The sequence below is a fragment of the Lethenteron reissneri genome, chromosome 6 (assembly GCF_015708825.2).
Source record: "Lethenteron reissneri isolate LAM-NWPU_2019-01 chromosome 6, ASM1570882v1, whole genome shotgun sequence".
Taxonomy (NCBI): domain Eukaryota; kingdom Metazoa; phylum Chordata; class Hyperoartia; order Petromyzontiformes; family Petromyzontidae; genus Lethenteron; species Lethenteron reissneri.
In genome coordinates this window covers 8,084,020-8,227,908 of record NC_083784.1, presented here as the reverse complement: position 1 = coordinate 8,227,908, position 143,889 = coordinate 8,084,020, and the positions used below count along the sequence as shown (strand labels likewise).

Sequence of the window (143,889 nt, the reverse complement as noted above, 5' to 3'; positions counted from 1 at the left end):
GATTCCAAAGTGTGAGGGAAGAAGCGGAAAGATAATTGTTGTGACCTCCAGTGCGGCGGTGGAGCACAGTGTGGATGAGACGAAACGGTTCGGGAGACTGAGTCCCTCAATATGGGTGGGTGGAAGAAACGGCGAGTGAAGTGTAGGAACGGTGACCATGGTTGTAGCAAAAGAGCTATAAGGAGGCAACTGATTTATGTTCGTTAAGTTTGAGCCAGTAATTACACAAGCATCACCACTTTTCACCCAGCCAAACTGGAGAGAACAAACTAGATTTGAGGCTTTCGTGACTGCAGGAATTACTCTTTGGTTCTTTCGGTAAAGTCACGTAGAAATTAAATAATAGAATACGACGTTTCGATTGCAACACAAGCAACCATCATTAGGGACAAATGAATGAGAAAACAAACCTAGTAAACTTGGAAATACAATGCAATACAACACAGAGTCAGCCAACAACAGTCAACACTCCACCTGGTTGATTAACGTTCTTCCAAAGATTGCTAAATTTGAGAGAGACAAAACATAGACACGGAGACACAGACAGACACACAAGCAGAGAGAGACTCACACAGAGACAAACAGAGAGAGACACACACATAGACACACAGACACACATAGAGAGACACACAACATAGACACAGAGAGAGACACACACACAAGCAGAGAGAGACTCACACATAGACAAACAGAGAGAGACACACATATAGACACAGACACACAGAGAGACACACAACATAGACACACAAAGAGAGACACACACAGACAGTCACACAAGCAGAGAGAGACAGAGACACACAGAGAGAGACACACAACATAGACACACAGACAAGACACACAAGCAGAGAGAGACTCACACAGAGACAGAGAGAGACACACATAGGCACACAGAAAGACAACGTCTCTATATCGAGGCCTACAATAGAGAGAGGGGGGGGGGGGCAGAGGGGGAGTTGTGTGGAATTCCTGCCCATGGCGGACGGACGAGCTGGACACTGGACTTCTAAACAAACAAGCACGGAGCGTTGTGTGGAATTGTGTGGGGAGAACAGTTTTAGATATTTCTTCACTTATCACTCGAACAATTATACATATTTAAGAATGCAGAGTTATATATATACACACACAATAAAAAATCATTTTTAAAAAGATCAACTTTAAATCTTATCAATGATTTTCATACTGTCTGGGATACTTCCCATATCGAACAAGCCCAATGAAAAATTGCGTGATTTATTTTTTGTTTATCACATTAGAATCAGCATATGTATTTATGCTGGAGGAATCTGATGAGCCGTAAAGCCCTTTTCACAGATGTCCAGCAGGCATAGAAATGTTACCTGCAGCCCACCTTGTTTCCTGGCATAAAATCTCACTGCTTTCCGTTGACTTCCGCCCATTTCCTCAAACCTTGCTTCCGCTACCTTCGCAGTAGGAGCAAGGTCAGATCATCGATTGCCTTTGCAGTAGGATCAAGGTCAGAGCGTCTACTACCTTCTGCAGTTGATGCGGCGAGCACCAGGGGCCGCGCGGGCGACCAGGCAGCGGCCAGGACGTAGGAGGTTGCGGCGCGCACCACGAGAACGGGGTCGTGAAGCAGCGCTGAGAACACGCGCACCTGCCCGTCTATGCCGCCGCTCAGAAACGCGTTCCTAAAAACACGGACGCAAACGCGGCCGCAGCGTGTGTGAAAGGATCTACGCGTGAATCTCATCGCCTTTGTGTTTTTGGTTAATTCACCTATTTGGGGTTTCAACCTTTGCAAGGTCACCTTTGTAAGGTCGCCGTTGAGCCAGGGAGGCTCAACGACATTGAACTCCATGGCTTCGTCGGTCGACAGACTAAACGCACGTTTACTTTGACAATGAAAAACATGGCTTAGCTTGTTCTTCAATAACCGCAATCTACCGAGACAACTTATTTTTTTAGTTTTATTACCTTTGCGACAGTAGCTGTTTTCGCTGAGAGCATAGTTAGCATTGCTGGGTCATTCTGTAACAGTACCAGCTTGCACACACAGACACACCACGTGTGTGAATTGGACATCTGTAAAACTCCTGGACTTCTGTAAAAAAAAAAAAGAGCTTCATAGCTCATCGGATTCCTCCAGTATAAATAAATGATCTAATTAGGAAATTATACATGAATAAGGTTAAGGATGTGTTTATAGAGCATGAGACTGACCTGCTGCAGTCTAACCAAGCGGCACCCCCAGTGGCAGCTATAACTGCATAACAAAGTGTACGGAAACCCAGCACGAAAATGAGCATTAGTCTGCCAATATGCAGTTTTTTTTTCTCCCAATTAAGTAATTTGCTAATCGTTTATCAAATTTGGACCCACGACACCGGCACACGTGGCCAGCTATTTTTCAAATAATGTCAAGGTGATCTCTTAACATCCACTGTAAAAGAAGAAGACGACGATACAAGGTAAATACAGCCTGCAGTATTTAAACAGGGTGGCCGATGGGCTCTGAACCGCATACCTCTGACAACAAGCGACAACAGTGCTACCGCTCGGCTACGGAGCAGTGACAGTGAAGCTGAGGGATGCCGTACCTGTTGAAAGGAGAGAAGTTAACAGCGTACACCGGTCCTTGGTGCTTCACGAAGGGGAACAAGGCTGGGCTCTTCGTGTTTAAAGGCGGCTGGTCTTTTCGAGTTGGTTGCTCGAGAGGATCCAGGGGACACCTGACCACCTGCCCGCCCTCCAGCCCAGCCACGCACATGGATGAATCCTCCGAGAGTGAGAATGCCGTGATGCCCAGAGGCAGCTCACTCTGTACCTGCACGGTCAATGTGGACAAACACGCAAGCAAGCCCAGGATTTTTTGCGAGAAATTTTGAAGGCATAGCCACGAAGTGAGAACGTGCAGACGGGGTCACATTTACAGTCCGTGGCGAACCATCATCATAAACAGCCATGGTCAGTCCACTGCTGGGTGAAGGCTTCCTCCACCCACAAGCGACTGCTATCTCTCGTGGCTCCAAAATGCAACTATCCAGCCTAGCACCTGATTTCATCGCTCCGTCTCTTCGGTCTAGATCCTATCCTCTGAGGACGCACTCCATTCCTTGGCTCTTAATTCATCACTATGCTTGAAAATCGGCCATCATTCCGTCTAGCAACGTGTCCACAGTTTGCGAGATTTTATTTAACCTGCGGATTTTCTCCAATGAGCGTGCTCCTCTTTCTAGCAACCGTGCAAAACAAATGCATGTTAATCGACTGATCGTGCAGCTTCATTCAGATGTCCTATCCATCAGCATGTGATACTCTTCTTCAGATTTGGCGTTTACAATAAATATTAATTGAGTGCTCGTGTGTTTTAATGCCAGAAGGATGTGCTTTGAGAGTTAAGTTGCCTATTTTACAGCATATTATTTGTTATATTACCTAGATTTGACTATTTCACTGTGAAGCATTTGAATTGAATGCTAATTAAACAACTTGAATTTCTGTCTTCAGGGATTTGCACAGTCCCCACGTCACTTGCGTTCCTTGTTTTCCAAGTTTGGTAGCTTGCCAGATTTCTCGACTTTTGTTTCTATGTAGAAAAGTTGAGTTCCTCCACTCGATGTACGACTTACTTTGCTGAGGTTGGAGGTGCCGGGAAGATGCTTTGCTAGGAGCACAACCCTGTTGTTTGGGGTGATTTTCCTTGTGCTCAGCTCCACTCTCCACGTCATCACGCACCCATCCAACCCAGCCGACATGAGCAACAGCACCCGGCTCTGACCTGGAGAATGGACCCACTGCACCTGGGGAAGACAACATATGACCTCGGTCAAAACAAACTTAATCATAGATCGTAATTCAGTTTGTAATGTTTGGCCAAAAGTGACCTTGTGTTTAGAGTCTGTAAATTCCACATTCCTGTGTCACTCCATATGATAACTTCCCACAATTGCACGCGGTTTTTTTGTCTATTAAAAATGTCCCCCCCAAAAAAATTCATCCAAATTGTACTGTCGGTCGGAGTCATGTCATGAGATGCAATATCAAGCTGGGATATCTCTCCTTTGTATGATAGTGCAAACAATCGTGTTTTGCGAATGACCCAAGGGAGTGGATGTGAGAGAGCTACCTCTGAGATCACTTCACGTGAACTGGTTAACACATATGAGAGCAATGTTCATCACACCGCAGTGAAATCCAGATTTTAATGCTCAGAGCTGAAATTTTGCCAAACTAAGCAGATACCAACATTTCACGTGATAGCACTGTTGTAGCATTGATGACCGGGCATGTGATGACTAGACTCGGGCCATCAACTGACTACGTGGATGTCATGGACCCCAAAGGGAGGGTTAGCACGGTTGGCTACGTACGCTACGAAAGTTCAACATGCATATACAGGTAGTCCCCGACTTACGATGGAGATGCGTTACGACAACCCCATCGTAAGTCGAAAATATCGTAAGTCGAAGATGGCCTAGCCTACCCAGGAGTCTTAAAGAATAGTGATAATTTAGCAAAACAGAGCAATTTACAGTACCGTACTGTATAAACTATATGCGTACAGTACATCCCGGCAGCGTCCCAACATACAGTATCGTACCTTGTGCGCTGCTGCGTTTGCCTGCCGCGCGAAATGTAAAATATTTTACAAATTTGTCATATCGCTATCGCCATCGTAAAATCGAAATATCGTAAGTCAGACCATCGTAAGTTGGGGACTACCTGTATATGTATGCATGTGTAGGGGTTATTACGGGAGAAACAGCGGACAACAAACACAGGGCTGTCGGCACTCACATACACGGGTGGTCACACCGACGTCCGCATCAGTTATTGCCCACGCCCCCAGCCCTTGGAGGCGATCCCTATAAAAGGTGGAACCCAAAGAGCTCGAGTTCAGTTCGACACGAAGCTGACCAGTGAAGATCCAAGACTCGGAGATTAGGCCCTGGGACTCCCCGGTCTCGCCGTCCTTATAAGGGCCGAGCCGGGTAAGCCAGTGGCGCGGCCCAGGAGCTTCCAGACCGCTGCCCTTGTCAGGGCAAGGCTGGTTAGCTGGTGCCGAGATCTGTGCTTGCCAGGGCCAGATCAGTCAGCCTCCCGTAGCCCAGTAGAGGAGGACTGGGGGACAGGACAGAGGGCTTAGTACTAGGGTGGGTTTCCCATAGTACGGGTGAAGGGGCCGATACCCCTTCAACTATTGTATCTGTCCCGGAGTTAATAAACAGTGTGTCTCAACTTCGACATCGTCTCCTCCGCTACTTACTACATCTGGTGTTAGAAGTGGTCCAAGCATGGATACGAGACGGAAGACTCGTGCCCAAGACCCAGGAGAGGATGACGACGAGGGAGGGGCAGTGCAAGACATCGCCGCCGACGTACCTGCACAACTGCTGCCGGCTCCGACATCGGCGGGGTCGTCGGAGAGGGCCGGGACATCGACTGACGAGTTGGCGTTGGCTCACTCGCGGCTGGCGGAGCTCTTGTATGCAGCGGCCGCTATGCTCGAACAAATAACTCGCCTGGGGCCGGGAGGAGCGACGCGGCGGGAAGATGGACAACGCCCGCCAGAAACTCCCGCCTTTACAACAGCGGGGCGACTCGAAATTCCCGCCTCACAGACAGTAGGGGCGGAGGGAGGAGTCCCAGCTCGTCACGCGGGGGACGGTGCCCAGCCAGCAGCCGCCACGTCATCGGCGGAGGCGGGTCGCGGTGGCGGCCTGTCAGGGGTTGCGACGTCACCACCAGCGGACGCCAGCACCGACCAAGCCCCGACCAACACGTCACTGACGGCGCGACACCCATTAGAGTCCGCCATTACTCATACTGTACGGGGACGCGCTACGGATGCTGCAAGAGGATCGGAGACGGAGCCGACATTCCAGCAACGTCTGCCGGCCCTGCAGGTATTGTGGCGATCTGCCGAGCGTCCAGCTCGGGACGTCCCAAGCCACCGAGACCAGCCCAAGTCCTCTGGAACGCTCGTCGTCTGCTATAATTGTGGCCTCCGGGGTCACGTGGCGTCCGGATGCCGGGCTCCTCGACAGCGCGGTGCGAGACCTGGAGCTGCGGACGGCCCTCCTCACAAGCCTTCGCAACATCCTCGGGCAAGTCATGGCACCCCACATGTTCGGCCTGCACACACACCCACTTTCCTATCACATGGTCCGACACACAATTCTCGGGGGTTGGGTGCTGGTGCGTCGGGTTGCGGCATGTCGGGGAGGGCGCTCCAACCGGGCCAATGGTCCGAGTTGGCTCACCGAGTTGTGGCTGCATCGGCGGGGTCGTCCGTTGTCGCGGGACATATTGACGGGGTGGAGGTACGGTTATTGGTCGATACGGGAGCTTCGGCAACTATCATTTCGGATTTGATTTATAATATTCTGCCCGTTCAGAGTCGCCCGTTGCTCCCTGTCGATATACCGTTTTACGCTGCAAATGGGGGCTCGTTGGGTATTATCGGTCAAATTCGAGCGCAAATTTCCATAGGGGACATTAAACTATCTGGGCCGGTGTTCGTCTCTTCCTCGCTGGCTATTCCGTGCCTGTTGGGGACAGACTTTTTGGCCAAATTGCCCATCAAAATTCTGATTGACCAGCAATGCATCGAGCTTCCATCAGGCCGACGTATGACGTTCCTACCTGCCACCCCTGCCGTGCGTGTTGCCTGTGCTACGGTACAGGCGCTTGTTGCTCGGACGGTGCGTGTACCCCCGGGGGCACAGATGTTGGTACCCCTGCGCTTGCGTCGTCCGTTCGATAAAGGGGTCTCTGACCGAGGCGTTATTTTGGGACCATCTAGAGCCGGGGTGAGTGGGCCAGATCTGGTAACGGCCCAGACTATTGTTAAAGGGGATGGGGACCCGTTTATCGCGGTCCTCAATGTCGGGACACGGACGGCAGTGGTTTCGCAAGGTACCGTGTTCGCACATGCGGTTCCGGTACCTGCGGAAACGCCAATCGTTGGCCAGGTGGCCACCGATTCTCATACGCGATTAGCCTCAGACGCTGACGAGGGTTGGCTGGATGCGTTGTGTGCTGAGTCACCTGACCTGTCCGACGCACAACGTGCTAAATTACGCGCCTTATTGCGAGAATTTTCCGACGTTTTCAGTAAACATAAATACGATATCGGATGTACCGAATTGCTACGCCACCATATTGACACCGGTGACAACGCTCCTATCCGCCAGAATCCTTTTCGGTTAAGTCCCGCCGAAAAGGATCATGTCAAATCGGCTGTAGATGACATGTTGAAATCGGACATAATTTCTCCCTCAACCAGCCCTTGGGGTGCACCCATAGTGTTGGTTAAAAAGCACGACGGGTCCCTAAGGTTCTGCGTTGATTTCCGGCGATTAAATAAGATCTCGGTGGCCGATGCTTATCCGCTTCCTCGAATGGACGAATCGCTGGATGCCCTCGCGGGATCGCGATTCTTTTCCACTTTGGATTTGCTCTCAGGATTTTGGCAACTTCCCTTGGACGACGAATCTAGACCCAAAACTGCTTTCCGAACGCCGCACGGCCTCTTCCAATTCAATCGCTTACCCATGGGATTACACTCTGCTCCCGCGACGTTCCAGCGCCTGATGGAATTGGTCCTCGCTGGCTTGCAATGGGAGGTGTGTTTGATTTACCTGGATGACGTTATCGTATTCAGTAAGACGTTCGAGGAACACCTTGATAGGCTTCGGGCCGTCTTTCTCAAGATGCGCGCTGCAAATTTGAAATTCAAGCCACAAAAGTGCCATTTGCTGCGCGAACCTGTAAATATTTGGGTCACATCGTCGGCCGGTCAGGTATCTCAACCGATCCCGCCAAAACGCGTTGTGTCAGCTCCTGGCCTACCCCAACCTCGGTGGGGGAGGTTAGAAGCTTCATCGGCTTTGCTTCATATTACCGTCGGTTTGTTGCGGACTTTGCTTCCATCGCTAAGCCACTACATGCCTTGACGTCAAAAGGGGTCAAATTTCATTGGGGGCCGGTGGAGAACGCCGCTTTTGTCTCTCTTCGGGATGCCCTGGTGGGGGCCCCGCCGTTAAGCTACCCCGATTTTTCCATGCCGTTCGTGCTCGACACGGACGCGAGCAATACCGGGATTGGAGGCGTGCTGTCACAAATTGTGGGTGGCGTGGAGCGCGTTGTGGCTTATGGTAGTAGAGTACTGTCCCCGGCCGAGCAGCGGTACTGCGTCACCCGCCGCGAACTGTTGGCTATCGTGTTCTTTATCCAACAGTACCGGCCATATCTGTACGGCCGGCATTTCACCGTCCGTACAGATCATGCGGCATTGCAGTATGCCCTACGAATTAACCAGCCATCGGGGCAGTTGTCCCGATGGCTCGAGATCATGCAGGATTTCGATTTTGAAACAACTTACCGGAAGGGGATTCGCCACACCAATGCCGATGCCCTATCACGCCTGCCGATCGCCCCGGATTGCACTTGTTTCTTGGGTTCGGGCCGTTGCAAATCGGCAAGTGACGGTCAGGATCGGGTTCTTGCGGCCGCAGTTGATACTCCTTCGGACGCTGGTCCTATTTCGGAGGGTGGGAGTGATTCCCTACTTGGCTTGTCGAGTGCTGAGTGGGGCCGCCTCCAAATGGAGGATGCGACCCTCCTGGCACTACGACGTTGCGCGGAAGGATCGGATCCAGGGAAGTCGGGCGTTGACTCATGGGGGTGGTGCCAGGGCGTACTCATGCATTGGGACGGGACGATCCGCCGTCACAGGCTGGTGGTGCCTTCCACGTTGAGGGGTAGGGCTGTATGGGCTGCTCATGAACGGCTCCTGCACCTGGGTACCCTCAAAACACTTGCCACGCTCCAGCTTAATTACTTTTGGCCGGGCATGGCAAGAGACGTGGACGATCTGCTGCGGTCCTGTACCCAGTGTGCACAACGGAAGCCGCCGGCGAAGGGAGCCAGTCCACCGCTCCAGTCCATTTCGGTCACCCGGGTTAACGAGCTGGTCGCCCTTGATATTTTGGGACCGTTTCCTTCCACGCCGAGGGGTAATAAGTACCTGCTGGTTGGCGTGGAATATTTCACGCGATGGCCTATGGCTTGGCCCCTCGCCAACCAGTCCGCAGCGGCCGTTGCGGAGGCTTTTGTTCAGGGCTACGTCCTCGACAAGGGCGCTCCGGAACGGTTGTTGACCGATCAGGGAAAGAATTTCACTAGTACCCTCTTACACGAGGTATGTGGCCTTCTGGGTACCAAGAAAGTTTGTACCTCGCCTTACCATCCACAGACGGATGGGATGGTGGAACGCTTGCATAGGACTCTTACGTCCATGCTATCCCACCAGGTATCTGAGTCCCAAAACGATTGGGATCTACGGATCGGGGGAGTCCTGGCGGCATACAGGATGGCTCCTCACGCGGCGACCGGTTTCTCGCCATTTTTTTTTATGTATGGTCGCGAGGTTGACCCGCCTGTCGCGACTCAGCTGGCGATTGCCGCGCCTCATGCCAAGTCGAAAATCGCCGACCATGTTAAATTCAACATCCTTCGCTTGGCGGAGGCACGGCAGGCGGCCATGCAAAACTCTGACTCCCGCCAGAAACAAAACAAGAGGTTGCGGTCGCGCCGGACTCACACGCACGAATGGCACCCGGGCGACCGAGCATGGTTGCACTGCCCCCAGGTGCCATTGGCCACCTCGGCTAAGTTGTTGCGACCATGGAGGGGCCCCGTTGAAATTGTGCAGGTTGTACGGCCTCAATGTGTGCGTATTAAGTGGGGGAAGCGTCGGTGGTTTGTACACCCTTCACGGTTAAAGCCATTTTTTGCTCCGCATGCTTCCTCCCACGAAAATGGCCGAACATGTGGGGAGTCCTCTGACTCCGGGGGGGCGGGATCGATGCCAGCCTCTGATCCACTAATGACTGTCCCGTCTTCAGGAGCCCCAGGACTGAAGCCCTCTGGGCTGCCAGCCTCCCCCGTGGGGGGCGGCGCTGGCACGTCCGGGAAACCGGACGACCAGGCACCTGCTGATGCGACACCTGCCACCGACTCTACCAAGCCGGCCCCTTGTGACGGGCCCGCTGCACGGACTCGCGCCAAAACGCGCCGGTTGTTATGATTCGCTTTCCGCGCGTGTTCCGTTGCTGCGGAACCCGCTCATTGTATATATGTTTTTTTGGTTGTATGTGTGTGTAATAACGATGACCACGCTATCTGCTTGTTGCTTGCTGTCCATGTAAGTGTGTGCGTGTGTTGGGAATGGACGGAGAGTCTGCTGTGGTTGCTGAGTTTCAAAGGGAGTGTGTGCGCTGCTGCGTGGAGTTGTTATCTTGATGGTATAGTTAATTATTAACGTGGGAGCGTCGGGTACCCTGTGCTGTACCATCTCGTGGGTTACCGTGCGCGATGGGCTTAATTGAAAAAAAAAAAGAGAAAAAAAAATGTTTTTTTTTGGGCTGTATTGTGCTGCGAGGTGCGGTGTGCGATGCGGTCGTTGCATGACAGAGAATAATTGTGTTGTGGTTGCAAAGTTGCGACGGGATTGATGGTGTGTTGGTCGCCTGCAGATTTGCTTGCTATTGTGCTTCAATGTACGCGTGTGATCGCGATATGCTGATTGCATGTGCTGTTATACCGTTCTGTATATGTATTGCGGTTCTGCGTGGGGGTTTTTTTTGTTATATAGGGAACCATCGGTTGATGTTACGCTTGTTCTTGTTATTGTTACTGTTACGAGGCACACGTGTATTGACGGTGTTAATCTTTATTCTTGGGGGTTGAGGGATTGTTGCAGCCGGGACGGCTGCGAGCTGTACAGGGGGGGGTGATGTAGGGGTTATTACGGGAGAAACAGCGGACAACAAACACAGGGCTGTCGGCACTCACATACACGGGTGGTCACACCGACGTCCGCATCAGTTATTGCCCACGCCCCCAGCCCTTGGAGGCGATCCCTATAAAAGGTGGAACCCAAAGAGCTCGAGTTCAGTTCGACACGAAGCTGACCAGTGAAGATCCAAGACTCGGAGATTAGGCCCTGGGACTCCCCGGTCTCGCCGTCCTTATAAGGGCCGAGCCGGGTAAGCCAGTGGCGCGGCCCAGGAGCTTCCAGACCGCTGCCCTTGTCAGGGCAAGGCTGGTTAGCTGGTGCCGAGATCTGTGCTTGCCAGGGCCAGATCAGTCAGCCTCCCGTAGCCCAGTAGAGGAGGACTGGGGGACAGGACAGAGGGCTTAGTACTAGGGTGGGTTTCCCATAGTACGGGTGAAGGGGCCGATACCCCTTCAACTATTGTATCTGTCCCGGAGTTAATAAACAGTGTGTCTCAACTTCGACATCGTCTCCTCCGCTACTTACTACACATGCATAGATGATGCTCCGAGTTGACTCCCAATGGGGATTTGAATTCACAAGCTAATTGTGAATAATATGCTCTAAACATCTGTGCCATCGTAAGACGCCTATAAAATAAAGCCTAACAGCTCATTGTGCCCTTCCTGCTGAAATAAATCAAATACAAATATAAAAATGAAAACACAGCACATCCAGGCAGGATTTGTTATACATAATTAAAATTCACTCCACTGTAGAATAATCCTCATTAGCGGTGTCAGGCTATGATTGGGGTGGAGAAGTGTAATAAAAGACTCGACCACGAAGTCTGGCTTTGTGTCCTTTATTCGGTTCTTTCTCGTAACCCACACGGCTGTCCTTCTTTGAGGCTTTCCGCACTGCTCTGATACTGTTGTTACCCCCGTCACGCCAAGCAGCTCCGCTCTTGGTCTCCCGTTGTTCTCGTAACCTTCCAGCAGCCTCGCCCCTGTTACCCTTCCGCAGCCCCACTGGCTGCACTCGCTACAGTTACTCTTCTCGTCGCTCTCGTAGCCTCTCACACACAGCCTCGCCGGCTGTGCTCACCGCAGCTCCTCAACCGACTCGCTGCAGTTACTCTTCTCGTCGCTCTCGTAGCCTCTCTCTAGCAGCCCCACTGCTGTCTTCTCCCGCAGCTCCGCTGGCTGCTCCCTTAGCTGGTCACCGCTGGCCGACGGTGCCACTCTTCCTGGCTTCGCCCAATGTGGCCTTACTCTCGTCCAGTCTCTCACTCTCTCCCTTCTCCTTCCGGTTTCATCCCTTAAGAACCCTAACCTTGCTCCCACGTCACCTAACTCCACCTCTCCGTGACGTCACATCCGGGAGGTCGCCCGCGCCCGCATTACACCACCCTCCCCGTGGAGAAAAACCCAGCCGACCTCGGCTGAACAATACCAACAGTAATGCGGGCGAAACCGACCTTGACACACCAAAGGACACCAAGCATGCAATATAACAGTAAGAACAATCAACACAACATAACAATCAACGAACGTACAAGAAGCAGGCAATAAATACATCTTAAGAGCAATAATGCAACGTAACAATCAACGAAACACAAGGGATTTAGAACGTGTGCGGGTCGCCGGCCCGTCCGGACGGTCGGCGGCCCATCCGCGGAACGGGAACGTGATGGAGTTTGAGGAGTGACAGGGTGTAATCCTCCTGTCGCTGTTGGAAGTCCACCAACGTCCCGTGTCCCTGAAGGATTAGTCTCGGGCGAGTCCCGCGGATGTGTCTGCAGCGGGGTCGGAAGGACTGCAGGGCTCGAAGTTCCCGCAGACCTGGCAGGCACCCTCCGAGCAGGGCCCCTCGTCCTCCGTGGTGTCACGGGCGGTCTGCCTGGAACAGGTACGACAGGCGCTCTAGCAAGATCAATGGACGCAGGCGGGGGAGAGTCGGCAGCAACAGACCCCGGCAAGGCAACATTGGGAGATGACGCATCATGTAGGGGAGCAACATATGGTTTCAAGCGCGACGTGTGAACAAACCAGCGGCGAGAACCAATCTGAACACGCGCCGACTGAGGGTTAGGAACCTCAATGAGGCGGACGGGCCCTTGCCAAGGTTTGTGAAATTTGGGAGAGGTACCCGGCCGCACCTGCGGGCAATGGAGCCAGGCCAGGTCACCAACCTTCCAGGGGCATTCCCCCTTGGAACGCCGCGCATACCTCTCGTTCCGGGCTTGGGCTTTGGCCGTAGCCACGCGGGCACTCTCCCGCGCCTCCGAGACCCGGCGAACAGTGTCCCGAATGTAGTCAGGGAGTGGTTTACAAGGTCCCCTCACACCGGTTCCCAGCTGCACATCCATCGGCGGCACGTTTTCCCGACCATACATAAGGTAAAACGGCGAATAACCCGTAGCCGCATGAGGAGTCATCCTGTACACCGAAAGCACCCCCGGGATGTGCAGGTCCCAATCCGATTGTTGTTCACTCACCGTATGGCACAGCATGGCAGACAATGTCCGGTTTAGCCGCTCAACCATACCATCCGTTTGCGGATGGTATGGGGATGTCCGGACTTTCTTAGTCCCTAGGCCCGCGCACACTTCCGCCAATAATTTAGAAGAGAAATTTCGGCCCTGGTCCGTGAGGAGTCTCTCCGGCGCACCCTTGTCCATAACGTATCCGAACAAAAAGGCGTCGGTAATGGCCACGGCCGATTGGTCGGGCAACGGCCAGGCCATCGGCCAACGGGAGAGGTACTCAACCCCGACCAGCAAATATTTATTACCCCTCGCCGATGGTGGGAAAGGTCCCAAAATGTCCAGTGCCACCAATTCATTAACCCGAGACACCTGAATTGACTGTAAAGGCGGCACATAGGGATGTTTAGGTGGCTTACGTCGGGCACAATCAGGGCACGCGCGGACGTGCCCCACGACATCCGTTGCCATGCCGTGCCAAAAATAATGACGTTGCAACGTCAACAAGGTCTTCTGCACGCCCAGATGTAATAGCGTGTCACAATGGAGAGTTCTAATCAACTCGTATCGCAGGGACGCAGGCACTACCAGACGCCAGCGCTCCTGGAGACCTTCCCTCCACATGAGCAGACCATCTCGGATCGCGGTTTCCGGCACACCCTCCGTAACCGGACCCCCAATCTCCACTTTAGATCGCTTCCGCAAGGACACTAACGACTCATCCATCATCTGCTCCCGTATCCAAACAGACCGTGGCAGATTTAAAACCCCATCAGTCGGCCCCGGTTCCACAGGAGCATCCGACTCCTCAACAGCCAACACCAGCGGCTGAGGGGGGGATAGGCTGGGCGTACATCTATGCGTCCCCGACGCACATTTGCAAGGGGAGTGCTGCGGCAATCTGGAAAGTGCGTCTGCGTTCGCATGGCACACCCCTTTGCGATGGTGAATTTGAAATGAAAATTCCTGTAGCGTGTCCAACCAACGCGCCAACTGGCCGGAAGGTTGATCCATTTTAAGGGCATATTGCAAGGCCGCATGATCCGTACGCACGATAAAGGAACGGCCGTACAGGTACGGTCGAAACTGACGTAGGAAAAAAACAACGGCTAGGAGTTCCCTGCGAGTGACACAGTAGCGGGTTTCCGCGGGAGACAAGACCCGGCTACCATACGCCACGACGCGCTCCACGCCCCCTCTAGACTGGGACAATACCGCGCCAATACCTGTGTCACTCGCGTCCGTGTCAAGAATGAATGGGCGATCGAAATCGGGATAATCCAATGTTGGGGCCGTAGCCAACAGATCGCGCAGACTTTGAAAGGCCGCCTCCTCCGGCGGTCCCCACGCAAACTTACGTCCCTTACCCGTAAGGAGATGCAAAGGCCTCGCGATCGTCGCAAAATTCGGCACAAACCTTCGTTAATATGAGGCAAATCCCAAAAATCGACGTACATCTCCCACGGTGGCCGGAGTAGGCCAATCCCGGACGCACGCCGTTTTTTCCGGGTCCGTGGACACCCCCTCAGCACTCACGATGTGCCCCAAATAACGGACGGACCGTTGCAGTAGGTGACATTTCTTTGGTTTGAATTTCAGATTCGCGGAGCGCATCCTCGTGAACACCGTCTCCAGCCGCCTTAAATGTTCGTCAAATGTGCGGCTGAAGACAATAATATCGTCCAAATATATGAGACATGTCTCCCACTGCAACCCCGTCAACACGAGCTCCATCAGCCTTTGAAATGTGGCAGGGGCCGCATTCAGCCCCATCGGAAGGCAGTTGAATTGAAACAACCCCTGTGGCGTACGGAATGCGGTTTTCTCCCGCGAGGGCTCGTCAAGGGGAAGCTGCCAAAATCCCGAAGAGAGGTCCAGTGTGGAAAAGAACTTCGCCCCCGACAATGCATCGAGGGAGTCGTCCATACGCGGCAGGGGATACGCATCTGCCACTGATATCTTATTCAATTTGCGAAAATCAACACAAAATCGCAATGTGCCATCCTTTTTCTTGACCAAAACCACAGGTGCGCCCCAAGGGCTGTTAGATGGCGATATAATGTCCGCAGCCAACATGTCCTCCACCGCTCCCCGAACGTGGTCTCGCTCGGCGGGACTCATTCGGTGCGAATTCAACCGAATAGGGGCAGCGTCGCCTGTATCAATATGATGGTGAAGCAACGAGGTGCGCCCCAGATCCAAATCATCGGAGCTAAATACATCCGAAAACGTCAATAACAATTTGTGAAGCGCACCACGTTGATCCACGGACAGGGAAGAGTTCTCGTCACACAATTTAGCAATCTAGCGATCATCTGAAGGCACCGGCTCAGAAACCCCAGCAACCACCCCCTGGCTATACGAACAATCCTGAGCCGTAAATGCCGTCGTGGCATGTGCCACGACCGTACCAGCCGGGACGCGGACGGTTTCCGCACTCGCATTGAGCACCTGTAAGAAAGGTAATTGATCCGGCCGGACGATGGTCTGTGCCCCAACCAGCGCCAATCCGATCGTTATCGAGGCTGACGGAGACAACAAAACCCCAATCGCCCCCAGCCGTTCCGATACCGCAAGGGAATAAGCATCTGTGAGCCAGGTGGGATGTCAACAGATGCCACGGACAGCGCCTGCACTTGTACGGCTGAAGCAGGTCGCCCCCAGGGCGAGGGCAGAAAGGAGATTTTACGGGCACCTGGCAGTTCAATACAATTCTCATTAATTTTGATCAAAATAGGCATTTTAGCCAGGAAATCAGTGCCCAATAAACATGGAACTGCCAAGGACCTTGAAATCAACACCATGCCCGAAGCCGACACCTCCCCAATAGTTATTTTAATGTCCACCTGGCCCACGATGCCCATGCTACCCCCGTTCGCAGCGACGCATGACCCGTAAACCGGACGCACGGCCCCGGGTGGGATGCCCAACAGATGGAAAATGACATTCGAAATGATAGTGGCGGACGCGCCGGAATCGACTAGAATGCGTACGTCCACCCCTTGTATAGACCCCGGTACGGTGGACGAACCCGTAGCGGCCGCGACAACCCTCCGTGCCAACTTGCGCCACTGCGTCACCGAGCGACAAGGCCCCGTCGCTGGCCTCTCATCGACAACAACATTCGGATCGCACAACGAAGGTGATGGGTGAGGTGCAAAGCCTTGCCGGGTGTCTGGTGCGTGCCGACTTGCCTGGTTCGGTGGTTCCTTAGTCGGCTTGGCCGGTGATGAGGCCTCCTGTTGCGGCGGACCCGGGATGCGGGCCCAGCAGTCCTTCGCGTAGTGGCCCCTCCGTCCGCAGCGGAAACAATCGGCGTCGTTGCGCCGAAGTGCAGGCCTTGTATCCCGCCGGCCCCGTACCGGTGGTGCAGCGCGAGAGGCCGGCCCACCGCGGCCTGACCATGGCCCAGAGGCGGCCGTCAGCTCCTGAGGGCCCCCCGCCGTCCGGCACGTATACCGACTTCGTAGGGTCCCAACCCAGAGCGCCATCCTCTGCGACGGCCCCCCCCGTCCACGCCGCGACTTGTTTCCACCGTCGGAGGTTGAATTGTGCATCCAGACATTTTGCCGCCGCCCGGGAAGTGAGCTTCTCATGCCCACACACCGGCATGGGAATCCCAAGATCCCGCGACAGCTCGAGCATCTTGCCCAAGATGAGAGCCTCGAGCAGGTCAGGTGTTGTTTCTGGATACGCGGCCATAGCCAAATCAAGCACCGCACCCCTGTATGCCACGGGCGATTCCTCGGGCGCTCGTTGTCGTTGAGCAAATCGCCGATGCGCGTCGTCAGGTGGCTCGTAGGCGTCGGCCATTTATTGAAAAACTCCATACAATGTTTTCTTCTTTTCGGCCTTAATGGAACGAAAAAATCGAACAGATTCGTCATCCAGAAGAGTCGGCAACACTTCTAAGGCCTCAGCATCGGTCCATCTCGCAGAACGGACCGCCGCCAAGAATCTGCAGGCGAAAGCGCTCCAATCGCCCCCAATGGCGAATTCTTTGACCGTGGTGAGATGGCGACTCCGACTTCTCTTTACTCCGCCCTCCGCCGATGGCTCCTCCGGTGGCAAATTCAAAATGGCGTCGAACCGCGGCGTGGTCAAGATGGCGGTTTCCCGCCGCGGAACGCGCAAGATGGCGGCCTCCTGCCGCGTGGCCGATGGCGCCGGGAGCGAAGATACTGTGGCGGCCTGTGGAGCACTCTCCGCTCTCACCGCCGCCGTCCTTGGGGTGACGAGATGACACAATTGGCCCAGGACGTCCTTGAGAGTCTCCAGTTGCTCCGCCATCTGCAGCCATCGCGGATCAGCGTCTGATGTTGTTGGCGGCCCCGACACTGCGGCTACATCTTCAACTCCAGTCCCCGCGCTCATTTCAGCAGGGCTCTCCTCCACCATCCCAGCAGGATCCATGGTAGGAGGGAAGTCGTCGTCGTCTTCGGACGAAGAAGCCGATGCTGGCGCCGGAACATTTTTCCTTCTCCCGCAGCTCCGCTGGCTGCTCCCTTAGCTGGTCACCGCTGGCCGACGGTGCCACTCTTCCTGGCTTCGCCCAACGTGGCCTTACTCTCGTCCAGTCTCTCACTCTCTCCCTTCTCCTTCCGGTTTCATCCCTTAAGAACCCTAACCTTGCTCCCACGTCACCTAACTCCACCTCTCCGTGACGTCACATCCGGGAGGTCGCCCGCGCCCGCATTACAGAAGTGATGCATTGATTAGTGCACTGCGCTATTAACCCCTTCCACTCAAGTTTGATTCTTGGCCACTACTAACATCAGTGGCAAGTGATAAATGAACCAGGCCTGCTCACCACTAAACCAACTCGCCCAGACTAACCTGGAGAAGTATGGTCAAACAACTCCCACAGTATGCGGAGGCCTTCATCCAGCAGTGGAATGACAAAGGAGTATACATTATTACATACGGGAACTTATTTTAGGTTATTATATTGGGAGATATGGATTAACCCTGCCTGACATTAAACCATTCCCACCTCGAGCCGGAAAAGAAACAAAAATAAAATTTAAAATAACTTTATCGATACCGAGGCTCCCACAAGGCTATGCGGGAGGGCGAGGCACAGTTTGGCGCCAGCTATCGGAGAGTGTGGTCATGTCGCTGTGGTTCTCTGCGGTGAGTACGCGATGCCTTTAAAAACAACGGCGCTATACCTGTCGAAATAAAATTAACGTTGAACCGCGAGCGCGTTCCGAGATTCAGCGGTGAACGGTACCCACCCTGAAATTTTAAGTCGTCTCGGAACGGGAAAGGGCAAAGGATAATTGGTATTTTACCCTTTTATCTGGCAACAAAACTGACATCTTTTTTACAAGGAGTCATGTTTGCATAGACCACAATACCTGCAGTCATAATGCAAACAAAAAACATAACTCTGATAATGTATGCACTTATACTCCCCCACCCAGCAGTATAACAAAAGCAGTAATTGACCACTTCACAACTCCTCCTCCCCCGCTGCCCTTCCTGGCTCCTCCCCCCTCAACCACTATATAAGGTACAGATATTTTGCTGTGACGGTTTCACCTGAAGACGGAAGCTTGTGTTGCCTCCGAAACGTCATGATTTTTATTGTTTTATTTTTATTAATTTTTATTTCATTTTTTACCTACGTGACTTTACCAAAAGAACTAAGAGAATGAATCCTTGCAGTCACGAAAACTTCAAATCTAGAATGTATGCACTGTCCTTGAAGTTGATTGGTCCACACCCGAGACAGCTTTCCTTAGAGCCTAGTCTCACATGGTGTTGGACCAGATGATGCCAAAAAGCGCACAACTTTGCACAACTTTGCACAACTTTGGGCAAATGAGGTTCCAATGAGGGCAAAGGATGTTTGCCCCATGTTGTACCTGGGTCACAGGCTGCTGGTGTGTAGTGGCATTTACGCCACTATGGGCCAGGAGTGGATCTTCCTCCTGCGATGTGTCCCACACAAACACCTCTCCGCTGCTTGCACCACCTGCATTCACGTATCAAGGGACAACATGCATACAGCACATGCATGAACCATACATATGACGATGTGAGAGCCCATGTAAAACAAGTCTCTTCTGCGAGATAGGACTAAGGTTCCAACAAAGAATGCGTCGTACAAATACGTGTCCACGTAGAAACGTATACGTGATCGAGACAAATGTAATCGTGAAAATGTTTCTTGTTATCATAGCAATACGTGTACATGCAAGACAAACACTAATAAAACCGAACACCTCCGATTAGCACGGTTGGCTAAGCACAGTGCGACAGCTTCATTTAATTTTTTTTTCATTTCATTTATTTGGTATAGCCCTGTGAGCCATTCGGCTCTTGAATTGGGTGCAACCGCAACAAACAAAAAACTAAAACATGAACAGGAAAACATCTTAAAGTGACTATGTTCAAACAGAAAAATCCAGGAAAAAACAGCTAAATCTTCCAGAAAAAGGGCTGTACACCAATGCTGTGTGCAAAAAACCCAGTGGGATGCAAGTCAAACAACAACAACCACAAGACAACTTAGATTAAAGCCATCAGTCTAACTCCATACTACAACAAACAAACATGGCCAAACCAAAAAACTTTTCGAAATCACCAAAATAAATCCATAAAAGCAATGTAACAGTGATCATAGGAACTGTGACCGAAATTTCACAATAAACGACATAAACAACATGTACCACCAAACCCTGTAGCCATAGCTGGTTGCATGAGTCACTTCCACAACAGCAGGAGCATCAGTAGGAGTACCAAAACATGTCAATGCACCTTTAAAGATGAGCACACTAAATCAAAACACAAGATCATAAGAAGTTCAACATGCGTACATACAGCATTCTGTTAACCGTAATCAGCTATACCTCCATCCGGGAGTTGCTATTCACTTATCAAAAACATTTACCATGGAAAAATATGGCAAAAATTATTGATATTGACGAGGTGGCTCGGCAGATCAGAGGTCAAAGCAATTAGCTGGATTTCAGCCACCCAGAGGATTAAACACCAAAGTTGTCAAGTGAAGCATGTTATTGGTCTCAGGCCAGTCACCGAGGAATGCCAAAAAAATTAAATTTTATGTTTCACATCATTTCGATAATTTCCAAAAATACTGTTTCACCTCCATGCAACGAACAGCAATTTTACAGAAAAGTGGGAATTTTGCGCCCCCTATTGTGTAAAGATAAATAGGCCACGGCAAGGGATTTTGAGAAGAATCTCTGTGAAGAATCTCTCGAGCAGCTTGTTCTTAGACACATAGGGCTGCACTTCTCTGTGAGATTTCTTAATGGATTCTTTTTCTCATGACGTGATGCCGATATTCCACCAGGAAGAACATTTGGTGAAAGAACAAACAATATAAAAACAGGTTCACAAAAAGAAAATATGATCCAGTAATGGAATGAAAAACTACAAAGTTTTTCATTGATTGTTTCAATGTCACCAGTTTGTGACAAATAAAAATCGCACCTCCGATGAGCACGGTTAGTTACGTACGGTGCAAAAGAAGATCAACATACATAAATACATACAAATGAATCTACATGAAACAATCGTCCCATTCGGAAGGCTTGCATTCAGTCATACCGAGAGCACTATTGAGCAAATATTGATCCTAAACATTATCATTCCCAAGGTCTCATCATATCCCTTAAGGTAAAGGTGCAGTCTTGCAATAGCTTGCTCGTGACATTGCTGGTGGAAGGGCCTCCACTAGTGGGAGATCTGGAGAGTCCCTCCAGATGCTATTTGCCCTACTCTTCCACACTGGTAAGGTGTATGTTGAACTTTTTTCGCACCGTACGTAGACAAACGTGCCAATCTTGGAAGAGGTGAGAGTTCCCACACTTTACACCACTCCGTGCAACTTACTGTTCCACTGTGGCCTACCCATTTTTACTGCTGGGTGGACAGAGGCGGTGGTCATCATAAACGTACCCAATGTTTCAATTTCCACGCAATGAGATTGGCGACCTGTTGGTTGCAAGTCTTTTGAAATGCGTGGTCAACCAGGTTAGTGTCTGACTGTGTTGTTGGCCGACTGGTGTTGCATCACATTATGTTTCTAAGCTTTGTTGAGTTCTCGTCTCCCATCTTCTTGTTGTTGTTTGCCTCCGTGTAGTTTACCGTTCTCTGTGTGCTGTGTGCTTGGTATCCCCCTGTGTGTTTCCTTGCTGTGTGTTTTGCCACATTTTCACCTGATGATGATCGCTTGTGTTGCATTCGAAACGTCGGGATTTATTTTAATTTAATTTAGTTAAATTTGATTTTATTTCTACATACGTGACTTTACCGAAAAAACCAATGAGTGCAAGCCACTTGTGCCAACCATTCTACCGCGGCAGCATCTCTCACGTTCCAAATAATAAGGGAGAATTAACAACAGCGTTAGTTTTACCCGCAATGACCGCTGGCCATGTGGGGTGGAAGGTGAGGCACAGCAGGCAGCCTGGAACATCCAATGTGCGATCAGGCACGTCTGGGATCAGCCCTCTCCGGCACACATTCCACAAGCAGATCATCGAGTTCTCCACAGTCCAATCTCCGTCATTCAGTCTGCAATGGAAGAGTTGTTGGGGACAAATTTAGTAAATTACTCTCCTGTCGAATGGTACAGTATTCCTTCGTTATTTGCAAGGGATACGTTCCAGAGATGCCAATGAATAGCAAAAATTGTGGATAACGATATTGGCTCTACGAATGTCGTACGAGTAATGTCTGCAGATGCTTCTAAAGTTTCTAGAAGTTATCCCTCTCTATTTCTCTCGTCACTTAATCTCATCTCTTTATCTCGTCACATTCTTTCTCATCCCTTTATCCCACCACTTTCTCTTTCGATCCAGTCGTGCAGAGTTCCAGATGCGATTCGCGGATAGGCAAAATCGCGGATAGCAAGTGCTTGAATAACGTGGGAATACTCTACTCTTCTATGTTCAAGTTCAAGATGTTTTTGTTTAACCAGGTGATCATTCAAAGAGACCAGGATAGTTTAATTTGCAAGAGCGACTTAACAGGGTCACCAAAATGACAAAGGCAAAAACTAAATAAAAGTACAACGATGCAAATAAAAATTATCGTAAAAAACTGCGTCACGTGAAAATCTAATTATTGCTCAAACATAAATCAATGTTAAATAATAAGTCGGCTTGGACACATTATTTTTAGTACGATTGCAATTACTGGTAAGTTTCAGAAACATTAAACAGATATATGGTGACTCTTGTACTATTTGTTTCTATATTAACTCAGCCACTTCTTACCTAACCCCACCCCCCACCATTGTCATATCATAATTTAATTTCATGTACGTATAAAAAAAGTTTGGTTAGGACCGTCCTACCCACTCCCCACTAAAAAAATCTATACTGCTCATTGACGTCTCTGGACACAGAACTAAACTCAGGTGATGAAATGTGCTCATCAATTAAACGGCACACACCCTGTTATTGATACATCGTAGCTGAATAAATACGTGGAAATGTTAAGAGATTGGCGCATCCGTACCGTCCAAAGGCCACACCAATCATGGCTCCTGTGCAGCTCCAACTGACGGCAGTCGCAGCCAGCCCTCGGGTCTTTGCCTCTCCGTAGCTCAGCTCATGCAAGCAGGACATCTGGGAAGAGTACAACATCAGGAACATCGAAAGCAGTGGTTTTTCCCTTTGCGGTATGTACGTATGTTATATGTTGAACTTCTTTCGCACCGTACGTAGCCAACCACGCTAATCGGAGGTGTGGGGGGGGAAGTAAAACAAAGTAAACACAAAAAGCACTTTAAAAACAATGAGTTTTCAATCGAGATGACTTAAAAGTGCATAGCTCCAGTGGCTTCCTAAAGTCGGAAGGAAGAGCGTTGCAGACTGGCCGCAGAAGTGCATCTGAGCGCGCCGCGATGCCGTCTATAGCGGCCCAACAATCACGACCCCTGGTGTCCGACCCCTCCAAGGTTACCAAGGCCACAATATTAACCTGCTAGGTCACGAATGCCACAACACACAGCTAGAGAAGCAGATGTCCACGCCTCTAGTCAATGTGGTGTAAGGCATTTGTATCATAAAGTGGCTTTTTTAATTGTTAAATATTTGTATTATTTTATTATTTCCCTTCTACGTGACTTTACCGAAAGAACCAAGAATATGAATCCCTGCAGTTACGAAAGCTTTAAATAACATTTTCATTTGTATCATGTTGTGTAGTAGTAGTGCAATGTAGTGTATTTTGTGTTCGTAAGCATTTGCTTCATCTTGTGTATGAGTGTGTTTTATGTTACAGGCATTTATTTCGTGTTGTGTACTCCCGTAGTGTTGTGTCTCCACCCACCACCTTCTCCTGCCCAAAGCAACTAAACTCCAGTTTCCTTTGCAGTCTCATCATCATCATCATCACCACCTCGTCACCAGCACGAGCCTCATCATCTCCTCACCGCTAACCTCCGGGTGCCACTCCAAAGCATGTCTCCAGAACCTCTCTCCATGATCTAATCTGTCGCCAGTCCCGCATGTGCCCCACCCGTCACAACCTCCTCTTTCTGATTACATCCACGAGTCTAATACCCATCACGTCTTATTTATTTTAAGCTTCCGATTTGCCTAATCCCATACTGCTCGCCTTGGTGTATGAGACGTGACAGGTTGATCCATTTCTAGGTACCGCACGGATTTGTGACCCTATTTCTCAACAGGTTTGAGCTCGAGTTTATTTGATTTGTTACGCGGATGATCCCATTTATCCAGCTGCGTGGCTATTTTACAAGCAAAGATTCCGTGGCACGTGAGAAAGGCAACTATGAACAAAAAACATCAATATTGCCGAGAACGATTACGGGCTCCGAAGGATATATTGCCCAACAAACGAGGTGTTTTAACAGTCGCAAACAAGACGGGAGGCGAATCTAAAAATAGTGCAAACGTAGCGTGAGAGCAAAGAGTCGCAAGAATAAAGGTAGGCACAGGCGCTGTTTTGTCGGATTGTGCCATGAGGGGTTTAGTGACGGGAGTGGAACAGGGGTGTACAGGTAGGCGGTAGGGGTGTTCCATAAACGTGGGGCAGGCAGCAACGTGGAAAGAGTTTGGGGCTGTCCATAAATGACGTCACGCGATTTTGGACGATTTTTGACCCCCCCCCCTCCCTTCGTCACACGGCGTCACAAAAAGTCAGCCCCCCCCTCAAATATGACGTCACAAAGCTCTGCCCCCCCCCCCCCCCCCCCAAAATATATAAAACATGCTTCACATCGCTTTAAACTATTGTCATGGTAGTGCGTATTTAATTTGGCGCTGCACTCTGATGTTGTAGGAGAAAACATTTATTAAAACGTCAATTTAATTAAGTAGAACGTGTTGTCTATATTTACTTAAAGTTGCGCATTTTGATGTGACGTCACATTTCTCAAACCCCGCCCCTCGTCACACATCGTCACAAATGTCTGACCCCCCCCCCCTAGGTGCGTGACGTCATTTATGGACGGCCCCTTTACCAAAGCCAGTTTAAGTGGAATTTTAGTCGAAAATAAAAAGGCACTTCTGAGGCGACGGGGAAGGGAGTTAGAGCAACTTCAGTGGCCCTTTAGGTAATTAGCGGATTTCTTTAAGAGGACCTTCAGGATGGGGACGGCCAAGTGATGGTCTCTCCGGATATCCAGGGGAGGACATGTCTGAGATTAGTGGTGAAAGTGGTGGATCAATACCTTACAGATGGTGGTTGGGGATTGTTAAAATATCGAATACAGTACAGTACACATAATAAGATACAATTTCGATTTAAAGCTTTCGTGACTGCAGGGATTCATCTTCTTCGTTATTTCGGTAAAGTCACGAAGAAGAGAAATAATAAAATAATAAAACATACTTAAATAAAAAATAAAATATCATACAAATAAAATACTTTTTAATAAACTTTAGGGAAATAATAAAAAATAATAAAACAATAAAATCTATATATATAAAATCGTGAATCTGTCTGTCTGTGTGTCTGTGTGTCTCCGGACCATACGCACTTTCATTGGACGCCGGTTGCCCCTGCCAACGGCTAGCGACACCTTCGCCGCTTTCATTGGACCTGGCAACGGCTAGCGACGCCTTCGCCAAGGGCTGCACTTTCATTGGACGGCGGTTGCCCCTGCCAACGGCTAGCCACGCCTTCGCCACTTTCATAGGCTCCGTAAATAATTAAATAATAGCCATTACACAGTATTGTTGGAGCGCTGAGGGGGGGGGGGAAGGCACGCCACCCGTACCCTGCCTCTGCCGGGTGCCCAATTTTGGCGAGGCCGCAGGCTCTGCACGCTACTAGGCCTCGACACCCACCACGCCACTTTGAGGTAAATTCATCAAAGTTTTTCGTACTCTTCACTCCACCCCCACCACAATGTGTCCAATTAATATTACTTTTAAACCCAACGCGCCAACAATCGATTACTTAAATGTTCACTGTACAAATAGTCACTAAGCTGGGTCAGCGTACTGCCAGTCTATCATGTACACTCTAGCCTGCTTATGAAGCTGAGTGCGTGTGTAGGGGTTATTACGGGAGAAACGGCGGACAACAAACACAGGGCTGTCGGCACTCACATACACGGGGGGTCACACCGACGTCCGCATCAGTTATTGCCCACGCCCCCAGCCCTCGGAGGCGATCCCTATAAAAGGTGGAACCCAAAGAGCTCGAGGCAGTTCGACACGAAGCTGACCAGTGAAGATCCAAGACTCGGAGATTAGGCCCTGGGACTCCCCGGTCTCGCCGTCCTTATAAGGGCCGAGCCGGGTAAGCCAGTGGCGCGGCCCAAGAGCTTCCAGACCGCTGCCCTTATCAGGGCAAGGCTGGTTAGCTGGTGCCGAGATCTGTGCTTGCCAGGGCCAGATCAGTCAGCCTCCCGTAGCCCAGTAGAGGAGGACTGGGGGACAGGACAGAGGGCTTAGTACTAGGGTGGGTTTCCCATAGTACGGGTGAAGGGGCCGATACCCCTTCAACTATTGTATCTGTCCCGGAGTTAATAAACAGTGTGTCTCAACTTCCTCATCGTCTCCTCATCAACTTACTACATCTGGTGTTGGAAGTGGGCCAAGCATGGATACGAGACGGAAGACTCGTGCCCAAGACCCAGGAGAGGATGACGACGAGGGAGGGGCAGTGCAAGACATCGCCGCCGACGTACCTGCACAACTGCTGCCGGCTCCGACATCGGCGGGGCCGTCGGAGAGGGCCGGGACGTCGACTGACGAGTTGGCGTTGGCTCACTCGCGGCTGGCGGAGCTCTTGTATGCAGCGGCCGCTATGCTGGAACAAATAACTCGCCTGGGGCCGGGAGGAGCGACGCGGCGGGAAGATGGACAACGCCCGCCAGAAACTCCCGCCTTTACAACAGCGGGGCGACTCGAAAATCCCACCACGAAGACAGTAGGGGCGGAGGGAGGAGTCCCAGCTCGTCACGCGGGAGACGGTGCCCAGCCAGCAGCCGCCACGTCATCGGCGGAGGCGGGTCGCGGTGGCAGCCTATCAGGGGTTGAAACGTCACCACCAGCTGACGCCAGCACCGACCATACAGTACGGGGACGCGCTACGGATGCTGCAAGAGACGCTCCAAGAGGATCGGAGACGGAGCCGACATTCCAGCAACGCCTGCCGGCCCTGCAGGTATTTGTTGCAAGCGACGGCGATTGGGGGGGGTTCCAGCGCCGGTTCTTGGCCCACCAAGAGATGGCAGGCTGGTCGGACAACGAGGCGCTGTGTGCTCTCCCGGCGTTATTGGACGGCGACGCCCTGGGCACCCTCACTGCTGCACCCAAGTCGGCACGCTCCACCATTCAGTCGGCGCTGCAGCTGCTGGCCACCGTTTATGGGCCGCCCTCCGATTGTCGCCAGCTCTTCTATGAACGGCAGAAGGGTGATAAGGAATCGCCACTCGCTTATCGCACGGCCCTGCTGTCATTGGCGAAAGACGCTTTCCCGCGTATGGATGAAGAGGGGATCGATGCGATGGTGGCCGAGAAAATTTTGCTGCTGGCTGACGATCTGGACTTCACCATCTTAGCGCAGGACGATGCGGATATGTCATCACTGCGGGCTGCAAGGCACATTCACGCCAATCTCATCTCCCAGCGGAGGAAGGCGAACAAAGCTGCTGCACGACACACCGTGGCGGCAACCTCTTCTGGAATGGAGGGAGCCTTCGCTGCGGATCGTTCTGCAGGATGGCGATCTGCCGAGCGACCGGCTCGGGACGTTCCAAGCCACCGAGACCAGCCCAAGTCCTCTGGAACGCTCGTCGTCTGCTATAATTGTGGCCTCCGGGGCCACGTGGCGTCCGGATGCCGGGCTCCTCGACAGCGCGGTGCGAGACCTGGAGCTGCGGACGGCCCTCCTCACAAGCCTTCGCAACATCCTCGGGCAAGTCATGGCACCCCACATGTTCGGCCTGCACACACACCCACTTTCCTATCACATGGTCCGATACACAATTCTCGGGGGTTGGGTGCTGGTGCGTCGGGTCGCGGCATGTCGGGGAGGGCGCTCCAACCGGGCCAATGGTCCGAGTTGGCTCACCGAGTTGTGGCTGCATCAGCGGGGTCGTCCGTTGTCGCGGGGCATATTGACGGGGTGGAGGTACGGCTATTGGTCGATACGGGAGCTTCGGCAACTATCATTTCAGATTTGATTTATAATATCCTGCCCGTTCAGAGTCGCCCGTTGCTCCCTGTCGATATACCGTTTTACGCTGCGAATGGGGGCTCGTTGGGTATTATCGGTCAAATTCGAGCGCAAATTTCGATAGGGGACATTAAACTATCTGGCCCGGTGTTCGTCTCCTCCTCGCTGGCTATTCCGTGCCTGTTGGGGACAGACTTTTTGGCCAAATTGCCCATCAAAATTCTGATTGACCAGCAATGCATCGAGCTTCCATCGGGCCGACGTATGACGTTCCTACCTGCCACCCCTGCCGTGCGTGTTGCCTGTGCTACGGTACAGGCGCTTGTTGCTCGGACGGTGCGTGTACCCCCGGGGGCACAGATGTTGGTACCCCTGCGCTTGCGTCGACCGTTCGATAAAGGAGTCTCTGACCGGGGCGTTATTTTGGGACCATCTAGAGCCGGGGTGAGTGGGCCAGATCTGGTGACGGCCCAGACTATTGTTAAAGGGGATGGGGACCCGTTTATCGCGGTCCTCAATGTCGGGACACGGACGGCAGTGGTTTCGCAAGGTACCGTGTTCGCACATGCGGTTCCGGTACCTGCGGAAACGCCGATCATTGGCCAGGTGGCCACCGATTCTCAAACGCGATTAGCCTCAGACGCTGACGAGGTTTGGCTGGATGCGTTGTGTGCTGAGTCACCTGACCTGTCTGACGCACAACGTGCTAGATTACGCGCCTTATTGCGAGAATTTTCCGACGTCTTCAGTAAACACAAATACGATATCGGATGTACCAAATTGCTACGCCACCATATTGACACCGGTGACAACGCTCCTATCCGCCAAAATCCTTTTCGGTTAAGTCCCGCCGAAAAGGATCATGTCAAATCGGCTGTAGATGACATGTTGAAATCGGACATCATTTCTCCCTCGACCAGCCCTTGGGGTGCACCCATAGTGTTGGTCAAAAAGCACGACGGGTCCCTAAGGTTCTGCGTTGATTTCCGGCGATTAAATAAGATCTCGGTGGCCGATGCTTATCCGCTTCCTCGAATGGACGAATCGCTGGATGCCCTCGCGGGATCGCGATTCTTTTCCACTTTGGATTTGCTCTCAGGATTTTGGCAACTTCCCTTGGACGACGAATCCAGGCCCAAAACAGCTTTCCGAACGCCGCACGGCCTCTTCCAATTCAATCGCTTACCCATGGGATTACACTCTGCTCCCGCGACGTTCCAGCGCCTGATGGAATTGGTCCTCGCTGGCTTGCAATGGGAGGTGTGTTTGATTTACCTGGATGACGTTATCGTATTCAGTAAGACGTTCGAGGAACACCTTGATAGGCTTCGGGCCGTCTTTCTCAAAATGCGCGCTGCTAATTTGAAATTCAAGCCACAAAAGTGCCATTTGCTGCGCGAATCTGTTAAATATTTGGGTCACATCGTCGGCCGGTCAGGTATCTCAACCGATCCCGCCAAAACGCGTTGTGTCAGCTCCTGGCCTATTCCCACCTCGGTGGGGGAGGTTAGAAGCTTCATCGGCTTTGCTTCATATTACCGCCGGTTTGTTGCGGACTTTGCTTCCATCGCTAAGCCACTACATGCCTTGACGTCAAAAGGGGTCAAATTTCATTGGGGGCCGGTGGAGAACGCCGCTTTTGTCTCTCTTCGGGATGCCCTGGTGGGGGCCCCGCCGTTAAGCTACCCCGATTTTTCCATGCCGTTCGTGCTCGACACGGACGCAAGCAATACCGGGATTGGAGGCGTGCTGTCACAAATTGTGGGTGGCGTGGAGCGCGTTGTGGCTTATGGTAGTAGAGTACTGTCCCCGGCCGAGCAGCGGTACTGCGTCACCCGCCGCGAACTGTTGGCTATCGTGTTCTTTATCCAACAGTACCGGCCATATCTGTACGGCCGGCATTTCACCGTCCGTACAGATCATGCAGCGTTGCAGTATGCCCTACGAATTAACCAGCCATCGGGGCAGTTGTCCCGATGGCTCGAGATCATGCAGGATTTCGATTTTGAGACAACTTACCGGAAGGGGATTCGCCACACCAACGCCGATGCCCTATCACGCCTGCCGATCGCCCCGGATTGCACTTGTTTCTTGGGTTCGGGCCGTTGCAAATCGGCAAGTGACGGCCGGGATCGGGTTCTTGCGGCCGCAGTTGATACTCCTTCGGACGCTGGTCCTATTTCGGAGGGTGGGAGTGATTCCCTACTTGGCTTGTCAAGTACTGAGTGGGGTCGCCTCCAAATGGAGGATGCGACCCTCCTGGCGCTACGACGTCGCGCGGAAGGATCAGGTCAAGGGAAGTCGGGCGTTGACTCATGGGGGTGGTGCCAGGGCTTACTCATGCATTGGGACGGGACGATCCGCCGTCACAGGCTGGTGGTGCCTTCCACGTTGAGGGGTAGGGCTGTATGGGCTGCTCATGAACGGCTCCTGCACCTGGGTACCCTCAAAACACTTGCCATGCTCCAGCTTAATTACTTTTGGCCGGGCATGGCAAGAGACGTGGACGATCTGCTGCGGTCCTGTACCCAGTGTGCACAACGGAAGCCGCCGGCGAAGGGAGCCAGTCCACCGCTCCAGTCCATTTCGGTCACCCGGGTTAACGAGCTGGTCGCCCTTGATATTTTGGGACCGTTTCCTTCCACGCCGAGGGGTAATAAGTACCTGCTGGTTGGCGTGGAATATTTCACGCGATGGCCTATGGCTTGGCCCCTCGCCAACCAGTCCGCAGCGGCCGTTGCGGAGGCTTTTGTTCAGGGCTACGTCCTCGACAAAGGCGCTCCGGAACGGTTGTTGACCGATCAGGGAAAGAATTTCACTAGTACCCTTTTACACGAGGTATGTGGCCTTCTGGGTACAAAGAAAGTTCGTACCTCGCCTTACCATCCACAAACGGATGGGATGGTGGAACGCTTGCATAGGACTCTTACGTCCATGCTATCCCACCAGGTATCTGAGTCCCAAAACGATTGGGATCTACGGATCGGGGGAGTCCTGGCGGCATACAGGATGGCTCCTCACGCGGCGACCGGGTTCTCGCCATTTTTTTTGATGTATGGTCGCGAGGTTGACCCGCCTGTCGCGACTCAGCTGACGATTGCCGCGCCTCATGCTAAGTCGAAAATCGCCGACCATGTTAAATTTAACATCCTTCGCTTGGCGGAGGCACGGCAGGCGGCCATGCAAAACTCTGACTCTCGCCAGAAACAAAACGAGAGATTGCGGTCGCGCCGGACTCACACGCACGAATGGCACCCGGGCGACCGAGCATGGTTGCACTGCCCTCAGGTGCCATTGGCCACCTCGGCTAAGTTGTTGCGACCATGGAGGGGCCCCGTTGAAATTGTGCAGGTTGTGCGGCCTCAATGTGTGCGCATTAAGTGGGGGAAGCGTCGGTGGTTTGTGCACCCTTCACGGTTAAAGCCATTTTTTGCTCCGCACGCTTCCTCCCACGTAAATGGCCGAATATGTGGGGAGTCCTCTGACTCCGGGGGGGTGGGATCGATGCCAGCCTCTGATCCACTAATGACTGTCCCGTCTTCAGGAGCCCCAGGACTGAAGCCCTCTGGGCTGCCAGCCTCCCCCGTGGGGGGCGGCGCTGGCACGTCCGGGAAACCGGACGACCAGGCACCTGCTGATGCGACACCTGCCACTGACTCTACCAAGCCGGCCCCTTGTGACGGGCCCGCTGCACGGACTCGCGCCAAAACGCGCCGGTTGTTATGATTAGCTTTCCGCGCGTGTTCCGTTGCTGCGGAACCCGCTCATTGTATATATGTTTTTTTAATGGTTGTATGTGTGTGTAATAACGATGACCACGCTATCTGCTTGTTGCTTGCTGTCCATGTAAGTGTGTGCGTGTGTTGGGAATGGACGGAGAGTCTGCTGTGGTTGCTGAGTTTCAAAGGGAGTGTGTGCGCTGCTGCGTGGAGTTGTTATCTTGATGGTAAAGTTAATTATTAACGTGGGAGCGTCGGGTATCCTGTGCTGTACCATCTCGTGGGTCACCGTGCGCGATGGGCTTAATTGAAAAAAAAAATGTTTTTTTTGGGCTGTATTATGCTGCGAGGTGCTGTGTGCGATGCGGTCGTTGCATGAGAGGGAATAACTGTGTTGTGGTTGAAAAGTTACGACGGGATTGATGGTGTGTTGGTCGCCTGCAGATTTGCTTGCTATTGTGCTTCAATGTACGCGTGTGATCGCGATATGCTGATTGCATGTGCTGTTATACCGTTCTGTATATGTGTTGCGGTTCCGGGTGGGGGGTTTTTTTTTTTTTTAGGGAACCATCGGTTGATGTTACGCTTGTTCTTGTTATTGTTACTGTTACGAGGCACACGTGTATTGACGGTGTTAATCTTTATTCTTGGGGGTTGAGGGATTGTTGCAGCCGGGACGGCTGCGAGCTGTACAGGGGGGGGTGATGTAGGGGTTATTACGGGAGAAACGGCGGACAACAAACACAGGGCTGTCGGCACTCACATACACGGGGGGTCACACCGACGTCCGCATCAGTTATTGCCCACGCCCCCAGCCCTCGGAGGCGATCCCTATAAAAGGTGGAACCCAAAGAGCTCGAGGCAGTTCGACACGAAGCTGACCAGTGAAGATCCAAGACTCGGAGATTAGGCCCTGGGACTCCCCGGTCTCGCCGTCCTTATAAGGGCCGAGCCGGGTAAGCCAGTGGCGCGGCCCAAGAGCTTCCAGACCGCTGCCCTTATCAGGGCAAGGCTGGTTAGCTGGTGCCGAGATCTGTGCTTGCCAGGGCCAGATCAGTCAGCCTCCCGTAGCCCAGTAGAGGAGGACTGGGGGACAGGACAGAGGGCTTAGTACTAGGGTGGGTTTCCCATAGTACGGGTGAAGGGGCCGATACCCCTTCAACTATTGTATCTGTCCCGGAGTTAATAAACAGTGTGTCTCAACTTCCTCATCGTCTCCTCATCAACTTACTACACGTGTACTGGCAGTCTATAATGTGGACTGTTGCCTGCTTATTATAATCGATTCTTTATATGTTCTTTGTACAAATAGTCATTAAGCTGGTTGAGCGCTCCCAGTTCGATTCCAACTCACGCCCACCACCGCTGACGATTATTTGAAACGGACCTGGGCCTCCCCTAGGTCGACTCAGCCTCAAACGCGTAACTGCTGTCGTGTGTGAACATCGTCACTGGGGAGACAAAGGCGGCCGGGCATCGTCGATCCAAGTCCCGGGCGAAGCCGGGTCATGTCTATGTGTGTATGTGTTTATGTGTATGTCTGTGTGTCTGTATGTATGTGTGTATGTATGCGTGTGCATGTGTTTGTGTGTATGTATGTGTGTGTCTATGTATGTGTGTATGTGTTTCTGTGTATGTATGTGTGTGTATGTATGTGTGTTATGTGTCTGTCTGTGTGTCTGCATGTATGTGTGTGTGTATTGTGTATGTGTTTGTATGTGTTTGTGTGTTTACGCTCGCATTACACAAATGTGTTGCAGGTCTAAGGCGTTCCTTGCGCAGCATTGCCGCTTTATTATTTCAGTCGTTTACTGCCGTACGCACCCTGAAAGTCGTGTGTGTCTGCAGCAAGCGCGTGTATGTGTACCTATGGACGCGCGCGCGTGTGTTGTGTAGGGGGAACGGTAGTGTAGTGCTTAGCGTGCTGCCTGTGTCTGTGTGTGTGTGTCTGTGTGTGTGTGTCTGTGTGTGTGTGTCTGTGTGTGTGTGTCTGTCTGCGTGTGTCTGCGTGTGTGTCTGTGTGTGTGTCTGTGTGTGTGTCTGTGCGTGTGTGGTGTGTGAGGATCGGTGGGTGTAGTGCTTAACGCTACGCTGCGCTACCAACCCGGCGAACCCAGTTCGATTCCCGCTCACGGCCACCACCGGTGACCATTATTTGAACCTCCCCTAGGTCGACTCTGCCTCAAACGAGTAACTGCTGTGGCGTATTAACATCGCCACTGGGGAGACAAAGGCGGCCGGCCGTGGTGGATACAAGTCCCGGGCGAAGCCGGGTAGTACAGCTAGTAAAAAATATAATAAAAATACTTTTTTTATAAACTTCTTTTATTATTTCCCTTCTACGTGACTTTACCGAAAGAACCAAGAAGGTGTACTGAGATTAGTGGATGATGCATACCTGTCAACCCCTTATCAGTGCCCCCTACCTTATTACAGACAAATTCAGGCCTTATTGGTCACCCCGTGCCCTTATAAATCTCAACGTTCATCCTACAAAGTCCCATCACAAGGGAGAAACACAAACAAATAGACAACAAAACATGTTTTTTTGCCCGTAAACCCAATTCCCCTGCACAAGAACACGGAGGAAACCGTGTGGGTTGACAGATATGGTGATGTCATCACCATCATGGGCCATGGTCAATCCACTGCTGGATAAGGGCCTGTGAATGGCACTCCATTGGAGGAGTACGACACTTTGCAATGTGTATTGAGATTGTTAAGGGGACATGCGCTACATGTTGTTTTTTAATGCAGTTTTCTGTACAATGTATCTATATTAGCGGAGTGTCTATACAGTGGCCCCTGGTACGGACACATGTCGTTGTTTTTTGCAAGAGTCGCGAGATGATCGCGTCAGAATACTGGAGGAATCCGACAAGCTACAAAGCTCTTTGTGTTCACAGTCACCCAGCATATTCTTGGTTCATACTCTTAGGTTTTTTCGGTAAAGTCACGTAGGTAAAAAATAAATAATAAAAATGATAGAAATAACAATAGAAATAAAATAATAAATCACGACGTTTCGGAGGCAACACAAGTCTCCGTCAATCAGGTGAGACCATCACAGCTAAATTTACTGTATTACTTGATACAGTAAATCTAGCCTCCGAAACGTCGTGATTTATTATTTAATTTCTATTATTATTTATATTATTTTATTATAATTTTTACCTACGTACCGAAAAAAACCTAAGAGTATGAATCCTTGCAGTCACGAAAGCTTCAAATCTAGAATATCCTTGGTTCTTTCGGTAAAGTCACGTAGAAGGGAAATAATAAAATAATAAAAACATAAAACAATAAAAAAAATCCTCACGACGTTTCGACTGCAACACAAGCAATCATCATCAGCTGTGAACTCCACGGAAATAATAAAAACATTAAACAATAAAAAAAATCCTCCCGACGTTTCGACTGCAACACAAGCAATCACCATCAGCTGTGAACTCCACAGCAAGAACATTTTTTAAAAAGTCACACAACAGTTTCACAGACTTCCCAGCGTCGCGATCACGCAAAGCCACGATGCCCCCCCCCCCACATCCAACATCTCTCCACCCCCCCAAACCAACACAACCACCCCCCCAAACCAACACAACCAACCCCCCAAACACAACACAACCAACCCCCCAAACACAACACAACCAACCCCCCAAACCAACACAACCAACCCCCCAAACCCAACACAACCAACCCCCCAAACACAACACAACCAACCCCCCAAACCCAACACAACCACCCCCAAACACAACACAACCAACCCCCAAACACAACACAACCAACCCCCCAAACACAACACAACCAACCCCCCAAACACAACACAACCAACCCCCCAAACACAACACAACCAACCCCCCAAACACAACACAACCAACCCCCCAAACACAACACAACCAACCCCCCAAACACAACACAACCAACCCCCCAAACACAACACAACCAACCCCCCAAACACAACACAACCAACCCCCCAAACACAACACAACCAACCCCCCAAACACAACACAACCAACCCCCCAAACACAACACAACCAACCCCCCAAACACAACACAACCAACCCCCCAAACACAACACAACCAACCCCCCCAAACACAACACAACCAACCCCCCAAACACAACACAACCAACCCCCAAACACAACACAACCAACCCCCCAAACACAACACAACCAACCCCCCAAACACAACACAACCAACCCCCCAAACACAACACAACCAACCCCCCAAACCCAACACAACCAACCCCCCAAACCCAACACAACCAACCCCCCAAACACAACACAACCAACCCCCCAAACACAACACAACCAACCCCCCAAACACAACACAACCAACCCCCAAACACAACACAACCAACCCCCAAACCCAACACAACCAACACCCCCCAAACACAACACAACCAACCCCACAAACCCAACACAACCAACCCCACAAACACAACACAACCAACCCCACAAACCCAACACAACCAACCCCCCAAACCCAACACAACCAACCCCCCAAACACAACACAACCAACCCCCCAAACCCAACACAACCAACCCCCCAAACCCAACACAACCAACCCCACAAACCCAACACAACCAACCCCCCAAACCCAACACAACCAACCCCCCAAACCCAACACAACCAACCCCCCAAACCCAACACAACCAACCCCCCAAACACAACACAACCAACCCCCCAAACCCAACACAACCAACCCCCCAAACCCAACACAACCAACCCCCCAAACCAACACAACCAACCCCACAAACCCAACACAACCAACCCCCAAACCCAACACAACCAACCCCACAAACCAACACAACCAACCCCCCAAACCCAACACAACCAACCCCCCAAACCCAACACAACCAACCCCACAAACCCAACACAACCAACCCCCCAAACCCAACACAACCAACCCCACAAACCCAACACAACCAACCGCACCAAGCCTCACCTCCACTCCGCGCTCCGTCCAGTCCACGTCGTGGCCGTCAAACGCTTGGCTCGCGGCGTTCATGCGGAGCAGGCCGCTCAGGAGGGGTTCGACTGCGAGCAGGAACGCCAGGAGGCCCTCCTCCTCGTCCTCGTCGCCGCGCCCGGGACCCCGCGAGGCCGCCTCGGGGGGGCTCGCGTCCGTCTGCGAGCCGCGAGTAACGCAGCGCCTCGCCCGGCTCGCGGCGTCGCGCCTCTGCGGCGGCTCGCTCTGGACGGCCGCGTCGGCCCGGGCCTGAGGGCCCTGCCCCTGCCGCTGCTGCTGCCAGGACGAGGAGGTGCAGCTAGCGGCAGCCTCGTTCGACGCGTCCGAGAACATCTTCTTCTTCTACTTCTTCTGCCGCTGTCGTGCGGCCGCTGTGGATGCGGAGCAAGCGGCTGCAGGTTCACATTCTAGACGAGGTCGAGCCGAGAAACTGCACCGCGGTTACCGTGGAGACCGCGTGCTGGCTGCGAGTGACGTCACGCGTATGTAAATGAGCTGCTGAGGCGGTAACATGACGTTGTCGCGCTCTTAAATGGCAATGCGAGTGACGTCATGCATATGTAAATGCAATGCTGTGGCGGTAACGTGAGGTTCCCGCACCTCTCAAGGGCAATGCGAGTGACGTCAAGCGCATTTAAATGAGCTGCTGTGACGGTACCATGACGTTGCCGCACCTCTCAGTGGCAATGCGAGTGACGTCAGGCGCATTTAAATGAGCTGCTGTGGCGGTAACGTGACGTTCCCGCGCTCTTAAGGAGCAATGCGAGTGACGTCACGTGCATGGAAATGAGCAAACGGTGGCGATGACGTCACTAGAATTATCACTTCTAGTACGCGGTGACGTCACGTTACATTGCCAAGACGTGCCCGTGACGAAAGTCGATTGCCTAAAACGTTGCCTATATTAATTTTAATGATTTGTTTACCATTCTTATACTTTGCACTCCTATCGTGTTTTGTATTGTTTGTTGTTGTAAAAAAAGAGCTTTATAGCTCATCGGATTCCTCCAGCATTCCACATTCCCATGACTGGCACCAGACTTTTCATATCAAAACCACTGGTTGACTTGGCGCAAAGCAGAACTCGATTTATCGACCTCCATTAGATGATTGGCTGCATCAGCGCCAGGATTTGAGAGTGAATCGTGCTGGTCTGCGCCTCACATTCTAATTGAGGTGGAATGTTCAAGTAGCCTCACACTGCTCCAAATACATTACAGGGCAGTATCTCAGATTCAACAACTCTCTCAAGGCAATTGAATCACCAAATCACAACTTCATATCTCAAATCTTTAAACCGTTGTCTTTCATTAGCCCATACGAAAGCGGTGGCGCATTCACATTGAAAAAAATATCTATTTGGATGAGGTTAGATATATAGAAAACCCTATTATTACATGTTAGAAGTTAATTGTCAAAATGCATACTGCATAAAAAAATCTAACATGTAATAATAGGGTTTTTTTATCTAACATGTAATAATAGGGTTTTCTATATATCTAACAAAAAATATCTATTTGGATGAGGTTCATTGTCAAAATGCATACTGCATAAAAAAATCTAACATGTAATAATAGGGTTTAAAAAAAATCTAACATGTAATAATAGGGTTTTCTATATATCTAACATGTAATAATAGGGTTTAAAACATCTAACATGTAATAATAGGGTTTAAAAAAATCTAACATGTAATAATAAGGTTTAAAAAAAATCTAACATATAATAATAGGGTTTTCTATATATCTAACATGTAATAATAGGGTTTAAAACATGTAACATGTAATAATAGGGTTTAAAAAAATCTAACATGTAATAATAGGGTTAAAAAAAATCTAACATGTAATAATAGGGATTTTTTTTTATCTACCATGTAATAGGGGTTTTCCCCTTTTTTGTGTTGTTTTTTGTTTGCATTCTGACTGCAAGTATTGTGGTTAATGTAAACATGATTCCTTGCAAAAGGTTTCAGTTTTGTCGCGAGAAAAATAAAAAAGGGGTAAAACCCCTATTATTATATTTTGGTATTGGCAAATGAGGCTTCATGATAAAAATCTAACATGTGTCGGTGTACACGTGTCATTACGAGGGATCTCACACTTATTCAAATAAAACTGAGCTCTTCCACCGCTAATTGGCGCCTTAAGTCTACCACCAAATATTCGAGTTACACACACACAAAGGACCCCCGTGTAGCCTTGACAGACTTGGGACAAGTGCTGATAGCGAGTAGCACCCATGAAGGCCGGCACGGCACACGAGCGGGTGGGTGGCCAGCACCACGCCCGGCCGCCTTTTTGTCTCCCCAGTGGCGATGTTTACTACACACCGCTACACCAGGTACTCATTTGAGGCTGGGTCGACCTAGGGGAGGCCCAGTACCGGTTCAGATAATCGTCACCGGTGTTGGAAACCGTGAGCGGGAATCGAACTCGGGTCCCCTGGGGTTCGAAGCCAATGCCAACACAACCGCGATTCGCCACTAAGTGACTGTGACGTCACCACGGCGCCTGTGCCAGGCTAGGTGCACTCTGTGGCTGCCACGTGAAGTGTCGAATGCTCGCTGCTGACAGGAGGTCTCGGGACAGACCCAGCAGGTGTCATGGCTGACTGAGATGACCGGTAGATGCACCACCAGCTGTACCCCTACTGTGCCAGGCTAGGTGCAGGATGTCTCGGGACAGACCCAGCAGGTGCCATGGCTGACTGAGATGACCGGTAGATGCACCACCAGCTGTACCCCCCCTATTGTGCCAGGCTAGGTGCAGGTCTCGGGACAGACCTAGCAGGTGCTATGGCTGACTGAGATGACCGGTAGATGCACCACCAGCTGTACCCCCCTATTGTGCCAGGCTAGGTGCAGGTCTCGGGACAGACCTAGCAGGTGCTATGGCTGACTGAGATGACCGGTAGATGCACCACCAGCTGTAACCCCTACTGTGCCAGGCTAGGTGCAGGAGGTCTCGGGACAGACCCAGCAGGTGCCATGGCTGACTGAGATGACCGGTAGATGCACCACCAGCTGTACCCCCTACTGTGCCAGGCTAGGTGCAGGTCTCGGGACAGACCTAGCAGGAGCTATGGCTGAGATGACCGGTAGATGCACTACCAGCAGCTGTACCCCCCTACTGTGCCAGGCTAGGTGCAGGAGGTCTCGGGACAGACCCAGCAGGTGCCATGGCTGACTGAGATGACCGGTAGATGCACCACCAGCTGTACCCCTACTGTGCCAGGCTAGGTGCAGGAGGTCTCGAGACAGACCCAGCAGGTGCCATGGATGACCGGTAGATGCACCACCAGCTGTTACCCCTACTGTGCCAGGCTAGGTGCAGGATGTCTCGGGACAGACCCAGCAGGTGCCATGGCTGACTGAGATGACCGGTAGATGCACCACCACCAGCTGTACCCCCCTATTGTGCCAACACACACACGCGCACGTGTTCTGACTTTCGCTCCTCCCAGTGAGAACGAAGCGACAAGATGCAGCGGAAGATGAAGCAACGCAATTGCAGGACGAGCCCCCGTCCCGGCGTGTGAAGTACACGTCCAGGTTGAAGACTGAGGGCCACGGTGATGATTGCCTTGCGAAGAACGCGACTCAACACTGTTCAATCAATCTGATGCGGTCCACTGTGTGGTTCGCGTGGCCGCACTCAATGCACTACGTACGGTGCGAAACAAGTCCAATGTCCTGTGCATACAATTAAACTCACTCCCGTTGCTCAGAGCGCACAGTTCGGATGCTGCACCCAAATCATTTGCGGTTTTCGCTTTTCCGTGATGGGTTGCGTTTCTATTCGCTCGATTCTGTTCACTTCACATTGCGATCACCGTTCCCCATTCATCGCCACGTCCTTGTTTTTAGTGCAATGTGTCCGTTTTATTGTTAACACAACACAAAACGTAGGATTTCGCGACCAATACTATCCATGCGGTGTTTGTGTTAGATCGCCGTGTCGGGTGGTGGCGGGTTTAACGACACATTTATTCTTTACGCGATATAACCTCTTATACACCGCACACGATTGTTATTTGTTCTTTAGGCATATTTTTTTCTTATACCTAATGGTGCCTCCGTACGGATCACTTTGATCTTATTCTGTTGCACAACAAATCTCCCTGGCTAAATATAACTTTCTGTACAACAAACATTGAAATCAGAAATTTCACCGAATGAATGACAATCTTGAGTTGAAGCTTTCGTTACTGCAGGAATCCATACTCTTTGCTTCGTTCGGTAAAGTCACGTAGGTAGAAATAAAATCAAACAAATCACGATGTTTCGATCGCAACACAAGCGTTCGTCGTCAGGCAAAAAAAAATCACTAAGTGACTTTACCGAAAGAACCAAAGAGTATGAATGACACTTCAGCATCAGGTTCAAAACCGGCTAAATCGGTGAAAGGGTTGCCCCCACGCCTTTTCCTGGCCAGCTGCGCTGTCTCATCGCGGACTAGAGACTTACTTTTTAAAGTCGCTTGGCACAGATTCGCTACATCTTTGTAATCACAATTACATTCTTCTGAGGACAAACGTGTGTAGGAAAGCGTCACAGAATCCATGCGTATGCACACAAAGCAACAGAAATGCATCGTATGGTTTCCCTGTTACACAACTGCTTTCCTAACAAATGTACAATAGAGCGATTTAGCTTTTAGAACTTACGTCCTTTCAAGTACGTGCTCAAGAATACAATTTTCAACTGGATTGTTGTCCGATACCCTTCTCGTACTCATTCCATATGCGCAGATCATCAGCGGTGTGCATTACCGAATGCCTCTTTAAAGATGAACTTTGTGAAAACCCCTTCCCGCAGTCCTTACAAACGTGTGGCTTCTCGCCTGTGTGCGTTCTATAATGCCTCTTTAGTGAGAACTGCTGTGAAAACCTCCTTTCACAAACCTTGCACACGTGCGGCTTTTCGCCAGTGTGCGTTCTCAAATGCGACTTCAAATAGACACGGTGTGTGAACACCCTCCCGCACACTCGACACTCGTGGGGATTCCCGCCGGTGTGTATTACCGAGTGGATTTTCAAATTGTACAATTCTCTGAACTCCTTTCCGCAGTCCTTACACTTGTACGGCTTCTCGCCAGTGTGTATTCTCGAGTGTCTCCTTAATGAACAATGCTGGGAAAATCCCTTCCCACATACCTTGCAAATCAGTGGCTTTTCACCAGTGTGCGTTCTGTAATGCACCTTTAAATAGGAAAGGTGTGAAAAGCCTTTTCCACAAATGTTACACAAATGTGGGTAGCCTCCAGCATCCCATCTCTCCTGCTTGGCATTGAAACACGATGTGGTGTCTTCGAGATTCTTGCCGCAGCGTGTGCAGGCTTGTAAGATGTGGCTGGAGAAGGTTGCCTTATCGTCCGCCGTTATGCCGAAATCTCTCCCGCAATCCTTCTCGCACTCCTCACACATGAGTCCCACTGCTTTCGCGTCATCTGCCACACATTTTCAAAACACAGCGTCAGTTGAAGGCACAATAAAACAATGAGTTGTCATTATTATTTTTTTTTCAGAAGTGACCTGACCACAAATTATATCTCAACGAAGTGGCTTGTCACGTGGAAATTTATAGCAGCCAAATACTCGAAACTGCATGTTTCTAAATGTGGAGAGGAAAACCAGAGGACCCGGAGAAAATTCCATGTTACCACAGACAGAGAGAGACATACAAACTACGAATATACAGGCGTCAGGGTCGGGATAAAACCCACCAGGCGAGGCAGTAAACATCTCGCCACGGTGGCGATGCAGTTCATTGCCTTTGCAAGAGAACATGAGGAACCCGTGAATAAGAAGATATGCAGATTCGATGCATAATTTAAATTTGTCCGGAACTACACAGGGAATTGATGAAAGTACAACACGTTGTAAACACAAGTCGTAGGATTTCTAACATCCGGAGAAAAAGGCACTAGGGGCAGGGAGAGAGAGATAAATATGGAGCGTCACCGACGGTCGGGGCGCTTTGGCGGGGACTCATCGACGACGAGAGGTGGAAGACATCGGGGCCCACTGTTCCAGATCAACTAAATGGAAACCTATATTCTTGGTTCTTTCGGTAAAGTCACGTAGAAGGGAAATAATACAATGATGAAATAATAAAAAATAAAAACATAAAAAAATAAACAAAATTTTGTTTTATTATTTTTCTTTTCCATTATTTCCCTTCTACGTGACTTTACCGAAATAAGCAAGAATATGAATCCCTGCAGTCACGTAAGCTTTAAATCAAAATTTAAGTGGAAACCATTGGGGCTGACTGTCTGAGATCAACTAAGTGGAAACAATCGGGGCTAAAGATAGCCGTAGTAATCACGAGTGTGGCAGTTGTTACACTCGGAACTGTAAATACGTTCAGTTATAAAGCTTTACTTCTACAAAAATGGATGTCTCCAAAGAGCTTCTTTACAAATTGCTAAAACAAGTCAACTTGGGCAGAACACATTTCTAGAAGGGGCGATAGCTGATGGTCAAGAGTAATGATGGAGTGGCAGCCAAACGATTTAATAAATCCACTCAGGAGATGGAGCGATGACATCGGCTCATATACAGGTACTCGGTGGATTATCCCAGCGCAGGATCGTGAGAGATAGTCTCGGTTCAGGGATTTACTGTGACTGATGATGATTAATGCGTTTCACGACTCCCACACATTGCTGCAGTTAATTTAGTCATTAACTGCAGCAATGTACAAATGCCCTGATAGTGCATTGTCTTTGTGCTGTTCCCCTTATGGCGTTCTCTGGTCTGACAATGGTGAGATTAGACCATAAAGAAGGCTGTCTCTGGTGTAGACCAATCAGTTTCAAAGACGATGCCTTTATTATCAGAGCATGCAGACAGGACACCTTGAAAAAGGTTTGTTTGGTGTTTTAACATCTTAACACCTGTTGTATTCATAATAAACGTTTTTTGGGTTAGATCGCGTTATTTATAAATGTGTCGTAACCCTCCACCACCCGACACGGCCAATCAGCAAAAAAGTGTCACGTTGACAAAAGACAAATAGTTCACTACTTTAGCCCACCGGTGTGTTGAAGCATGAAACCACAACATTTCAAATTTTTGAGTACGACGTTTCGCTGGTAATTGCATCCAGCATCATCGGGCAATTGCCAGAAAGGGTAAAACGTATTGTTATATTTTGATCCTGGCAAGAAAGGTCCCATATTGTAACAACGTAGACTGAGCCAATGACCTGCCATCGGACTAAAACATTAACCAATGATGCCTGAGGGATTTTAGGGAAGTGATATTGTTGAGCTTAAGTCAGGAGGGAGAGAACCATTACTTCTTCAAGATCAAGATGTCATCATGGGTGCATGTTGAGCTTCTTTCGCACCCAATACGTAGCCGACCTTGCTAATCGGAGGTGCGGGGGAAGGACAACAAACTAAACACAAAAAGCAGTGAATGGCAAAGTTGTTGATGCTACGACAGATCGCCAAAGCTTTCTACACTCTGCCAGATCCCACGGCTTCTGCAGTCAACACGCAACCTCTAATATCTTCTCTGACACTATCCCACCATCTGAGCATAGGTCCTTCCCCTTGGTCGCCAGTCTCGTGGAGACCACTCCAATGCCTGTCTCTGCAATCAGCCCTCACCCATCCTGCACACACGTGTCCCACTTGGCACAGCTGTTCTTGCCGGATGTTATCCACAAGTAGGCCTCGGCAAGGTAAGGTAATTTACCTCTTTTTACCGGGTAAAAGGGTAAAGGTGTCGACATGCCAAGGGGTAAGGTAAAGGGTACAGGGTAAAGGTAGCTCGGAAGAATTACCCGGTAGGGTAAAGGATAGCGCGAAGTATTACCCGGTAAATACGGTGCCTTGTTTACCGCTAAAAGCTCCGTGGTGCAGTCCGTGGCCTCCATTTAATAAGTCATATTTAAAAAAACTTTTAAAAACACGCTTTTATTAAATGTACTAGTAATGGCAGAACTCCACGAATCCAGGTAGTGGCCCCCGAAGCTTGCCACAACGTAAGGGGCCGTGGTCAATTACAGCCAACGTAAGTTGAGCGTGGACAATTAGACCCAAGCCGAAACATAACATATAAAAAAGATGGTTTAAATTTTTTAATGATAGAATATAGTATTGTCATCAGTATGACATAAGTATACAAAGTTTGCAGTCGATACCACATTGGGAAGTGGATTAAAATTGAGTTACAAGATTTGAGGATACAACAACGAAGACGACAACAACAATGACAACAACGACAACAATGACAACGACAAACGTGTAAAATTGGAATCATCGAGAGTATTCTATATGAATGAAGCGCTCTACCTCGCATTTACCGTTATAAACCTTGTTCATGTGTAGTAGTTCCCTAGTAATTACCCTGTAATCGGGTAATTTGTATTGGGTAAGGGTACAAGGTAGGGTAAGAGGTAGGCTCATTGCTTTTTACCTTTTACCTTACCTGCTAAAGGGTAAAAGGGGTAGAGTGATTGTATGTGGTAAGGTAAAAGGTAGGTAAAAATAGGCTTGTTGTTTACCTTACCTTGCTGAGGCCTAGTTACTCCTTCAATTTCGTTTCGATATAACTGTACCGCTAGTCTCAACACAGCCGTCAGGGACTCAGAACATCATTCCACCTCTTCAAACATCCTTACTATACGTTGTACCGCATTTGAGTTATTATTGGTGACGAAACCAAAACTTAATTTTTCTGTCAAGATAAAAGGACTCACCGTGACCAATGTCATCCTCCGACAACTCCACCTCAATGAAGTTCTGGTCTGTCGTGGCCAATGCATCATGGGAATCCCTCGTTCCCTCTGGTCTCCGTTTGGATCCTTCAAATAAAAAATATATTCAGATTTGGAGTTAAAAGTACTCTTTGATGTGATGTCAAATGCTGAGACAAATACATGACATGGCGAGTCACACAGGCCAGACAGATATTACTGGTAGGAACCACCTGGTTCCACCAGCCCACAGGAGATTTTTGTGTCCGTCTGTCGTGCATCCAAAAATGGGAGGGGTGGGGCTGGGTGGAGAGGGGCTGGGTGAGGAGGGGAGGGTGGGGAAGGGCTGGGTGGGGAGGGTGGGGAGGGGCTGGTCACCCCGTGGTGCCCTTATAAAACTCAACGTTTAACCTACTCACACCGGATTGTGCCCGCCCTCACAGTCGGGCATATTTGCGGAATACACCACCCTGCCATTGACCCTGGCCATTCCCCGAACAACCCAACGTTCCTACCAGCTCCCTCCGCAGGAATGTGTTGTGCCAACAATGTTTAAATTCCCCAACATGTTTCCTCGGTTTGGTTCATTTAGTCTTCTGCTTCAAATTCCAAGTATCGGCCGAAATTGATTTACAGCAGTAAAATTTTAACTGATGTGCTGCTTTTTATCGATGGGTTTTTTTCGTCATGAAAATTATCGAGAGGCTATTCGATTATTTACTCCGCCACTTAACGGTTTACTTGACTCATGGGGTAACACAAAAATTAGTTGAAAACAAAAATGTTTGACTTTCTCATCCCCATCCATGCGTGCCACTGGATAGGGCTTGGTGATGCCATCTGTATCATCACGCTGGGCCTGGCTTCTCGGTGGGGCTTCCCGCCAACATTTCGCCGGTAATTACAACCAGCGTCATCAGGCGACAGCCAGAGTTGTGGATTGTGTGTGTTGTGGCTTTACTCTCCCAACACACCAGAGTGCTGAACAAGTAACTTATCGGCATGTTTTATGTGATAAACCTTACTAATTGGCTGTGCCGTGTGGGTTTAATGACACGTTTCTATTTACGTGATCCCACCAAAAAAAAACCTCTAGTATGGATAATATTGGTCGTGAAAGAAACGTGTTCAACTGACTCACCTCCACGAAATATTACCTATCCTGTACTGGTTTGATCTCATTTTAAATGCCAGTCTGTTGCTCGCTTTCATCTCCATATATATAAAAAAGGCAAAATTGTGAACATGTGTGTCTGTTCAAAATGTTTACTGACATGCAACAAACTGTAAATTTGCCATGTGGGTACTTTCCAGACTGTACACCATGCAAAAATTATAAAAATACACTTTATTTGGGGGGGGGAGCTCAATAATGCATTGATTTTTTGCACGGCAAATGAGCTGTGACGTCAAATCTGTCACGTGACCCGCGCGTGTGGAAGCGTAACGCGTTGTAGTGTAGTGGTTAGCGCGCTTCGCTACGAACCCGGCGACCCGAGTTTGATTCCCGCTCACGGCCACCACCGGTGACGATTACTTAAACCGCTCTTGGACCTCCCCTAGGTCGACTCAGCCTCAAACGAGTAACTGCTGTGGTGTGTGAACATCGCCACTGGGGAGACGAAGGCGGCCGGGCGTGCTGCTGTCGCCCACCCCCTCGTTAATCACACTGGTCAACACACTTTTTCTGGCATAAGGTATTCCAACGGTGTTAAGGTGATTTTGGGGTGCTGATTCCAAATCCGGCATCAGTTTTTATCTATCACATCAGGTTTTTGAGATATCAAATATTGCATTTTCAATAAAAACTGCAGAAGAAAAATATTAAATAAATGTGGACATCTACATAAAATTATATTATAAACACATTATCCTAAAAATACAGCACCATATTTTAACACTAAAGCAGTCACTGACTCGCAACAACTTGCAATCATAAGTGACAGAGTTAATTTCGGGTAAAATCAATGAAAACGGGGTATGCCGATAGCATAGAAATGAGATGTGATAGAGCAAATCTGAGATCAGATTTGGAATCAGCACCCTGAAATTAGTCTAAAACAGCTGCAAAAGTCCAGGCCAGAATTTGTTTTTATTGTTGTTGACCGGTGTAATAGAAGACTCACCTTGACCAATGTCCTGCGTTGCCAACTTCACCTTGAATAGGTTCCCGTCTGCAGTGGCCTTGCATCCTTGGAACTCCCCCGGCTCTTCTGGCCTCTCAGTGCCTTCTTCAACTTTGACAATAATCAAACCTGAAATTTAGAAAACATACCACGTGTGTTTTTTCTTTTCCGATGGAGGTTAAAAATTCCATAAGATAATAAGGCACCTTTGAAGCTTGGTCTTTTGATTCCAATGGTTGGAAGCTATACGTTTACAGCAGCAGATGTAAACCGCTGAGCTACTTTGGATCAATGTTGTGTTGGTAACCAAACAAAAATAGCACCAATTTGCTTTGGGATTTCAGGTTGTTTCATTCTTTTTTGTCAAGTGCTTATAGGTATGGATGTATAAATGCCCTTTTCCTAAAGTTAAAAGCGCAATTAGATATTCTGGGAAGCACAATTTGACGTTATTAGCAATGTATGTACATTGAACTTATTTCGCACCGTACGTAGGCCAACCGTGATAATCGGCTGTTGTATTTACAGAGCCCCGAATGAGGTAATGCTATTGGCAAAACTCCATCGAGGGAAAAAAAAAACAGTGGTGGCATCTTGTTTTGCCATTCGACTAAGAAAACATCATTTTTGGAGCTCTTTCTCAGCTGAGCCTCACTCACGGTCGCTCACACAAATGTTTTGGAACTCCCTTTCCCATAAGTGTCGAGGTACTACACCCTTGGCTTGCCAGAAAGTAGGTAACAGCAAAGTGCAAACTAATATCAATCTGTCCCTTCTGTACCCCTGGCACGCACAGGTTTTGTTTTGGGTGCTGCAGTTTTCCTCCCACATGTATACACGCTCATTAAGTGGCTGAAACATCTTAACATGCTGTTGTCCCTTTGTTAACAGTGACATTGGTCAACAGTTTTTCATATTTTTGGTTCTTTCGGTAAAGTCACGTAGAAGGGAAATAATAAAATAATAATAAAACATTTTATAAAATTCTCACGACGTTTCGGCCACAACGCAAGCAGCCGTCCTCAGGTGAAGAAACAAGGCTGTCGGAAAGACAGCGTCCTAATGAACACTGCTAAGCTTGGCAGCGTATTTTAACGTTTCGCCTCCCATAGGACCTCATGGTTTCGACTAACGTTCACATTTCTACAAGCGGTATGTTTACGTAATGCACGCGGGGTGCCAATTTCGGCCAATCCCAGCGCTTGTTAGTGGGGCTGAGCCATGCCCTCAGCAAATCAGCGACGCCCATTTGAGCGTTGAGACCTCGACTGGCTTTGTTAACGTAATGTTTTTTTCCAACAAAAAATGTTTCTCCTACCTCAACTTCTTCATCAACCCCATCAAGCCGGCCATCTTCTCAGGTTTCATTTTAATATTGAGTGTTTAAATGTTATACACTTTTTTTTAAGTCAAAAAGGTCAAATTAAGATCGTCTTGGAATTGATTCCTATATTCGATTAACTGTTATTTCGGTTCACAGTAGTTTTCTTGGAATGGATTCAAAAGTGTTAACCGAGGGACTCCTAGTAGTAATAGGTTTTTACCCTTTTACCTGCCAACCAAACTGACACCTTTATACAAGGGATCATGTTTGCATTAACCACAACACTTGCGGTCAAAATGCAAACAAAAAGACAACTCTGATAATGTATACACTGTCCTTGAAATTGATTGGTCCACACCCGAGACAGCTTTTCTTAGAGCCTCGTCTCATGATGTTGGACCAGATGACGCCAAAAGGCGCATATATAGAGGACTGCAGAGCTTGGGCAATTGCTAGTAGCGCAAGTTCACCGCCTGGCTGCCTAACACAGCTTTGTCTGTGGTTTCCTCGGCGATTGTGAGATGCAATTTGCGCTATTTAAAACTAAACACGAGTTGTGTGTCAGGTGCACAACTCTACGGAACTATTTCAACTGGAGTCTGCTTCGCTCGCTCTCTTAACCGACACAAGGCACCACTCCTTTGCACTGCATTCATTCAGTGTGCCAATTTACGCTGCAGCAGTGATTCGGACTTGATGATTGGCGATGCTTAGAGTGATCTCACCAGCATCAACTCAAAATAACCATGAGCATCCTGGAGCATCATACGTTCTATCATTTTCTCACGTACGCAATACACGCTCAGGAGCGAAATGCCAACGTCGAGGGGTTCGGGAGAGATTTCGTGAGAGATTTCAAGCTTGGTGATGTTCATTCGGACGCTGTCTTTCCGACAGACCTGTTCTTCACCTGAGTTGTGGCCGAAACGTCGTGAGAATTGTATTTTATTATGTTTTATTCTTATTATTTATTATTTCCCTTCTACGTGACTTTACCGAAAGAACCAAGAAGATTTCGTGTAGTTTTGCTATCCCTCCTCCGTTGTTTGGTTTGCATGGCCACCGGCGCAATACTCGTGGCCCGTGTCTTTAATTTTTTATTTCTGAAGGAGCTGTGCACGTCGGCCTGTCGATGTTGTGATGCGGCTGATGGTTAGCCCCCATGTCTTCAAGGAGGTGGGAATGTCGTAGCCTCGAGGCTCGATGTGTGGGTCTCGAATGAGGTGCCCATACTTAACGTCCACGTTGTTCCACTGCTTGCCAGCGTCCTTCTGCATCTGGGTGAGATTCGAGGATGGTGGCAGCGCGCTCCCAGAAGGGGGATCGTAAACGTAAGTAACTTCATAGATGAGCGGACAATATGCCTCGATCACATCTGTCCCCGCATGTAAAAACATTTCTTAAAATTATGTTTTCTTTATTACAAATCCATACCTGCAGTAGCATCTTCAAACTTTGCCACATCGCGAGGCATTCCAGGGCTTGAATATTCTTCAATTTCTTGTTTGATGAACGGCAACTTAATGTGTGAAGCCATCTGAGCAACAAACACACAGATGTTTATTCAGACACGGTCGAGAGATGAAGAAAACTCAACTATAAACGAAACTATTGTTTTTCTTGTACCAGCTAAGGCCCACTGAACTATATAGATATTTTTCAGAAGCGGCCCGGCCACAAATGATAGCCCAACGAAGTAGCTTATCGTGTGGAAATGCAAGCAGCCAAATATTTACTACTGGACTCTAATTCATGTTGCGGGGAATCACCCAGAGTCACCGGGTCAAACAAATCCACGCGACCACCACAGGGAGAGACACGCAAACTCCAAATACACAGCAGGCGTCAGGATGGGGATCGATACCCACGATATCCTGTAGACCAGGCGAGGTAGTTAACATCTCATAGCCACCGTGATGATGATGAGACACGCAAACTCCAAATACACAGCAGGCGTCAGAAGGGGATCAATATCCACGACCACCTGTAGACCAGGCGAGGTAGTTAACATCTCCTGGCCACCGTGATGATGATGAGGGACACGCAAACATCAAATACACAGCAGGCGTCAGGATGGGGATCAATACCCACGACCTCCTGTAGACCAGGCGAGGTAGTTAACATCTCCTGGCCACCGTGATGATGATGAGAGACACGCAAACTCCAAATACATAGCAGGCGTCAGGGTCGGGATCGAACCCACGACCTCCTATACACCAGGCGAGGTAGTCAACATCTCCTGGCCACCGTGATGATGATGAGAGACACGCAAACTCCAAATACACAGCAGGCGTCAGAAGGGGATCAATATCCACGACCACCTGTAGACCAGGCGAGGTAGTTAACATCTCCTGGCCACCATGATGATGAGAGACACGCAAACTCCAAATACACAGCAGGCGTCAGGGTCGGGATCGAACCCACGACCTCCTATACACCAGGCGAGGTAGTTAACATCTCAGAGCCACTACACAGCCTTGAATCGCAGAGGCCCTCGGCAAAAGGGCCCGGTTCGTGCTGTTTGTGTCACCAGAGAAGAGGCAATGAAAGACGCCTCGATTAGAGACCCTAAAACCTTGGCGTTGACGTTCCTCCAAGCACACAAGCACACACATCGGTGACTGTCACGGGTTCGTGAGAGAACAGGGGAGTGGACTCGTCATCCAGCAGTGGCTGACCATGGCTGATGATGATGATGAAACACAACACACACAGGCAGAGAGAGAACACCGTCTCCGAACAAGAATACCGGGGTCAAGGTGCTGTTGGCGAGCACCTACTACTAATGCTATTACTAATAGTACTAATACTACTAATACTATTACTACTACTATTACTAATACTAGTACTACTACTATTACTAATACTAGTACTACTACTAATACTAGTACTACTACTATTACTAATACTATTACTAATACTATTACTACCACTATTACTACTACTATTGCTAATACTATTACTACTATTATTACTACTAATACTATTACTAATACTATTACTACTACTATTACTACTAATACTATTACTAATACTATTACTACTACTATTACTAATACTATTACTACTATTACTACCAATATTACTACTACTATTGCTAATACTATTACTAATACTATTACTAATACCATTACTATTACTAATACTATTACTAATAGTACTAATACTATTACTAATACTACTACTACTAATACTACTATTACTAATACTTTTACTACTATTACTACCACTATTACTACTACTAATACTATTACTAATAGTACTAACACAATTACTAATACTATTACTAATACTATTACTACTACTAATACTATTACTAATACTATTACTACTATTACTACCACTATTACTACTACTATTGATAATACTATTACTAATATTACTAATACTACTACTAATACTATTACTAATAGTACTAATAGTACTAATACTATTACTAATACTATTACTCACTCAGACGGCAGCATGGAGGGGGGTGGCAGCCGCTGTGTGAGCAATGACAGCGCCGCCTCTCACACGCCAGCCTACACTTGTCCCCGTGTCTCCCTCCCCACGTGTCTCCTCACGTGTCTCCACTTGTCCCCGTGTCTCCCTCCCTCCCCAAGTGTCTCCCTGTGTCCCCGTGTCTCCCTCCCCAAGTGTCTCCTCACGTGTCTCCACTTGTCCCCGTGTCTCCCTCCCCAAGTGTCTCCTCACGTGTCTCCACTTGTCCCGTGTCTCCCTCCCCAAGTGGTTCCTCACGTGTCTCCACTTGTCCCCGTGTCTACCTCCCCAAGTGTCTCCTCACGTGTCTCCACTTGTCCCCGTGTCTACCTCCCCAAGTGTCTCCTCACGTGTCTCCACTTGTCCCCGTGTCTACCTCCCCAAGTGTCTCCTCACGTGTCTCCACTTGTCCCCGTGTCTACCTCCCCAAGTGTCTCCTCACGTGTCTCCCAGTCTCCCTCCCTCCCCGTGTCTCACTGTGTCCCTCTCGAACCTCCCCGTGTCTCCCCGCTTGTGTCTCCCTGCTTGTGTCTCCCCGTGTCTCACCCCCCCCCCCCGTGTCTCCTCCCGTGTCTCCCCCCACCGTGTCTCTCAGTGCCCAAGTCCCCGTGTCTCTCCCCGTGTCTCCCTGTGTCCGAGTCCAGTGTTTATCACCGTGTCTCTCAGTGTCCGACTACTTGTCCCCCCCCCCCGTGTCTCTCCCCGTGTCTCCCCGTGTGTGTCTCCCCCCGTGTCTCTCCCCGTGTCTCTCCCCGTGTCTCTCCCTGTGTGTCTCTCCCCGTGTCTCTCTCCGCGTGTCTCCCCCTGTGTGTCTCCCCCCGTGTCTCTTTGTCCCTCTCCGCTCCCTGTCCCAGTCCCCTCTTTCCCCCTCGTCCGTGCCCGCCGAGCGACAAGATGAGACACAAGACGAAGCGACAAGATGAAACACAAGATGAAGCGACAAGATGAGACACAAGACAAAGCGACAAAATGAGACACAAGATGAAGCGACAAGATGAGACACAAGACAAAGCGACAAAATGAGACACAAGATGAAGCGACAAGATGAGACACAAGATGAAGCGACAAGATGAGACACAAGACGAAGCGACAAGATGAGACACAAAATGAGACACAAGACGAAGCGACAAGATGAGACACAAGACGAAGCGACAAGATGAGACACAAGACAAAGCGACAAAATGAGACACAAGATGAAGCGACAAGATGAGACACAAGACGAAGCGACAAGATGAGACACAAAATGAGACACAAGACGAAGCGACAAGATGAGACACAAGACGAAGCGACAAGATGAGACACAAGACGAAGCGACAAGATGAGACACAAGACGAAGCGACAAGATGAGACACAAGACAAAGCGACAAAATGAGACACAAGACGAAGCGACAAGATGAGACACAAGATGAAGCGACAAGATGAGACACAAGACGAAGCGACAAGATGAGACACAAGACGAAGCGACAAGATGAGACACAAGACAAAGCGACAAAATGAGACACAAGATGAAGCGACAAGATGAGACACAAGATGAAGCGACAAGATGAGACACAAGACGAAGCGACAAGATGAGACACAAGACGAAGCGACAAGATGAGACACAAAATGAGACACAAGACGAAGCGACAAGATGAGACACAAGACGAAGCGACAAGATGAGACACAAGATGAAGCGACAAGATGAGACACAAGATGAAGCGACAAGATGAGACACAAGATGAAGCGACAAGATGAGACACAAGACAAAGCGACAAGATGAGACACAAGACGAAGCGACAAGATGAGACACAAGACAAAGCGACAAGATGAGACACAAGACGAAGCGACAAGATGAGACACAAGATGAAGCGACAAGATGAGACACAAGACGAAGCGACAAGATGAGACACAAGACGAAGCGACAAGATGAGACACAAGACAAAGCGACAAGATGAGACACAAGACAAAGCGACAAGATGAGACACAAGACGAAGCGACAAGATGAGACACAAGACGAAGCGACACGATGAGACACAAGATGAAGCGACAAGATGAGACACAAGATGAGACACAAGACGAAGCGACACGATGAGACACAAGACAAAGCGACAAGATGAGACACAAGACGAAGCGACAAAATGAGACACAAGACGAAGCGACAAGATGAGACACAAGACGAAGCGACAAGATGAGACACAAGACGAAGCGACAAAATGAGACACAAGACGAAGCGACAAGATGAGACACAAGACGAAGCGACAAGATGAGACACAAGACAAAGCGACAAGATGAGACACAAGACAGCAGCGGTCGGGGAAGCTACGAATACGATTCGATGTGTGAACGCTGCACTTTCAAACAAAGATACACAAGCGAACCTGTCAACCCCTTATCAGCGCCCTACCTTATTACAGACAGATTCAGACCTTATTGGTCACCCCGTGCCCTTTATAAATCTCAACGTTCATCCTAAAAAGTCCCATCACAAGGGAAACACACAAACACAAAACAATTCCCTATTAAAACGGCTGTACGCCCGCATGGACCTGAAAACTCAATTTCCCTGTACGAGAATACGGGGTAAACCGGTAAACAATAGCGGTCAACCGGGGGGTCAACACTGCCCTGGCCGGGCCCCCGCCGACCGGGTGATCACAGCCCCTCCGCGTTCAAGTTCAAGTTCATTTATTAGGTGTAGCCCTGTGAGCCATTCGGCTCTTGAATCGGGTGCAACCGCAACAAACAAAAAACAAAAACATGAACAAAAACATCTTAACGTGAATATGTGACTATGTGCAAACAAAAAATCCAAGAAAAGACAGCAAAATATAGCGCCCCCTCTGAAGGACATCGCTCAAGCGCTGGCTCACCGCCGCACGGGGTTCCTCCCAGCACCCCCACGGACACCACCACCACCACTCGTGCGAAGGCGGCTGCGCGAATGCGCTCGCCCCCTTGCTGGCGCTTCTATTTTAACACGCCCCACAGTTAACGAGCCCTCCTACAGCAGCGGCACAAACTGTCCACCTACACACACAAATCACACTGCACCGATACTCTGTGATAACGTTTATTCGCGGCGCGAAACCTTGCACTGCCCGGAGGAAATATTCTGCGAGCAGAGCCTATCCTATCACTACCCAATTCCCCCAAACACTTACGCGCCTTGTCACGTACCTCGCAGCCGTTCTCACGGCGTCGCACGGACGCGGGGAGAGGCGGAGGGACGGAGATGGGAGAGAACTTTGCCTAACGCTTGTATCGTGGCGGAACTCGCTGGCGTCTCACGGACGCTGCAAGCGGCACGAAGAGGCAGGGAGTCGGTCTGGGTCACCGAGCGGCCGGAGATCAGAGGACCCTTAAACCGTTTGGGGTTCCCCTTTTTATGCCCTGGGATTTCGAAAACCCAGGGTTACATTACGTCATCCTGTGTAGCTAATCGTGCACCTGCCTTTTTATTTTCAAACGTTTCGCTGCTGTTACCTAGGGCATTGTGTTAACCAGTTTAATCGGGGAGACCGCTGGCTGCCGAATACAAACCCGCGGTGTGCACAGGAATTTCCCTCCCACCTCCTCGTCTGCGCTGCTCGTGTAATATTTCACCCTGGCCCCTCCCCGGTGCTGTGAGCATCTCATTGCGGTTAGCCCAGTGAGCTTCTGTCCGCCCATACAATGTTAAGCCAATTTATGGGGGCCGCTATGTAATTTGTCCTGGGGGGGTCGGCCAATCTCCTGGAACCGGGAAACCGTGGGACTTCTCCTCTAGAGGTCCTTCGGATGAAAACCCGTGGTGCCAGGCGATCCCCCGCCGGGACACTGCATGTGTGTGTGCGCAGCGTGTGTGCGTTCAGGGCGGGGGTAGGGGGGGAGTCGCGGCACTTGCGGAGTGGCTCCGCGGTCGTGGCACCACACTATGCTACTGCAGTGACCGAATAATTACCCCACAAGGCAATATGCAGCCTAACGTCTATTTGAAAATAAACAAAGGTCTCCGATTGTAAGAAAGAGGCCTCTACGGTGATTGGTCGGGAGGCAGACTATATATTATAGGAATTGGAGGAATAAGGGTTTGAACGAGAAACTGATTGGCCTACACCAGAGACAGGAGCTTTCTTTATGGCCTTGTCTCCCTCTCTAATCCCAACAACAACGCCAGAACATGTTTGATTGCATGTTCACCACAAGTACGTGTGGTTAATGCGAATTTGATTTCTAGCAAAAGGTTTCTATTTAGGTGTTTGAACAATCTTTCCACCTGTTTTATTGCTATAAAATTGTTTATTTAGCTGATCTGTCCCCCACACGAGGATTCACGACAGAACGAGAGAGGGTACAGAGCTGACCGGCTACACATCCTATACTTGTATTTTGTTATTATGGGTTTGTCCCATTTTTTTACAGATTTTATAAATGCCGTTCCCTGGCATTCTCTTTAATAATCGGCACAGACGACGGAGACACATCAATGGGGAAATGGACTTTAAATTTACAAAGGGGATAAAAAATAACAAACTCGGTTAATGGTGAACAAAAAGGTTGATAAATAGTCAGTGTAATAACTAACACGGATATTCAGACGCGTGCCTCAGACACACGGCGAATCGAGGCGACTGCCCTGGGCCCCGCGATTTGGTGGTGGGGGGGGGGGGGCGCTTCGACGTCACGGTGCCAGACGTAATACTTGTTTTTTTAAGGCGTTGTATGATCCACAAAGTGAGATTTTCCCCAGGACCCACACCCCAACCCCTCCCCCCCGTATTGACTATGGATGGCCCTTCGTATATGGGCTTTTCTGTTCCATTTCACGTTTTAATAGAATCCTCAACAACAAAAGTGAACGTTGTGCAACAATTCACAACTGGTCAGCTTCAAACACCAGTCGGTTTTGAGAATTGTAAGTGATGTGGTTGCCAACAGAAAGAGTGCACACTCCCATCAGTGTGATGCACGTGTAAGGACAGTACGGGGCCTAGTGGCCATAATTAATAATTGAAGCAACGGAAACTGACAGGGTTACGTAAGGACAGTACGGGACCTAAGTGGTCCTAAATAATAATTGAGGAGACAGGGACAGACACAGGGTTGCGATTTGCGCACCAATTTCCGCAAACATGCTGTTTTCGACCGCATTTCGCGGTAGTTTCTGTGACCCTCTTCCGCACAAATTTCCGCAATTTGCGGTGATTCCTGGGAAGACTTCCGCAAATCGTGACTTCGATTCCCGCCTATACCGGTGCCGTACTCGCGCGGTTGGCGCACATATCTCGCGTCTACCCACTTGCCTCTGCCGTAGCTACTCTATACCTCCTGCAAATAAATACACTTTACTGCTAACGATAATAGCTCATAACATCACACACAGATTCAAAAATGAGCAGCACCCCCACCACCAAGAGCAAGCCTATCGTCCTCGAGCGCTGGTTCCTCGGCCGCCTGTGCTCTCATTGGTGGCTGGGCTGAGACCACCAACTCACTACTCTTGAGAACCCAGTTTCAGCACGGGCAGTTGCCAGGGTTTTTAATCCAGGATCTCAGCAGTGCCAGCTAAAAGCTCTGACCTGTGACCATATACAGTAATGCCCCAGTTTGCATCGGGGATGCGTTCCTGAAAGGTGCGACAACGAATATCAAAGAGACAGTCCCTCCAGAAAAACGCGGAGTTTTTTGGTGATTGTTGCGGGCAAAAATCGTTGATTATGCGGCACGTTTTCTTAAAAAATGCGATGGAATATGCGGGATATTTATGCAATTTTATGCGATTAAATTGCGGGAACTTGCAAAAACTGCGGTTTGATGAAAAAGAGAAAAAAAAGTGATTCCCCCAACACCCTATTCACTAGGCTACTACTTTAATGTAAAGAGTCATTTCTTATTACTTCCTATGATAAGCAAGCATACTACATCACAGAAAGTGCTGGGAATATTTAAGTTCTCATCTTGTTTTATTTCAGACCTTAACAAACAGATGGCTCAAACTTACAAAACATTGAGTCGAACAAGTTCTGTAGCTTTACAAAATGAATATGCTACAACTTCTGTAAAAATGAATAAATAAAATATTTAAAAATAAAATGTGTGCTTCCTGTTTTACAGAGGTAGCTATACAAAACAGACATCTTCTGTTAAAATAAGTGTTTTCAGTGCACAGTAACGTAAGCAATACAGTAACAGTACAGTCTTACAGTAATGTAAATTTACATACTACTAACAAAAAAGTGCAATCTTACAACTGTAAAGTTGCATAAACTCCTGAATAAAACTAACTACGTAGCCTCTAACACTTCATAACGTTCCCATGGCAACAGGGGAAATGGCTGCGCTTGTGTGAAGTAAACGCAACATTTTTCAACTTTCTGCTAAGATATATGTGACTTTTTGCAACGAAAATGCGGGGATTATGAAATCATGCAAGCCCGCATATTTTGCGCGCGGAAATCTGCAATTTATGCGGCAAAAGTGCGGCGTATTTGAAAAAACGCGCCCCCCCGCATAAATATGCGGACTTTGGCTGATTTTGCGTGGAATCTTGCTATCGCATAATCGCGTTTTTCTGGAGGGACTGAAGAGACGTCAATCAACGCAATTTATAGGGTAGGTGGTGGAGGCGAAGGCTGAGAGGCGACATAACGAGAAAGGATGGACGATGTTGTGTCAGCGACGTGTGGGGTTGAGGCGACGAAAATTGGTTGTGATGTTAATAAAGCGACGACTTATTTGAAAAACGACGTTAAAGGGGGTAACGTAAATCGGGGTATGACTGTACTTATTATTCAGTGTGCTGCATTATTGTGAGAAAATATCTTGTTTGAGATTGGATAGTACGTCCAGTTTTATGTCCTTTAATTCGGTCCATTAGAGATATTATTAGCCTGCTTTTCATCAGGCTAATAATAATACACAAAATCGAATAATTACTTGTTTAAACACCGACATGCCAATTACTGCAAGGAGACACAAACCATGTTGTTTTACATTGTATGTTACTGATTAGTGATTGCGCATTGCAAGGTGCTCAATTCTTACATTTTCATTATTGCATTGTATTGGGCCTGACATTGGGCCTTCACAAATCTACACTGACCAGTGTGGTGAAGTATGGTTAAAATAACCCTCATGACTGAAAGGCTTGAGGAGGCCTTCATCTAGAAGTGGATTCTACACAGTAAAGCATTTTTTTTATATATAATACAGGGTGCTTAAAAAAATGTTAACACTTCTGAGAATTTGCAACAACACCACAAGAAATGTGCCTCCGGGCTCTGGAGACCACCTGCAGAAGATTCCAGGTATGCGTTGATAATGATGGCGAACAAGGGGAGATTCTTAGACTTTTTGAAGCTATTAACATACATTTGTTTATTTTACCAATAAAAACCATAGTCCCATAAAAGTGTTACATAATTTTTGAAGCACCCTGTATATCGTTTTCACAACTGGCCGAGTGGGTAGTATGGAGTTGATATTGACAGATTGAACCCCATCTCATTTGTAATTCTGGGGGGCAGTATTCAAAGGATTCCTATCAGCTGTGACGTGGGTCGTTTCTCACAACTAAATCTTGCACACACTTTCTATACGGACCAAAACTCAGCAACTTTGATGCCGAAGACAACATGAAGCGCTGGAAGAATGCGAAGAAGAGAAAGTACATTTGCTCGTAATCACGCTCTGCCTTTGAATAAAGTACATTTGCTCGTAATTACGGCTCTGCATTTGAATAAAGTATGTGGTTCTTGTGCGGAAATGCGGAAATCATATATTCATTGCAATCAGTAGCTCAAAGCCCTGCGTGATGTTGGGCCTTGCATATATCCTTTCCAATAGAACGCATTAACGTGTTGTTAAAAGCGCGCGGTCACAGGAGTAGTCTTTCCACCGTTTGCGGTTGACATTAGCAGAAATGCGGGAAAAATTGAACCCTCCTTCCGCATTTTCCATGCCGAAATCGCAACCCTGGACAGACAGGGCCGAATGAGGTGAGAGAAAGTTCGGGAAAAGGGGCATGGCCGAGTTCGAGGGGGGGATAAAAGGCGGCACGGAGCAGGGCTCTGGGCTGCTGTGGGGATCGTCATCGATGTCGTCATCAGGAGTGGATCGTCCTCACCGTCTGGGAGCGGGTCGACTTTTTGTCTAGAAGACTAAAGTTGATCATATATATGTCGTCGCCGTAGCTGTTACTTCGTCGGCTCCTATGTAGTCAGCCAGCCGTGTAGGTGACACCGTGTACAGAAAGGTATCCACTGTACATAGTCAACTCGCGTCCGATCGAGTCGGGCGAACCGGAATAGACAATAAATATATACATACCTGGACAAGACTCTCTCTGAGTGCTACATTACACATGTGTATGTGTGATTTTTAGATTCATGTTCACGAAGTTTTAGTACAAGATTCACAGCAACATGTGAAGGTTGTGCAAGGATTCACAATTGGGCTGCTTCAGATAACATTTAGTTTCAGACGTGTAGGTGATGTGTGTTTGTGAATGTCGAACTTACAATCAATTCTACCGTGGTATCAGCAGCGGCCTAAGGACAGAGATTAAAATGCAACACGTTCACCAAAATACTGTGGCCTTAAGAGGAAAATATGAGGGTGTTTTAGGTGCGGGCCACTCTTCATAGCACATAGTGAAAATGTAATAGGTTTTCGTGACTGCAATGATTAATACTCTTTGTTTTTTCGGTAAAGTCGCGTAGGTAAAAAATTTAAATAAATTAAATCACGACGGAAGCTTGTGTTGCCTCCGAAACGTCGTGATTTTATTTATTTACGACGTTTCGGAGGCAACACAAGCCGGAAGCTTGTGTTGCCTCCGAAACGTCGTGATTTAATTTATTTTACCTATGTGACTTTACCGAAAAAAACAAAGAGCATGTAATAAGTCACCAAGACTAGGGGCGCCACGGTGACGAGATGTTAACGACCTCCCCAGGTATACAGGTCGTTGTGGTATATTTGGAGTTTGGATATCTTTCCCCGTGGTCCCGTGGATTTTTTCCGGGTCCTCTGGTTTTTTCCCCCCACATTTAGAATCAACATGCATTTACAGTATTTGGCTGCTATACATTTTCACGTGGCAAGCCACTTAATTGGGCTATTTGTGGCCAGGTCTCTTCTGACAGAGCTATATAGCTCCGTGGGCATTACCTGGTAAAAAAAATAACATAGTTTAGTAATTTACAGATGGTCAGCACTAGGCTATGCAACTGTTAACAGTACTGAAAGTGAGCGAAAGACGCTGGCTTGCAGTAACTTGCTTGTGCCACTGATTCAGCAGGAATCTTAGGGTTCAGCGTTTGGCAAGAGGCTCACAGAGCAAGACGGCGGTAGCTTTGGATTTTTAGCCGTTATTTACTGAGGTACAATGAGCCAGACTGAGAACTATTTCGGATAACTCGGCTTTAATGTTGAGAGGCTCACAGAGCTGGACTATGGCTTATGTAGAGTTCGTAGAGCTGGCTGGGGGAAGGAGAGTGCAGAGAGGCGAGTAGAGTGACACGAGAGGGGGGAATTTGAAACGAGTCACCTCTGACAGTAATGTTGAACACCAGCCACTTTTTATTTACGTTAATTCCACTTTCTAGGAGATATGTTTAAATGCCCAGGTAATTACTGGACTGTGACCACCTGTATTGACAACATGATTTTCATTGCAAGTCTCGTCGCACTTTTATTTTGCGATATATTTAAAGTGTAAACACTTGTTTTGAAATATTGTAGTGAATGTATCGGCCTCTGGCGGTTGCAGAGATCACGCGTACCCAACGCATACAAACTGCGTTAAGGCACGTCCACACCCGAACAACAATCAGTTGCGTGCAACTGAATTGCTCGTGTGTGCGAGCAGTTTGTGCAACCGGTTTTCCTCCCAGCAGGCAAGATTGACTCGTGCGATCTGCTCCAGCGATCTGCTCCAGCGATTTGAAACGCCGTATTTCATCAGGGCCCATATTTAACAAAATCGCCTTGCCTACAATATCCGGCAGTTCAACAGCATCGATGCAAGCAAGCTAACAAAGTTGAGAGTAGACAATACATCTTTATATATTCTTATTTCCATATAAAAAAAATATTTACACAACCCATTGGCCCCACGGCCTTCGCGGAGTGAATCATTCAGCAGCATTGATTGAGCAAACCGGATCAATGTTTAGTCACTCGTCAGCAGGCAGGCCTAATTGTGTAAATGCTGAATCTGCCAGATGTGGAAGGCAAGGTCCCTCAGAGACATGGGACCGAGTTAGATGCGACATCATATAACAAATATCTCGACTGTGGAAGATATAAATAAAATATACTGGAAGCAATATGCCTCCTTCAATGAATCCCAGCACCAGCAGTCTCAAGGATATACTGTACATCTCAACACTACAACCATTACTACCCACCACCACCAACCACCACCCACCCAACCACCACAACTCACCCAATCACCACAATTAATCACAACCCACGCCAGTGCACCAATGGTGAGGCCCAGCAAAAGATCTGCCAAACCATCACAGAGCAGCATGACCCCACACGTGATTTTATGGTGGTAAGGTCCCAGATAATTCCTATTATGTTAATATTATTATAAAGTCCTACAAGAGCCCCCGTATATGATGTTATGGCGGTAATGTCCCAGGCAAGTCCCAATACCACAATGTTATGGCGGTAAGATCAAAAGTCCGCTAAATGCAATGGTATGGTTGTAAGGTCCCAGCGAGGAGATCGGGCCTGAAAGAAGCAGCAGCCAGGCCCTGCAGAGTTCCCACCAAGGCCCGGATTCTCCCGGGGATGCAGGCATGGTGTGCAGCTCATGGCACGTATTTGTTGTACCCTCGAAGCAAGTCTTATTCTCCCCGGTTCAGTCATGGCATTCGCTCAAGAGGAGGGCAGAAAAAGACTGCAAGGACGTCCCTCAAGGCCAACATGGAGGAGTCCAAGATGGAGGAAGGGGACCCGCTTGCGAGGATCTCGGCACTTCGGAAACCCTACGACGGCGACGACACGAGGAAGGCAAAGGGTGAGTAGCGGAGGGCAGCGGCGTCGTCGCCGACTGAACCGGCGACCCAGGGCCACGCGCCCCGCTGGGAGCACGAAATGCGACTTACAGAGCTGGTCAATACTGGACCATCCGCCCCCGTCGGCCACCTTCGGACCCACAGATAAGGCACCGAGATTTGTTTATTCAGCAAATGCTTTAAAGCGTAACACAGTTAAATCATCAGATACACAAGAAAATGTATTCATTAAATTACCACATGTATAAATTTCGATTTAAAGCTTTCGTGACTGCAGGGATTCATATTCTTGGTTCTTTCGGTAAAGTCACGTAGAATGGAAATAATAAAATAATAAAGATAAAACATAAATATTTTTATTATGTTTTATAAAATATTTTTAATGTTTTATTTTTATTATTTCATTATTTCCATTCTACGTGACTTTACCGAAAGAACCAAGAAGATACCACATGTATGTCAATGTTATACTGAGTGGAGGACAGGCCACGTAAACACAGAGCCATGTGACCCCCCCTCCTCCAGCACGTCCAGGGCAATAATTCTGCTCTGCACGCCCTGAAGGCATCGAAGGAAGACGATCATTGTCAACAGCGAGAGACTGCCAAACAAGATTTGTTCGGGAGATTAATCTAATCGGGTGTATTTGAGACGACATAATACTGCAGTTATGCCCAATTAATGATTCAAAAACATAATTTTCCTACTTAAATGTCACGCCGACACGAATCTAATTCGTGACTACGCTTTAGACCACATATGTACTTGAAGTACAATCTGCGGCGAGGAATGCCCTCAGTACTGACCTGTGAATGCCTACTCTGTGCATTTCGTCCCATACTCTTTTTGTGCATTTACAAAAAAAACCCATACCAAAATATTTCAGAACAATTAAATGTATTATGGTCACAAAACACGCGCCAAATTGTGAAATGCACAATTACTTTCAATCCTTCAACATTAAGAGTCTTTAAAACCACCATAGATTTGCAGATTCATAACAACCATCCTACTAGAGCTAAACATGTCGAACATTAGTGGAATTGTAACCCTCTCAAAGCCGGTTGGACTAATTTGAAGAGAGGCTTTCCAGTAATAAAACAGATAAGCAGGGAATATATCCTTCATTTTAAAATTTTTGCCACGTAAGTATTTCTTCTATGATGGGCATTTTTCATTTAAACTGCAAACAATTTGTCAACAGTAAATTAACGCTCTACACATTTAAATGAAATGTAACAACAACTTAATAACATATTCTTGGTTCTTTCGGTAAAGTCACGTAAAAGGGAAATAATATTATTATTTCCCTTTTAATATTATTATATTATTATTATTTCCCTTTTACGTGACTTTAATATTATTATTTTACCGAAAGAACCAAGAATATGAATCCCTGCAGTCACGAAAGCTTTAAATCAAAACTTAATAACACTTCACACATCCAGATTGAAAACCCATTTCCGTGGAACTGCTTTTTTCGGTTTAAAAATTTTTGTCCTTCCCCCGCACCTCCGATTAGCGCGGTGGGCTACGTACGGTGTGAAAAAGGTTCAACATGCGCACGTACACATCCGCTACATTTTAATCGTAGCAGTCACTTACCATTCATTACGACCCTCTCCGTGTGTGGAAGGCTATGATGCCGAGGTGGAGGGACGGGGTTGGGTGGTCGTGGAAGGCTCACTGGGTTTTCTCTCTCGCTTCAATAAGCCATCGACCTTGCATTGGGTGTTTTTCGAACGTTGCATTTTAATCACCTGGCACCTGAGCTGCTTTACACGAGCAAAGATATCGCGGTCAACAATTTCTCCACCTTCAAACGTCCCCATCCAACTGCAGATCACATCAAAAGCCTTCCTAACATCCAAGAGCAGAACTCTGCGCTCCACATCTCCCACCTCTGCCGTCTCTTCCTTCTCCTCTTCCTGGGCCACTGGGTTGGCGTTTTGGTCGGTGCTCTTCTCGTCAGCATGATGCTGGCCGCCGTGATCATCGCCGCCCAGATGGAGCCACTCCTCCGCATCCTCCGGAGCAATTACCCCTTCCGCCCCATGATTCAAAACACCCGCCAAGCCGTCAGCCTCAAGGTGAGGGTAGGAAAGCCTGATGTCTTCTTTCATCATGTCCTCAGTCAAACGTTTTTTCCAGGCCTTGGCTAAGTATGAACATGGAAGTTCATTGCAGCCGTTGGCTGGATTGCCAACTGCACCTTTGATGTCAAACTCCTTAAAATTAGCCAACGTTCTCTCTGCTCGAGTGTCTCTTCCTTCTTGCCCTTCAATCGCTGGGCACGACTCTACGCATTTCCTTTTGCAATGTCTTTTAGTGGTCTCGGTGGTCGCTTGATCCACAGGCTGGAGTCGGCGGGCCGTGCTCCGCGGGAGAATAACAACCTTGACACGACCACAGTGACTGCTCGGAGGCTCCTCCACAAGACGGGCGGAAGTGTTGTCGAGGAGGAGCAACGCCCGGACGTCGTCACCGCTGCAGGCGCCGTTTGCTTGCTGGAACTTGACGACGGCCGGCACAAAATCTCGATGGAACCAGCGTTCAAAAGCTGCAGCTGCCAACCAAGCCGAGGCCGAGGCATAGTAGGTGACGGAAAGGGAATCCACGCATTCTCTCACGACTCGGGGCCGTTTTGATTTCCCCACCACAGCGACAGGGACGCGGTGGGAACCATCCGCGTTGGCGCAGAATAAAATGCTCAAGCGCCCCTTGGAAATATCCCTGCCGGGGAGTTGCGCTTCACGTGTGCCGGCCTGCGTTGCGGAAAGAAGCCCACGCTGACAGAAGCCGGTTCCGTCACCGTTCCACACCTGGAAGTCCGACAGGTTCTCCCCGGGGATGGTGTCCTTCAGACTCCTGCCGAACGGTCCCACCGACTCCACATGCGTGCCGAGGCTTTCACCGGATACCTTCATACGCTCCACGCCGTGGCGTCTTCTGAAGCGGTACAGCCATCCCGTGGACGCGCTGAAGTCTTCGATGTTGAAAATGCTCGCAAACCGCTTGGCGGCACCCTGGATGTCGAAGCTGCGGATCGGAAAACCCGCGGCACGCTGCTGTTTGTACCACTCAATGGTAGCCTCCTCAATGTCTCTGTACTTAATGGAATGGTCCATTCTGGTCCTCTTTACTGTTACCTCCTCCGATGTCTCGAGTTGAAATTTGAGCAGTTTATGCTTGGCGTATTTCACGTCGTAGACCGTGGATCTCCCGACGTTGTATTCGGCCACGATCGATGGCACGCTCACCCCTTCTTCGAGTTTCTTCAGAATTTCTAATTTGGTGGCCAAATTTATGGATGTTTTAGGAATTCCCCGGTGTGAGGAGCCACCGATTGCTTTCTTCTGTTCCTTGGGTTCGGGGAAAAAAGAGAGTTCTCGTTAATTTTTGTCCGGTATTCGTAAAACGAACGTTTAACAATGAGAGCGGGCAAGATTGCCATGAGCAGACCATGTGGTGGAGCTGATGTTTCGAAGGGCATGGGTTCATCGATGGCATCAGTCTACCACGTGGTCTGCTTGTGGTGGCCTCGGAGCCGTCTCGTTTATAGACACCGATTTTCAAAAAAAATAAATGTCAAAATATAAAAAAAAATTTGTATAAAAAAATACATATTTAAATATATACTATGGACTATAAGTAAACCACTTTAATATATACTTCTTCAACGGGAACATAGCAACGCCACACCAACTCTCTCCTGAAGGCCTTTCCTGACGAGCAGCAAATCTCGACGCTGGCATTGAGCTCCCGAACAAATTGCTGCCACACGCAGGGATAGAGTACACATTTCAGCACACAATTTATTCATGTACATAAACTAAGTCCGTGCAAGGTCACTTCCCGACGTGTCACTCAGCTGACCCATGCAACCACTGAATTCGTGTCCTTGGGCGTCCGCGTGTGGAATAACCGCGTCAGCGCCATCGCGTCCTTCCGCGCACAGAGTAATTGTGTGGTACCACGCGAATGGCGTTTTGGCTTCTCTTAGAATTTCCTTAGCAGATAATTTTTGTCCGAGAGCCATAGTGGTGAGATCTCATCTTCCTCGCCTGGTATGCAGGAGATCGGGGTTTCAATCCCGACCCTGACGCCTGCTGCTGTATATTTGGAGTTTGCGTGTCTCTCCCTGTGGTCGCGTTAATCTTTTGTTAGAGTCCTCCGATTTTTCCCATCCACATTTAGAAACATCCATTGAGATAACTTTTATTATTTTAGTGCTATAAATATCCAAACGATGGTGCCGCTTTGTTGAGCTATTATTTGTGGCCAGGTGGCTTCTCAAAAATAAGTTAACACCTCAGTAGGCTTTGCCTGGTAGGATGGGGATGGTTTATTTTTTATTATTTACCTTTCTTGCACTTTGCATTTCTATCACGTTTTGTACTGTTTGTTGTTGTCACGGTTCTTACCCACCCCTACTGGACATCTGAATTCAGAGCCTAATAGCTCATTGGATTTCTCCAGTATAAATACATATTCTGATTCTGCACCCCCAAATTCGGGATTTGGGTTAACTCCAAAGTAAATTAAATCGTGAATGATGTAAAGCGTGACATCCTTCCAAGGGCACGTGTTCAGAAATTAACACAGGTAACCGGAGAGAGACAGGCAAAACTTGGAAAATGTCATCGTAACTTTAAGTCCAAACAGAAACACTTGGAGATGAGACATTAGTCAGCAGCGAGCACTGCAATGTGGTTTCTCGCACAGATGCGGCTTCTCACCGGTGTGCATTTACAGAACTGATTTTCAAATCGGAACTTTGTCCGAGAGCCTCCTTCGCACGTTGCTTGCGCCCTTGCTTGGCACCTCACGGGTGTGCATTCGACAACACTTCTCCACAACGGGACGTCGCCAAAACCCTTCCCGCACACCGTACACACGTGTGGCCTCTGTACAGTGTCACGGGTAACGATATGAAAGCGCCTTCCCCATACTCCTTTTTTTACGAACGTGCGTTCCTCACGCCATTGGCGCGTGTCACCTTATGCACTCCCGACTGATCAAACGACGTGGGGTCTTGAAAAGCGCACCATCCGGTGCCTTCCGGCGTCTCCCCGCACGCCGTGCAGGCTGGTGGCGTCTGGCCGGTGAGCTCCGCTTCCTCCGCCGTCGCTTCGAGGCACCGGCCAAAGTGTTTCCGGCATTTTTCGCACGCGAGTCCCGTCCCCTTGGCTTGGCCTGCAATGCGGTTTTCGAAAAGGGGAAATGTAAAGACGCATATCAGCTGAGGAGAGCAATAAAAAAACCGACAAGAGGCGTTTTTTGGGACGACGCCGAGAATTCTCCTAAACGATGCCATCGCGGTAATTACACAACGGCGCATTCACAGCCCTCGTTAAATACAATTTCTACAAACCATTTTTGTCTCGTAAAGAAAAGCTTAACATTCTTACTGGGACAGTCACGCGAACAAGTGGTCCACGTATGTATGTACCTACAATATAAGTGTTTTGGGTTGCATCTTCCTTTAATAAGCGACTACGCCAACCTTTTTGTAGGTTGCTTATCACATCGATAAGAGCATTCCAGACCACAGGGGTGGCAGCAGACGAAGGAGTGACCGCCCACTGAGAGGAGGTGAACTCAAGGCTGGGAGAAGGCAAGGGATAACTGGAGTACGTGGTGGTGAGATTGAGGGGGGGGGGGTAGTGGAGTGAAATGACAAGGGAAGAGATAGGCAGGGGCTAAGTTTACGAAAGACTTTTAAACTGGTGAGATGGGTGATCTTCTAGTTGGCTCAGGATCGAGCAAGCGTACGCCTCTGAAGGTTGTGTATGATGCGCATCGTTATTACGTGTCAGCGCGCACGCTCGCAGCACGCTTCCCGAGCTTGTAAACGGAAGACGTTCAGAGGCCACAGCGAGGAGAGAGTGGCGGCCGTAGTCGGGGCGAGGTGGGATAGGGGCACAAGCAAGAGTCTCGCTAAAGACCCTCGAGGTCTCATCCAGATCTGCAAGAGCGCTGGCGGTCAGAGTGGAACAACGTCCATGCAGCGCTCGCACACCTCTCCGCATTCGCCCCCCCCCCACCCCCACCCCCACCCGCACTCTCTCCCTCTCTGACTTAGTTAACTGCCCTAACCCTGGTTTCTCTCCCACTTCAGTAACAATTTCCTTGCTGTGGTTGTCACACCTGATGATGATTGCTTGTGTTGCAATCGAAACGTCGTGATTTATTGATTTCAATTTTTTTCTTCTTTTCTTTTTTCTTTGTCACCCACGTGACTTTACCGAAAGAACCAAAGAGTATAACGCAGACGTCCAAAATAAACGCGTCAATCGAGACCGAAACATTGCGCCTCCTGGCTTAGACATTCCTCCTCCTTGAAGGCACTGCTGTAACCATCAACCGCAAGGGACCATCAACAACATCTCCTTCATGAATGGAAAGTTAAAGACAAGTCACAGTAGTGCGACTGTGACCGTGTAAACCAAACTACGGGCCGGGTAGTAAACCGCTAGAGTCTGTGCCCCATCAAAGGGGAAGTGGTAAAACTACACAAAACTCTCTCCCGAAACCCTCTCGTGGCGAGCAGACCTCGAAATTGGTATTTATCTCCTGACCATATTCAGAATCTTTATCCGATGAGCTCTGAAGCTCCTTCCACAGATGTCCAGTAGGGGTGGCTCAGAACGTTTCAACACAAAAACACGGAGTGTAAAGTATAGGAAAGGCAAGCAAATTGCACAAAAATACAAATCAACTAAACAATTTGTTTTCATCAGATAAAGCCCACTGAGCTATATTTGCTTCTTTTATTAGAAGCGACCTGATCGCAAATGATCGCCCAACGAAGCGGCCAATCATGTGGATGCTGAAGTGTCAGATGCCGGAGATGTTGCCCAAGTGGGTGTAAGTGGAGGGACAGGGTTGCTTCCCAAGTTGAGGGATGTGTGAGGAAAACCAGAGAATGAATGACAAAGGAAATCAAGAGCTCAAGAATTAATGACAAACTCCAAATTGTTGATACACTCTGCCAGAATGATAAGATAGACAAGAAACTAACGAGGTTTTTGTTTTTTTCATTATTTTCTGATGAGGACGATTTCAGCTTTGGCAATGCTCAGTGAGAGAATGTAAGAACTCAACAAAGATGAGGCCACGTCTCCAGGCAAGATAACGGGGGGGGGGGGGGGGGGGGGGTGGCCTCACCTTGACCAATCTCCTCCGATAAATCCTCCTTGATGGAGTTCTGGTCTGGAATGGTCAGGCATCCACGGGAGTGCATCGTCTCCTCTCGTCTCCCATTGGCTTCTTCAACTTTAACAATCTTCAAAGACGAATCTGTAATTTAGAAAATTTGCCACAGACATCGAGGAATGTGAGGTTTAATATAGAGCATAACCAGCCATCCAGTACATGTGTGATGTTGGACCAATGTGGTTGGAACCGTTGGCCCAACGTTGCATGTTTAATGGACAGTCACACAGGGCGGGCAAGGCTATTTATCCCAACATCAATGTGAACATTTTTTCCGTTTTGTTGATTTTAATCTTGAGATTTCCATCCTAAGAAATGTACAGCTGTGTACTGTAGCCACGGCCAGCAGATTTGAACTGCTAGGCTGCCTTGGATTGACGTAGCTTTTTTTAACTAAATAAAATTCAGCACGTCGCATATCCGAACGCCACATCCGTCCTGACCAATTAACTGACCATTCACACAGTGCTGTTTGTGCAAGATTGTGTAACTGTCAGATGCCTACAGATGTTCATACATCTCACCTTTACACAGACAGAAAAACATTTTTAAAATGGCAGAAAAAAAACGTGACATTCAACTTCGATTTTGTATTACGGATAATTCCATCCTCGATAATTCAATATTTAAATTTATTTCCATGCAACTAGCACCTTTTACAGCGTAGAAACAAAAAAGTGTGCCCTTAGTGTTGATAAGAGACGACTGAAAAAACCTCCTGTCCCCACCCACCACTACCTCCTGACTCCACTCACCACAACCTACAGAGGTTGACTTCGCTGCTGAGTTGCGGCAATAGAAGCAGATATCTGTGTATGTTGAACTTCTTTCACACGATATGTAGCCACGTGCTAAGCGGAGGTGCAGCAGGGGGGGGGGGGGGGGGAGTCCAACAAACTAAAGACAAGAGCAGTAATCAACCACGTGCAGCAGGCAGCAGCAGCAGAGCTTCAGTGCAGCACATGCAGCTACAACCTCACGAGTTACATGAACTTGGGAAGATAAAATATGGTGGTCGAAGTAAACGCTTGTGAGCAGATGAGTGGAGTTCACACGTTCAGTAGAGCCTCGTGCAAACACATCATGCAGGGGTGGAGAACGTCCGGCCCGCAGGCCGTACAAGGCCCGAAAAATCATTTAGTCTGGCCCTGCCAAGGCAACCACAGGCGGGACTCGAAATAAAATAAATCTAGGAGCAAACCTGGAAAAGCAGTTGCGAGTAGCAGCAACATCATCAATGCCATCTTCTTGGTTCTTTCGGTAAAGTCACGTAGAAGGGAAGTAATAAAATAATAAAAATAAAACATAATACAATAATTCTCACGACGTTTCGGCCACAACGCAAGCAGCCGTCCTCAGGTGAAGAACAGGTCTGTCGAGAAGACAGCGTCTGAATAAAATAGACTCTGTCTTTTCGACAGACCTGTTCTTCACCTGAGGACGGCTGCTTGCGTTGTGGCCGAAACGTCGTGAGAGTTATTTTATTATGTTTTATTTTTATTATTTTATTACTTCCCTTCTACGTGACTTTACCGAAAGAACCAAGAAGATGAATCCCTGCAGTCACGAAAGCTTTAAATCGAAATCATCAATACCAGCTAACATCACACACCTCGCCAAAGAGAAGCAGTTCCAGCCATCACATTAGGGGTGAGTCAATAAAATGTTTGACCAAATTTAACAGGCTAATTTTGAAGTTGATAATTTTGTATGGCCCGCGAATTATGTTATGAATATCCAAATGGCCCTTGGCAGAGAAAGGGTTCCCCACCCCTGTCATAGTGGAACATTCCTGGAGGATTACAGAACTCTTCAATAGTCTGACTCTACCGCTGAGGCACCGTCGAAACTTGTCCAGAGTTTGCTCGTTTTGAAACAATTCTTTACACAATGGGTTGTGTAAAGAATACAGGATGGGTACTTTTATTTTTTATTTTTTTGAGTATCTATTTTTATTAATATTCTTTATAACAGCGCTGATGATTATTTTGAATTATTGGAGGAGGGAGTCCCACGCTTCACTACCATTCTCCAACAGAACACTCGGGCAGAGTTCACTTGTGCTTTGTAAAGACTGCTCAACGCTGCCTGTTAAATGTTGCCGCACAATGATTCGTCAGGTGATATCATCAGAATTTAAGGTTTCACGTCATCTCACCAGCGTCATTATCCTCACGTTTCGCCGTCGATTCCCAACACATAGCAGGGCCCGGTACGTCTTCATTTTCCTGTTTGATGAGTGGCACTTCAACCTGTGACTCCATCTGAGGAACAACAAAAAATAGATGCGGAGACATTCAGCCATCTACACACAAATGTATACTTACGTGCATCCGTAGTAATAATAATTACCACTTGCGCCGCACGGTATTTGCTCAACTCTCTTGGAGAGAGAATTACTGAGAGGCGCAAGGAGAAATCGCAGACACGCGGGAAGCCAGCAGCCAGGCGGCGAGCCGGGGCCAGCATTCGTCCAAGCTCTACAGTCCTCTACATATTACGTGCTCTATGTATGGATATTGAACTTTTTTCGCACCGGAATGTAGCCAATTGTGCTCATCAGAGGTGCGGTGTTAGCGGCCACGCGCTGAGCTGGCGCTACGGACAGTTGCCCACGCTCTGCGGTCCCCAATATGTAAGAAAGTGAAATGTGTCAATTAATGAGTGTTTACATGCGGGAGGAATCCGCGGCGCTCAGAGAAAACCCACGCACGCAAGGGGGAAACTCTTTCCCATACAGATACTGCCTTACCCTGGCGAGCCATTACCCTGGCGAGCTAGGGTAATGTTACGTAACGAAACGGCATTTGCTTTTGAATGGCAGTAACTTGGGTCAAAGAACATTTGGACGTAGAATTCCGTTTCTGGGATATTTCATTAGATACACGACAACTATATTGCAAAGAGGAACTACTACGCAGCTCTGGTGGCTGCTTCATTGTGAAGACGGAGCCCCCCCAGGGTAATGGCTCCTCCTCGACGGCCACGGGCAGGGAGTTTTAGAGCGCTTGTGCGACCCACCAACCCTGGCTGCTGCCTCCACAGTGCTGGGTCACTTTCACAACTCTACGGTGGCGTCGTAAACGACATTATCAGCTCAGGGGGTGCGGAAATCGGTCAGGTTGGGGCCCCAATATTTGATTTGTCTCGCACGGTCGCACCCAGGCTATCTATATATACCACTGATCATCTTGCCTAAAGCAGCACAGCGTTACGCTCACACGGTCTCGAACATTTAATGCTGAAGGGGCCTCTTCATCGTCGCAAATATAGCAGCCACTACAGCTCCGTAGTAGTTCCTCTTTGCAGGAAAGTTGTCGCGAATATAATAAACATATCCCAGAAACTGAATTGTTTGTTCTTTTACTCAAGTTACTGCCATTCAAAAGCGAATGCCGTTTCGTTACGTAACATTGCGTTATCTTCACAGTTAAAAAAAACCTGTCCAACCCCCCAATACTAAAACTATTCAAAACATTTCTCGTGGTGATTGTCAGAGAAACGGGGGGGGGGCAACTCGTAGCTTTGGCCACCGTTGGGGGGCCAAGGCACTCCACACTCGTTGCGCTACGGGGCCGTCCATAAATGACGTCACGCGATTTTGGACGATTTTTGACTCCCCCCCACCCCATCATCACACGGCGTCACAAAAAGTCAGACCCCCCCCCTCAAATATGACGTCACAAAGCTCTGCCCCCCCCCCCAAATAAAACATGCTTCAAATCGCTTTAAACTATTGTCATTGTAGTGCACTCTGATGTTATAGGAGAAAACATTTATTAAAACGTATATTTAACCTATGAGATCTCTTTTACCAGTGGCAAAAGGGTAAAAACCTACTACTAAGTATATTTAATTAAGTAGAACGTGTTGTCTATATTTATTTAAAGTTGCGCATTTTGATGTGACGTCACATTTCTCACCCCCCCCCCCCCCTCGTCACACATCGTCACAAATGTCTGACCGCCGCCCCCCTAGGTGCGTGACGTCATTTATGGACGGCCCCTCCTGCCAATTCTGCAATAGCTTACACACAAAGACACAGATCCACCACACCACCCCGTAGAGTCTTCAACAGACTGCTGGGTCAAGTGCTGATCGCGAGCAGCAGCAACTCTGAAGGCCGGAACGGCACACGACGAGGTGGGTGGCCAACACCACGCCCGGCCGCCTTTGTCTCCCCAGCGGCGATGCTCACACACCGCACAGGGTACTCATTTGAGGCTGAGTCGACCTAGGGGAGGCCCCATGACCCGTTCAGACAAACGTCCCAATAGCACACAGACACACGCACACATCGGTGTACAACAACAACCGCCATTCAACACTAAGTGGCGGTGACGTCACCACGGCGCTTGTGCCAGGCTAGGTGCACCACGTGCACCTAGCCTGGCTGGCAGGTCATGGAACAGACCTAGCAGGTGCCATGGGTCGACTGAGATGACCGGTAGATGCACCACCTTTGCCCCCTACTGTGCCAGGCTAGGTGCAGGAGGAGGTCACGGGACAGACCCAGCAGGTGCCACGGGTCGACTGAGATGACCGGTCGATGCACCACGTGTGCCCCCTACTGTGCCAGGCTAGGTGCAGGAGGAGGTCACGGGACAGACCCAGCAGGTGCCACGGGTCGACTGAGATGACCGGTCGATGCACCACGTGTGCCCCCTACTGAACGCACCACACCGCACACACGTGTCAACGCAAACGTACACTGCACACGTCTAACACAACTTAAAAAACACACATTCCTTAACCACTGCTTCCGCGTCTAATGCTCCCTCAAACAAGCAAAAACCCTACAGTGACCAGCGTGGTGAAGTATGGTCATTTACCCCGTCAAATACGGAACTTTGGGCCAACGCTGCACGTTGACTGGGTGACCTTCCACGACCCACAGAGGCACGCAGATGCCCTCATCCAGCAGTAGAGGGACAACGCAACAAGGCCGTTCCATTACAAAGACCCCCCCCCCGTGTTATGTTAGAGCATGTATGGGGGGGGGGGCAGCACCACGCCCGACCGCCTTTGTCTCTCCACCCCCCCCCCCCCCCCAACACGGCACCTCCGATTAGCACGGTTGGCTAGGTACGGTGCGAAAGAAGTTCGCCATACATACTGCAACGCTGGGCTACTGTACTTACCGCTCATTTAAGGCTGAGTCGACCAGGGCGAGTCCCAGGACCGGTTCGGTGGAGTCGCCTCTTGTCTGTCGTGTCCTGCACGTCTTTGTCTCCCCGCAGCGACGGCTCCACTCCACGCACTCTTGACGAACTCCCTCTCCCCTCCCTCCTCCACCCACCAACCCCAGACCCCCTCTCCCCTCTCCTCTCTCCACCCACCAACCCCAGACCCCCTCTCCCCTCTCTCTCCACCCACCAACCCCAGACCCCCTCTCCCCTCTCCTCTCTCCACCCACCAACCCCAGACCCCCTCTCCCCTCTCTCCTCCACCCACCAACCCCAGACCCCCTCTTCCCTCTCTCCTCCACCCACCAACCCCAGACCCCCTCTCCCCTCTCTCTCCACCCACCAACCCCAGACCCCCTCTCCCCTCTCTCTCCTCCACCCACCAACCCCAGACCCCCTCTCTCCTCTCTCTCCTCCACCCACCAACCCCAGACCCCCTCTCTCCTCTCTCTCCTCCACCCACCAACCCCAGACCCCCTCTCTCCCCTCCCTCCTCCACCCACCAACCCCAGACCCCCTCTCCCCTCTCTCTCCTCCACCCACCAACCCCAGACCCCCCTCTCTTCTCTCTCTTTTTTTTACGATCAGTTGAAACAAGAAGATGCTCGGTGTAGTCGGCACTTTGTTTCGTTCATCATTTCGTAAATTTTTTTTTTTTACATTTTTAAACTTTGCTTTATGTAAACCCCCACCTCTCGCTCACTCTCTCGCTCTCTCTCTCGTTCTGCACGTAGCCATCTCTCCACCCACCAACCCCAGACACCTCTCTCTCCCCTCTCTCTCCACCCACCAACCCCAGACCTCTCTCCCCTCTCTCTCCACCCACCAACCCCAGACCTCTCTCTCTTCCCTCTCTCTCCACCCACCAACCTCCAACCCCCCTCTCTTCTCTCTCTCTCTCCACCCACCTTTCTCTTCGCCACTGCCCGTGAGGTTTGTGACGGAGATGCGGCACAAGACGCGCGCCCCGACACTGATCGCCGTCAATTTGGTCGGAACAAACAACTCTGGTGACCCCCCCACCACCCAGGTGTGAAAGTTAACCCAAAGCACCGCCCCCCCCCCCTAAGGTGTGAAAGTTAACCCAAGGCCCCCCCCGCCCCCCCTAAGGTGTGAAAGTTAACCCAAGCCCCCCCCCTGCCCCCCCTAAGGTGTGAAAGTTAACCCAAGGCCCCCCCCCCCCGCCCCCTCCCCAAAGTGTGAAAGTGATTAAACACCGGTTGTGTTCGCGGTCTTTGAGCTACGTTTGACTTCTTTCGCGGGCCGCGCTCACTCGCTGAAGATAATGCAGGGTGCTTGAAAACAATGTTGACACTTCAAACCGTGATGGTCGCAAGACTTGCAGAGAGACCCCAAGACTTGCAGAGAGACCCATATACTCACACAGAGACCCATATACTCACACAGAGACCCATAGACTCACACAGAGACCCATATACTCACACAGAGACCCATATACTCACACAGAGACCCATATACTCACACAGAGACCCATATACTCACACAGAGACCCATATACTCACACAGAGACCCATATACTCACACAGAGACCCATATACTCACACAGAGACCCATATACTCACACAGAGACCCATATACTCACACAGAGACCAACAGATTCGAATACTTACAGACCCGCATACTCACGGACCTGCATATGGAACCATAAGATTGAAATAAAGACACATAGACTTAGAGACCCGCAGACATGCAGAGAGACCCATATACTCACAGAGACCAACAGACTCCCATCGAGACTCACATATAGAACCATAGACTCAAAAAGAGACTCATTGACTCAGAGATCAACAGACATGCAGAGAGACCCATAGACTCACACAGATAACCTATCATATAGACCGATAGCCTCACATTTACCAGGTAAGGCCCACTGAGCTATGTAGCTCTTCATCAGAAGCAACTTGGCCACAAATGATAGCTCAACGAAGTGGCTTATCACGTGTAAATGTATCGCTGCTAAATACTCTAAACGCGTGATGTTGATTCTAAAATGTGGAGAGAAAAACCGGAGGACCCGAAGAAAAATCCACGCGACCACGGGGAGAGAGCGAGACGTGCATACTCGAAATATACATTCTAGATTTGAAGCTTTCGTGACTGCAATGATTCATACTCTTAGGTTTTTTTCGGTAAAGTCACGTAGGTAAAAATTAAAATTAAAAATTAATAATAAAATGATAGAAATAATAACAGAAATAAAATAATAAATCACGACGTTTCGGGCGCAACACAAGCGTCTGACATCAGGTGGGACAACCACAGCAAGAAACATGCTGAATATAAATATACAGCAGGACTTCAGGGCCGGGATCGAACCCACGGCCACCTATATACCAGGGGAGGTAGTTAAGATCTCGCCACCGTGGCACTATACGTTGTATAGTACTATACGCTGTATCGTGCCCGACATCAAATATCAATCATGCTTCCTGCACAACACTCAAGAGTATGGTTTTACCCCGTCGGTTTCACCAGGCCGAAACGTCCTTCACACAAATGCACGCACGTGCAGAAAATACGCGCAGAGGGCATCTTTTTTTTTATTCATGCAGCTTTATTGAGTATATTGTTCACAATTGCGTTTAAGGTTAATGATTTTCACAGGATGTATTCCAATTCTGCTGCCCACATTTAGACGACGCGTTCCAAGCAAACCAGATCCCACCGCAGATACTTTTGCTTTCTTGCAGAGAATACCGGCGAATTACACCACAGTCGCACACCTTTGCCAATCTCGTTCGTAAGCTTGTCATCACAGCTGCTAGACCGTACGAGTCTTTAGCCGTGCAAACAAAGTGAGCACTGATCCGCTTTACCTGTCTGCTGAATAAACCTTCAGAGCTGGAATTGGTGGAATTCATTTCAAACCGCAAGTTTAATTGAAGTTGGGTTCCTTTTGAGTGCAGCGCGTCCCTGTGATGAACCTGAGCCCATTGATGTTTAATTGATAAGCAGGTGAGCACTCAGTGGACCAGGAATGAGTCGTTTGCAAGATTGACCCCCGGGGGTCACCGAAATGACAAAAGGAAAACAAAGAACCGCACAGAAGGTGCTGCACTTGAGAACTCGTTTTTTTTTGTATGACAGGCGTGTGTGTGTGTGCGATCATAGGAATCTAGCGCAGGAACTCCGCCAAGCTGTCCCATTGCGCTGATGTTGTATAAACCACCACGAGTCATCTGAGCCACTGGCAAAAAAATCTGCTTGAGAAAAAGACTGTGCTTAGACATCGTTATGTCTATGTGGTACAGCGTGTTCTAGTCGTGCAAGGCAAGCATTTAATAGCTCATTTTAATATTTATTCATCATCGTAGCATGTTGGTACATGGCGCTTGTCTACAATAAGCCTCGTCCCGTGAAGTTGCAATCCACGCGATTGTCTTCACACTCATTGTAGTCCAGTAACATTTACGACTTTGATGATCTGTAAAAAATACAAAAAGCACGGTTAAAGATGCAACATCAATATAAAACCCTGCCACCAACCTATTCTGCAGCTTGCTACGGAGAGCAGAGTTGCCAGGTTGTGTTTTTTTTAATTCATGGAGGTGACCCTCATATCCAGGGCCGGAGTCAGGCACGTGGCTTTAGGGGCTGCATCCCCAGGGGCCTCCGTCAGCTGGAGGGCCTCCAGAGATGAAGTGAAAAGTTATTCCACTTGTGAATGCTGAATCTTATTTGTTGTTAGCCTTGTAAAAATACATTTAATTTTTCTTTAACTTTTGTTTTCCTTTTGAAAATATAACTGGGGGCCTCACAGTACCCTGGAGCCCAGGGGCCTACAACATCTTAATCCGGCCCTGCTCATATCCTTCAAGAGTTCTACTCACTCAGCAATTGAACCTTCTTCAACCGCAGATGACAAAACGTGCCCGTTTGCCAAGCGGTAATCCAAAGTTGCTCTTTGAGGAGCTACCCAAACGAACGGCTCTCTCCTGCGTACAGTCGCCGGTGACCGACCGGGCTGAGACCAGCAAACTCCACACCCGAGAACCTGCACGGGTCGTAGATGTATCAGCGGCCTGTAGCTCAGAGCTCTGACACGGCCGATTCGTAACCCTGTGTGGCTGACACCTGGACTACGCTGAAAGCCGACTCGGCTACGATCCAGGGTATCCGTCGCGCCTTGCGGCGCCGTCCACCGCCCCCACTTTGTAAGAGGCAGCCGCAACGAGGAGGAGGAGGTGGTGGGGGGGAAGAGTAGGTAGGGAGATCATGGAGCGTGCCGGCCCGATCGTCGCTGCAGCAAAGCGCCCGCCTCTCTCTGTCTGTCGGCGTCCGTCGTGAGACGAATGGCCGTCGAATCCCCTGAGAGGAGCTCGCGCCGCGGAAAGTCGCGATGGATTTTGGGGGCCTCGACTAAATGACGCTTGGAGGGCTGTGGCGGGGAGGTCGACGTGGTGGTCGCTACGACCCGGGGCCGGTTGAGCGTGTTAGCGAGTGAGAAGTCCGAGCGTGAGCGGTGGCGAGCCTCACCGGATGAGTGTCTTCCTCTCGGTTGTCTCCACCACCTTCTGCTCCTGGAAAGACGACTGCTGGTGTTGGTGTCCAGAGCTGCTCCAGCCGCTTGAAAACTCACTCACCATCGCCGAGATGCGACAGTCCTCGCCTTCCAGGAGTTTTCTGCGTGGCACGCACGCGCACACACGCACCGTGCAACAGAGCAGAGTTTAGCTCGGAAAGAGGATATTGGGCATGAACAATGATGATCGTGAGCTCACACACACAGGGTTGGGTGAAGCCTTACATGCACTTCTTAACATCGCTAAACATTTTAATTTTTACAAAACTCCCAATATTTTACCGACATCAAAACACATTCTTCAACAACACAAAGGAAAATATATTCTAGGTGACGTATTGGGCAATGTCTCTTCTAATGGCTCTTCTTCATCGGAAGAAATTAATTTACGTGCAGTGAATGAGGACCATTATATATTCCTTGCAAGGCAACAGTGTTATTGACGATTGTGATGCCTTGTTGTTGTTGATTGTGCTTGCGTGCCAATGCAGCAGGAGCACCACCACATAGTTTGGTACATTCTAAATGAACTCTTTCAGAGGGTGATGAGCGGGTGATTGTTTTGCCTTTCTTGTGCTCTGCACTGTTATCATGTATATGCACTGTTTGTTGTTGTATCGTTCTTACCCGCCACGACTGGATATGTGTGAAAAAGAGCAGCATAGCTCAGTGGATTCCTCCAGCGTAAATACATATTCTGTTTGTGATGTGAGAGAGCGCATGTAGTCTGTGCATTCATGCGTTGAGCCATTGTTGTTGATACTTACACCCACAATACATGCACGTGGATAACGATCGCTATTTTTTTATTCTTATATAATTGCATCGGGACCGGTTCGGATTTCACTCACCGCATATGAGTCACCACTGGGAATAACAACTCAGTTCGCCGATGTCATGATGTAGTGCGCGAACCACCGCACCACCACTCGTCCACACAATCACTTACCGGTAAGTGGCGATCTCAATGTCCAGAGCCATCTTGACATTAAGAAGGTCCTGATATTCTTGAAGGTGGATGGCCATCTTCTCCTTGGTGGACCTCAGCTCTTCCTTGAGAGTATCTAGTTGCAACTGAGAAGAGACGACAGATTAGCCATGTTCTTGGTTCTTTCGGTAAAGTCACGTAGAAGGGAAATAATAAAAATAAAACATAATAAAATAATTCTCACGACGTTTTGGCCACAACGCAACAGCATCTCCCCGACAGACCTGGTCTTCACCTGAGGACGGCTGCTTGCGTTGTGGCCGAAACGTCGTGAGAATTATTTTATTATGTTTTATTTGTATTATTTCCCTTCTACGTGACTTTACCGAAAGAACCAAGAAGATGAATCCATGCAGTCACGAAAGCTTTAAATCGAAAGATTAGCCATGGTTACCTGGGCCAATGAGGCAGCAAACAGGGCCTCATGTTCAACTGCAACCCTAACGACAGGGGGGGGGGGGGAGGGCTATCCACAGGCAGTAGCCCATTCATGTGTAGTGACTCACTTGGAGACATAAGTTCTTGGAGGCATATTCTTGGTTCTTTCGGTAAAGTCACGTATGTAGAAAATAAAATAAAATCACCTGATGATGGACGCTTGCGTTGCGCCCGAAACGTCGTGATTTACTTTATTTTATACCTACGTGACTTTACCAAAAGAACCAAAGAGTGCGGTTCTGGTATTGCCTGTCGGGTGATTCCAAAGCAACGAATCCCGTACAAACGTGCAGAATCATGCCGACGGTATCCCAACACCGAATGGAGCGACCGCTCTCGGTGCCGCGGGTATCGGAACGCCCCATCGAGCACCGAACGTTGGGCCAATGCGCGTCGGTGCCCAACGTTGGCTCGACGTCTTTAAATACAGCACGTGTGTGTGTGTGTGCGCTATGAAGAAGGGCAATTGTCAAAAACGTCACATGTCAGAAAAGTTTCCTTTTAATTTTTTTTTCGTGAAGCGCCGAAAGCTCACCTGGTACTGTTCCAGCTCGATGCGGTACTTCTCCTCCGTGTCCTTGATCTGGGCGAGCAAAGCCGAGTTCCTCAACTTGAGGTTCTCCAACTCCCTCTCAAGCGCTTGTATCTATAGGTGGGTGGTGGTGGTGGGGGGGGGGTCACAGCATCACACACAGGGGTTCATCGCAGCACGTGGGGGTCGAGGGGTCACTCTTTGTGTGTCGTCAGGGGCCACCAGTGGCCAGGGGGCCTTGCGATGAAGACCACGGCTGTACTGGACACACACGAGGCATACACACGATGTGACGTTCACGAAAAGGAGGCCTCTGATCGCGCGACTTATCACGTAGAAGGGAAATAATAAAAATAAAACATAATAAGCTGCCATCTGCCCGCGACTGCAGACAAGCCCTGAATTGAATGTGAAGCCAGACCCATCGGAGATGCATTCGCCTTGGAAGGACGTCTTTAAATACAGCACGTGTGTGTGTGTGTGCGCTATGAAGAAGGGCAATTGTCTAAAAACGTCACCTGTCAGAAACGTTTCCGTTTAATGTTTTATTTTCGTGTTATTGATCAGTGGGTTGAGCCTTGTTATTTTACTTGTGCTCGTTTCACACACGTGCCGCTCTTCGCCTTTCACGCGTCTCTCCTTCCCCCACGCGCAACGAGAATCTCAACGCGCGCACGCTGTGACCCCGCCGACGACGATCTCCGTCAACTCACGCTACACGTGGGAGGGGTGGGGGGGCGGTGGTGCACGAAGACCCCCTGAGATTCTCCGCCGTGACAAATGCTCGTCGACGCACAAAGACAAAGATTCCCCAGCATAGCCTTGACAGACTGTAGGGGCAAGTTCTGTTAGCGAGCACCTGTGAAGGGCCAGAATGGCACACCAGGGGGTGGGTGGCCAGCACCACGCCCGGCCGCCTTTGTCTCCCCAGTGGCGATGTTTTTACGGCACCGCACCAGGTACTCATTTGAGGCTGAGTCGACATAGGGGAGGCCCAGAACCGGTTCATATAATTGTCACTGGTGTCGGCCGTGAGCGGGAATCGAACCCGGGTCACCAGGTTCGTAGCGTAGCGCGCTAACTGCTACACCACCGCTCCCCACACACACACACACAGCTCCACACACACACACGCAGCTCCACACACGCACGTGCACGTACCAGGAGTTTTGAGTCGGAGAGCTCCTTCTTGAGGATGCAGAATTCCTCGACGTTGCGGCTGCTGTTTTGGCTGACGTCGGCAAACTTGTTCTTGTACCAGTCGTCCATCTCCTGTTACGGGACAGGGCACATCGAGGATGTGTGCGTCACACAGCTGCCAATGCCACGCAGACTAATGAACAACACTCCCTTGCGATAGAATGTTTTTGTTTGTTTGTTGAACACACGTTTCATAACTGGACCCTGCAACAGGAATGTGTAATTCTTACCACCAAGCTAGGAAGCGATCGTCACTCTCCATACACTGGAGGTGTATACAGAGTGCTGATATTGATCGCCTTGGATCCCGTTTGTGCGGTACCCTAGTGCAGTGATTTGCTCAATTGTGCTAATCGATTCCGTTGGCGCTCAACCACCACCACCACTGCCACCACCACCACACTGCTTCCCCCGCACCTCCGATTAGCACGGTTGGCTACGTACGATGCGAGAGGAGGTCGACATACATACACACACTGCGGGTCACGACGATATACTCACTCTTCCACTCACTCCGCTCACTCACTCACCCACTCACTCTCACACACACTCCATTCATCCACTCACTCACCCACTCACTCTCCCACACACTCTACTCACCCACCCACCAACTCACCCACTCCAATTTCCCACTCACTCACCCACTCACTCTCCCACCCATTCCACTCATCCACTCACCCACTCACTCACCCACTCACTCACCCACTCACTCTCCCACACACTCTACTCACCCACCCACCAACTCACCCACTCCAATTTCCCACTCACTCACCCACTCACTCTCCCACCCATTCCACTCATCCACTCACTCACCCACTCACTCTCCCACCCACTCTCCCACACACTCTACTCACCCACCCACCAACTCACCCACTCCAATTTCCCACTCACTCACCCACTCACTCTCCCACCCATTCCACTCATCCACTCACTCACCCACTCACTCTCCCACCCACTCTCCCACCCACTCTACTCACCCACCCACCAACTCACCCACTCTAATTTCCCACTCACTCTCCCACCCACTCTCCCACCCATTCCACTCATCCACTCACTCACCCACTCACTCTCCCACTCACTCTCCCACCCACTCTCCCACCCACTCTACTCACCCACCAACTCACCCACTCCAATTTCCCACTCATTCACCCACTCACCCACTCACTCTCCCACCCATTCCACTCATCCACTCACTCACCCACTCACTCTCTCACCCACTCCACTCACCCACTGACTCACCCACTCCACTCACCCCACTCACCGCACTGCGGGTCACCTCACTCCTCTGTCTGCTTCTTCCCTCGCACCGCTCCACTTTCAAATTCCAAACTCCCACAATCCCCCCCCCCCCCACCCCCGGCTCAACGATAATAAAGAACCCTTTGCTCAATTCAAGAAAGATTCACTCTCTACTCCCTTGTCTATTACAACTTTGATAGTGCTCTTTGCTGCTGGTCCGTTCGACGTTTTGTGCCTGTTCCTAAGAAATAGTGTAGTTTATTGTTGTTGCTACGTGCTGTACGTGATTAAAAAAAAACGACTAAACACAAATCAAATACCTTGAGATTCTTGGAGGCGATGTCCTCATAGTGTGCACGGATGTCCCGCAGGGCGTTGGTGAGGTCGGGCAGCCCGTACGAGAGCTCCACGGTGGCGGACACCACCTGGATCTGGGCCATGAGCTCCTCGATCTCCTGTTGGCAGGACGAGATGCACGCAGCAAGAGCACACAACAGCGGCGTTCGCACTTTCTCCAGCAGTGAAGCGATCCGGCAGCTGGGAGGCGGGTATTGGTTGGGTCACACAGTCGACGAGGTGCTTGAGAAACTCCACGTGCAGGGAGCAGGGTGGCGGATGTATGCAGCATGTGCGTTGAGCTTCTTTCGCGCCGTACGTAGCCAAGCGTGCGAATCGGAGGTGGCAGACTGGTGTCGCTCCCGGCGGAGTCAATTTAGAGGTTTAACGTGTCTCTTGATTGCAATGATTCATGTTTTGAGGACATTTTCTACGAGACGTAAAAAAGGCAATAACGTCAAGGGATGTGTTCGCTATGTCGTGAATCCTCTCCCTTGGCGATACGAGAGATGGAGGCGTCAGTGAGCACGACACAGACAGGCGCTGCGTCGCGACATCACGGTGGCCTTGGAGGGGCCGCCGTTGTCTCCACCTGGCAGAAGCCTTTGGGGCCTGGGGGCCTGTGATTAGTGCCTCCTTGAGAATTGATAATTGGTTTTTTACCCTTCTATCTGGCAACAAAACTGACACCTTTTTTACAAGGAGTCATGTTTGCATAGACCACAATACCTGCAGCCATAATGCAAACAAAAAACATAACTCTGATAATATATGCACTGTCCTTGAAGTTGATTGGTCCACACCCGATGACTCCTTGTAAAAAAGGTGTCAGTTTTGTTGCCAGATAGAAGGGTAAAAAAACAATTATCATATTTTTTACTGGCAAATGAGGATTCCAATGGTGTTAGTGCCTCCTTGTTGCTCAACTCCGACGTTCTGGGCATTTGGTGCGTGCGTCAGAATTCGCGTTAAAAAGCAAAACAAAATTTGCGTTAAAAAGCAAAAAAAATCCGTGTCGGCCGTTGCAGCCGGCGCTGACAGCACGCATCACGGGGCTCGAGATTCAGACATCTGTCGTAAAACGTGCCGAGGTGGAAACTGGCCGGTGAGACCTTTCCGGCACCCATTCATTGTGCGGATGCGAAGCCGCCACTGAGCAGCGAGCTTTACCTGATGCTGCACGCGTTTCAGGAACTCAAGTTCTCGCTCCAGCAGCTCGATCTGGGCCTCCAGGTCCTACTCTCTTTGAGGTGGCGGCGTCAACGTCCTAAGCACCACGTCGGGGATGACACACAGCGAAACTAAAACTTAACTTTTTCGATTTAAAGCTTTCGTGACTGCAGGGTTTCATCTTCTTGGTTCTTTCGGTAAAGTCACGTAGAAGGGAAATAATGAAATAATAAAAATAAAACATTATAAAATAATTCTCACGACGTTTCGGCCACAACGCAAGCAGCCGTCCTCAGGTGAAGAACAGGTCTGTCGGAAAGTCGGAAAGACAGCTGTCTTTCCGACAGACCTGTTCTTCACCTGAGGACGGCTGCTTGCGTTGTGGCCGAAACGTCGTGAGAATTATTTTATTATGTTTTATTTTTTTATTATTTCTCTTTTACGTGACTTTACCGAAAGAACCAAGAAGGTTAACTTTCTTCTTTTACTTCACCAGGCAAGGCCCCCACTGAGCGATGTAGCTCTTTTTCAGAGGCGACCTGTCCACGAATGGATAGCTCAACGAAGTGGCTTATCAAGTGGAAATTTACAGCAGTGGCCAAATATTCAAAACGCGTGATGTTGATTTCAAACGTGGAGGGGGAAAACCGGAGGATCCGGAGAAAAATTCGCGCGACCGCGGGGACAGAGATGTACAAACTCCAAATATACATTCATAATAAAGGTTTTTGGGTTAGATTATATAAGTATAAATGACTCGGTCACCCACCACCACCCAACACAGCCAATTAGTAAGGTTTGTCACGGAAACAAAACGTGCCAATTCGTTATTATTCAGCCCATTTACAATTTGATTACTGTGACGTTTCTCTTGCAATTATAGCCAGCATCATCGGGCGATTTGGCCATAATTGTCATTATTGGTCGGGATCGAACCTACAACCATCCTGTATACCAGGCGGGGTAGTTACATCTCTCCATCGCAGCACCCCCTCTGAAGAAAGAGCGGTGAGTCGGGCTTACCGGCCGGAAGGCATCCAACTCAGCCTCGGCGTCCTTCCTCTCCTGCAGAATGATGTCGTACTTGCTCATGATCACCGCCAACTCTGCGGCCAGGGAATCTTTCTCTGCCACGGCGGAGTCCTAGAGCGGATTAAAAATAAATCATAATCATCGTCGTCGTCGTCGTTCATCCATCTCAGGACAACTCTCAGTAACATCAGCCCTCTGTTAATGCTATCCCACTCATCAGCCCTATCTCACTCATCAGCCCTATTCCACTTGATTCACTTGTCGATTCGGTTAGATTCATTTAATCAGATAAGAGCTCACTGAGATGACCTCGACATTTAACTTTTCTAGTTTAAAACACATTCCTGCGGAGGGAGCTGGTAGGAACGTTGGGTTGCTCGGTCAATGGCCAGGGTCAACGGCGGCGTGGTGTATTCCGCAAATATGCCCGACTGTGAGGGCGGGCACAAGCCGGCGTGAGTAGGTTAAACGTTGAGTTTTGTAAGGGCACCACGGGGTGACCAGCCCCTCCCCACTCAACCCCACCCCTCCCAGCCCCCACCCTGCCCCACCCTCCCCACCCAGCCCCTCCCCACCCAGCCCCACCCTCCCCACCCAGCCCCTCCCCACCCTCCCCTCCCCATCCAGCCCCTCTCTCCCCTCCCCACCCAGCCCCTCCCTCCCCACCCAGCCCCTCCCTCCCCACCCAGCCCCTCCCTGCACGAGGGACACAATAATGATCTGTGGGCTGGTGTAATCAGGAGGTTCCTACCAGTACTAAATGTGTTTTATATTGTGCTATATTTTTCTAATTGCTGGATATTCGTGTACATTTTGTTTCATGTAAAGTGCTCCGAGTTGGCTTTTATTTATGTGAAGTGCGCTGTGTGGATTACAATTGTTTGACTGAATTCGATTTTGCCTAAATCCCAGCTCTGAGAATTTAAATGAGGCGACCAACTGCCAGTGAGTGAGTGAATCAGTGAGTGAGTGAATTAGTGAGTGAGTGAATCGGTGAGTGAGTGAATCAATGAGTAAGTGAATAAGTGAGTGAGTGAAGTCAGTGAGGTGAGTGGGTGAATTAGTGAGTGAGTGAGTGAGTGAATCAGTGAGTCAGTGAATTAGTAAGTGAGTGAATCGGTGAGTGAGTGAATCAGTGAGTGAATGAATCAGTGAGTGAGTGAATCAGTGAATCAATGAGTGAGTGAATCAGTGAGTGAAACAGTGAGTAAGTGAATCAGTGAATCAGTGAGTGAGTGAATCAATTAGTCAGTGAATCAGTGAGTGAATCAATGAGTGTGTAATCAGTGAATCAGTGAGCGCTGGATCATTAATCACCCTGGCTACCTGACGATTATTAAATCAGTAATTGACTAAGAAACCCATCAGAACAGAATCACAGTGCAGGCTGTAAAACCACGAGGTTGTCGTAAAAATCACTCAACATCTGTGCGCGGGCACAATGAGTTGTTTGAAAATGACACTTTATGACTGATTGGTTTGATTCAATGATTGTTGGTTAATTGATTGTGTGATTAATGTATTGATTGGTTGCTTAATCGATTGGTTGAGTGATTGTTCAATTGATGCCATGATTAATTGATTGCTTTCTTAGTTAATCGACTGATTGCTTGTTCAAATCATCGTTTTGAGTGGTTTATTGCTAAAGTAATTGCAGCTTGATCGATTAACTAACTGATTATACTGATTAATCAATTAATTTAACGTTCAGTTGATTCATTCATTGCTTGGTCAATCGCCTGGTGATTGTTTGAGTGAGTGAGCGACGCTTGCTTGGCTCATCAACTGACGTGGCGCTCCGATGGGGCCCCACGCGTGGCAGAGCAGCGGTCAGCGCGCAGCGCCACGAACCCGGCGACCCGAGTTCGACTCCCGCTCACTCCAACCAACACCGGTGACGATTATCTGAACCGGTACTGGGCCTCCAGATTACACTGGTCAACACACTTTTTCTGGCATAAGGAATTCCAACGGGTTTAATGTAATTTTGGGGTGCTCATTCCAAATCTGGCATCAGTTTTTGTCTATCACATCAGGTTTTTGAGATATCAAATATTGCATTTTCAATAAAAACTGCAGAAGAAAAATATTAAATTAATGTGGATATCTACATAAAATGATATAAACACACTCTCCTAAAAATACAGCACCATATTGTAACACTAAAGCAGTCACTGACTCGCAACAACTTGCAATCATAAATGACAGAGTTAATTTCGGGTAAAATCAATGAAAATGGGGTATGCCGATAGCATAGAAATGAGATGTGATAGAGCAAATCTGAGATCAGATTTGGAATCAGCACCCTGAAATTAGTCTAAAACAGCTGCAAAAGTCCAGGCCATAAAAAAAAAAAAAATGTTTTTTTTTGTTGACCAGTGTTATCTGAACCGGTACTGGGCCTCACCTAGGTCGACTCAGCCTCAACTGAGTACCCTGTGCCATGCGTAAACATCGCCACCGGGGGAGACAAAGACGGTCGGGCGTGGTGTTGCCCTCACCCCCCTCGTATTGCCTACTCGCTACAACAATAGCACTTGCCCCGACAGTCTGCCTGAGGCTATACGGGGGGCCTTTGCCTTTGTCCCCTCACCTGCTCGATGCGCACGCTCTCGGCGGCTCGGCGCAGCTCCTTGAGCTCAGCCTCGTAGAGCGCTCGCAGCCCCGTGGGCTTCGTGTCGCGACGCATCAGCGCCTCGATCTCCGCCTCTAGCATGCGGTTGTCTTGCTCCAGTGTGCGCACCTGGGGAGAGGCGGGGCAAAGACAAAGATCCCCCGTGTAGCCTTGACAGGATTTTGAGACAAGTTCTAGTCTATGGGAACCTCATTTGCAAGTAAAAATATGATAATTGGTTTTTTACCCTTCTATCTGGCACAAAACTGACACCTTTTTACAAGGAGTCATGTTTGCATAGACCGCAATACCTGCAGTCATAATACAAACAAAAGACATAACTCTGATAATGTATGCACTGTCCTTGAAGTTGATTGGGCCACACCCGAGACAGCTTTCCTTAGAGTCTAGTCTCATATGGGTTGGACCAGATGACGCCAAAAGGCGCACAACTCAAAGACAATGCACCATCAGAGTATGAGAGCTCGGGGCAAGCATCTACACTATGGGAACCTCATTTGCCAGTAAAAATATGATAATTGGTTTTTTACCCTTCTATCTGGCAGTTCTAGTGTGAGAGAGTAGCGAACTACGATGGAGACGAAGATCGTCCCGTGTCGCCGGAACAGACTGTTGAGAAAAAGTTCAACTTTTTGAGAGTTGCACCGACAAACGAGTCAAAGACAAAGATCCCCCGTGTAGCCTTAACAGACTGTTGGGAAAAGTTCTCCTGTTAGAGAGTAGCAGCACTTAAGAAAGAGACAATGGTCCCCGTGTAGCCTTAACAGACTATTGGGACAAGTTCTCCTGTTAGAGAATAGCAGTACTTAAGAAAGAGACAAAGATCCCCCGTGTAGCCTTAACAGACTATTGGGACAAGTTCTAGTGTTAGAGAGTAGCAGCACTTAAGAAAGAGACAAAGATCCCCCGTGTAGCCTCAACAGACTATTGGGACAAGTTCTCCTGTTAGAGAATAGCAGTACTTAAGAAAGAGACAAAGATCCCCCGTGTAGCCTTAACAGACTATTGGGACAAGTTCTCCTGTTAGAGAGTAGCAGCACTTAAGAAAGAGACAAAGATCCCCCGTGCAGCCTTAACAAAATATGTGGACAAGTTCTGTTAGAGAATAGCAGCACTTAAGAAAGAGACAAAGGTCCCCCGTGTAGCCTTAACAGACTATTGGGACAAGTTCTCCTGTTAGAGAATAGCAGCACTTAAGAAAGAGACAAAGGTCCCCCGTGTAGCCTTAACAGACTGTTGGGACAAGTGCTGCAGTCCAGCAGCAGCACCTACGAAGGAGGCAGAGATCCCGGTGGGGGTTTGGGGTGGGTGGGGGTTTGGTGGGGGGGTTTGGGGTGGGTGGGGGTTTGGTGGGGGGGGTTTGGGGTGGGTGGGGGTTTGGTGGGGGGGGGGGTTTGGGGTGGGTGGGGGTTTGGTGGGGGGGGTTTGGGGTGGGTGGGGGTTTGGTGGGGGGTTTGGGGTGGGTGGGGGGCAGCTCGTACGAGTTCGATGTAGACGGCGAGCCTATCGTTGAGTCCCACCAACTCCTGCCTCTCGCTGCATCTCGCGGCGCGGTACTCGGCATTCTGAGCGCTGGCCGCGACCAGATCGGGACCCGGACCCCCGGATCCTGCGCCGAATCTGGCGCACGCAGAGACACCCCGACACCACCCCGACACACACACCACCACCACGGCAAGCATCAAGATCGAGTCCTCGCGTCACCGGCACCGTCGAAGAGGGGGGTGGGTGGTGGTGGTGGGGTGGTGGTGGTGGTGGGGTGGTGGTGGTCTAGTGGTGGTGGGGTGGTGGTGGTGGAGTGGTGGTGGTGTGGTGGTGGTGGTGGGGAAGTGGTGGTGGGGTGGTGGTGGTGGGGTGGTGGGGTGGTGGTGGTGAGGTGGCGGTAGTGGTTGGGTGGTAGTGATGGGGTGGGGTTGTGGTGTGGTGGTGGTGGTGTGGTGGTGGTGGTGGGGTGGTGGTGGTGGTGGGGTGGTGGCTGTGGTGAGGTGGTGGGGTGGGGTTGTGGTGTGGTGGTGGTGGTGGGGTGGTGGGACCGCGTGCCATCTCATCGGCAGGGAGTTGCGGACGCACGCGCTCACTCGTTCGTTGGCGCATTTTGGAACGCGCACATACAACAGGGTACAGGGAGAAGGCATCAACGAGAGGGAGAGAGGTCTTTAGAGGATTGTGGTAATTAAAAATAAAAGTCGACACGGACGCCGATCGATGTGTGGCGCGCTGAGAGAGAGAGCGCGGAGAGAGTGAATTCCCGACGACCAAAGCCACGGCGGCAGAGAAGCGACGTTTCGCAACCACCCCCTCCCCCGTGTCTAGTTCCAGAGACGACTCGGGGCTCGACGAGGAGGAGGAAGAAGGGGGAAACAAAGAGGAGGAGGAGGCCCCTTGAGGCCGATCGGTGGTTGTCAGATTGCAACGGACGGTTAATCTGATTCCGACTGAATGTGAAACCGAGCATGGTTATCAACGGAGGCTCTCGTTCCACGGCTGGGTGATTAACGCCGGTGACTTTAACCAGGCCGGCGTGCGCGCGCATTCAAAGCATGACCGGCCGGCCTTGGTACACCCCAAATCGCTTGTGGATCAACTGGATTCTCTGTTGCAGCGAAGAAATGGACCACTGCCCGACATGCCGCCTCTTGTCGACGGTGTTTTATTCTCCCAAGGACGCGCAGTGTTTGTTGACGGATTTGGTGGGCGAGATTTTTGTTTGTTAATTTTGTTTGTGCCAACAGCAGTAGCAGCAACATCAGGGTCACCAAATAATTCATTAATTTAATTCGGAAAGTTTACATTATTTACCTCGGGGAAGCATCAGTGAGCTGCCCAGAAATGATAGCTCAATGGAGCGGCTTATAGTGTGGAAATGTACAGCGGCCAAATACTCTGATCGCGTTGTGATGTTAAGTCTCAATGTGGAGGGCAAAAACCGGAGGCCCCGGAAAAAAAATCCACGCGACAGAAAGAGACAGAGAGACACACAGAGAGACAGAAATATACAAGAGGCGTCAGGGTCGCGATCAAATCGACGACCTCTTGTATACCGGGCGCGGTTGTTAACATCTCGCCACCGTATTTAAAAAAATATGTTAAAATAAATATATATATCTTTTTTGTAAAAAAAAAATCATGATAGAATATAGTATTGTATGACATACGTATACCAAGTTTGCAGTCGATACCACACTGGTAAGTGGCTTAAAATTGAGTTACAAGATTTGAGGATACGACTACAACAACAGACAGCGGGTGAATTATACTAATAGGGCTTTTCCCCTTTTTTCTGGCAACAAAACTGACACCTTTTGCAAGGAATCATGTTTACATTAACCACAATACTTGCAGTCAAATGCAAACAAAAAACAATACTCTGGTAATTTATGCATTGTCTTTAAAACTGATTGGTCCACACCAGAGACAGCTTTCTTTGGAGCCTCGTCTCATATGAAGGAGACAGCGGGTGAGTTAAATAAAAAGGCGACAGCACCACACTTCGCGCTTGACCGCAGAATCAAAACCAAGAGCGCACCTGGAGGCTCGAGCCCCGTGCAGCCCGTACGACGCCGAGTAGCCGCTGCGTCGGGAGCCGATCGCGATGCTGGCGGAGCGGCGCTGCGTAGAGGAGGCGAATCCGCGGCCGGGCGAAGCGCTCCCGGCACGGGCAGCACTTGAGCCCCGGAGCAGAGCGCTCCGCACGGGCGATGGACTGGAGGCGCGCATGTGCAGGGATTCTCCCTCGAAGTAGCGGCGATACGACGAGACTCTCTCGACGCTCATGGTGGCTGCGGTGCGGGGGACTTGTCGACGAGGTTACGAGATGATGAGGATGATGGATGGAGGCTTGACGATGGGCGAGCGAGGACGGAGGAGGACGAGGGCGAGTGTGGGTGCTTGTCTGTGGGATGACGGTGGAGTTGTCCCCGGCTTCGGTCGCGTTTATAAAGGCGGCGTGGTTCTTCATTAACACGCGGCCCGGGTTTCGGGAGGACTCTGTGAAATGTGGAGCCCGCGTGCGCGTTCATTGCCATGTAATTTACATCGCCCTGTTTTTTGTAACGCGTCCTGCCCTCGGCCCTGACGGTGGCTATTATTACTCTTTAGGCTTTTTTCGGTGAAGTCACGTACGTTAAAAGAAAACTACTAAATTAAATCACGACGTTTCGGAGGCAACACAAGCTTCCGTCTTCAGGTGGAACCGTCACAGCACAATTACTGTATTAATTTTGCTGTTGCCTCCGAAACGTCGTGATTTAATTTATTTGCTTTTTTTTAACCTACGTGACTTTACTGAAAAAAATAAAGAGAATGCATCCTTGCACTCACGAAAACTTCAAATCTAGAATGATGGCAAAATTACTCACCACGTCTCCCTCTCAATATTATTAATCACCAACTAATCCAGGATGTGCTTTCCTGCCGCCAAGCTTGCCTCGAGTTCTATGACCCTGCCATCAACTAACCCCGATATGTGAGCTTAAGAACAGCCCTATTTTCTTTTTGATTCCAGTTTGACCGTCGTGTTTTGCGGTTACTATAAAACTCACACACGAAGAAATATTGGGAACATTTAAAATAAAGAGATTTGTCCTTACAGTGATTTTATTGATGGGATAAGTAACATTTAAGGCATGAAAGTAAATACATGATCTTAGATCGCGTTTATGGCATGGGGTTCATCTTTGCACCCCCGATTAGCACGGTTGACTACATACGGTGCGAAAGAAGTTCAACATACATACAGAAATGCAAAATGTACCTGCCTGCATTAAATGCATTTCGTTTGATAATTGGTTTTTTACCCTTCTATCTGGCAACAAAACTGACACCTTTTTACAAGGAGTCATGTTTGCATAGACCGCAATACCTGCAGTCATAAATACAAACAAAAAACATAACTCTGATAATGTGCACTGTCCTTGAAGTTGATTGGTCCACACCCGAGACAGCTTTCCTTAGAGCCTAGTCTCACATGGGTTGGACCAGATGACGCCAAAACTTCAAGGACAGTGCACATTATCAGAGTTATGTCTTTTGTTTGTATTTATGACTGCAGGTATTGCGGTCTATGCAAACATGACTCCTTGTAAAAATGTGTCAGTTTTGTTGCCAGATAGAAGGGTAAAAAAACAATTATCATATTTTTACTGGCAAATGAGGTTCCCATAGTGCATTTCGTTTGTTGAAAATAAATTTGATTCCGCCTAAATATACGAATGCTTAATGATTATTATTCCGCTTGTTCACCCAGGAAAGCCTCACCGAATCTCACGACTCTCCTTCTCACTCAGGAGGGTCCTGCCAAGTGTTTGCAGTCGGGGTGGGAGAGGGTAGCGGTGATTGCTGCTGCAGCTCCTCACTATTAAAATTCCTTCCCTTAATTACTACTAACCCTACATAATGCACGGGCATAATACGACTTTGAGACCCCCCCCCCCCCACCTCCTACGCATGCCACAAGTAGTGACTAATCCCATATCTGCATTTTCAATAAATATGCTAAATTCATCTGTTGATATGCAAATTCCTTTGTCAAGGCGCCCTTCCTCCCCTAACTCAGCTTAAATATACGCTGCCAAGCTTGGTGGTGTTCATTCAGATGCTGTCTTTTCGACAGACCTGTTCTTCACCTGAGGACGGCTGCTTGCATTGTGGCCGAAACGTCGTGAGAATTGTATTTTATTATGCTTTATTTTTATTATTTTATTATTTCCCTTCTACGTGACTTTACAGAAAGAACCAAGAAGATGTATATCCCAGTTGAATAATTTGCAAATTTGGACCATGATGCCGGCCACACAATGCCCCTCCCCCCCACCACCACGTGTTGAGATTCACGCGGCGAGATCTTTAACGTCCACTCTGAAGCGGGCGGCGCGTGGCTTCGTCTTCACTTGACGGCGAATACCCACCGGCGCTTATTTTATTCCTCCACGGAATTATCCCTCCCGCAATCTCCGCGATGCCGCGGAGAAGTTTGGTGCGTTTCCCGGAAGGCCCCGAGAATCCGCGCGTTTCCCTGGTTGGTTTTAGCTCGATGTCGTCAATTAACGTGCCGTTTCCAGCCGGCAGCAGCGGCAGCAGCATTTGTCACTGCAGCGCCAACATGGCAAATATTTAATAACCATTTCAACTTGCTACGCCCCGCCACCCGCATCCTCCGTCGGGGGCGCGAGAAACCACAGACAAGCGGGAAGGCAGCGCCAGCATTCGTCCAAGCTCTGCGATCCTCTACATATTAATACACCTTGTCAACCCACACGGTTGAACCCCGTATTCTTGTATAGGGAAATCGAGTTTTCAGGTCGATACGGTGTACAGCCGTTTCAACACGGGCAAAAAAAATGTTTATTTGTTTGTGTTTCTCTCTGGCGATGGGACTTGTAGGATGAACGTTGAGATGTATAATTGGCACTGGGTGACCAATGAGGTCTGAATTGGTCTGTAATAAGGTAGGGGGCACTGATGAGAGATTGACAAGTACTGATTAAGTACGTATGTTGAACTTCTTTCGCACCGGTACGCAGCCAACTGCGCTTTAATCGGAGGTGCGGTTTTATCGGCCAGTTAAATGTCTACAAGTTGTAGGAAACCAGAGAACACGTTCTATGGGTCCCGTGTTCTCTCCAAGTCTGGCTCCCCTCCTTAAAGCCTGAAATCCCAAGTGATGCAATGGGCTGTTGCTGATTTTGTTGTTGTTAAAAGGGAGCTGTTCCACGCATGGAACTTCAACCGCAGTACAACAGGTGGAATCCACATTTGCTGCACCACATTCTCCTGGCAAGTCTCCGATTTTCACGGTTGGCTACGTACGGTGCGAAAGAAGTTCAACACACACGCGAGCCAGGGTATATGGCATCTCCTCGACGCTCACGGGAAGAGAGTTTTGTAGCATTTGTGTTATCCACCAACCCTCGTTGCCTCTACAAGCGCTGGATTACAGACTGCCACGTGCATCGCCACCACCACCACCACCCAGCTACAGACTGCCACGTGCATAGCCACCACCACCACCCAGCTACAGATTGCTACGTGCACAGCCACCACCACCGCCGCCGCCACAGCCGCCCGGCTTGCACCATACAGCCCAAGCGTAATGTTTTGTTTTGCTGCGCTGAGAAATCTTCTCATCATCTCTCTGCTCAATGCTCGCGCATTGTAATATTCACAATCCACCGAGTGGCAACTTTTTGTCATTCTGAGTGGAAAAGTACGACCATTGAAGCTGAAAGCGTTGCGGGGCAGTGCACACTACGGCCACTAAACCAGTTTTCTCCGGTCCCTCCGGGTTTGCCCTCTAAATTTAGAAACGTGCGTATCGAGTATTTGGCTGCTATAAATTTCCACGCGATAAGCCACTACGTTGAGCTATCCTTTGTGGCCCGGTCGGTTCTGAAAAAAAAAATCTATATAACTCAGTGGGGCCTTACCTGGTAAAATAAAAAAAAAGTTTCCATGAGACCTCAATTTAATTCCTGCACAGAACTTCCATATATTCGAGGAACTGTGAAAATGGTAACTCCAAAGTAGCCGTGTGCAGTGGCACACGCTTGTGATGCAGCGTTTGGAGGGAAGGGTTGGTGGACGACCCAGATGATTAAACTGGTAGGAGCCTCCTGGTTACACCAGCCCACATGGGATTATTGTGTCCGTCCGGCCGTCGTGGATCCAAAAATGGGAGGGGTGGAGCTGGGTGAAGAGGGGAGGGGCTGGGTGGGGAGGGTGGGGAGGGTGGGGCTGGGTGGGGAGGGGTTGGGTGGAGAGGGGCTGGGTGGGGAGGGGCTGGGTGGGGAGGGGTGGGGCTGGGTGGGGGGTGGGAGGGGTGGGAGGGGTGGGGCTGGGTGGGGGGTGGGAGGGGTGGAGCTGGGTGGGGAGGGGCTGGTCACCCCGTGGTGCCCTTATAAAACTCAACGTTTAACCTACTCACGCCGGCTTGTGCCCGCCCTCACAGTCGGCCATATTTGCGAAATACACCACGCCGCCGTTGACCCTGACCATTGACCGAGCAACCCAACGTTCCTACCAGCTCCCTCCGCAGGAATGTGTTTTTCGCAGTAGGGGGTGATGTTGCTTCGTGTAATCCCAATAAGGTAAACTGCAGGTAATTATGATAAACCATATAAAAACATTGTCTCGCAGAAGACGTGTTTTTTAACCTGGTTGTTCAGAATCGCCCAGAGGAGAGAGGATCACAGGAGACATCTCTGCCCAATGTAAAGCAGAGCGTCATCATCGTCGTCGTCTGGAAGGTGAATATTCACGCTACCATATTCTCACAAATTAGAAAACACGACCCCCCCCCCCCCCACACGGCACGTAAACTATACCGAGCACGCGGAAGGTAACGCCATAAACCTGCGTCTTTTAGAGCCTGAATATAATTAATTTATATTTGTTATCGTAAACGCCTGCAAATAAATTAATAAATGTCACCACTTTGGGGGGGAGGAGGTATGCCCCCCACGTGCCTCCCCCCCCCGCAAACTCCACCCATGCATGGAACAGCTTTTTTGAAATCAGCAACAGTCTCTGTGCACCACTTGGGTTTACAGGCTTCAAGGAGGGGAGTCAGTCTTTAAAAGAACCCGAGACCCATTCCTGAACAACTCATGTATAGCCCCCCCTCACGTCACCGAGACTGATGGGCCCAGTGTCATCACCAGGACGTGCAAACACGTGGCGCGGCAGCTCCTAGGCCTACCACGTGTTTAGGGGCCGTCCATAAATGGCGTCACGCACCTGGAGGGGGTCAGACATTTGTGACGATGTGTGACGAGGGGGGGGGGGGGTTGAGAAATGTGACGTCACATCAAAATGCGCAACTTTAAATAAATATAGACAACACGTTCTACTTAATTAAATATACTTTTTATTAAATGTTTTCTCCTACAACATCAGAGCGCAGCGCCACATTAAATAGGCACTACAATGACAATAGTTTAAAGCGAGTTGAAGCATGTTTTATTTGGGGGGGGGGGGGGGCATAGCTTTGTGACGTCATACTTGAGGGGGGGTCTGACTTTTTGTGACGCCGTGTGACGAAGGGAGGGGGGGGGTCAAAAATCGTCCAAAATCGCGTGACGTCATTTATGGACGGCCCTTAGCCACTACCCCCTCCACCCATTCTCTTGAACAGCCCCTTCCCGGCATGTTGTTCATCTCATCCAGTCCAATAACATGTCAACGATGAGCTCTGTCAATGAGAAGGCGCACCACGATCCACCACCCGTAACGCCGGACCGTCTGTTTGTTGCAGGAATGGACCGTACGTCGAAAATGTGATTAAGGAAACATGTAAATAAATACTCGCACTTTTTGCAAAATAACCCCACACTTTTGGGTGCGTTTCACTTTCTCGAGTGATTTATAAGCCGGACAATACGGTTACACATCTCGAAACGGGCTCTGGTTGCAGGTATTGGTAAATGTGTTGCGTTTAGCACGTCAGCTTGCGCTCATTACACACTAAGTGCTTGCCACAAATGAACCACGATACCTTGCTGATCCCACTAACGAGCATAAACCATCGTCACGTAAACTCCTGGTCATCCTCGCAGCAGCACCGGCTTTTGGCTGGCCATCGAACAAAGACGGTCACCGCATCGCGCGTTCAGACGCGCTTCTGCAGCCGTCTGGAACGCTCTTCCGAAAGTCACTGGAGCTATGCACTTTCAAATCTAGATTGAAAACTCATTTCTTTAACACTGCTTAAAGTGTCCAATTTGTTGTGCTTACCCCGCACCTCCGATTAGCATGGTTGACTACGTACGGTGTGAATGAAGTTTAATATGCATGCATGCATGGTGATGGTTCTGCTTCACCGTCACGACCGTGCTCCTGTAACGGTCCTCCATAACGCTCCCAACGACATCAGCTGACGTCAATCCCTGCACCGACTTCACCGGGAGTAGCCCCGAGGCTGGAGATGAGGACACATCGTCCTGGGTGTGACAATGTGATTGGCGGTTGGGAACGAGGCAACAGGGAATGAGAGGGGAGGTAACAGTGAGAGGGGACTGCGGGGATAAAAGGGCACAGCGGAGAAGGGATGAGAGGAGGAGAGAGCCGTGGGTGAACGAGAAAGCTGTGGATGTAGAAGCTGCTCGTGTTAAGGTAGAGAGCCATAGGTGAAGGAGAGAGCTGTGGATGAAGGGGGGAGCTGTGTGTATGTTACGGAGAGAGCCGTGGGTGAAGGAGATAGCTGTGGATGGAGGGAGCTGTGTGTATGTTACGGAGAGAGCCGTGGGTGAATGATAGAGCTGTGGATGAAGAAGCTGTGTGTGTTACGGAGAGAGCCGTGGGTGAAGGAGAGAGCTGTGGATGAAGGAGGGAGCTGCGTATGTTAATGCAGAGAGCCATGGGTGAAGGAGAGAGCTGTGGATGAATAAGGGAGCTGTGGATGAATTAGAGAGCTGTGAATGTGTTGCAGAGGTGGAGTAAATGAACTGGAACCGTAGCCTGTCTCAGCGTGTTGGTGGGGAGAGTGTCCACTCCACTCCGATGCTCGCAGATTTCCAGGTTAACACGACTTCAACAAGAATTGAACCATCCACCCCGGTGTTCAGTGATAAAATAGTTCAAAATATTAACAGACGTATCAGGTGATTCACGAGGATGTTAGTGTTTTTTTAATGACCGGTTTTGGGACCAGGAGGCATCTGACTCTGTACAGCGATGACGGTCATTGAATTAAAAACAGGAAATACACTTTTGGGATTATGGGTAGTTATTTTGGAAAGCGGTGAAAAAACAATTAATCTTTCCCATCTCAAACATGACCAGACAGATGAGTTTTCTATTATCCCTCATACATCAGGGATAATATTAAAGCGTCATTGCTGTACTTAATTTAGTTTTCCTTTATCATCTGGGTGACCCAGGTCAGTCCAGCAAATGTGTCGAGTTCTCGCCTGGCAAAAACATTGTTCCAACGAAACGTGAATAACACGATTGGATGGGACCAACGATCCGACAATTATTTTTGAAGATCAGCAACAAATTAAGAAGTCGAGGAAGGTGCAGGAGACACACGCACTTAAGAGTTATTTGGCTGCCATAGAATTTCCACATGATGATAAGCCACTTCATTGAGCTATCATTTGTGATGGGCCGATCGCTTCTATAAAAGAGCTATACCGAACAGCTCAGCGGTGGGCCTTACCCGGTAGAATAAAAAAATTGTTTTAAATAGTTTTATAGCTAACGTGGCAACGTTGTACAAAAACAAAACGGGGCGTTATTTCTTCTCAACGCCGAACACTATCGTGAAGGCTTCCCCGCAGCCGTGTCCCTCCAGGAAGCGGCGCAGCTGTCCCAGGTCCATGTGCGTGCCGTGCACGTCGAACGCCTCCTCTCGGAACGGCGGCTCGAAGCGAGGGAGCGGCGGCGACTCTCCCGTGCCCTCGGCGGCAATCGGGGGGAAGTCCTCGCGGTGCCGTATGCCGATCTTCTGCCACTGCAGGCGACGGACCCTGCCGCAGAAAGGAAACGCGCCGACGCGTCAGAGCCGATATAGTGCAAGCTTCCTCTCGCCCGAGTTGAAACCAAATTTTCAACCGCCGCTTTAGTGGTCTCGGGTCACCAATGAATGCACAGAAGCAAAACAGGATCGAGAGAACAAGCACCACTTTGTGGATTTTATAGATTCACTCGACCCCGGCGTAGGAACGTGGAATTTCCATCACTGGTTCTAGATTTGAAGCTTTCGTGACTGCAAGGATTCATACTCTTAGGTTTTTTCGGTAAAGTCACTTGATACAGCAATCGTGCTGTGACGGTTCCACCTGAAGACGGAAGCTTGTGTTGCCTCCGAAACGTCGTGATTTTTATTTTACTTTTGTTAATTTTAATTTTATTTTTTACCTACGTGACTTTCCATCACTGGCTCGGGGATTTAAGCAGGCGGCTCCACAAGCCGTGGTCGTGTTAAACCAGGAATCTACGCGTGGGAGCTTTCCGTAACTTTCCCCGCGCATCTCCCATGCGGGAAACGCCGCCGCTTCGCTGGCCCCGGTGACCCCAAGCCGCTGGCGTGGGGCAGAGGTCGCAACCGGGTACCCGATACCCGTACCCTACCCAATACCCGGCTACTCGTACCCGGCCGGGTACGGGTACCTGTTTGCGACCCTGGTGCGGCCGGGTACGGGTATGGGTAGGCCGTGAGTCACTGGTGAGTAACCGTTTGTCACTCATTTCGGGTAGGGTATGGGTACGGGTAGGGAACGGATACCCGTACTTGGCCGGGTATGGGTACGGGTACCCATTTGCGACCCTGGTGCGGCCGGGTACGGGTAAGGAATCAAAACCCGTTTGCGACCTCTGGCGTGGGGGTCGCGTTACCGAGCCCAGTACTCGTCGCAGGCCGTCGCTGGGCCCTCCGCGCACACGAGCCCCGGCTTTCCCGGCATGAGGAAACCCGTGAGGTCCAGGTCCCGCGCCCAGGACACCAGGTCCCGTCGCTTGTCCTTGTTGTAGATGTGGTGGCTGTAGATCCACAGGCGTGAGAAGGCAGCCCGGGGCCGGGGACTCTGTCCGCCTGTTGGGAGACGGGCAAGCGCTCTGTCAGCGTCAACCGATGGTTGCCAATGAGGGCGAAGGCACGGGGGGCAGCTGCAACGCTGCTCTAAGTGCTGTGAAATTGAAAGCCGCAGTAAAAAAAAAAATGCTTGAATGTTTAGGTTTTTAACACCGATCGTATTCCCCCATTTGCTAAGCGTTTAGCGAGGAGGAAAATACCATGAGGGAATTAAACATCCCGCGGCAGAGTCCCGTGCCTTTGTTGGGGAACAGCTGCAGAGGCGGTCACCGCATCTCGGCAGCCTCGGATACCGTAACCAAAAGTGTGAACTCCACGTGCTGCGGACAGTTGCTCGCGACGAGTCAAACGACCCGAACGTTCAACCTTCCTGGCCGAGAACGACAAAAACGCATTCGGTCACTGGCGACTCGGCCGAAATGCTAACCCGAGTCTTTTTTGGGTTAGATCGCGTAAATATATAAATGTGTCGTTAAACCCCGTCACCCCACACATTTTGCAAGAGCATCTATGCCTCTATATAAGGAACGAAACAGTAAGACTTCTCCACAAATCTGGCTGTCCCCCGATGAAGCTAGTTGAAATTACTGGCGAAACGTCGTACTCGGTTTGTAAATGTTGTGGCTTGGCTCGGTTAGTGCTGTACTAGTAACGAATCGGCACGTTCTGTTTACGTGACAACCCTTACCAGTTGGCTGTGTCGGGCGGTGGCAGGTTTAAACGACACATTTATATATTTACGCGATCTAACCCAAAAAAACCTATCAAAGGCTTCCTACCTACAGGGCACTGAAGCTGGTGCTGAGTGTGTGGGCCTGGCACGGACGGGGGGGGGGGGGCGGAGGGTGCACTGCCGTGCCTCAATCCAAAAGGCTCCTACCCGGCACCGGAGCTAGCGCTGAGTGTGTGGGCCTGGCACGGATGGGTGGGGGGAGGGCGGGGGCAGAGGGGGGCTGCCGTGCCTCAATCTAAAAGGCTTCGTACCCGGCACCGGAGCTGGCGCTGCGGGGGCGGCGTGGAGCGGGGGGGCGTTATCGGCGAGCCAGTCCAGCGCCGCCAGCACGCGCAGCGAGCCCGCGGCGTGCTCCCGCAGGAACGCCTGCAGCTCGCCGTTGAGCCTCCCCTGCTCGGCGCGTCCCATCGAGGAGTCGGCTCTGGAGAATGAAAAAGAGGGGACGCCGGCATTTTCCCTGGAGCGTCATTCAGGGGCCGAAGCCAAGCCCCCTAATTCTTAGTTGTTGACGACTGTAGCTACTTTCTAGTCTTTCGCGCTGACGTTCGCACCCCCCCTTACACCACTTGAGGTCGAGCATGTGGTCGAAGTAGGGCGCAATGTTCCGAGTGGAGGTCACATCGGGGTCGCAGTGTGGTTGGTCAGGATGTGGGTAACACCCATGTCCTCTTAGGTACAAGGGAGAAATGTTTCGTGACCGAACTTTAAATCCCCTCTTGCCATAGTGCGTGGCACAAACTACAATGGTACTGGCCATGACATATATATATATAAACAGGCACTCCCCGCCTTTATGACATCACAATGCGTTCCTGGCAAATCCGTCGTAAATCGGATCATCGTAAATGGGACCCCATTTTCCCACGGACAGTCCAAACCGTAGAAACATCGCTTGTATTTTTTTCCCTTTTTGTTTGCCAAATTTAACAGGGTTGAAGAGGTAAAACAAATCCACAAAAGCACTCGAGATTGACAAAAGCTCCACACCGAGTCACATCGGAAACCAGACTGCTCGGGGTCACGTCGGTTTCTGCGTCGCCGATCGTTCCACGGCGGTGGCATTATATAAATGTCGTAAAATGTGGACCGTCATAAATCAGATGCCACCTGTAAATGTACGCAGCCAACCGATTACCACGTATGGTGCAAAAGAAGTTCAGCATGCACACACTACATGCAACATGGCTGTTAGTGAGCGCCTAGTAAGGCCAGGGGGATGTGCGTGTGAGGGAGCGCCTTTGTCTCGTCCGTACTGGTGATGTTGGCATGCACCTCGGGAAAATCCACGCTGAGATCAGAAATGGAATCGCGCTGGTAGAGCTGCATGCACGGCCAGAGATGCATCAACGATTCCCAGGATTACTGTGTAGTACGTTGACTCAACACCACCTCCACCACCACCACCACACAAAGAGAAAGATCCCCTGTTTCGCCTGACCAAACTGTAAATGCTGTTAGGGAGCACCTATGAATGCCGGGATGGAACATGAGGGATGGGTGGCTAATACCATGCCTGGCCGCTTTTGTCTCCCCAGTGGCGATAGTTATGCATCACACAATGTAATCATTTGAGGCTGAGTCTACCTAGGAGAGGCCCAGGACCGGTAAAAAAAAAATCGTCACTGATGTTGGCCTTGAGCGAGAATCGAAATCGGGTCGCAGCACAGGACGCTTGCCAATACACTACCGCTCCCCAAAGACAAAGACCCCCGTATAGCCTTAACAGACTGCTGGGGCAAGTGCTGTTAGCAAACACCCGTGAAGGCCGGCAAGCTACACGAGGAGGTGGGTGGCCAACACCACACCCAGCCGTCTTTGTCTCCCCAGTGGCGATGTTTTACACAGCGCACCGGGTACTCATGTAAAGCTGTGTCGACCTAGAGGAGGCCCAGCACCAGCTCAGATAATCGTGACTGGTGTTGCCCCCTGAGCGGGGAATCGAACTTGGGTCGCTGGGTTCATAGCGCAGCGTAGCGCTAACCGTTGCATTACCGCTCCCCACACATTTCTACAAAAGTCACACACCCCGCTAATAACGCCTACTTCCATATTCATCATATCTTACGCAACAGAACACAGCCCACAATTTAATGCTGAACTGTGGTGACGTTCCTATGGCACCTGCGCCGAGCATGATGCAAATACTATACCCGGTACGACCGTACGCACACATGCATTGGCACACACGCACACCACACACGCTCGCACGCATCATCGCTCACCTGACGTATATCTCGGGGGGTTGAGTGGGGTAATGATGAGGGAAATGGCACACAGCGTCCAGGCCTGCCTGTCACAACGCACGTGCAGCACACGGAGACGGTCAGGCAGGGGCTCGTTAGCCGTCGGCGCAATTGCGGAACCAAAAGCGGCAAAAAGTTGACACGGTGGCGACGATGTTGAACGTGACGACGACGATGACGACGACGACTCAGGCCAGGATTTGAACACGGTTGGTCGAGAATCTTTTCAACCGCATGCCGTACATCCTGCGACTCGGAGTTTATAACCGAAAGGGGTGGGTTAGTGCAGGGGGGTAAGGGCAAAACATTTTCTGGATATGTTCCCCGTTATGGTGGATTGAGCTGTTGCTTTGGAGACCGGGAGATCGTGGATCGATGTCCGGGTGGCCGGGTTGCTGTTGGCGTGAGTCGTGATCGCTCGCTTGACGGAGCGGCCCACCGTGAAGGCTGTTGCCATTTTCCACTCCTGGGGTCCCCAGTGGGTCAGCACCGCCACTGTTGGATTGACCAACCCAGCCTTTGCTGATGTACCAATAATATCGCCACTACTACAGTATTTAGTCATTTGTGAGGGATACATTACGGAGATGCTCGTGAACAGCAACTTATATTGGCTCTCCGTTAAAAAACAAGATCGCCCGCTAAAACTTATTTTTCATGTATAACCTTAAATAAACACATAAATAAGCTATTAAATACATGAAACCTATCACTCTTTATTTTACCTCTCATCACTTCATCTCATCACTTTCCCGCATCGAATTCTCTCTCATCACCGTATCCCATCACTTTCTCTCTCTCTCGCTCTCTCTACTCGACATAGCCGTGTAGAGAGTCCCAGATGCGATTCGCCGAGGGCCAACATCACGGGGAGCAAGCTCGTGAAGAACGAGCGCACGTCCGTAACGTCAGGCCGGAGCCTGACGACGGCGTTGAGCCTCACGATGGTCGGGTGTCGCACGGAGAAGCCGACGTATCCCCGCGGGGGCGGCTCGTCGCGATGCTGGACCCAGCGCGCCAGCTCGGCCGGAGGCCCCGGGTCGAGGATCGTCATCTCGCCGGCGTGCGGGAACATGCTCGCCAGCATCTCCAGCTCGGACAGCTGCAGCTCGGCCTCCTCCAGCGTCGACATCGGCAAAGGCACTAAGGGCGCGAGGGAAAACGTCGGTCGGGGTTGTAAAGCGTCTCGATGTGCAACAGAGTATTATTACGTCGGGCGCATTTGACGAACATTATGAATTTCGATTTAAAGCTTTCGTGACTGCAGGGATTCATCTTCTTGGTTCTTTCGGTAAAGTCACGTAGGATGGAAATAATAAAATAATAAAAATAAAACATAATAAAATAATTCTCACGACGTTTCGGCCACAACGCAAGCAGCCGTCCTCAGGTGAAGAACAGGTCTGTCGAGAAGACACCTGAGGACGGCTGCTTGCGTTGTGGCCGAAGCGTCGTGACAATTATTTAATTATGTTTTCTTTTTATTATTTCCATTCTACGTGACTTTATCGAAAGAACCAAGAAGATGAACATTATGAAATCGTGTATCCGAGCCAACGGACGTGTGCTTCAGGATACACTAACCCTCTGAACCCTCCGTCCTACAGCAGCCTCTGTTGGAAGCCACCTTGGCCCTTTGGACCCGTTTTTGAACCTCGAGTCTCGGGTCTCCGTTGAATCTCCATCGCGCCCTTTCAGATGCGCTTCTGCGGCCGTCTGGAACGCTCTCCCCCTTCCGATAGTAGGAAGCCACTGGAGCTATACACTGTTATATCATCCCGATTTAAAACTAATGTTTTTTTAGAACTGCTTGTTGTGTTTAGTTTGTTGTCCTTCCCCCCGCACCTCCGCTTAGCACGGTTGGCTACGTACGGTGCGAAGGAAGTTCAGCACACATGCATATTCAGGAATGAAATTGGTATGGATGACAAGAATTTCCGTGAGAAGTGAAATTATCTGTTGAACTAATTCTCCGTAAATAGTTTGACACATAGGCTTTCGCGACCAATATCATCCATAATACGGGTTTTTTTGGGTTAGATCTCGTAAATATAAATGTGTCGTTAAACCCGCCACCACCTGACACAGCCAACTAGTAAGGTTTGTCACGCAAACAGAACGTGGCCAATTCGTCACTAGTACAGCACACCGGTGTGTTGGAGAGCAAATTCACAACATTGTAAATGACAAACCTTACTAATTGCCATACTCTTAGGTTTTTTTCGGTAAAGTCATGTAGGTAAAAATAAATAAAAATGAAAATAGAAATAAAGTTATTTTATTTTATTTCTATTATTTTATTTCTATTATAATTTTTATCATTTTTATCATTTATTTTTATTTTTACCTACGTGACTTTACCAAAAAAACCTAAGAGTATGAATCCTTGCAGTCACGAAAGCTTCAAATCTAGAACTTACTAATTGCCTATGTCGGGTAGTGGCGGGTTTAACGACACATTTATATTTACGCGATCTAACCCCAAAAAAACCTCTATTATATCTCTGTAAATAATTATACAGGAGCGTCATCATACAGACACGGCTCACGTTCGCAAACCGCTGTGGCACTAGCCTTTGTACATCACAACAAATTTGATTTATAATGTGGGCATCTGAAAATCCAGCTCCCAAATTCAGCCCGAAGATAGCTGTTGCATGTCCTTCACTGATGATGTGTGGTGTGTCACTGCGTCACATCGTGTGCCAGTGATGCTGTCACTACGGTACCGTAGTGTCAGAGTCAGTGTCAAATGTGTCGCTCTGTGTACAACTGCCGTCGTCACAATATCGCTCTGTACGGCAGCGACAACGCATCTGTGGTTGTCACTGCATGCCAAGGGGTCACCATGTAGCTCTCACCGTCACCGTGTAACTGCATTGCAGAGACGCGCTGCGTTACTACACGAGACTGTATCTGTCACGGTGTGGGTTGCTGTCAATCTGTGTCGAGATTGAAGACTCGTCTCTTCAGACCGGCTTTTCGTGTCGGAGTTTGTAGACTTTCCTCTCCACCTCCGATCAGCATGGTTGGCTACGTACGGTGCGGAAGAAGTTCAACATACAACCACATACATCTGTCAGTGTCCACTGTGCCACTATATGGCAGTGTCTATATGACTCTGTCTCTCACTGTACCACTATATGGCAGTGTCTATATGACTCTGTCTCTCACTGTGTCACTGTATGGCAGTGTCTATATGACTCTCTCACCATAAATGACGTCACGCGATTTTGGACGATTTTGGACCCCCCCCCCCCGTCACAAAAAGTCAGACCCCCACCTCAAATATGACGTCACAAAGCTCTGCCCCCCCCCCCCCCCCCCAAAAAAAAAACGTGCTTCAAATCGCTTTAAACTATTGTCATTGTAGTGCGTATTTAATGTGCCGCTGCACTCTGATGTTGTAGGAGAAAACATTTATTAAAAGTCTATTTAATTAAGTAGAACGTGTTGTCTAGATTTATTTAAAGTTGCGCATTTTGATGTGACGTCACATTTCTCAACCCCCCCCCCCCTAAGTGCGTGACGTCATTTATGGACGGCCCCTAATACCCAAGTTCGATTCCCGATCAAATGTTTGATCTCGCTCCTGGCTGCGTATTCCTCATCCACGAGGTCGACTCAGACTTGGGGTGTTGGTGCGTTTAAAGCATCAGCACCGAGAGAGACAAAGGCGGTCGGGTGTGGTGCTGGCCTTAATCTGCGCTAATTGCGAACCACACTCGCCCCAGCAGCCTGTTAACATCCATACGGGGAGCACGTGTGTGTGTGTTGGTACCGTGTGCTCTGGCTTAGGAGACGCGCCCTCAAACGCGTTCCTGCTTTGTCCAATCAAGTTCCTACAGATGTCTGAACGTGCCGGATTGCAGGCGGGCAGGGCAATCTCCACCTCTTTGCAAATCTGCCCCTCCGCGAGATATACTGCGTGATTATCCGCTGCGACCCAACGTGATCGTGTCGTGTAAACCGGATTTCTAAGTATTCTTTGGGTCTTACGGTAGGTAAAGTCACGTAGATAGGTAAGAAAAAATAGAGTAAACAAAAAAACTACGACGTTTCGATCGCAAACACAAGCGACCGTTATTAGGTGGATAAAAAGAAAGAGGGGGGAAGCCACTCAAGGCAAGCTGTTCTTAAGCTATCGAAAGACCCAATGAATATGAATTATTGCAGTCACGAAAGCTTTAAGTCAAGATTTAGAGTCGGGTTCTTGTAGTCTGGAGAATACGGTAACGGAGTGAGCACGTGGCGTCCACTGCTTGCAAGGCGGAACTCGCGCTGATTGGCTAACGCCGCTGCGTTAGCTCCCTTACAAACATGGCGAAAGTGAAAAAATGATATGACGTCATCGTACATAGACAAATACAACGCCTATACCCCTTACAAAGATGGCTGAAGAGGAAAATTATATGACGTCATCGCACATAGACAAATACAACGCCTATACCCCTTACAAAGATGGCTGAAGAGGAAAATTATATGACGTCATCGCACATAGACAAATACAACGCCTATACCCCTTACAAAGATGGCTGAAGAGAAAAGTATATGACGTCATCGTACATTAGCAACTACAACGCCAACACCCCTTACAAAGATGGCTGAAGAGAACATTTATGACGTCATCGTACATAGACAACAACGCTCATACCCCTCACAAATATGGCTGAAGGGAGAACAAAAAGTCTATGGCCTGGTCGTAGATAGACATCTACAACGCCTATAACCCTTTCGAAGATCGCCGAAGATAGAAAAAAAGTTATGACGTAATTATACATAGACAACACCTTATACCCCCTTACAAAGATGGCTGAAAGAACACCGGTGTTGTGACGTCACCGTATATTGACACCATTCACGCCCCTCTTTAAAGCGTTGGTTTGCACGACCGATATCCATAATATAGAGGCTGGTTGTTTGTGGTTAGATCGCGTAAATATGTTTCGTTAACCCACCACCACCAATTAGCAAGATTTATCACATAAACAAAACGTACGAATTAGTTACTACTTCAGCACACCGTTGTGTTGGAGACATTAACTCTCCGACTACAACGTTTCTCTGGTGCTTTGGGGCCGTCCTTTAATGACGTCACGCGATTTTGGACGATTTTTGACCCCCCCCCCCTCGTCACACGGCGTCACAAAAAGTCAGACCCCCCCCCTCAAATATGACGTCACAAAGCTCTGCCCCCCCCAAATAAAACATGCTTCAAATCGCTTTAAACTATTGTCATTGTAGTGTGTATTTAATGTAGCGCTGCACTCTGATGTTGTAGGAGAAAACATTTACTAAAAAGTCTATTTAATTAAGTGGAACGTGTTGTCAATATTTATTTAAAGTTGCGCATTTTGATGTGACGTCACATTTCCCACCCCCCCCCCTCTCGTCACACATCGTCACAAATGTCTGCCCCCCCCCCCCTAGGTGTGTGACGTCATTTATGGACGACCTCTTTACAACAACCAGCTGCATCAGGCGATTTCCCAGAATTGTGACTAAGACTTCCCGACTCCGTTCAGAGTTTTCCTTGTTTCGACCACACACGGATGCAATTGTGCACTTCCCCGAAGGCCTTGTGATTTCATGGGAAGTGTAAACAAGTATAACCCGTAAAAACAAAGTTTTTCACTATAAATCCTTTATATGCGTGGCGGCTAGAGTCCTCTCGTCCTCTGGCTTGAGATGGCTGCCACATATGGGTCAGATGATTGTCTGCCACCATTAAGCAATTGGTAATTAAATATTTAATTAGTTTTCCCTAAACAGTGTAAAATTTTGGAAAAAAATTTTCACGAACATTAATTGTCACGCACAACGAGTCTGTGTGCAAAATGTCAGCTCGATTGGATCACGGGAAGTGGGTTAAAAAACGACCGAAAGATTTGCACGATCGTAAGCAAGCAAGCAAGCACACAAGCAAGCAAGCGAACTTAATATAAAGGATTTTTAAAAAGTCCACTTAAAATGGAAATAATAAAATAATATAAATATAAAACAATAAAAATTATCACGACGTTTCGACTGCAACACAAGCAATCATCATCAGGTGATCATCACCTGATGATGATTGCTGATGATGATTGCTTGTGTTGCAGTCGAAACGTCGTGAGAATTTGTATTGTTTTATATTCATACTAGCTGTACTACCCGGCTTCGCCCGGGACTTGTATCCACCACGGCCGGCCGCCTTTGTCTCCCCAGTGGCGATGTTAATACGCCACACCAGTTACTCGTTTGAGGCTGAGTCGACCTATGGGAGGTTCAAATAATCTTGACCGGTGGTGGCCATGAGCGGGAATCGAACTCGGTTCGCCGGGTTGGTAGCGCAGCGTAGCGTTAACCACTACACCCACCGCTCCTCACACACACAGACGCACAGACACACACACAGACACACACGCAGACACACACAGACAGACACACAGACACACAGACAGCACGCTAACCACTACACTACCGCTCCCCACACACCACACACGCACACACACAGACACACACACACAGACACACAGACAGACACACACACACAGACACACAGACAGCACGCTAACCACTACACTACCGCTCCCCACACACCACACACGCACACACACAGACACACACACAGACAGACACACACAGACACACACACACAGGCAGCACGCTAAGCACTACACTACCGTTCCCCCTACACACCACACACGCACACACACAGACACGCACACAGACACACACACACAGACACACAGACACAGGCAGCACGCTAAGCACTACACTACCGTTCCCCCTACACAACACACGCGCGCACGTCCATAGGTACACATACACGCGCTTGCTGCAGACACACACATACACACACATACATACACGCACATACACACAAACACATACACACACATACACACACATGCATACACACAGACATACACATACATACAAACACACACATACATACACACATACACAATACACACACACATACATACAGACACACACATACATACACACAAACACATACAGACACATACATACACACATACATACAGACACACAGACATACACATAAACACATACACACATAGTCATGACCCGGCTTTGCCCGGGACTTGTATCCACCACGCCCGGCCGCCTTTGTCTCCCCAGTGGCGATGTTAATACGCCACACCAGTTACTCGTTTTGAGGCTGAGTCCCTCCCTCGCCACTCTCCCTCCCTCGCCACTCTGCCTCCCTCGCCACTCTGTAGAGGACGTGAAATTTGTATGAATTTACCTCAGAGTGGCGTGTTGGGTGTCGAGGCCTAGCACCGTGCAGAGCCTCACGCCTTGCCTGATTTTCCCACCCGGCGAACGCTGGGTACGGGTGCCGGTCCCCCCCCCCCCCCCCCGCGCTATTAAAAATGGCGTCCACCCCGCGGAGAAAAGTTGCTACTCGTTGCCAGGGGCAACCGCCGTCCAATGAAAGCGGCGAAGGCGTCGTTAGCTGTTGCCAGGGGCAACCGCCGTCCAATGAAAGTGCGTATGGTCCGAAATCCACACACACATACACAGACAGACAGACATGCACGATTTTATATACATAGATTATTTTATTATTTCCTTTCTACGTGACTTTACCGAAATAACCAAGAATATGAATCCCTGCAGTCACGAAAGCTTTAAATAAAATTTTTAAAAGTCCACTTAATTTAGTTTCAATACGCAGAGATAGATCGACAGATACGTGACGTCATTGTCTCTTTGTTTACCAACATGACCGACGCAGTCGCGGTATGACGTCATTGTCTCTTTGTTTACCAACATGACCGACGCAGTCGCAATATGACGTCACGTCTCTGATCAAACCGCACAAAGATGGGCGGGGCGAGGCGGGGTGCTCGTCGTCGCCCCCAACCAATGAGCGCCGCGCTTCGTGCCCTACCCCCCCCACTCCTGCGAACGTTTGATTGGCTCGCACGCCCTCGCGTGGTCACGCGGGCGGGCCAATGAGGGGACGGCGGCGCTGCACGAGGTGGCGGACACAGAAGCCGCGGCTGTTGCTAACCACCATCACCACCACCACAGCTACAGCCGCCGTCTCGTCTCTCTCTCTCATCCCCCACCCCTCACCTCGGCTGCTGGCCTCGGCTCATGTCTCGTCGCGCTCGCTCGCCACTCGCACCCACGCCCTCCGCTCCAGCCACCGCGACACCATGTCCGGTAACTTCTGGCAGAGCTCTCACTTGTAAGTCGTTACCACCCCCCCCCCCCCCCTGGGCTGGATTCGCGCCGCGCTAAGCGCGCCCTTTCGGGCGGCCGACTCAGGCTGCAGTGCGCGACTAGGCCGCGTTCCCCGCTAAGCCCGGGTCCGTCTCGGTGCACGCCCAACCTCCCGGGGACGTCCAGGCTGGGCAAGCCGCTTACTTAAGCACCGCATCCCCATAAAAGCACCACGCAGCAGCAATCCGTGAGGGCTTTAGAGGGTAGAAAAGTCGAGGTGACCGCCACGCTTGTGGGCTTACTCATCAGGCCCTTTCACCAACCCCCCGCGCGCCCTTCGCATGTTTTAAACAGTCTCGGTGTCACTTGGACAGCTTCGCCTTTTGACCGGCATAACTCTTCATTCCTCGTGCTGTCGTGCGGCTTTGTGAGGGTGGTGGGGAGAGCCGATTTTGTCGGGGGCCTCGCTGTGTTTGTGGCCGCTAATCGCTGCAGCTTCTCTCTCTCTCTCTCCAGGCCGTGGTTTGACAATAGATGCCCTCCACACGCCTTTCGCCATCGGCACAAATCGCCCTCGATTTCGTGTTGTGATCACGACTGGACGTCTGTGTGTGTGTGGGGGGAGAGAGCTTTGTAGCTAATCGGATTCCTCCGGGAGACGTCAATGTTCTGATGACTAAGCGAGGCCCTGTTATACAGCCCTGCATTGTATAGTGCCCAAACATGATTAGTGTGTTTCTTTATATTGGTTTCACACGTAGGCTTTCGCGACCAAATTCATAATACGAGTTTTTTTTGGGTTAGATCGCGTAAATAGATACGTGTCATTAAACCCGCCAACACCCGACACAGCCAATTAGTATGGTAAATGTTGTGGATTGGCTCTCCAACACACCGGTGTTGCTGTACTAGTAACGAATTGGCACGTTCTGTTTACGTGACAAACCTTACAAGTTGGCTGTGTCGGGTGGTGGCGGGTTTAACGACACATTTATATATTTATAAGCGATCTAACCCAAAAAAACCTGTATTATGGATATCTTTATATTGTCTGTTGCATTGTCAATAGTGGATGTAAATGTACAACGGCTGGGTTATAGCATGCTGCCCCTGCAAGTACAAGCCCCATGATTCGATTCCTGCTGCAATGTTGCCCTGCGTTCCATGCATTATTAATGCTTGTTTAATTATGAATGGAACGCGATTTTAAAGATTTGCATGACGTTATCGCACATCTCAATATCGGTCAATATATTCACGAATTGACCTTTGTGTTAAAGGTTTGGTTTGGATAAAACTGAACGCGAATTTTTCAGTGGTAATGGGCAGTGGGGTGTGAAACAGCTTGACCCCACGTTAAGTGGAGGTTGTTGCAATAAATACTGTGGAGTCCATTATCTTGTTGCTGGAGCTGACTGTGCTGGGTAAAAGGTGACTAAAGAATGCGTGATCAGATAAAGAAATCGATGAGCACTTCGTATGTTGAATTTCTTTCGCACCGTACGTAGCCAACCGTGCTAATCGGAGGTGTGTTTGTGTGCATGCATCGTCTTCAGCCATCAATGGATACTGGACAAACAGGACATCATGAAGGAGCGACAGAAAGACTTGAAGAACCTCACTGAAGAAGAATACTGGAAGATACATATCTTCTTTGCGAATGGTAGCCAATGGCACCACATTGTGGGGGACATATTTAGGGATACGCGCATAAAAATGGGAAATATATTTAGTGTAGCCCTAACATTTGATGCTCACACCACTGGATGTGGCTCTACAGGATATTTGGCCGACTGTTTTACTCTGCCTTATTGGTTCTTTCGGTAAAGTCACGTAGAAGGGAAATAATAAAATAATAAAAATGACACAATTAAATAATTCTCACGACGTTTCGGCCACAACGCAAGCAGCCGTCCTCAGGTGAAGAGGACGGCTGCTTGCGTTGTGGCCGAAACGTCGTGATAATTATTTTAATGTTTCATTTTTATTATTTTATTATTTCCCTTCTATGCGACTTTACCTAAAGAACCAAGAAGATGAATCCCTGCAGTCACGAAAGCTTTAAATCGAAATGTTTTACTCCTGGTTTAGCATTTTGGAAGATGTGGGACTTAAAAGACAGAGATCCACCATACAGCCTTGAACATACCATTACCGAAGACCTGTGAAGGCTGGCACATGGCAGGGGGTAGCCAGCACCCTGCCCAGATGCATGTCTCCCCCGTGCTGATGTGTACACACTGCACCAGATACTAATTTAAGGCTGAGTCGACCTGGTAGAGGACCAGGAGCAGCTCACTGCGTTTGTGGCGCGTGCATAACCACTACATTACCGCTTAATGGGAGTACAAAGACGCATATCCCCCATATAGCCTTAGCATACTGTTGGGGCAAGTGCTGTTAGCGAGCACCTATTAAGACTGGTACATGCAACGGCACAGACACAAAACTGCATATTTTTTGACAATGGAAACTGGTTCTATACCAGTGGAACCTTTTTGTATTGATTGTGTACCTATATTTTGCCAAGCAGAACCACTACCTCAAGAAATGAATGATGTGGCAGAAATGGGTTACGTCAACAATGCAGCCTATGTAGTTTTGGTTTATTTTGTTGGTATTGAGTGGCATTTGTTTATATTCAGACACCCTGCAGTTCCTGGCCACGCACAAAGCTAGTGGTGAATGGTATCTAAAACTGACCTGTGCTTACCCCCAGTGTTGGGTCAACATAAATAAGTTTCGCGATACGTTGTGGTCAGGACTGGTCAATAACATTGTACCACTCGAGCAGTGCATTCCGTCCACTTTCCCATGTCCGGTTTCCCACTTAACAGCACGTTGCCCAATATTCTACCATGCTAAATGTCCCATAGTTCTCAAAACGCACAGATTTGAAAGATTTTTTTAAATAGACGCATATGCCGGATTGTATAAGACAGGCCCGCGATGATGCATTGAAACTACTCGTTTGTTTTCTTGTCTGCAGTTATCCAAGCGTTGGGTGAGCAACTAAAACTCAGGCAACAGGTCATAGCGACGGCCACTGTTTACTTCAAGCGATTCTACGCGAGGTATGCTGTTCTTGCAACCAGTCGAGGCACACATTACTGAAAGAAAGTATTTGTTTACTGTTCTTGAATAGGCAACTGTGTGGTCAATTTAACAACCTTTGTACAACCAGTGAAAATCTTTAGTCATGTTTTGTACAAAATAACAATGGTGCCCAGCCACACGGGCCTCAAATGCTAGACCAATAAATTGGCTTATCACGTGGCAATGTATAGCAGCCAAATACTCTATAAACACATAGTTCTGAATGTGGAGGGAAAAACCGGAGGACCCGGAGAAAAATCCGCTCATCCATGGGGAGAACATGCAAACTCCAAATATTCATGCGTCATGGTCAGGATCGAATGCACGACCTCCTGTATACCAGGCGAGGTAGTTAACATCTCACCACCACGGTACCCCACTTCTGCATCCTAGAATACCTTAGCCATGAAGAGATTAGTCTTGAGAATTTCCATAGAGTTATATAAATCTCGTACACTTTTGCTGCAGGCAGTTTATTACGCAGCAAGGGAAACACTTCCCAAGCCACACAATACGTGGGGCAACATTTAACATGTCATAGTTGTGCATTCCAAGACAAAGAAAATTGTGTAATGCCATCACAATCTGACTAATGATAGATTTTAAATATTTGTGTGTTGCACCGTTATGCTACATTCCAGGTGACCTGCGTTTAATCCTTGCTGGAGTTTAGCCGACGAACACTACCACACCACCTCATCATGTGTCTTGCTTCCTCGAACTGGTGCTCACTAATAGCCATCAGTCTTACAAATCTGATGGGGGGAATCTGTGTCTTTGTACAGGTATTCCCTACAATGTATAGATCCTGTGCTGATGGCTCCTACATGCGTGTTTCTGGCCTCAAAAGTGGAGGTGAGTACATTTTGCAATATTGCCATTAATTTTGTCCAAATAAGCTGACAGTGTAATTAATAAAAACATGTTTTATTCTCATATTTTTTATTTCTTTGTAAATAATTTTCAGATGCCGGACATGGCCACCCATTTAACAAACAGAAAACAAAAAGAGAGAATTTTTTAAAAGAAATATAACAATGTAAATGGCTTCCAGTTTCCCATAAGATTCAGTTTGAAAAGCTATTGCTAACCTATAAAGCTTTGAACTCCCTGTCCGCAGCCTACATCATTAGACATTTGGCTACACCCATAGGTCCCTTCAAGGCTTTAAGATCTGGGCATGCAGACCTTCTCTGGGTGACCGAGCTTTTTTCCCGTGTCGTGCCCAGACCGTGGAACTCTCTCCCACGAGATATCCAGGATCTCCAAGTCTGTGGACAATATTAACACTCGTCTTTAATCTTGTCTATACACTTCCGTTTATTCAATGATTAACTAATTCAGCGAATGGCTTTCAGTATTTATTTTATGATAGTTTTCCATTTCTTTGTTTTTTCATGAGGTATTGTCAAACTAAAGTGTCTGCTGTCTTGTACAGCGCTTTGAGATCTTCCGTGAAAATGGTTTGTAAATAAAATATTTAAACCAAAAACCATGAGTTGCACAGATTGAGCAGCAGTAACAGCTTTATGCACCACGTGCAAAGCTGTCACAACCACTGCAACTCGCAGAGCCGATCATTGAAACGTTATGCAAGAAAAAGCATTTCATTACATAAATATGGTATTAAATAAATAGCCTTCACTTATCCTACAGTTTTTATCGATTTCACGTTCAGTTTTGCTGGCTCCCTTACATTGAAGTTTCCCACTTGCAATACAATAACTCTTTCAGTAGCCTTCTTAAACTTGTCATAATTTTAGCGCTTACTCAATGGTAAAATATATGTTTTTACACAGTTGAACCCCTCTTAACGACCACCCCTGTGAACGACTAATCGCTTAACGACGGGCCTCCATAGAGCCCAATGTGTGGTGTATGGTAGTGTAGTGAATAGTAGTGTAGTGTATAGTAGCGTAGAGTATAGTGTAGTGTATAGTAGCGTAGAGTATAGTGTAGTGTATAGTAGCGTAGAGTATAGTGTAGTGTATAGTAGCGTAGAGTATAGTGTAGTGTAGAGTATAGTAGTGTATAGTAATGTAGAGTGTAGTGTAGAGTATAGTAGTGTATAGTAATGTAGAGTATAGTGTAGTGTATAGTCGTGTAGTGCCTCCATAGAGCCCAATGTGTGGTGTATAGTAGTGTAGAGTATAGTGTATGGTAATGTGGTATATAGTAGTGTAGTGTATAGTGTAGTCTAGTGCTACCATAGAGCGCATTGTGTTTGCTTACTGACCATTCCCCTGTTAATGATGGGATGTTGTAGGTACAGTAATTATTAATTAATTGATTAACCATGTTTTATTATATGTTTATAATGTTAGTATTTTTATGTATTAACATCCATTGTTTAAGTATTATAAAGTACGTTTTTTGGGTGAAAATTTGTAACTTTCGATGCTGTCAGAACGAATTAAGCCTTTAACATACATTTCCTATTCTCGCTTGACCAAATCACTTAACGACTGGTTTCGTGGAACCAATTACATTTGCTAAGAGGAGGGGTTCTACTGTAATTTTTTCCTTTCCATAAACAGTTTAAACATAATTTAAACGTAAAAAGTTTCACAGTATTCTTGGTTCTTTCGGTAAAGTCACGTAGAAGGGAAACAATAAAATAATAAAAATATAAAACAATAAAATTATCACAACGTTTTGACTGCAACACAAGCAATCATCATCAGGTGTGAACACCACAGCAAGAAAATTTGAAAAAAATCTAAATTTTCACAGTGTTTGGTTTTTGTGTAACGAATGTGTTTTTGCGTGTCTTCACAGGAATTTGGTGTTATATCAAATAGTCGCCTCATTACAGCCGCCTCGACCGTGTGTAAGTCTTGAGCTGTGTGCGGTGACCTCTGACTGAACTATTCGAAAATAGACAATGACCTCTCAGGGGACCTTCAGACAATTGGCTGATGGGCAACTCCCATGAGTTTTGGATGTACATTACGGACACGTTTAATCCCTTGAGTCGTCGCTGGGTTTGCTCATGAAGTGAGTTTGCACTTCGTGTGTTACTGTAATAGATGTCGTTCTCCATGCAGCTGAAACGCTCAAAATACAAGTGTCGGATGTACTCTGATGAATTGAGTTATTCATCCACGCTGGGATGGCGGTGGTGCATTCAGATTTGTGAATATGTCAAACCATTGACTTATTCCTTAAATAAGCAAAGCTATAGATAATTGGAAATTTGACCCTCATGTATAATTATAACACTGGCCTTCATAGGAAATATATATAAAATTGGCAACGTTTTGGACAGTTACCCATCACATATATATAGAGGCCAGTGAGAGAGCAAACGTGAGTTGGAGACTTTACGTAGCCAACTGATTAACACGCTTGGCTACGTAATGGTGCGAAAGAAGTTCAACGTACATATATACATACGACGATAACAATCTTGCTACTTCTTCTTGGTTCTTTCGGTAAAGTCACGTAGAAGGGAAGTAATAAAATAATAAAAATAAAACATAATAAAATTATTCTCACGACGTTTCGGCCACAACGCAAGCAGCCGTCCTCAGGTGAAAACCAGGTCCGTCGAGGCGACAGAGTCTGAATCCCAGTCTGAATCCCATTCAGACTCTGTCGCCTCGACGGACCTGGTTTTCACCTGAGGACGGCTGCTTGCGTTGTGGCCGAAACGTCGTGAGAATAATTTTATTATGTTTTATTATTTTATTACTTCCCTTCTACGTGACTTTACCGAAAGAACCAAGAAGATGAATCCCTGCAGTCACGAAAGCTTTAAATCGAAATCTTGCTACTATTACGACTTAATCTCAATATCCGAGTTCTCACTACCCAACGAAGCTCGAAGCAGCTTGGCGCAGAAACGACGTGGGGTGTGTTGATGTGGAATTCGGTCGTGAAAAGTCTCGATCACACTGGTGAGGAGCAGCTTTATTGGTTTATAATTTGATCAGTAAACGTGTTGCAGTCTTGTTGATTGTGCATTGGTGCTCACGCCTGCCTCGAAGATATTAGTCGTTATAAAACGAACGGCGTGAATACGAGGTTAATAAGTAATATTTAAAAATACATTTTTAAAAACACGGTTTAATGAAATGTACCCTACTCGTAATGGCAGAACTCCACGACTCCAGGAAGTGGCCCTGAGGTTTGCCATAACGTGAGGGCCCGTGGTGATTTACAGCCAACGTCAGTTGAGCGTGGACAATTAGACCCAAGCCAAAACATAAAATATATTTTTTATAGAATATAGTATTGTCATCAGTATGACATACATATACCAAGTTTGCAGTCGATACCACATTGGGAAGTGGGTTAAAATTGAGTTACAAGATTTGAGGATACGACAACAACAACAGACAGTGAGTTAAATAAAAGCGTGGTAAAACAATCGTATTTTGGTGTTGGCATTGTACTAGTACTGTGATCGCCTTTTCTGCAGCCTTTGGCCTTACACTGGTGAGACAGCCATAAAAGAGGGTGTTTTTGGTGTAGGCCAATCCGTTTCAAGCACAGTGATTACATTATGAAAGTATATTTGCATTTCTTTTACCACAAGTATGTGTGATTAATGTAGGCTCTATGCCTTTGTTAAAGGTGTCTATTTGGTGTTTGAACATCTAAACACCTGTATTTATGCCAGAAAGGATCAAGCCTTTTTTTATCATTTAACAAGGGAAATTCTATTTCGCAGTGCCACTTGACTTGAGCATGCCCTTTGCTCATTGATGTTCATCAAGCCTCTAGCATTGTTTGCAGCGTGTGTGTATATATATGGGGAACGGTGGTGTAGTGGTTTGCGCGCTGCTCTTCGAACCCGGTGACCCCAGTTCGATTTTTGCTCACGGACAACACCGGTGACGATTATCTGAACCGGTCCTGGGCCTGCCCTAGGTAGACTCAGCCTCAAATGAGTACTTGGTGCGGTGTGCAAATATCGCCCCTGGGGAGACAGGCGGGCGGGCGTGGTGGTGGCCACACACCGCCTAGTGTGCCGTTCCAGCTTTCAAAGCTGCCCGCTAACAGCACTTGCCTTAAACAGCCTGTCAAGGCTATATGGGGGATCTTTGTCTCTGTATATATACCTGATTCTGTTTTTCTTTTTTTCCCCAACACCCAGTCAAAAACAAGTTCTCTTACGCGTTTTCAAAAGACTTCCCTTTCCGAGTCAATCACGTAAGTATTTATTTGTGGAGGTGTTTTTGTTGTTTTCGCCTGTATTGGAGCAGATTACTTAAAAACACGTGCGAGGGTTTATATTTATTTGGACTCTAGGCCTTAGTAGAGATTCATGTTCCCAGTAGGAATTTATTAAGCAAGGCTGCGTTGTACCGATGTATCAGTTCACTGAGTTCTTACCTCTTTCTTACCCCCCTCCCACTTGCACAAACGAGCCACACCCAGGGCCATGCCCTGGTGCCCTCCGTGTCCATTGCAATCCTTCCTCTGGATTTCATCGCATATATTTCGAAATTTCATAGCCATCGACTTTATTTCAACTTGTCTGAGAAGGCGTGGGGGGGTGGGAACATCTCTCGCCTTCTGTTGTCCGCCTCTTAATTTTGCCCCCTCGCACGCGTTGGGTTTTTTTCCAAGCGCTCCGGCTTCCTCCTACACGTGTCAATACTGTGGTAGTCCCGCGGTTAACAGTGACATTGGTTCACGTTTTCGCCTCCCGTGGTTTCGACTCGCATTAAAATTAAGATTCACTGTATTTGTTTACGTTATGCACGGGGGTGCCAATTTCGGCCAATCCGACTGAGCCATGCCCTGAGCCAATCAGCGACGCCCATCTATGAGCGTTAAGACCTCCACTGGCTTTGTTTACATTACGTTTTCTATTTTGTCAGTGGAAACGGCTCTCTTGCAGACTCATACAATTCCTACATTCGATTAACATTTATTTCGGTGAACAGTGGTTTTCGTGGATCGGATTAAAAGCGTTAACCGAGGGACTACTGCGGTTAACTTGGCTAAAAACATCTTTATATATGGAGGACCGCAGAGCTTGAGCAATTGGTGGGTAGTGGTGGCTCACCACCTGGCTACTGCCTCCCGACTTGTCTCTCATTCCTCGTCGTGCCTGTGAGCCGTTCTCTCTTTCTCGGAGAGTGAGCGAACACTGTCTGCGTTGCAAGTTGAAATTATGATTACGTGCAAGTTTAATTAGGGAGCACATGTTAAGGTCGACCACGTGGACACACAGGGTAGTGTTTGTGTCACTGCCACTCTTAGCTCCTAGTAATTGTTGACCGACTACACCTATTCTCTGAGCAGTTCTCTCTCTTTGATGGTGGGCGAATACTACGCAGGGTGTGTGACGAATTGAAATTATTGTTGTCCATTGTGATCCTTGGTGATCCATCTCGCCATCCTTCATCCGCTACTTTCTGGTTTTTATACTCTGCCAGTGTTCAGACCCGTGTGTCATTGCTGGTCTTTCAGGACCCGTCGAGTTACCGAGTTCCGGGCAGCGACTCGCCTTATAAATGTGCTGCACTCAGAACAGAGCGGGAAGTGTGACCATCTTCTTGGTTCTTTCGGTAAAGTCACGTAGAAGGGAAGTAATAAAATAATAAAAATAAAACATAATAAAACAATTCTCACGACGTTTCGGCCACAACGCAAGCAGCCGTCCTCAGGTGAAAACCAGGTCCGTCGAGGCGACAGAGTCTGAATGAAACAGCACACGAGCTTGGAGCATATATATAAGCTGGGCGCATTGACAAAGGAATTTGCATATCAAAAGGGATTTAGCATATTTATGGGAAATGCAGGAATGTGATTAGTACTGCATATGCATGTGCATTATGCAGGATTAACAGCATCAAAGGGAGCTGCAGTTACTGCTGCTGCTGCAGTTACTGCTGCTGCTGCAGTTTCTGCTGCTGCTGCAGTTGCTGCTGCTGCACTTGCTGCTGCTGCCCTTGCTGCTGCACTTGCTGCTGCTGCTGCACTTGCTGCTGCTGCTGCACTTGCTGCTGCTGCAGTTGCTGCCTTATCCATTTTAATATAACACTATGTATTATTCTACCCACCCTAATGTGTATCACACTGCTATATGTTTACTATACAATTACGACACCATACATTACTCTGCACACTGCACCATGCCAGTGAGTGGAACGCGGTCTGAAAGTCACCGTAAACGTGAACACAATCAGTTAAGATCCGAAATGGTTTATTACGTCCAGTTAATAAAACGCACAGCAACGCGACATGAGAATAGTCCATACTTACCCTGGGAAGCCACACTGATTCCAAGGATTCCTTTGTCAGGAGGGTCCTGCTACATTGGGTATTTAATATTGTTTCAGCCAAGTAATGATGATTGTTGATACATGCGAGAGGAAAACCGGAGCGCCCGGAGTAAACTCACCTGTGCGATGAGCGGCAACGCTCTATCCCTATACAGATAGAAATGAATGGGATATTATTCCACTTTGCTCGACTGCCAGGGCACGGCACTTTGACACCCACGGGAAGCGGGGTTTCGCACATGTTTGTGTGATTCGCCGACCCTCACTGCCTCCACAGCACTGGCTTTACAGACTGCCGCGTGCAGCGTATACCACCGCCGGCTGGCTATACCGCACAGCCCAAGCTTGTCCCGTTTTTTTTGCGTTGGGCTGCCTCTCAAGATTTCCACCGCCTGGTCAACATGATTAACTCGCGTAGCCGTGACGTGGAGGCCTCGCGACTGCGCGGGCGGTATTTTCCATTGCGTGTTTTCTCTTAAAGCGGTCACTTGGCTTTGGTGAGGGCATTCGAGTGCGTGGCAAGTCCTTCATTTTAATTTCATAAAGGCGTGCCAAGTTAGCGTCATGTAGAATGTTTGACTTGGTTATGACTGCCCGTCGCATCTCTTTTGCAAAACTTATTCACCTGCTAATTTGGGCATATATCTCCCATTGTAAGCGTTTTAGTCGAATGACAGCGTACGTGCGACATTCATGCGTGGCGGATGAGTGGCGCAGTGGTTTCCACACTGCACTGTGGAACCAACCAACCTGAGCGTGTATTCCCAACTGCACCTATTGTCAGTGGCGAGGGATATTTGAACCGGTCCTGGGTTCTCTGTCGCCCACCCACGCTGACCAGCGGTGGCGAAGTATGGTCAAATACCCCCCCATGACTGACGGTGTGGGGGAGAACGTCATCGAGCAGTGGGTGACAACAAGTACACATGTACGGCCATTTTGTCAATCCACTGCTGGATGAAGACATCACCCAGACAGACCGTGTGCTTTGCGGGGGTTATTTGACCATTCTACTCCACGCTGATCAGTGCGGGTTGGTGAAGGCTGGGAGCATATATATGCGGAAGCATGGAAGGACAGTACAACAGTGGAATTTGCTGCGCTGCCCTCTTGATTCCTACAACATAGCCCTGCAGCCCCATGGCAACCTGTGCGTGTATGGTGGCCACCCATCCAAGCACCGTCGAGATTCGTGCTACTCCGCTAGGCCTCTGGGGTCTCATGATTTGATTATAGGCTGTGGCTGTATAATTATGCATCCACAATCCTAGTATGTCATTCAGTTGTTCTTTAATCATAACCACGTGGTCGGCTATTGAGACGTATTGTTTATCAATTATCGTGAGGATTTGTATGTGTTGGTAGATGCGTAGAGGAGTTGTATTTTAAATATTTCTTGTTTATCCCGGACTCAGCCTCAGCACCCTTTCAGGAGAGTCCTGCCGAGTTTTTGCATTAGTTGGGTGACGAATGCTAAAAGTTTCCAAATTGAGTAACTTTAACAAGTAATTTTTTCAAATTTTCCAAATTTGTAACTGCGAGTCACATTGGCTCTGTAACTTTTTCTCATTTGCATCATCCCATCATTGAAGTCGCTCGATCTTTTAGGGTCCTCAAACTACTTCGGATCCAAAGTGAATCGGAAAGAGAACGGCTCGCAAGCAAACATTTGCGAGTGCGTACGCCCGGTGGGGGGGGGGGGTTAATGAATTGCGTGTTGCTGCAAACTTGTCACGACATTCCTGGCCACCGCGCTGAAACGCGGTCGGGCGATGGCATGCCCGGGGATTTAATTATCGCCGGTGCGCGAAGGAATCGCCGAGCTAAAATTAACAAACCGCGCATGGCGCCGGCGATGTCGCACCGCGGAGGGAGCGCGCGTTGGCGAGTGTGCGCTGATGGTGGCGGCAACTCTGGGCGGTTATCGCCCCCTCGAGCATTCCACCGACGGCGTCGTTTTGTTGCAAGTTTGTTGCGGCCGTTTTGCAATCCCCTGCGCCGTCAGCCGTGGCGCGTGGCGCTGACGATGCGGCGTCTCTGATTAGCACGGTTGGCTACGTACGGTGCGAAAGAAGTTCATACATATACCGTTATACATGGCGGTTGTTTGACTGTGCTACACTATGCTGGTAAGGAGATATCACCCAGAACTGGCTTCGGTTTGAGATGCCATTTGCCATTTAATGATAGCCATGGCCGGGAATCAATCTCATGTTGCTAGGTTTATAGCGCGGTGTGCTAACCATAGCCTCTTGTGTCTGAAACCCTTTAACATGTGTGTGACTTGGAGCTCAAACTACAGTAACGGTACAAATTTACCAGCATGCAAAGAGACTGCTCATGTAGGTGTTATTTACAATTCGCCGCGAATTAATTTTTCAGATTATAAAAGAGAACTCTCCTGGAAATAAAAAGTTGGGGGTGCATCTAATAATTGAGTAGGTGTTGATGTACGTGAGCAGGTTTGTAAAACTTAATTGACACCGGGTACAAGTTTTGGGCCCATGTTATTCTTGGGAGCAGCCTCTTATAATCCGGAGAATACGCCGACGGGTGATCCCTGCACTCAGTGCCGAGTGTGTGATTGTACACTGTGAGACCCGTGGTGCACAGTGATGGTTCTTGCCACGTGCAATCATGAAGGGTGGATACACTGTCGAAGAGAGAGAACGACTCAACGACTGAGGCGCCAGGAGGAGGAAACAAAGGCAGGCAGAATAGGCAGCAGTCACGCGGTCAGCCGTGCTCCGAATCCCAATCCCCCAAGCTCTGTGATCCTCTCTATATTAAGTTGTTTTTGGGCAATTAATGTTTCCATGAGCAGGAAATCACTTGACTGTGAGTGCGGATGTTCCAGCTGTGGGTCAACTATGTACACTGTGAGACCTGTGGTGCACAATGATGGTCCTTACCTACTGCAATCTTGAAGGGTGGATACATTAAACGTAAATAAGTCCTGTATGTATCATTTACAATTTCCTCTGCAAAGAGAACCAACCAATACAACATCGATAAACACCACAAAAAATATTCAAACGATGCTGCCGCATTTTGAGACATCAAAAACAATGATAAAAATATCAGATGACTAGCTCACTGCGACTATAACCTGCACAACCAGCAGATGAAAAGCATATGCGGTTAGACCGTTGCAGGTCGTTTTAACATATTTTACCAGGGGCCTTTGATGGCTTCATTCAGAGCCGGCTGCCCTGACTGATGGAGCAGAGTTCAGCGAGTCGTGAGGAGTTCTATGAGCAGCAGGAGAAGGCGGAGAAAGCAGCCGTCGCAGCTGTGGCCATGCCTTATACGTAATTGAAATGATCAGTCTGCTTTGAGTGCCTATTTATATTCCCTTGTTTGAGCACACTTTTAGATACCGGGCCTGAGGGCCCGAAGAGATCGTCTGTTTTTGCTAATGTGGAATTATCGTGGCCGTTGCGAAATGGTCATGTCAATTCCGTTTTATTCGCTGAGATGCATTGTGTTAAGGATTCATCTGGTGACGTACTTGATCCGTAAATTGCTTCCCATTGTGGATTGTAATAGAGGTCATAGAAGCTTGCCCGTGAAATTAACTATTGTTATTGAGCTGCCCACAGTACAATGTTGGATCCAGCAGTTTTGGAAGAAGCGTTATGAGTTAATTGTATTTTGTAAGTGTTTTCATTTCACTTATAATTACCTTTTACTCCTAATATTCTTGGGAAATGTATTAAGGTTTGATTGGAAAGGCATTCTATAATTCATATGGAATGCCCTTGCCACAATAAACACTTGTCATTCAATAGCATATTTTTTGCCAAGCCTGACTGCTGACGAGACCCAAACGGTCAAAACCAGTCCAAAGAGTTCGATTCAACAACAATTGCTAGCTTAATAATATTGGCCTGCAAAGCCAAGAAGGTTGATGGACTAAACGCCATTTTTTATATTTACATATTCAGAGACAGAACGGAGTTCGGCTGCCTATTCGTCATTCACGTGTGACAGCAGAGGGCGCCCCGTTTCCACGTTGCGTGGAATGGGGACCCCCAACATTTTAACATTACGGGGCTTTAGGCCCAATATACTCTACTATCTATAGATGTGTGCTTCTACCATCAATCGCTTCGGAAATTTCAACAGCTGGCCGACTAGCACATCTACACGAATATGAACATTAAAGACAAGCCACAGTAGTAGTAGTTGTGCAATTGTGGCCATGCAATACAAACACTGGACCATGGAGTAAACCACTGTAGTCTGCGCTGCTTCAATGTTGGAGGAATTGTAAAACTACACAAACTCTGCCCTGCTCAAGGTCTCATCGTGGCTATCGGACCTCGTCATTGGAATCGGACTCCTGAACCACATTGCCATACGCAAGAATAGAATAGCTGTGCGGTTGAGTGACTGAGTCATTTCATGCGTGAGTGATAAATAAATATTCAGAGCCACCAAGATAAACTTAAAAAATAGTAATATAAGGTTGTAATATTTTACCTATGAATGTGTTCAATATATTGTTATGCACTGAAAATTGTCGCCGTGCTAAATGTGGTCATTCTTTTTGTCCTCGCAGGTGTTAGAATGTGAATTTTACCTACTTGAGCTAATGGTACGTACACACACACACGATTGTTAGCTGAGCATATATTGCCTGTGGTGTATGTGTGTGTGCGTGTGTGATGGGGAGCGGTAGTGTAGCGGTTAGCACGCTGTGCCTACAAACCTGGTTCCCGGGTTCAATTCCCGCTCACGGCCAACACCAGTGACGATTATCTGAACTGGTCCTGGGCCTCCCCTAGGTCGACTCAGCCTTAAATGTGATGTGTAAACATCACCACGAGGAAAAGAAAGGCGGCTAGATCTTGGTGTTGGCCACCCACCCCCTCGTGTGCTGCGCTGGTCTTTGTGGGTCCTCTCTAACAGCACTTGCCCCAACAGTTGGTTACAGGCGATAACAGGGGGGGGGATCTTTGTTTTTCGTGGTGGTGAGTGGTGGCATACCCCAGTAACAATGGATATCACTTAAATGGACATTCGCATGTGAATCTGGCCTTGACTGCCAGTCGGTGGTAATCTGCCCAAATGAATTTGCCGTTGCATTATTGATACGGCTGACAACAATGGGAAGACAAAGGTGTCTGGGCATGAAATTCCCACCATCTGCTTGTCACAATGAACATCACTGGCCACAGCACGGGAGGGGTGGTTTCATCGGGTGGTGTTCAATACAAAGGCTTTGTCGACCAATACGATTAATAATACATGTTTTGAGTTTGATCGCGTAAATAAAAGATGTGACACGCACACCCTTCTCGACCCGACACGGCCAATTAATAAAGTTGTCGTGAACAAACGTGTGCCGTAAGTTTATCGCTGCCACAGCACCGCCCAGTGTGTTGTGTTGGAGAGCAATCCACTGCATGAAACAGTTGGGTGTGGACGTGTCGCTGGTAGTTACAACCAGCATCATCAGGTGATTGCCAGAGATGTGAACATTGTATTTAGTGTGCGGCCTTAAATAGGTGGTGTAGCATCATCGGTGTGCACCCACAAGAGAGTAAGAAGTGGCAGGAAGTGGTGATACATAGTTGAATGTATGTTAATGTGTGTGATGTGTTTGCCTTTGTGTCTTGTGTCCAGGATTGCTGCTTGATTGTGTATCATCCTTACCGGGCGCTTACACAGTATGTGCACGACATGGGGCCTGACGAACAGCTGCTGCAGATTGCCTGGTGAGACACTCCCGACGTTTTTGTTCATCACTGTATAGTACTTGTCACCGATTACATCCCCCAACTGCGATGTTGGGGTGTTGGTGTCTTGATACGTGGAAATATCCTCGCAGGGTCCTCCCGCCCCAAAATGTTCCTTTTGAACTGTGTCCAGCCGATTACTCGCAACAAACATCTCATTTGAATAGTAAATGACATTCAGAGACCCTTACCCCGACACGTCACCTTTTATATATTTTTACTTTCAAGGCCGCGGCGTTATTGACGAAAGTCAGCTTTTTTTGTCACTTGTGCACCACTTCCAACGCTAAATAATTTGTTGGATTTGAATCGGAAGTTGATTTGTGGCTCAGGTGGCGGCATCGTGTCCTGGGCCTTCCTCCACCTAACCCGGCCAAACAAATTAAAAGTGTCGCGTGGTGTGCAAGTGTTTTAACGCGCCAATTATTATTTCAGCTCGCTGGAAAGTTGAAGGGCAGTTCTCGCAACCAAATTGAGCAAAATCGGTACAACGTTCAATTTGTAAATACGCCGAACATCATCGGCGGGGAAAAGATCCAGGGCCTCAAAATGAGAAACCAAGAAGTCAGAGTAACCAGGTGACCTGAGCAGAGACTTCCTTCATCGTAAGGGACAACCAATCAGATCCAACGGTGCCGTGATTGGAAATGTCATCTCTTGACATGACGCTGATAGCGCAGTTGTAACACATTCCTGCGGAGGGAGCTGGTAAGAACGTTGGGTTGTTCGGTCAATGGCCAGGGTCAACGGCGGCGTGGTGTATTCCGCAAATATGCCCGACTGTGAGGGCGGGCACAAGCCGGCGTGAGTTGGTTAAACGTTGAGTTTTATAAGGGCACCACGGGGTAACCAGCCCCTCCCCACCCAGCCCCACCCCCCACCCAGCCCCACCCCCCCCCACCCAGCCCCTCCCCACCCTCCCCACCCAGCCCCTCCTCACACTCCCCACCCAGCCCCATCCTCACCATCCCCTCCCCTACCAAGCTCCACCCTGCAACTGCATAACTGCATGTTGTTCATCTACTGGTTGCGCAGATGATATTATCAGTGAGCTAGTCACCTGATAGATATATATGTATCATTGTTTTGGATGTCTGAAAACGCAGCAGCATTGTTTAAATAATGATTGTGGTGATTGTCATTGTCGTATTGGTTTTCTCTTTGCAGGAAAATTGTAAATGATACATACAGGACTGATTTATGTTTAATGTATCCACCCTTCATGATTGCACTAGGTAAGAACCATCACTGTGCACCATGATGAGTCTGAGATTGTACATAGTTGACCCACAGCTGGAACATCCGCACTCACAGTCAAGCAATTTCCTGCTCATGTAAACATTAATTGGCCTAAAACAACTTAATATAGAGAGGACCACAGAGCTTGGCGGGGGGGTTGGGATTCGGAGCCGGCTGACCACGTAGTTGCTGCCTATCCTGCATTTCTTTGTTTCCTCCATGCGTCTCCGAGTCGTTCTCTCTCTTCGACAGTGAGCTGATACTGTGTGCGGCAGCGTGTTACAATTCGATGTTAAATTAAATGATAATTCGGAATCATTTATGCTGGAGGAATCCGATGAACTGTAAAAAGATGTCCAGTAGCGGCGGGTCAGAAAGTTACAAGCAAACAATACAAAGACACGACGGGAGTGCAAAGTTTAGGAAAGGTTAGCAAATAACTAACAACATTGAAATAAAAATAAGCGTTTTATTTTACCAGTTAAAGCTCACCGAGCTCTATTAGCTTCTTGTTCAGAGGCAACCTGGTCACAAATGATGGCTCAACGAAGTGGCTTATGTGAAAATGCATAGCAGCCAAATCTAAATAATGTGTGTGGTGCCATGTGACCACATTAATATAGCGGGGATAAGTTTATTCATTGCATAACCGCCGTTGACTTTTTCACAAAGTCGTACCTATTGTATCCACCCCAGAGAGATGATGGGCTTTGCAGCAGATAGTGTGCTGCGCTTACTCACCCAGCAACCAGAGTTCGATTCCCGCTCTCGGCCAAGACCAGTGACGATTATCGGAACCGGTCCTGGGCCTCCCCTAGGTCGACTCGTCCTTAAATGAGGATGATTTAGTGCGGTGTGTTAACTTCGCCACTGCGGAGACAAAGGCGGCCGTAAGTGGTGCTGGCCACCCACCCCCTCGTGTGCCGTGCCGGCCTTCATAGGTGCTCGCTGTACAGCACTTGCCCCAACAGTCTGTTAAGGCTATACGGGGTGGGGGGGGGGATCTTTGTCTTTTGTGTGTAATATAATATACTGGTGCGTGCGTGTCCGTGCGCTTGCCCAGCGAGCCTCCACATGGCATGCGCCATCCAGCAGAAGGAGCCTCCCAAGGAGCACCAGAAGGAGGTTCTGCGCGATGGCCGGCACTGGTTTGCGGAACTCTCCGTCGACATGGACAAGGTGGCTCGCTCTTCCCTCCACCGCCGCGCTCTCGTGCAGAGCGCGGCACCCCTCTCCCCGAGTTATTTCGGCGATAGATATCGTTTTGTTTGATATGACATCGTTCTTCTTCGTATGGCAGTCGATGTTGTTGATGTGGGAGTAGGGGTGGGGAACCTTTTTTCTGCCAAGGGCCATTTGGATATTTATAACATCATTCGCGGGCTATGCAAAATTATCAACTTAAAAATTAGCCTGTTTATATTTGGTCAAACATTTAATTAACTCACCCCTAATGCGATGGCTGGAACTGCTTCTCTTTGGTGAGGCGTGTGGTGTTAGCTGGTATTGATGATGTTGCTACTCGCAACTGCTTTTCCAGGTTTGCTCCGAGATTTAGTGAATTTCGAGTCCCGCCTGCGGTTGCCTTGGCAGGGCCAGATGAAATGATTTAGCGGTTCTTGTACGGCCCACGGGCCGGATGTTCCCCACCCCTGATGTAGAGCATTGGTTTTTAACCTTTACTGTAGCCTTGCACCCCTTTGGTTCTCAATCGTTAAAAACATAACATTTATAAAGTAATGTTAATAGATACATAGATTTGATGAAACAAAGTAGTTGTACATACATGCCCGTGCCAAATTTGTGTTTCGATGATTTACCTTCTTACAAAAATCTGGCAAACCACGCACCCACAGGGAGTGCGTGCACTCCAGGTTAAGAATTGCAGATGATTGCGTCAGGAGTCGCGGAGTGGATCGCCGTGGTGATGCCTCCTTCGTATTTGTGAATTGGGCATTGAGACGTTATACATTCCTTGGTATGTATGTGTGTATGTTGAACTTCTTTTGTACGGTACCTAGCCAACCGTGCTAATCGGAGGTGCAGGGGAAGGACAACAAACAAAACAGATTAAACACTTATAAATAAATGAGTTGTCAATCGAGATTTAAATGTGCGTAGCCCCAGTGGGTTCCTATTATCAGAAGGGAGAGCATTCCAGGACGGCCGCGGAAGCGCACCTGATAGGTACGCGGTGACCGAACGCTCATCGTTTGAACGACAAAGCGCGGTTTGCTGTACCTCACCCAGTGACCGTTTCATTTCTAACAGATCCTGGAAATAACCCGAGCCATCCTCAAGCTGTACGAGGTGTGGCAGAGCTACGACGAGAAGAAGGAGATTGCGTCGATCCTCAGCAAAATGCCCAAACCGAAACCTCCCCCCAACGGGTGAGTGAGAAACGATCTCGCGTTGGTACAGTCCCGGGATGTTGATCACGAATCCCCTCTGTGACAAGGCGCGCTGACAATGCACATTCTCCGATTGCCTGGAAACCCCCCCCCCGCTGAAAACGGCAGCATTTGTTTTAACAAGCCTGGCTCTTGCCGATGAGACCCGGACGATTAAAAGCTGTTGCAGAGGTCGCTTGCTTCAACAAATGCTGATTGATGTCGTATTCGTCGGGAAAAACCGCTAGGCTGATGGACTCAAAAAATATATTTTTTATCTGTATGTGCACTCACAGAAACGTAAATTTACTTGTATACGCTTTTCCCCATAATGCTCCCATGGCAACACTTGATCGGATTGTGTACCCTCGGGGAGCCAAGCTTGTTAGCATGCGTTTTGATTCCTTAAGATGGCCTTTTTGGCGTTGTAATCTGCAAGTAGATTCCTCAGGCTCACTCTGTGGTTTAATTGCGTTGTCGTACACGTGACGAAAATAATCAAATGTGTTTTCCTCGGACAAGACAACTGTGGTTGACACAAAGTTAAAGAAACATAATCAAGTGCACTGCCTGCTCTAAGGGTGGAAATTAGCCTGTGGTGTCATCTCCAAAGCGTAGCTCCTTATTTGCCAGCAGTGTACATGACAAGTTTTAAAACTTTTTCCGCGATTGTAAAATAAAAACTGACCAATGTTTTTTTTCCATTAAAAGAAAAGGTTTGATTTTTTTTTTATTGCCGAGAGGTCATTCTTCCACGTGATCATTTTCCAGTCGCATTCGTTTGTTCAACGAGGTCAAACGTGGCCCAATTGATGTCGCACAGTCTCATCAGCAAGGTGTGGCCTATGTAGGCCCACGGACACAGCTGAGCTCATTTCATGAAGGGCGGTAGTCCGATATTTCATTCCGCACTCGCCTACTTGCTGTTCACAGCGACTCGTTGTGCGTAATGCAAGACGCAGCCCCACATTGCCTTTTCAAAAGAGATTTTTGAATTGGAAACCCCGTTTGTGCGAATAAAGGAATATTTAAAATGAATTTGTGTGTTTTGTTTGTTTCAAGAGATGAAGCCGGAGTGAATACAGGTCACTTGATGTGAAGCAAGCACATGCCCTGTGAATCTCTACCGGTAAGGAGTCTTTGGTTCGCGTCCTAACAGCTGCCCAAGATTAACCATCACCTCTCTTCAGTGTGATGTATCGGGGTCCTTTCGCTCCTCGGGACTACACGGGGATGAGCGTTGGTCTGCCGTTGGGTGCGGTGAAGGGGGTCACCCTATTGAAGTGACTTCCAAGAGCGGATGTGTGGTGTGTGGCTCCCCCTGGCTTTTAGAATCAGAATTTGTATTCATACTGGAGGAACCCGATGAGCTATGAAGCTCTTTTTCACATGTCCAGTAAGGAAAGGTAAAAAATTACTTAAAACAATCTATCAAACTAAACTACGTTTTATCTTGCTGAAGCCAACTAAGCAAAATTTTGATTTAAAGCTTTCGTGACTGCTGGGATTCATCTTCTTGGTTCTTTCGGTAAAGTCACGTAGAAGGGAAATAATAAAATAAAACATAAAATACATATGTATTTTATTATGTTTTATTTTTATTATTATAAAACATAATAAAATAAAATTGTATTTTATTGTTTTATTTTTATTATTTCATTATTTCCCTTCTACGTGACTTTACCGAAAGAACCAAGAAGACCAACTAAGCTAGTGGCTTATTTTTCAGATGCGACCTGGCCACAAACGATAGCTCAACGAAAGTGACTTATTGTGTGGAAATTTATAGCAGCCAAATACTCTAAATGCACGTTTCTAAATTGTGGAGGGAAAAACCGGAGGACCCGGAGAAGAAAATTCTACGCGACCACGGGGATAGAGACATGCAAACTCCAAATATACAGCAGGCGTCAGGGTCGGCATGGAACCCCTGACCTGCATACCAAGTGAGGATAAATGAAGGATAGAAGTTAAAATTGCTTTAGTACATGAATTTCCAAGCTTGGAAAAGTCGGTAAAATAACAGCACCGTGGGCGTGTGTGGCTTCGCTGCTGCCGCAAGATATCTCGCAGGACATCTCTCGCTCGTCACTCCCCAACAATACAGCTGGGATTTATTTTTGTAAACTAAAAAAATTCTTCTCAACGCTACCTAACAAAACGTCACCTCTCTGCTTGCAACTGTACACGTTACCCTGCAGCCAGATACTTTTTTTATATTCGGTGAACTGTCAGTTTTATTTTTGATCAAAATAGTTATCAGAAATATTGGGGTATTAATGACCCCTTGGGTCCCTTGCGTGCAAACATTCTTTCCCAGATGCCACTAGATGGCAGCAAATATCCTGTGTGCGTGTGTGTGTGGCCTGCAAACAAATCATTCAGTCTGGCGAATGTGTCGGGACCTACCAGACTGGAAAGAAACATCTCCAGGTGCTGACAAAGATCTGGTTTAGATACAATTTGCCTCCGATTTTGTTCATGGCTGGAAATCGAACTCGGGTTGTCAAGTTTGATTGGTAGCACAGTGGAGACAATTGGCTGGCAAGACCAAGACACCCCCCCCTTATAGCCTTGCCAGACTCTTTGGAGGTGCTGAGATCAGATGGGAACTAGCTGTTGAAAGCGTTAATGGAAATGCTTGGAATGAAATGTAACTGTGAGTTTACATGTCTACTTTACATAATCGATCAAACATCTGCTTGCTTTACCTGCCTCCTTGCAGGCAACGAACGCCTTCTTGCCTTGCCGGGTGTGTGCGGGGGGAGTGGTAGTGCAGCGGCTAGCGCGCTGTGTGCACTACGAACCCGTCCACCCGAGTTCGATTCCTGTTAAGGCTCTACGTGGAAGGGTCTTTTGTCTCGCACAGCGGTGCCATCGCCGCGTGATCCACCAACGCTGCCTCAAAGCCGGTGGCTTCCGAGCTTGAATCGTCGATGCTTTTGCTTTGTCTTGTTTCAGATTCCCTGCAGCAGGAGGAAGTGGCTTTCATCGTTCACTGCGTGTTTTTGTGCTCTCCGTGAGAATTAAAAAAAGTGCCTTTTAAATTGCGAGACATCGGATCGGGACAGGAGCCAGTTAGTCCGTCTGGGATCGGACGAACCGTCGAGATGATCGCGCGGGGGAACTTGACCATCCCCAAAACATGCGACTCCACGTTTACCGAATAATGGCGCGTGTTCGAAAAACGAAATTGTACATTTCCAATGAAATATTCGTGGCATTTCAAGGTTATTTCTTTTTTCCCATCTACAGTATTTACATTTTCGAGAGTGGATCATCCTTTCGAGTAATTGAGCAGTTCCAATTAAGATGACTTTTTGAGGGAGACGGGGGTGAGGGCAAACCAAAAGAACAGGGCCAAACTCGCGTGTGTGTACATATGAAGATAATCCAACTCGGCCAGACAGGTAGTCTTGTTGGAAACGAGTTGTTACCGCCTTCTGCACTCACAACCTTGTTGATCTGCAGCAGCTGCCCGATGCACATCACTGGTGTCACGCCTCCAGCCAGAGCTGATTAGGCAACCTGTGCGATCCTTCAATTGGAAATCCCCCCCCCCCCCCCCATCGACACTCTCTCTCTCCGGGTTGAAGGCAGACATCATGACCGCACCAAATCAGTTGCCAAGATGTCCCCAAATAAGCATGTTTTGTTTTCTCTTAACATTTTTAAGGACAACAAATGTGCAAAACTATGGCCAGTCCAAAGCTTAATGGTGGTGTCATGACCACTGTTACAGTGTATGACAGACAAGCCAGCATACTTTCCAGTTGACAGGAATGTATTTCAGCAGAAGATTTTCTGTCACGGCCTCGAGGCAACTGCCCCGCACTGATTTGTTGAAACTGAGCAACGCGGACGATCGGAATCCGGCTTTCGAGCCAATGAGGTTTGACAGCTCGGTCACGAATGACGACTATAAAAAACACACCCATGTCCAAATCGTTTTTTTCCCTCTCCACCTCACACAGTGTCTTTAGATGGTATAAATAGATGCCCGAATGAGTATTGTTGCTGCTTTGCAGTACTGTGACAGGTGGTGACGTCTTGGAGTGTGGTGGGAGAAGGAGGGGGGGAGACCTTCATCCAGCAGTGGATCGGTCATGCCTGATGACACCACATTCATTGTGAGAGATGGCGAAGGCTTTTGGGAAGACGTCATGCTGCAGTAAATGTGTTGGTGCTTGATGATACTAAATGCATACCATGTATGTTGAACTTTTTTCACGCCATATGTAGCCAACCGTGCTAATCAGCGGGGCTGGGGGAAAGGACATCAGGCTAAACACAAAAAAAAAATGCTGAAGAAATTAGTTAAGTCAATGTAGACGATTTAAAAGTGTTTAGCTCCAATGGCTTCCTAATATCTGCATGAAGAATCGTTCCAGACGGCCGCAGAAGCGCATTACCCCTTACCCAGTACGAAGAGCGCGGTCTCGTTTCGGACAAGAGGCATGTTTTTTTTAAAGGTATTTTTTTTAGCAGTAGCTTTGTGATATCGCCCAAGCCTGATGCGACCACGATAGTTCGACTTTGTGCCTGAGCGCAAACGCCGTCTGCGACGTCTGCCGCCGCCCAAGTGACGCAAAGCGGCTCCGCCACCGATCCAGCTGGCGCGTCGTGCGTTTACCGCGGGGATTGTTCTGTTGCTGCCGTTGTCAACGTCAGTTTCAGTTTGTACTCTCTGGTTCTTTCGGTAAAGTCACGAAGGTAGAAAAATAAAATCAAAAGAATATTTTTTATTCTTTCGGTAAAGTCACGTAGGTAGAAAAATGAAATAAATATATTAAATAAATATTCTTTCGGTAAAGTCATGTCGGTAGAAAAATGAAATAAAAATATTTTTTATTCGGTAAAGTCACGTACGTAGAAATTTTTAATTATTTCGGTAAATTCACGTAGGTAGAAAAATAAAATAAAAATAATTTCAATTTGTTTTCTTTCGGTAGAAAAATAAAATGATTTCGGTTAAGTCACGTAGGTAGAAAAATTAAATAAGTAATATATTACTTTACCGAAATAATTTTATTTTTCTACCTACGTCACTTTACCGAAAGAACCAAAAAGAGTATGGATTCCTGCAGTCACGAAAGCTTCAAATCAAGATTACGTTTCAATTGCGCGGCTTCTTTTCGCCTTTGTGTTCTCACAAAAGCGCCTCTTGCGTTTGCGCGAGGCGGGCGATGGATGAGGCCCCCAAACTCCGCCCTCACCTGCGGAGCGCGCAGTGGACACGTGGAGAGAGACGCGTGGAGAGAGACGCGCACGCAACTCGCGTGCGTGGCCCCTCCTGGCGACCTCGTCGGCCGATGCCGATTCGTCAACTCGCAGCTGAACGCCGTCAAAACGGGCAGCAGAACGCACGGCGTGTCAACTTATAATTTGCTGATGGGGGTGTGAGTTTTTTTCTATTTAAAAAAAAATCCGATGGCTTGTTTCTGCAACGCGCCGTGCAAACCGGAAGTGAGCGGAGCGTTCTTCGTTTCACGCTGTGTCCGCGGTGGGAGCTGTTTGAGAGGACATGCTCTCCCCCATGTGTGTGTGTGTGAGTGTGTTGGAACTATGGAGGGGGCTCGTGAAGGACGCTTGTGGGACGTTGGAGGCAGTCGCCTTCCAGCAACAACGAAAGGCAGAGGAGCGACCGATCACGACAACGAGCGGAGCGCCGGGCGGATAAAATGCAGTCAAGTGGCACAGTAGGGGGGCACAGGTGGTATATCAGCCAGTCATCTCCGTCAGCCATGGCACCTGCTGGGTCTGTCCAGAAACCTGCACCTAGCCTGGCACAGTAGGGGGTCACAGCTGGTGTTGCATCTACTGGTCATCTCAGCCATGGCACCTGCTGGGTCTGTCCCGAAACCTGCACCTAGCCTGGCACAGTAGGGGGTAACAGCTGGTGGTGCATCTACTGGTCACCTCAGTCACCCATGGCACCTGCTGGGTCTGTCCCGAAACCTGCACCTAGCCTGGCACAGTAGGGGGTACAGCTGGTGGTGCATCTACCGGTCATCTCGGTCAGCCATGACACCTGCTGGGTCTGTCCCGAGACCACCTACCAGCAGCGAGCCTTCGACACTTCACGTGTCCTCGGTGCACCTAGCCTGGCACAGGCGCCGTGGTGACGCCACCGTCACTTTGTGGCGAATGGCGGCTGTATTGGTGTTGAACTTCTTTCGCACCCTACGTAACCAACCGCGCTAATCGGCGGCGGGGGGGGGGGGGTAAGGACAACGAACTTGCGGCATAGTCACGAAGCGCATCGCCAACACGGCGGTACGACTCCGTGCTGTTCGAAAAGAGTTGCGGCAGGAGTACGACAGCCACAGGTTTTAGAACACGTGGAGCGACTTTTCGTAGCCGGCTTGCTAGGATGAATACGGGGTGTTTGATGAAGGAGTAAGCAATCTCTCTCGCTGGTGAGGTAGGAGGATACCTGAACTTTAATAAACTACAGTACTGTTCGTATGCTTGCACCGCGGTCATGTTTATTATGTTATATTTTTAGAGTACCCTTTGTTAAAGGCGCTTAACAGAGTTTAAGCAAACAAAAGACACGGTGCAAAGAAGAACGCTTCAGGTGGCCAGGGGCGTTCAATGTATGAGGAATGCGTGACCACGATCGAGGGTGAGCAGTGGAGGTTAGGAAAGGGGAGGGGAAAATGGGAAATGTTGAAGAGATAAAATAAAATTATCCATAATCGAGGGTTTGGGTTAGATCGTGTAAAAATGTGTCGTAAAACCCGCCACCACCCGACGCAACCAATTAGTAAGGTTTGTCACGTGAACCCACGACATTTACCATTCGAGTCGCGTGACGTTTCGCCGGTAATTACAGCGAGCATAAAATGGAGGAGCTGACTGTGATGTCATCACTTGTGAGCCAATCAGGTGCGAGACCAGGGGGAGGGGCTTAACGGAATCATTTAAATTGTCACGTGTTTGCGTGATAAACCTTGCTAATCGGCTGTGTCGGGTGGTGGCGGGTTTAACGACACATTCATATTTACGCGATCTAACCCAAACAAACCTCTTATGGATCTTCTTGTTTCTTTCGGTAAAGTCACGTAGAAGGGAAGTAATAAAATAATAAAAATAAAACATAATAAAACAATTCTCACGACGTTTCGGCCACAACGCAAGCAGCCGTCTTCAGGTGAAGAATGAGACACTACCAAACTAGGAGCTTATATATAAGCTGCATTGGGGGTTGAAGAGCGCCTTAACAAAAAGAATGTGCATGTGAAGAGGGATTTAGCATATTCATGGAAAATGCGTAGGCGTTGGGCGGGGGGGTGTCAAAGTCATATTATGCCCATGCATTATGCAGGATCAGCAGCAACCAAGGGGGGTGCAGGGATTAGCAGTAACAAAGGAAAGGAATGTTAATGATATGTAGCTGCAGTTACTCAACAACACGTAGAAAACTAAAGTATAAACTACATAAAAAACTAAAGTATAAACTGCATCGCACCATCAGTATACTTACTATACTCTATAATAAGCTGAGTTACTAACAGCAAGTAATACATTACAATTTTACCTCGTAAAAATTCTATAATATGCTTCCATCTAAACCTTATTCTCTTACATCACACGAGCATATACCGTACTATATACTGCCATAGATAAACCCAACATTAAATTATATACTGTATTGCTGTAAACCAACCTATATCTTATACATTTAATATCACACTATGTATTATTCTACACACCCTAATGTGTATCGAAATGGTTTATTACGTCCTTCCAATGATTGCTGAGCCAGAATCCATCTTCTCGGTTAAAGTTGTCTCTGTGTTTGTATATGTGGATCGCCTCATGAACGAATCTCTCATGATAGCCAGATGGCTTGCAGAGAACCTCTGTCTTGGAGAAGTCAATATCATGTGAGCCCACTGAGTTGTAACAGTGATCTGCCACGGCTGAGGTGTTAGTCCTACCGTGTTTCAGGTCAGCTTTATGTTCACGGATGCGGTCCGAGACATGTCGTTTGGTTTCCCCAATGTAACTGCTACCACAGAGGCAACTTAGTTTGTAGACGCCAGGGTACTGTTATGCGTTGAACTGAGGTAAGGGGCCGTCCATAAATGACATCACCCACCTAGGGAGGGGGGGGGGTGAGAAAAGTGACGTCACATCAAAATGAACAACTTTAAATAAATATAGACAACACGTTCTACTTAATTAAATAGATTTTTTAATAAATGCTTTCTCCTACAACATCAGAGTGCAGCGCCACATTAAATACGCACTACAATGACAATAGTTTAAAGCGATTTGAAGCATGTTTTATTTTTTGGGGGGGGCAGAGCTTTGTGACGTCATATTTAAGGGGGGGGGTCTGACATTTTGTGACGCCGTGTGACGAAGGGGGGGGGGGTCAAAAATCGTCCAAAATCGCGTGACGTCATTTATGGACAGCCCCTATGGTGAGCTCCTCTGCAGTGCACGACTACTGCAAGGAGGCCAAGCGATCTACAGACGGTTCCATGTGGCCTGTCCGTGTATCACCACAGTCGCTGGTGCCCGTGTCCGTACAGGAGTCGTTACCACTCGCGATTGTTTTGACCCCTTGGGGCTGCCCACTGGCGTCTAAATGATCTCTAAAACAAAGCCGCATTGACCGGTCGTCCCGCGTCCTGGCGACGTCATCGAGGAATTCGGCAACGTGGACGTGCCTTTGTGACGTCGTTGCTGACGTCACGTTTCCGGTCGACGGTTTCGTAAAGCGGGTTCTGTTGCCGCGAAGAAGCGTTTGCTGGGTGCAGCAAAGCGACTGGAAAGTGCGCTTCTGGCTTTCCACGCCCGGTGGTGCATGGTGGAGGATGCCAGGAGTTTTGACGGAAGGCGAAAACAAAAAAATCGATCAGGAGGTTTGGAATTAAACGTGGAAAGATAACACTGGACGAGAGTCCAAAACGAAAAACCACCTCGTGCCTAAGAGTCGTAGTCATCGGAAGCAAGCAACCATTGTCCACTGCTGGATGAATGCCTCACCGTGCCGTCACCATTTCCCCCGGTCTCGTGGTGTTACAATCTCACCCGTGCGCATCTCGCTCTTGAGCATGCGCTGTACTTGTGCGCCGCGGTCAGTCTGACCCCCAGGGGTCGGCAACCTGCGTCTACGGAGCCACATGCGACCCTTCGGCTTCCTCGCGGCCCTTTGGCTGCGCCCCAAGCGTATCTATCACGCGCAAAAAAACCCCCATGACAATCGTGGATGGGTAGACGCACGCTTGTTGGAGCCGGGCTCTGATGGTTATTGGTGTCCCCCCGCCTGAGCGAGTACGTCTATTGCTGTAACCTTCTGAGCGTGCGCCTCCGCGTTTTGAAACGTTGCTCTCCAACATTGGCGGTGTTCGTGTTGCGTGTGCCTCCCCCAACTCCCCCCCCCCCCTCCTTCATCACTGCCGGTTCATTCAACGAGGCCCCCCCCGCGTGAACTCCGCGAAGTCTCAATGTCATGGATAGACTCCTATTGCGACATCGGGACTCTGTGAAACAATGCCAGTGCAGTAGATGTTAAGCGTAGCGATGGCTATGAAGCAGCAACGTGCTATATATGAACAGCGGGCCAGATGTGGCCTCGGCTTGTGTTACTGGTGAAAAGCTCGACCAAGGCGTGCAGCTGTGATGTGGCTCGCAGTGCATTGTGGGTATTTCCCCATCATGCACTGCAGGTTGAAGTGTGTTTGATCACCGACGGACTCCCAAATGTCTTAAATAAAATGACATGATGAATGTGAGCAATCTTAAACAAGATAATGTTTTGTTGTTAATAGACTAAGAAGGTCAACAGGTTTTAGAGATGGGATGGTAAAAGTGTTGTTTTACTCGGCTTGGCATCTAGTTTCGAACGGTTGCTCCTAACACCAATGCACCACATTTTACCACGTGGTTTGTACAATCGGCTCTTACAGAATCGTTTCACCATTATAAGGTGTGAATTGGCAATTGGTCCATGGGCCCACCCAAAATATTGTACCTGTTGGTATCGCCTCAGATGGCAACCCATCTCGATAGAGAAGATGGGGCCAACCCAACTTGGTTCAGGAGTTGGGCCAACCCTCCGCACATCCCATGCATGGTGGCACCAGCGCACCCAGTACTTACATAGACTACGCTACTACACAGTACTTATTTTAGGCTGAGCTTAACTGAACCAGAGAGGAGTCCCATGCGAAGTAGAAATGCCGAACGACACTTTCCTGGTCACGAATCGAACGACGTCACGCTAAAAATGCCTGGCAACTTTTGACATTCGTAGTTTTTTTTGGGGGGTGGGGGGCATTACGTTCACCTAAACGAGGCCCGCACACACGAGTGTGTCAAGCACTGACGCCACAAAGCCAAGGTTTCCGACGCGTTCTCAAGCCTATTCGGCAAGACCACATTTAGCCCAACGTCTCAGGCCGGTGTTCCCAATCGTCGCGTACAGCCCCCCTCCCGATCGCGAGCAACGGCTTGCCTCGATCCCATCGCTGATGGTGGAACCAGCAGCCACTCTGCCCAAGGAGGTCGAGGAGGCAAGTCATCTGGCACAGTCTTGTGCAGGAGTAAAAGAGCGTTTTGAAATTGATGACCCGTGCCACAAACGCTGCATGTATGTTGAACCTACGCAGCCAACCATGCTAATTGGAGGTGCGGGGGAAGTGCGACAAACACAAAAAGAAGTTATAATATAAATTCGTTTTCAATCCAGATTTAAAAGTGCATTTCTCCGGTGGCTTCCGAATATTGGAAGAAGAGCGTTCCAGACGGCCGCAGAAGCGCATC

At 48.7% G+C, this 143,889-nt stretch overlaps 7 protein-coding genes across 17 annotated transcripts in view; 2 read left to right on the top strand and 5 right to left on the bottom strand.

Moving 5' to 3' along the window:
* DYNC2I2 (dynein 2 intermediate chain 2) overlaps nt 1–37,035 on the bottom strand; it is a 45,808-nt gene extending 8,773 nt beyond the window's left edge. The window contains exons 1-7 of the mRNA XM_061571615.1: nt 36,543–37,035; nt 22,734–22,843; nt 21,628–21,785; nt 19,106–19,215; nt 3,594–3,764; nt 2,562–2,788; nt 1,495–1,652 (exon numbers count right to left, since the gene is read on the bottom strand). Coding sequence (XP_061427599.1) covers nt 1,495–1,652; nt 2,562–2,788; nt 3,594–3,764; nt 19,106–19,215; nt 21,628–21,785; nt 22,734–22,843; nt 36,543–36,899 — 1,291 coding nt within the window. The 5' untranslated portion in view covers nt 36,900–37,035. The remainder of the gene's footprint in view (nt 1–1,494; nt 1,653–2,561; nt 2,789–3,593; nt 3,765–19,105; nt 19,216–21,627; nt 21,786–22,733; nt 22,844–36,542) is intronic.
* LOC133354611 (uncharacterized) lies at nt 26,623–32,242 on the top strand. Its single transcript, XM_061571601.1, has 2 exons — nt 26,623–27,614; nt 31,420–32,242. Exons 1-2 carry the CDS (start codon nt 26,925–26,927, stop codon nt 31,432–31,434), a joined length of 705 nt encoding a protein of 234 aa, XP_061427585.1. The 5' UTR covers nt 26,623–26,924; the 3' UTR covers nt 31,435–32,242.
* A 3,243-nt stretch (nt 37,036–40,278) lies between the features above and the next one.
* LOC133355188 (zinc finger protein 239-like) lies at nt 40,279–52,679 on the bottom strand. Its single transcript, XM_061572541.1, has 5 exons — nt 52,177–52,679; nt 50,158–50,260; nt 47,400–47,528; nt 45,277–45,381; nt 40,279–42,010 (listed from the first exon to the last, which is right to left on the bottom strand). Exons 2-5 carry the CDS (start codon nt 50,258–50,260, stop codon nt 41,262–41,264), a joined length of 1,086 nt encoding a protein of 361 aa, XP_061428525.1. The 5' UTR covers nt 52,177–52,679; the 3' UTR covers nt 40,279–41,261.
* Nucleotides 52,680–61,728: 9,049 nt separating this feature from the next.
* Nucleotides 61,729–75,727, bottom strand: LOC133354575 (tigger transposable element-derived protein 7-like). Of its 7 annotated transcripts, none has more exons than XM_061571530.1 (6): nt 75,554–75,727; nt 72,571–72,676; nt 70,365–70,496; nt 68,194–68,390; nt 64,800–66,550; nt 61,729–63,164 (listed from the first exon to the last, which is right to left on the bottom strand). In XM_061571530.1, the coding sequence occupies exons 2-5, from the start codon at nt 72,674–72,676 to the stop codon at nt 64,832–64,834; spliced, it is 2,154 nt and encodes a 717-aa protein (XP_061427514.1). In that variant the 5' UTR covers nt 75,554–75,727; the 3' UTR covers nt 61,729–63,164; nt 64,800–64,831. The 7 variants fall into 7 exon arrangements, with proteins under 7 accessions (XP_061427514.1, XP_061427540.1, XP_061427504.1 ...); XM_061571556.1 differs by having other exon boundaries at nt 64,800–66,556; nt 68,243–68,390; XM_061571520.1 differs by having other exon boundaries at nt 64,800–66,556; nt 75,554–75,725.
* A 2,432-nt stretch (nt 75,728–78,159) lies between these two features.
* LOC133354564 (glial fibrillary acidic protein-like) lies at nt 78,160–93,624 on the bottom strand. The gene is given in 12 exon segments (XM_061571513.1): nt 78,160–79,043; nt 80,096–80,242; nt 81,091–81,215; nt 82,103–82,213; nt 83,261–83,371; nt 84,859–84,993; nt 86,045–86,110; nt 86,112–86,141; nt 87,068–87,187; nt 89,670–89,819; nt 91,193–91,331; nt 93,238–93,624. Coding segments are annotated over 12 exon segments (1,398 nt in total). The 5' UTR covers nt 93,486–93,624; the 3' UTR covers nt 78,160–79,027.
* A 5,094-nt stretch (nt 93,625–98,718) lies between these two features.
* RWDD2B (RWD domain containing 2B) lies at nt 98,719–112,576 on the bottom strand. Of its 5 annotated transcripts, none has more exons than XM_061571472.1 (7): nt 112,472–112,573; nt 108,078–108,249; nt 106,160–106,359; nt 105,196–105,263; nt 103,225–103,394; nt 102,045–102,240; nt 98,719–101,176 (listed from the first exon to the last, which is right to left on the bottom strand). In XM_061571472.1, the coding sequence occupies exons 2-7, from the start codon at nt 108,094–108,096 to the stop codon at nt 100,942–100,944; spliced, it is 888 nt and encodes a 295-aa protein (XP_061427456.1). In that variant the 5' UTR covers nt 108,097–108,249; nt 112,472–112,573; the 3' UTR covers nt 98,719–100,941. The 5 variants fall into 5 exon arrangements, with proteins under 5 accessions (XP_061427456.1, XP_061427445.1, XP_061427465.1 ...); XM_061571461.1 differs by lacking the exon at nt 112,472–112,573 and adding an exon at nt 108,998–109,441; XM_061571481.1 differs by lacking the exon at nt 112,472–112,573 and adding an exon at nt 108,998–109,441 and having other exon boundaries at nt 105,196–105,259.
* A 604-nt stretch (nt 112,577–113,180) lies between these two features.
* Nucleotides 113,181–138,538, top strand: CCNC (cyclin C). The gene is made up of 13 exons (XM_061571587.1): nt 113,181–113,422; nt 114,954–115,060; nt 116,387–116,471; nt 117,279–117,348; nt 119,272–119,323; nt 121,595–121,650; nt 128,299–128,334; nt 129,366–129,457; nt 130,646–130,713; nt 131,781–131,896; nt 132,989–133,107; nt 134,170–134,236; nt 136,069–138,538. Exons 1-12 carry the CDS (start codon nt 113,184–113,186, stop codon nt 134,204–134,206), a joined length of 1,077 nt encoding a protein of 358 aa, XP_061427571.1. The 5' UTR covers nt 113,181–113,183; the 3' UTR covers nt 134,207–134,236; nt 136,069–138,538.
* The last annotated feature ends 5,351 nt before the right edge of the window (nt 138,539–143,889 follow it).

Bases quoted from the DNA above. Each gene is read 5' to 3' on its own strand.
- LOC133354611 (XM_061571601.1), top strand. From the start codon at position 26,925: ATGGCAGGCTGGTCGGACAACGAGGCGCTGTGTGCTCTCCCGGCGTTA.
- LOC133355188 (XM_061572541.1), bottom strand. From the start codon at position 50,260: ATGGCTTCACACATTAAGTTGCCGTTCATCAAACAAGAAATTGAAGAA. The intron at 47,529-50,157 runs GTATGGATTTGT...TCTAAATTTCAG, and splicing joins GTTTGAAGATGCTACTGCAG to GTTTGATTATTGTCAAAGTT. The intron at 42,011-45,276 runs GTGAGTCCTTTT...AATGTGTGGCAG, and splicing joins GGAGGATGACATTGGTCACG to ATGACGCGAAAGCAGTGGGA.
- LOC133354575 (XM_061571520.1), bottom strand. From the start codon at position 72,676: ATGGAGTCACAGGTTGAAGTGCCACTCATCAAACAGGAAAATGAAGAC. The intron at 70,497-72,570 runs GTGAGATGACGT...TCTAAATTACAG, and splicing joins ACGTGAGGATAATGACGCTG to ATTCGTCTTTGAAGATTGTT. The intron at 66,557-68,193 runs GTGACACGCGCC...CCCGAACCCAAG, and splicing joins ATCAGTCGGGAGTGCATAAG to GAACAGAAGAAAGCAATCGG.
- RWDD2B (XM_061571472.1), bottom strand. The intron at 105,264-106,159 runs GTGAGGCTCAAC...GCGTTGTGACAG, and splicing joins CCGTGCGACACCCGACCATC to GCAGGCCTGGACGCTGTGTG. The intron at 103,395-105,195 runs GTGAGCGATGAT...TTCATTCTCCAG, and splicing joins CCCCCCGAGATATACGTCAG to AGCCGACTCCTCGATGGGAC.
- CCNC (XM_061571587.1), top strand. From the start codon at position 113,184: ATGAGGGGACGGCGGCGCTGCACGAGGTGGCGGACACAGAAGCCGCGG. The intron at 117,349-119,271 runs GTGAGTACATTT...GTGTCTTCACAG, and splicing joins TTCTGGCCTCAAAAGTGGAG to GAATTTGGTGTTATATCAAA. The intron at 133,108-134,169 runs GTGAGTGAGAAA...GTTTGTTTCAAG, and splicing joins CCGAAACCTCCCCCCAACGG to AGATGAAGCCGGAGTGAATA.